The sequence below is a fragment of the Oncorhynchus clarkii genome, chromosome 3, assembly GCF_045791955.1.
Source record: "Oncorhynchus clarkii lewisi isolate Uvic-CL-2024 chromosome 3, UVic_Ocla_1.0, whole genome shotgun sequence".
Classification (NCBI taxonomy): Eukaryota; Metazoa; Chordata; class Actinopteri; order Salmoniformes; family Salmonidae; genus Oncorhynchus; species Oncorhynchus clarkii.
Window position 1 is genome coordinate 80,721,974 of NC_092149.1, and position 117,142 is coordinate 80,839,115.

Consider the following 117,142-nt stretch of genomic DNA (forward strand, 5'->3'; position numbering starts at 1 on the left):
GCGATATTCACAAAATAATGAATTTACTACTATTACTAGAAGTGGACTATTCTGTTTTGGACCAGATGCTTGGGGAATGTTGCTTCATTGGTCACGTGGTTAAAGCATCAATCTATTAAGCAGCTGGCTAGATACTAGCAGCGCGTTTTCAATATGAAGCATCATCGCGATTGCTGCGAAATTTGACTGCAAGCCTTTCCTCCCGTTTCCAACTGGACAGCTCTCCAAACGCACAGGTAAGCGTTCAAATCCGATTGACAAAACGTTCAGACCAAGACCATATAAAAAATACAAACAATGTTGCTATGCTATTCGGAAAGAACAATAAAGACCACTAGCCATCGTCTTGACTCAAGGAAATTGGTAGGAGGAGTCGCCGCTTCTCCCAAGCACCCAGAACTACGTTTATCCAGTCATCAAAGTAGCCTATTTACGTTTAATATTAACCTGGAATAAAGGACTTGATGATGACATGCAGCATTCCAATGCAACCTTGTAAATGAACATCTAAAGGTCCACGCAGGTTATCCATAGGCTACAGACGGGTGATAGCGCTGTGTATCGCAAGATATTCACTGTGTCGATGCAGGTGAATCATGGGTTGCTGCGGAGGCCCTTTTGTTGCTGCATTTGTCGGTTTTATATTTGTGTCATTAGTTTAATGGTGCTTTTCTGCCACCTTATAAGGTAAACCGTTATGACAATTACTTCGGCCACTAAATCAACATGCAGATAAGAATGCTAATTTGCATAGAACAAAGGACTGTGATTTGTTGAATGAAAGCACATCCCATCACGTTATTATTGGGCAAATTCGGATTTATATGCAAATTGTTTAACCGAAAATAGTTTAATCTTATTACTAATATTCTTAGTAATATTTCAGTCAATACAAAACGCTTGAATTATTCTCCCAATTTCCATCTGTTCATGCCATGCAGCCTTCGCTATTCTGTTTTATGGCCCATGCCATGAAATTGATGGTAGGATAGCAGAGGATAAATTGACATCAGGTGCAGGACTTCATTCCACAAGCATATTGGTTCTGCAGAATGGGAGGTGGGCAGTGAATTTGGTTGAAAACCACATGGTCTCGGTATTATGAGTTTTCAATGTCAATATAGTATGTTTATCAATTAACATACATGCAGTTGAACAGCATCACAATTATACCCATAGGGTGGTGCACAAATGGCCCAGAGTTGTTAGGGTTTGCCTGGGGTAGGCTGTCATTGTAAATAAGATTTAGTTCTTAACTGACTTGCCTAGTTAAAGAAAGGTAAAATAAATAAATAGAATGATACTGTAAGTAGCCTAAGAGATGCAGTACCAGTCAAAAGTGTGGACACAACTACTCATTCAAAGGGTTTTCTTTATTTGTACTATTTTCTACATTGTAGAATAATAGTGAATACATCAAAACTATGAAATAACACACATGGAATCATGTAGTAAACAAAAAAGTGTTAAACAAATCAAAATATATTTGAGATTCTTCAAAGTAGCCACCCTTTGCCTTGATGACGGCTTTGCACACTCTTGGCATTCTCTCAACCAGCTTCATGAGGAATGCTTTTCCAACAGTCTTGAAGGAGTTCCCACATATGCAGAGCACTTGTTGTTTACTTTTCCTTCACTCTGCGGGCCAACTCATCCCAAATCATCTCAATTGGGTTGAGGTCGGGTGATTGTGGAGGCCAGATCATCTGATGCAGCACTCCATCACTTTCCTTCTTGGTCAAATAGCCCTTACACAGCCTGGAAGTGTGTTTTGGGTCATTGTCCTGTTGAAAAACAAATGTTAGTCCCAATATGCGCAAACCAATTGGGATGGCGTATCGCTGCAGAATGCTGTGGTAGCCATGCTGGTTAAGTGTGTCTTGAATTCTGAATAAGCAACAATAAGCTCACATATTTGTCTGTATCAGAGTCTTTAGCTTCAACCAGCTAAACCTATATATTGAGGAAAGCAGCATTTTGTAGCTATTTTAATTCCTGGCCTGCTGGCCTATTGCCCAGCCTAGATCACATGCATCATCTCTGTAACAGAGTCAATGATTTCAAATGGCTGTGAGACTGCTCAGGTAGTTGAACCAAAATGCTTTTTTGGAATGTTCTACCTAATTGAACGGATCCAGGTCTTCTCCACCATAACACTGTCTGTTTGAGGCCTTTTTTCTATAATGTGAACCATCCTAGTGTCTCTGCAGCAGCCCACTAGTCTCTAAACATAGACATATACATCAGCAGATAGGACGGCTAATAGTTTGCCTAGAGTGGGGCGATATCGCCTCAAGTGAGCTGTGTTATCGGCTTGAAGTGCCCATTGAATGACAGATCAGCATTCTCAGCTGAACGTCTGGCACCGTTTTTGTCAAGCTTACTTTGTGTTAGCCTGGACACTTACTTACAGTGGCCATTATCACAATGTAATGACAACTTTTAGACTTTTTAACCGGGACCTGCATTTCAGAGTGGGAAAACATATCTAGGATCAGTTTTGTATTTTAGATCATAATGAATAAGATTTCATAGACGTGGGGGACCTTGGCTCATATTCCTAAAGCATCTCAGAGTGTGAGTGCAGTATTTTTCAAGTGTCCATATTATCTTATTCAGCCATCCAGGACGTTCATGCCAGGCGTTCTGAGAAAGGCCCGAAAAATGTCCAAAGACTCCAGCCAGCCGAGACATGGAATGTTCTCCCTGCTCCTGTCCGGTAGGCTGTACCAGTGCAACAATATCAAGGCTCAGACAAACAGACTCTTATCCCCTGGTCATAAGACTGTTAAATGGCTGACAACTATGCTCTCCCTCTCCCAAAGCCTATCCACACTTAGTCTATTCCCATCCACAGGTCTCTACCCACTCAGACACAACTTACACTGCTGCTGAAGTGATTATTGATTAGATACATTACTCCATTACAATGCTGTCTATAGATTGTTTTTGTATACTCATTGTATAGTATTATCATTCTTACCATTGCATTGTTGGGAAAGAGCTCTCCAGGTAAGAATTTCACTATACTTCACTATACGTACCTGTGTACGTGAAGAACATATAAATGTAGAAACTTGAAACGTATTCATTATATCAATCAATCAAATGTATTTATAAAGCCCTTCTTAGCTCAGCTGATGTCACAAAGTGCTGTACAGAAACCCAGCCTAAAACCCCAAACAGCAAGCAATGCAGGTGTAGAAGCATGGTGGCTAGGAAAAACTCCCTAGAAAGGCCAGAACCTAGGAAGAAACCTAGAGAGGAACCAGGCTATGAGGGGTGGCCAGTCCTCTTCTGGCTGTGCCAGGTGGAGATTATAACAGAACATGGCCAAGATGTTCAAATGTTCATAGATGACCAGCAGGGTCAAATAATAATCATCACAGTGGTTGACGAGGGTGCAACAGGTCAGCACCTCAGGAGTAAATGTCAGTTGGCTTTTCATAGCCGATCATTCAGAGTATCTCTACCACTCCTGCTGTCTCTAGAGTTGAAAACAGCAGGTCTGGGACAGGTAGCACGTCCGGTGAACAGGTCAGGGTTCCATAGCCACAGGCTGAACAGCTGAAACTGGAGCAGCAGCACGGCCAGGTGGACTGGGGACAGCAAGGAGTCATCAGGCCAGGTAGTCCTGAGGCATGGTTCTAGGGCTCAAGTCCTACTAGAGAATTAGAGAGATCATACTTAAATTTACATAGGACACTGGATAAGACAGGAGAAATACTCCAGACTTAACAGACTGACCTTCGTCCCTCGACACATAAACTATTGCAGCATAAATACTGGAGGCTGAGACAGGAGGGGTCGGGAGACACTGTGGCACCGTCCGACGATACCCCCGGACAGGGCCAAACAGGCAGGATATAACCCCACCCACTTTGCCAAAGCACAGCCCCCACACCACTAGAGGGATATCTTCAACCACCAACTTACTATTCTGAGACAAGGCCGAGTATAGCCCACAAAGATCTTCCCCACGGCACGAACCCGATGGGGGCGCCAACCCAGACAGGAAGATCACATCAGTGACTCATCCTACTCAAGTGACGCACCTCTCCTAGGGACGGCATTGAAGAGCACCTGTAAGCCAGTGACTCAGCCCACGTAATAGGGTTTGAGGAAGAAAACCCCAGTGGAAAGAGGGGAACTGGCAAGGCTGATCCTGGATCAGCACTCCCACTTTGAGACGCTATATGAACACGAGCGAATGTCCCCTGTGTCTATACAATCTTATACATTATGATCTAAAAGACACAACTGATCCTAAATCAGTATTCCCACCCTAGACTCTCTTGATACTCCAGACTGGTATGAAGCCGTACTAGATCCTTCCTATGGAACCCCCAGGGCAAAAGAGGTGCAGCTTAATGTATGTTTCATGCTTACCAATTGTCTGACACACTTGCTAGCGTACCACACAAATCCACATCCACACTACCTAACACCCTAGGCCAATTAATCATAGTAATTTGCCAAATAATCAATCTAAGTCTAACATGGAATCAATGCGTGCCTATTATACCATGTCTTTAGATGTATTGATTGTCCAAGGTTAAAGGTGTCTGCATGTTTCCCAGATTAAACAGTTCGGAACAGTTTGTGCGTATATAATGATAACAATGTGACGGTTTTGGACTTCGACAAGGGTTTTTTACGCTGTTCAGGCGCACAACTTTTTTCTCTCAAGGCAACCCGAAGTCTGTAGCCAAAGACTACTCCCCCTCTTCGTCGATTGCTCAACAGTAAGAATTCTTCAACAAAGTCTTAATCTTAATGTAAAATTGTGCTACCAAGATCTCCATGGCAAAACTCAAGAAATGCTTTACATTTTGATTTTTATCTTGAATTAATTTTGACTATTTTGAGTAAGGCTATGGCGTCTCAAAATGGACAAACAGCCCTATGCGAGCACACTCTTTCGGTTGGACTAGCCGAGGAGGGGGGCCTGTTCTAACATGCTGAAATGGGAATGGCTCCAGCTGTCAATTCCCTTCATGTTGGTGTCATGCAGGATAGACATATAATGGTAGCACAAAATAGGAGGGATCCAGGTATCTATTCTGGATTCAAATGGCACATTTGCATGTTTTATTACTGTTGGACAAGTGAAACTGTTTCCAGAGTTCTGCTCCTTGTTGGCTTTGTGAACATTTGTATTTACATGCCTGTCTCTCATTATGCTTGCCAAAGAGCACTTTGCTTTCTCCTTGGATGAAGGCATTCCTCATATGCCAGTCTTATATGCATGTGGACACACACACACACACATACTTTGTTCATCCCTCTCACATAATACTGCCCCCCTCAGATACTCAGTCATAAACCCAACCCCCAGAGTCTATGACCAGCTGTTAGCCAGCTAGATACTGTAGAGTGACGGGCTTGACATTTGGTACAGGTCTGTCCAGAGGTTAAGGTGGTTGACTGCAGAGGCTCCTGCCTATGTGGAGTTTTTTTTAATAGTCAATAATACAATAAAAGGTTAGCTGTGGCCAGGGTGGCGACACACTTCACCGGCTAACAAGAAGACACCCTGGCATACCAGAGAGAAGGGAAGGTAGGACCTTTAGTGTTTATTGTGCAGACCTCAATACGTGTTTTAAGGGCACAAGAAGGCAGTAAAACAAGGCATGCTCAAGATTAGTGTTCTTAGAGCCTTGTCACATTCAGATAGCTTCAGCACTACAGCGTAACGGGGGGATTCTCCATGCAGGCTAACATCCAAGGTTAGGCTATTCATCATGGTTGGATGTTTGAACTGTTGAGTGTAACACACAGATTGTGCATGCTTTTCAGTCAGTCTGGCTCGCAGCACGGGGGGCCCACAGACACTGGGGAATCTCAAGGGCATCTAGAAGTGCAGGCTGGAACTAGTAGCTAGCTAGACCGTTTTGATAGCTAGCGTGCCCTTTTGATAGGCTTGTTGGTATTGTGGTCATGTTGAATTAACTGTTTAAACCAGTCCAATTCTTTCAGACCTACACTAGGGGGCTAGTTGTTGTTTCTGAACAGGACTGTTGTTATACTGTCTGAGTAGTGAAAGTTGAGGATGTTTTCTGACTGTCACTCTGTCACTTGACAGGGGTCTGTAAATCATTACAGCTGCTCAATAACGGGATGATGGCTAAAAGCCAGTCCCAAATTGACCATTAACCCCTACCCCCTAGGCACTCATGTAGATCTGAAAGGATTGGATACATAAGATGTAAAGCAGGCCTGGCCAACCCTGCTCATGGAGAGCTAACATCCTGAAGGTTTTCTCACCAACTCTAATCTAGCGCACCTGATTCTAATAATTAGATGTTTGATAAACTGAGTCAGGTTAGTTACTACTGGAGTTGGAGCGAAAACCTTCAGGAGGGTAGCTCTCCAGGAACAGGGTTGGGCAGATCTGATGTAAAGAATAATGGTAATGGCCCACTTTGCCCTCTGATCGCCTGTTGTGGGAATGTTCAGCATATTATTGTTTACGAATGTTAAGAAGCACATGCTGTATATGTGCCCTTTGTTCTGGCAATTTGGGGAGCTTTGGTTCCCATGCCCCACTGAAAGTATCATACTTTTCACTAGCAATATTGTTATTTATTCTCTGAGCGATCAGTCCTAGCCAGCTCTGAGGCACTGTGCAAAGCAATACACAAGAAGGTGTCTGGATCCTGGATGTCATCCAGACAGGCAGATCTTTCGTGAGGGGGAAAGATTGTTGTTGGGCCCCCTTGACCTCTATCCCATTGCCCTGGTCTTGGTAATTACAGATCTACTATCCATGGCATGTTTACATGGATGAGAGACACCTGTTGCTTCTTCCCAAGCAGAAATAAATCCGCTGCAGCAATTTTGGCAACATCATGATTATTAAGTTATCCAAGGTGCCCTAAGCAAGTTGCCTGACGACTCACCCTGAATTGGATTTCTCTGCTCTATCGATAGCTATGTACATTCAGTCTGAAATTGCCATAAGTTATATAAGTTGTTTGTGTGAATTTGAAATGAGGGACATTGTACAAAACAAATGAATCAGTGATTGGATCGTCTTTAACAAATCTAACCGATCAGAGTATCAAAGTTGATAATGTCATCACAGGCTCTGGCCCAACCCATTGGTTTCTTGGGACCAATCAGAATGGTCAGAATGTGTTTGCATTCTAGAAATCTTTGGGGAGGGAGCCAAATCCAGACTCATGGTTGAGAAGAAACATCCGTTGGTCAGAGCGATGTGGATGGGCAGCTATGTAACTGAGCAAGGTGGTTACATTGATAGCAGATTTCCACCTGCACTTGGGTTGATTGTAGAACATAAAGAAACATTAAAATAAATGCCTGCCTATTAATATTCTAGCTAGATAGCGTAGCTGCTTTTGGGTTAGCATGAGACAATTCCTTGGCAATGTACTAAGCAAGGCCGTGCACAGACCTTTCAGGGGGCAGGTGTTCAAAATGTAAAACATTTGGGAAAAGAGGATGGGCTATCAGCTGATCATTGATGTAAATCTTCTCGTTAGCTAGCTCCATTTATTTTACTTATTGTGATTTACCTCTGTCTTTCTGCCTCTCTCTGGTGCACAAACTTGGATGTCCACAACAACCACATCAGGAGACCACTTTTGAGGTCTGGGAAAAATCTAAGAAATTAAAATTTTTGGGGGGTATAGTTACCCTTTAATTCAACTGGGAACCAGCCAGAGACTGGTTAGTGATGTTTGCAAAACAAATGGCCACTGGATGGAAATAATCATGATACAGTATGATTCTGCCAGGTAGGCACAGGCTAATTTGTAGTTAACATTTAATTGAGAAGGGTTTTTGGAACCTACATTAGCATTATCGCTAACAGCTACTTAAAGTGGTAGACAAACACGCACATAAATACAGGGGCATTCCTGTGTTGATGCCCCCAGAAGCATCATGCCCATAGGGGGCACAGGGTCATTTGCCCCCTCAGATTTGTCTTGTCATTTAAAAAAAAAAAGTTGTTGTTTCTCTATAATACTAGACACATAGTAATTTTATGAAGTAGACTTTAGATAGGTCGTCAATCTCCCAACCTCATAACTAGCTACCAAGAAGCCATTTCAGGCTATTAATCAAGTTAGCGTAGTTAGCTCGTCTAACCATTTTAGCTGGCATGCCTGCTGGCTAGGTTGGTAGACTTTAGAAAATCAAGTATTTACTAAATGAACTGAAGAAGACTCACATTCCTTTCAGTTGCACACCCAGATTAGCAGAGATGCCGAGAAGCATATTTAGTTTAAGCATAATGATTATGGCTCTAGATGGCAGGAAAAAGCCTTTTCAGGTGTTTGAAAAATTCTAAATTCTCAGACTTCTGGACAGAGAGCACAGCACACCTCCAGACCACCAAACATCCTCACTTACTTTTTGTCCCGTTAGATTTTTGGGTGTTTGAGTGTCTCTTCCGAATGTTTAAGGGAAATACGATTCACTGATGCGTTTTGTTAATGTCTTTTGAGAATCTTGGGCAAGTTCATGCAATTTCTAGTAAATTCAATATATTTAGTTGATTTCCTGTTAAGTTCAATACATTTTTGAATATTGTTGAATTCTGTCTGGATTCTGATATTCTGTCCACGTTTTCCACAACACAGATTTTATAGAGCCCTAGTAATAGGGGCAGAGAGAGAGTTTGATATAGCAAATCAAGTAAATTCAGGAGATCTGAATGTAAAGATCTGGAGAACATTGAAATTAATGTTTTGTTTTGCAAGCCCATTAGCTAGTCTGGCGCCAATAACTGTGTTGAAATCAAAGTAACATATTCACCAATGGTTGTTTGTTTACATCTGGCTGTGAAAATGGTATTGTTTCAACAGTGATTTGTAGCTCTGGATTGATAGATTGAAATTCATGGACGTCTGTTATTCTAGTAGTAACAACAAGATAATTTTTTCCCCTTTTAATTGTTAGATTTAAAAAAAAAAATTGAGGGGCGTGGATCCGCTTTAATATTGCAGATAGATTGTAGCTTCCATCAATGTAACTGTCTGCATCACTTCCAATCCCCCATACATGTTTTTGCATATAAACTAAACAAAAAAAGAAACGTCCTCTCACTGTCAACTGCGTTTATTTTGTGTAAATATTTGTATTAACATAACAAGATTCAACAACTGAGACATAAACTGAACACGTTCCACAGACATGTGACTAACAGAAATTTAATAATGTGTCCCTGAACAAAGGGGGGAGGGTCAAAATCAAAGTAACAGTCAGTATCTGGTGTGGCCACCAGCTGCGTTAAGTACTGCAGTGCATCTCCTCCCCATGGACTGCACCTGATTTACCAGTTCTTGATGTGATATGTTACCCCACTCTTCCACCAAGGCACCTACAATTTCCTGGACATTTCTGGGGGGAATGGCGCTAGCCCTCACCCTCCAATCCAACAGGTCCCAGACGTACTCAATGGGTTTGAGATCCGGGCTCTTCGCTGGCCATGGCAGAACACTGACATTCCCGTCTTGCAGGAAATCACGCACTGAACGAACAGTATGGCTGGTGGCATTGTCATGCTGGAGGGTCATGTCAGGATGAGCCTGCAGGAAGGGTACCACATGAGGGAGGAGGATGTCCTCCTTGTAACGCACAGCGTTGAGATTGCCTGCAATGACAACAAGTTCAGTCCGATGATGCTGTGACACACCACCCCAGACCATCAGCTTATTGTCAACTACTGTACCGAGGCACTTACACTCCTCCACCTGTTCTATGCTCTGGTCACCGATGGGGATTTCTTTCGGAGCTGATGATTGCTTCCTATAGTCTGTGATAAGGTCTTTGGTCTTGGTGACATTCAGATCCAGGATGTTATCCTTTCACCATAGGTCAAACCTGTTGAATCATGTCATAAGAATTGGATGTGTCAAGAATAACAGTACACATTTGATATATGTTATCTCAGGGCAGGTGCTCCTACTGTCATCTGTATGGAGTGTAAATAGGACAGGAGAGATTACTGAGCCCTGTGGTCAGAGAGGAGTGTCATGAAGCACAGCCCTAAAGGGGACAATGCTGTACACTCTCAGAAAAAGGGTTTCCAAAAGGGTCCCCATAGTAGTAACCTTTTTGGTTCCATGTAGAACCCTCTGGGGAAAGGGTTCTACATGGAACCCAATAGGGTTCTACCTGGATCCAAAACGGGTTATTCAAATGGTTATCCTATGGGGTCAGCCAAATAACCCTTTTAGGTTCTACATAGCAGCCTTTTCTTTCTAAGTGTATAAGCATCACGCCCGCCTTCAAGGTTGAGAAGGGTACAACATTCACATGGCCAATGGCCTTACCTAAAGTTGCACCGATGTATCACTGACAGATTGTTTTTTTTTTCTTTCAGAGGAGAGCAAGCGAGAAAGAGAGAGTGGGTGTTGGGTTGGGCATGCCTCTAGGGATGTGACATGTCTTTGGCTATGCCGGATTAAGTGAAATGACATGCTATTCTATAAAATAATTTATCTGTGATTAATTTTACCTGATTAAGCTAATCCGGTAAATAGTTAACTAGAAAGTCGGGGCACCACAAAATAATGTTTATAGAGCTGTTCTCTTAATAAACTCTTAAGACCTAGTAATCTTTTACATCAATAGCAGTCAATATTTAATCGTCACCTTATTTAGTCTCATCTGAAAGTTGTAAATTCTTGGTTATCTTCACGAACCCTGGCTAACAAGTTGAATCAGCAATACAAAATGTTATTTAATTATATATTTACTATATACCTAAATAATCACACAGAATTACATATACACAGAATGTATTATACATTGATTACAAATGATGTCATAAAGGTAAACGTCCTCAGCGGACGGAACAGATATGACAGCTGGTTACACAAAGAAAGAGGGTGGGGTTTTGAATGAAAGAGCGGGAAGACTGAGGAACAAAGGGTGAAGCTATGTCTCTATTGGGACGTAGGCAGCTATGCTATCATAAGTACAGTATCTTATGCATTCTAAATTACCGCCCATTTGAAAAAGGAAAATGAAATAAATATTTACTCTGAGCTGCGCTTCGATCGGTTGGTCGTAGATGGGAGGCCGAGTTGTCCTTTTGAAGAATGTCTGATGGTAGAATGGACATTTGGTAGTACTGTCGTCTTGTGGTAGAACACATACTCTGTCCGTCCTCGCCTAGCCCACGTCTACAGTTGCTGCGCTAACGCGACGGCTAGGAGGTATCACTTATTTAGTGAATAAGTGTTCAAAGTTCATACCAAGTTGCTATGCTATATGCTCATGCTATATGCTGGCTGGTATAGTCAAAATTCATCCTTCTGGCATGTAGGTCGTCACCTTCACATTGAAATCCGATGCTAATTTTGTTACGTTCTCTAAGGTTGTCTTAATTCTGTAGGTGGTCTTTGTCCTTTCAACGTGGGGACCTCAAGTCCACACGTCCTTGGAACCAGTTATTATCTGAGCCCTTTTAACGTAGGACGGTCGCCCTAACGTCCTCGGAACAGAAAGTTACCTTTTCGTCAAGGGGCTTATATAGGATTGGGAGAGAGGGCCGTGTTTCATAGTTTACAACCACTGTCTGTTCACATGGGCGGGGCCACTGAGTTGGCAGAGTTTACAACCACTGTCTGTTCACATGGGCGGGGCCACTGAGTTGGCAGAGTTTACAACCACTGTCTGTTCACATGGGCGTGGCCACTGAGTTGGCAGAGTTTACAACCACTGTCTGTTCACATGGGCGTGGCCACTGAGTTGGCAGAGTTTACTCTATGACAAATCGTTCTCTCATTAAGAAACTAAATTACATGTAATCTTTTCACAAATAGTTTCATATTTAAACATTTAAATGCACAATAATTCCATGTGAATGTGTAGACTTTCTATAAAGTTGTGTAGACTTTCTATAAAACTATAATGTGTAGACTTTCCAAGATACAGTTTGTCGTCCTATCATCAGTATTCATGTCTCAGACTCCAACTGAACTGACATCATATTCATTAAGTCCCAACGCATATTTTCAACTGGTTGGATTACTGAAATATGGTTCCGTTTCCCCATCTTTTGATGTCACCAGAAACTCTATGTTAACAAAAGGCTTTTTCAAGAGTCAACTCTATAGAGTAGAGAGAGAGAAATGGTCATAAACCTCCCCCATCAAGCCAACGTAATAACAGATGGCAGGATGCCACTGGAAATGATCAGGAGTTGTGGAGTGGGATAATCAGGAGTGGTGGAGTGGAGGGGGACTCGATGATGATCAGGAGCAGATGTTTGTTCTGGCCACTATCCTGAAAAGACCTATTCCTTCAGTGTGTGTGTTTTGTTTTTTTGCCAGGCAGCAGTCCTCTGCAACATCATACTCTCCCTGTTATTTTCCCCTGGCTGAGGAAATGTTTCCCTTGGCTAGCCCCGAGCAGTTTAGGTTAACATTTGGCAGGGGTTCCCTGATCCGCTGGTCAATTCCTGGGTCATGGTCAGTAGTGACAAAAATTGAAGAAATGTTTTAAAGCTTAGGTGCAACGGAAGAGGTACAATCAGAACATGTCCAATAAGAATGATTGTGTTGTGAATTATTTTTTTTTCTTCTCCATGTTATGGCCTAGTAAACATTACCCATGTAGCCTACTGTATGAAGGGTCAGGGCACCAGGGTGACATGTGGGTCAATGACCTCACTGGGACAGAGGTACTGTCCTTGTCTGTCATGGTTTCACATCTCATGTAATTTCATATTTATTGCACTTGCATTTTACAGTCATTGAATTTCACGCTGTTACCTGCCTTGTTGTTGTATGAAGTGTTGTATGAAGTGCATGCTATTTGAATGTGGTGCACTAACTGAGATCAACATGGTTGTACTGTGTTATAATAACCCAGTCAGTACCACCTCTCAATTTCCTCATATATGCCCTCACTCACTTCTATCACACTTGCCTCTCCCATTTTCTTGTTTGATGTAAAGTCTCTTTCAAGTCCTCTAAGTGTTATACAGTTCACCAATGTTTAAGTTGTCTACTCTGTTCATTCTGTCAATGTTGCTCTAAATGAAATCAAGTTATGTGCCAACTCCTTTAGAGTTGGGGTTTCAACTGGAGTTGGGGTTTCCACTGGAGTTGGGGTTTCCACTGGAGTTGGGGTTTCCACTGGAGTTGGGGTTTCCACTGGAGTTGGGGTTTCCACTGGAGTTGGGGTTTCCACTGGAGTTGGGGTTTCCACTGGAGTTGGGGTTTCCACTGGAGTTGGGGTTTCCACTGGAGTTGGGGTTTCAACTGGAGTTGGGGTTTCAACTGGAGTTGGGGTTTCCACTAGAGTTGGGGTTTCCACTAGAGTTGGGGTTTCCACTAGAGTTGGGGTTTCCACTAGAGTTGGGGTTTCCACTAGAGTTGGGGTTTCCACTAGCGTTGGGGTTTCCACTAGAGTTGGGGTTTCCACTGGAGTTGGGGTTAGGTAAGGGAACTGAGGTATCTTACCCACAAGTGGGACAGGGTGCACGGGCCCATAGGTTTGATAAACTTCTAGTTAAAACAATAGCACTTCTACAGGCTGTTAAGACTGTATGTGGGGGGTCCCACAGCAAAGTCCAAACTACCAGAATCAACAAAAAGTGCTCAGTAGTGTTTGTAAAGGGTCACAGGTGGGTCCAAATGTTCAGGAGCTGTGGCTATAAAGCCCAATATAAGGCCTTGTTGTTGTGAGAAGAGACCACCACAGGATCAAACCTCTAAATATGTATACCCTTAAATAAATATATACTAAATAAATATTGTAATTTATTAAGTTATAAGTGCTAATATAGGCAAATCAAGAGTTATGGTTAGGGTTGCAGCTGGAGTTATGGTTGGGTTGTGTGTGTGTGTGTGTCAGTTGACCTATTTCCAAGCTAAACAAGGTTCCCTCACCACCTACCTCTCACTTCTCTCTCTTGTCTACACAGGTTATGCCACCCCACAGGCTTCCTGGAACCCTCACTGTGAAAGAGAAGGGCTGATCCCCAGTCCTCAAGCTCTAGCTACTCTCCTCCCAAGTCCACCCACCCCTCTGCCCCCCCCCCCCCCCCCACTCCCAGACCCCGGCCCCATGGCTGCAGGAGGCCATGGCCCTGCCAAGGATGTGTTGATCAACCTGCATCGGGTAAGATTGATTTATTGATTATGTTGATTTTCCTTCAAGAGGAAATTTATTTCGCAGCTCTCAATAGAAGGAGTAAACATCCCTAATACCTGAAACATAGATACAAGTCAACTGGGAACTCAACAGGGAAACAGGCAGATGAGCTCACAGGTCAGCTACCCAACTGCACAGACACCCAGCAGGGATGCAAACCAGTTGCTTTTCTGGCAACACGACATATCCCTCTAAACACAGCACTAGTTTGTGTACTGAACAAGTTCTTACTCATCAGTCACGATTTCAATTGTTGCCTTTTTGTCTGAAGTCCAGCTTACCATAAAGTCATACCCAGAGCAGAAATTTGAAAAACATTTGGAAAAAGGCAACAGAATTCAGGTTGTGAAGTAGATTGACTTAAATATCCCTGATTAGACTGGGTTGCTACAGCGTCTCCTACGCAACCACCAGTAGCGCAGTTTCATGCCAAGCCATGTGAGATGCACTATGACATTTGCGACTACTCACTGAGGAGAAAGTGTGTGTGTGTGTACGGATAGATATACTGTAGGTATGCTGGCACTGCTGAATGTCTCTATGGGATTTTGTCCTGTAAGGTCAGTGGTAAATAGACATCAATGCCATGCATACAGTGAGCTACTGTATCAAGGATTTCCTTTAGCTTGCAAGTTCTTTCATCTCCCAACTGTTTGTGACATTTCTACATGAAAGGAAAGCAGAACAAAATGACCTGTCAATGATTGACCTGATGTCTCCATTTCCTTTGAATGGAATGTAAACAAGATAATGAAGGCTGTATTCTGGCTTTGAGCAGGAGGAACATTCAGTAGAATATAGGCTAGTCAGTCAACTGTAGTTGCTCCCAAGCTATTTCTAAATTAATCTTTTGTGACTGCAGCAGAATGTGTGTGTGTGTGTGTGTATATATATATATATATATATATATATATATATATATATATATATGGCAAATTGTAGTGGGTCTAGGGTTTCTGGGATAATAATGTTGAATAGAGCCATGACCAGCCTTTCAAAGGTTTTTTATGGCCACATATGTGAGTGCTATGGGTCAGTAGTCATTTAGGCAGGTTACCTTAGTGTTCTTGGGCACAGGGACTATGGTGGTCTGCTTGAAACATGTAGGTATTACAGACTCAGACTGGAAGAGGTTGAAAATGAGAGTGAAGACACTTGCCAGTTGGTCAGCGCATGCTCAGAGTACACGTCCTGGTAATCCGTCTGGCCCTCCTGCCTTGTCAATGTTGACCTGTTTAAAGGACTTTCCCATATTGGCTACGGAGAGCGTGATCACACAGTCGTCTGGAACAGCTGATGCTCTCATTCATGCTTCAGTGTTAGTTGCCTTGATGCGAGCATTGAAGTTATTTAGCTCATCAGGTAGTCTTGTGTAATTAGGCAGTTCTTGGCTATGCTTCCCTTTTGTAGTCTGTAATAGTTTGCAGGCCCTGCTACATCCAACGGGCATCGGAGCCGGTGTAGTACAATTCAGTCTTAGTTCTGTATTGACGCTTCGCCTGTTTGATGGTTCGTCGGAGGGCATAGCAGGATTTCGTATAAGCTTCCAGGTTAGAGTCCCGCTCCTTGAAAGTGGCAGCTCTACCCTTTAGCTCAGTGTGAATGTTGCCTGTAATCCATGGCTTCTGGTTGAGGTATGTACGTACAGTCACTGTGGGGACGACATCCTCGATGCACTTATTGATAAAGCCCGTGACTGATGTGGTGTACTTCTCAATACCATTGGGAGAAACCCAGAACATATTCCAGTCTGGGCTAGCAAACAGTCCTGTAGTTTAGCATCTGCTTCATCTGATCACTTTTTTATAGACTGGTGCTTCCTGGTTACATTTTTGCATGTAAGCAGGAATCAGGAGGATAGAATTATGGTCAGATTTTTGTACACGTCTCTGTGTGTGGAGTATATGTGGTCTAGAAGTTTTTTTTCCTCTGGTTGCACATTTAACATGCTGATAGAAACTACGTCAAACTGATTTAAGTTCCGGCTACTAGGATTTTCTGGATTTTGTTTTTAGATTCCGTCTCTCACAGTTGAAGTGTACCTATGATAAAAATTACAGACCTCTACATGCTTTGTAAGTAGGAAAACCTGCAAAATCGGCAGTGTATCAAATACTTGTTCTCCCCACTGTATGTGCTGAGTTGTGTAAGGCAGTGGTTCCCAAACTTTTTATAGTCCCGTACCCCTTCAAACATTTCACCTCCAGCTGCGTACCTCTAGCACCGCGTATCCCCTCTAGCACCAGGGTCAGCTGTGTACCCCCTCTAGCACCAGGGTCAGCGAGCACTTTCAAATGTTGTTTTTTTCCCAACATTGTTGACACACTACACAATACATTTATTAAACATAAGAATGAGTGTGAGTTTTTGTCACATCCCGGCTCGTGGGAATTGACAAAGAGCTCTTATAGAACCAGGGCACAAATGATAATATAATAATCAATAATTTTGCTCTTTATTTAGCCATCTTACATGTGAAACCTTATTTGTTCATCAGAAATGGTGAATAATTCACCACAGGTTAATGAGAAGGGTGTGCTTGAAAGGATGCACATAACTCTGCAATGTTGGATTGTATTGGAGAGAGTCTCAGTCTTAAATAATTTTCCGCACACAGTCTTTGCCTGTATTTAGTTTTCATGCTCGTGAGGCCAGAGAATCCACTCTCATATAGGTGCGTGGTTGCAAAGGGCATCAGTGTCTTAACAGCGTGAAATGCCAAGATTGGATACTCTGAGCGCAGCCCTATCCAGAAATCTGTCAGTGGCTTCTGATTAAATTACATTTTCACAGAACTTCTTGTTGCAATTTCAATGAGGCTCTCTTGTTCAGATATCGGTAAGTGGACTGGAGGCAGGGCATGAAAGGGATAATGAATCCAGTTGTTTGTGTTTTCCATTTTGGGAAAACCTGCATAATTGTGCACCCAGCTCACATATCACATTTGACATTGTCCATAAACATGAGTTAATTTGCACACAAACAATCAGACAATGATGGAAAGACCTATGTGTCGTCCTTGTTAATGCAGACAGAGAAGAACTCCAACTTCTTAGTCAGCCTCATTTTGCCCCGCAGATTGGATATAGTTGCGGAGAGTCCCTGTAATCCTAGATTCAAATCATTCAGGTGAGGAAAAAACATCACCCAGATAGACCAGTCATGTGAGAAACTAGTCGTCATGCAAGCAGTTAGACAAGTGAAAATTATGGTCAGTAAAGAAAGCTTGTCTCAATTTTTTTTTAAAGTGTCAACACTTTTCCCCTTGATAACCAGCACACTTCTGTATGTTGTAAAAGCTTTACATGGTTGCTGCCCATATCATTGCATAATGCAGAAAATACACAAGAGTTCAGGGCCTTTGCTTCAACAAAGTTAACCATTTTCACTTTAGTGTCCAAAACGTCTTTCAAGCTGCCAGGCATTCCCTTGGCAGCAACAGCCTCTCGGTAGATTCTGCAGTGTACCCAACAGCCTCTCGGTAGATTCTGCAGTGTACCCAACAGCCTCTCGGTAGATGCTGCAGTGTACCCAACAGCCTCTCGGTAGATGCTGCAGTGTACCCAACAGCCTCTCGGTAGATGCTGCAGGGTACCCAAGAGCCTCTCGGTAGATGCTGCAGGGTACCCAAGAGCCTCTCGGTAGATGCTGCAGTGTACCCAAGAGCCTCTCGGTAGATGCTGCAGTGTACCCAAGAGCCTCTCGGTAGATGCTGCAGTGTACCCAAGAGCCTCTCGGTAGATGCTGCAGTGTACCCAAGAGCCTCTCGGTAGATGCTGCAGTGTACCCAAGAGCCTCTCGGTAGATGCTGCAGGGTACCCAATTGGCGTCGGGAGCAACTGCTTGCACTCACGTTACCACTCCACTATGTCTCCCTGTCATGGCTTTTGCTTGTTATTTCGCTGAACACTAGATGGTTTAATTTTATTTTTGGCAGTGAAACGAGGCTACTCAGTCGAGAAAAAAACTTCATCCAAATGTATAGCCTCGTTGGAAAATCAAAATGGACGGTTTGAAAATGTGAATCAAAATTTTATTTGGTGTACCCTGATGGCATTGTGTACCCTGTTTGGGTATAGCTGGTGTTAGGCATAAGATTGCGAACTCACTAAACCTTCCGTCCTCTGCCTCGTTGGTGTCCTGGTCCAGGGCGATGAAGTAGAAGCCTGACTCCACCTGGTAAAACGTGTTCTCTACACACACTGACCTGTCTTCTGAGAACAACTGGAGTGAGAGAGGGAGGAAAACAAGATGTCAGATTTCAATTGGAGTTGAAATGTTTTAACATCTTGATGTTGCATTCAATTTAACAGTCCATTTTAAGGCTGTATCTAAAGAGGAACCTATGGATAATAATTTTGCCAAATAAGCGATAACATGCAATGTGGGACTGAGCCCAGCTGTAGTGCAATTCAATGGTACAGAATGACGGTGATGCTCAGATTTTTCACTTTAAAATGTACTGTATGTCAAACAAAAACCAATGATTTCCAAGTGGAAAAACTATACAACTCTATGCACAAGAACTACTTTAAATAATTTGCAATCATTGGTTTGTTTGACATACATACAGTCTCAAGACAACTCACTCTGTTATTGTGGAATTTCCCTGTACCAATCCACACAACTTGTCAGTCAGCATGGCTCAGTATTGAACAGCCTGCTGTCATTTCATATCCATCCCACCTCGTGAAGAGCTATCCTCCTATAGATTCACTTCATCCCTTATCTACACTACTCATATTGTTTAGCAATGACTATCACATACATTCAGTATAGAACCATCCTCTGAATATAATCATATTTTCTAACAAATAGACAGCAGCTGGTCATCATCTTCTCTACGTGACAAATGTCCTATGGCACAATGTCTTCATACAGTGTCCAAGAAATTAGAGGAACTCTCGGTACCACTAATGATTCATTTAGGGGGATGATTGGTGGATGTCATGGTTACCTGCAGGAAGTCCCCAGAGTGCTGTGCATAGAGAAGAGCCAAGGTAACCTACTTGGAATGTATCTCCTGTCTCTGTCAGATGAGGAGAAAACAACTTCACTACCACATATTAGTGCCAGTGGACCTGCATGGAAAGAGGGACAGAGAGAGAGAAATGGTTTGAATCATTCTTATTTATTGTAACTAAACAAAAACTAAGTAAAAGTTATCAAACGTTAGCTAGTTGGCTTCCTAGATAGTTGATGTTAACTTAGCTTACCTCATCAATAGCCTTCTTTAATAACAGAATATCAAATAACTACTTACTTGAATTTCAATATTGAAATCATCGTTGATTAGCTTGCTAGTTGGTTAGTTTTTCAATAGAGAAACCAAAAGGTCCAAAAACCTGACCAATTGCATTTCAGTTGGTCTGCTACAGGCTATGTTCATTGGCTAGAATTTCCTCCTATTATGAAATTATAGTAAGCATTTGTGAGAGGAAAATGGATTTTTGAAAATTGGAGTGAGAGGGAGAGAACATCCATGTGGCGATGCGGCGTATTTGTGAGAGTGCAGTAATTTCTGAGTCAGGCTAACACAAATGTCTGCTCTCAAATTAATTTACTGTGTGCGGAAATGCAGTTGTGCTCGCTCAAAGTCACTCTGGCAAGCTCTGAAGTTTAATTTGTGCCCACCACTCTAGGTTTCCATCCAATAGGTCGTTAACAATAAAAACATCACAGCATTCGATTCGCCGGCTGGAGGGCAAGGTGAATGTGATATTTATTTTTTATATACATTTGCAAATATTTCTAAAAACACGTTTTTTCTTTGTCAGTATTGTATGTAGATTGATGCTGGAAGACAAACAATTTAATCCATTTTAGAATAAGTCTGTAAAGTCAAGTGGTCTGAATACTTTCTGAATGCACTGTATGTCTGGCAGAATCCCTCATTACCACTGTCTCAGCGAAATATTGTATGTGTGTATTTATATATGGGGTCTCTGCATTCTCAGATAATTCCTCAGTATGTTTAGAACTGTAACTACTGAACCACTCGGCTGCAATATCCTGGCCTGAGCAGGCCACACATGATCTATCTCTCTCTCCAGCACGCGTGCACACACACACACACACACACACACACACACACACACACACACACACACACACACACACACACACACAGACAAACAGAAACACACACTCAGGGTTGGGGAGTAATGGATTACATGTACGGAAATCAGTTAGCAATGTTACAAGTAAAATGTTGTAGTCAGATTACAGATACTTTTAAAACACTAGATGATTACTTCTAGGATTACTTAAAAACAAAAAATAAAAAATCACATGCAAATATAACTTTTCGGTAGTGCTCAAGGCATTTCATTCCATGAGAGCAGCATTTATTTTTCGACAGAAGGGTGCAATTGCGACCCGCAATTCGGGACGTTCCTGCATCTGCTGGAACCCCTCTTTATACTTCTATTTGTCAATTTTTAAGCTGGGACACAGGCGGGAGCACTACACTACATTAGGTGGCGGTAATGCACCATAACGTGGAACCCGATGAACCCCACAGAAGAAGAGGCGGCGGCACTGCTTTCCCACAGTTCTGTTAATGACGGCAAGGGCAGGTCTTCGGCAGGCAGTAGCAAAGGACACTCTGTGCTAGCTAGCTAGGAGGATTCTGGTACACAGCAGGCGGGACGCAACACCGGTAGCTAGCTAGCTAGGACACCGGTAGACAGTGAAACTAAGATAACACCTTTTTATTTCCCTTTTGACCCACATTTTAACCTCGTAATCAGGGGAAATCCAGACTATCAATTCACCCAAGCAATAACAATCCGGACGTTTCTCCATTTATCCATGGTTTTTGGTTGGGGTATCTGTACAATTCTGAGAGCCAGTACTGCAGCATTCAATGCCAGCAGAACGAACCCTGATGACTCAGTGGCGCTGAGTACGTGTTTTTTGTAATCCAGTTTTCCATATTTCCAAGTCATATTTTTTAAGATCAAGGGGAATGTAATTAATTGTAATGACTGGCAATCTCACTTTGTTTTTTAATGTAAAGATATAGCCTTGTTGTATTATTATCTGTAATTAATGTCGTTCAATTGGGGATATTTTTTGTCTATGCATCGTAAGGGTAAGTAGTTAATCCAAAAGCAGTGTTGGGGAAGCTACTCTGAACAGATAGTTTACCATTTCCATTTACTTCACACTAGAAGAAGATAGTGCTTTCTCCTTTAACACTTGCGAGCTTACACCGCGGGAGGTACCCAGCATCACAGCTTCATTGCTCCAGACCACCAGAAGGGGCAGTTAGAGCACTTATTATGCATTTGGGTCCCAAGGTTTTTATATGACCAATCATATCGAGTGGTTCCAATGATGAATTTGACGTGGGCCACCCGTCCCTGGGTGAAGATGGCTGACAAAACATTACCGTGGAACCAAATGTAAGTAGTTATGTCATAACGAGTCAAGCAAACAAAAAATCAATTCAGAGGAATATGTTAGTTAATGTAGAGACAAACGATTGTGTATATTTTTTTTCCGTAAAGTTCATTTACGAAAATCGCTATTTAGCAAGTTAGCTGACTAGCTAACATTAGCCAGCTAGCTAGCTAGTGTTTTGTCATGAGAATGAATTTGTAATTTATGTTGTTTAACCTGTCTAGGACCTCGCCAATGAAATTGTAGGGCGCCAAACACAAATCAACAGAAATCTCATAAATCAAATTTCTCAACCATACAAGTATTAGGCACCATTTTAAAGATAACATTTTCGTTAATCCAGCCACAGTGTCTGATTTAAAAAAATGCTTTACAGCGAAAGCTCCACAAACGATTGTTAGGTCACCACCAACTCACAGAAAAACCCTGCCATTTTTCCAGCCAAAGAGAGGAGTCACAAAAAGCACAAATATAGATAAAATTAATCACTAGCCTTTTGATCTTCATCAGATGACACTCATAGGACTTCATGTTACACAATACATGTATGTTTTGTTCGGGAAAGTTAATATTTATATCCCAAAAACTTATTTTACATTGGCGTGTTATGTTCAGTAGTTCCAAAACATGCAGTGATATTGCAGAGCCACATGAATTCACAGAAATACTCATTATAAATGTTGATGAAAATTCAAGTGTTATGCATGGAACTTTAGATACACTTCTCCTTAATGCCACCGCTGTGTCAGATTTCAAAAAAACTTTACAGAAAAAGCATAATTGGAGTACGGCGCTCAGAGCCCAAACCAGCCAAAAGAAATATCCGCCATGTTGCGCAGTCAACATTAGTCAGAAATAGCATTATCAATATTCACTTACCTTTGATGATCTTCATCAGAATGCACTCACAGGAATCGCAGTTCCACAATAAATGTTTGTTTTGTTCGATAATGTCCATCATTTGTGTCCATTTATGTCCAAGTAGCTTCTTTTGTTAGGACGTTTGGTAAACAAATCCAAAAGCGCGTTCAGGTCCAGTCGGATGAAAGTTCAAAAAGTTAAATTACAGGTCAAAGAAACTTGTCAAACTAAGTATAGAATCAATCTTTAGGATGTTTTTATCATAAATGTTCAATAATGTTCTAACCAGAGAATTCCATTGTCTGTAGAAAAGCAATGGAACGAGAGATACCTCATGTGAAATGCGTGTGACTGAGAACGAGGCTGCTGGCAGACCCCTTAGTCAAACAGCTCCCATCCGGCCCCCCTTTACAGGAGAAGCCTGAAACAACGTTCTAAAGACGGTTGACATCTAGTGGAAGCCTTAGGAAGTGCAACATAACCCATATCCCACTGTGAATTTGATAGGGGCTGAGTTCAAAAACTACAAAACTCAGATTTCCCACTTCTTGTTTGGATTTTTTCTCAGGTTTTTGCCTGCCATATGAGTTCTGTTATACTCACAGACATCATTCAAACCATTTTAGAAACGTCAGTGTTTTATCTCCAATACTAATAATACTATGCAAATATTAGCATCTGGGACTGAGTAGGAGGCAGTTTACTTTGGGCACGCTATTCATCCAAATGTGAAAATGCTGCCCCCTATCCCAAAGAAGTTAATGTTATAGTGGATGTAATGAATTTAGCTAGCTAAAAGCATTTACTGCAAATTGAATGTACAATTGTGTAAGCTTGCCTTGCAATGCAGCTGAAGTAATATAACTATCTAACTATTTACTTGCTTATTGTGTAGTGGAGGATAAAAATAACTGTATGCCTATGGATGTGTAGCTAGCCACGGTATGTAGCCGATCTGTGTATGGACCCTGAAACGTTAGGTTCTGAACTGATATTCATACCAATCTATGAACCTCAGCTATCATTTTTGTTGTATCAACTTCAAGTCTGGATGGCATTAATGAAGCCTATGGATAGAGTAGACTATAATATCTTTGTGCCAAGGATGCAAGTCCTATATACATATACTGTTGTTATTACCACGCATGAGATTCCCACATTGTAGCCTGTACATTAAATATATTCACTGATCATGAACTCTTCCTTGGCAAATAAAGGTGCGGTTCAGGTATGAATCTCTGAGACAATCTTTTTCAGTTATATCAAAATTTTTTTTTAATGATGCTGTGTCTGCATGTATGTATTACAATTATACACTTCAACAGTGTTTACCACTCCTGCTCCTGGGACATCAATGATTACACATTGTAACTATGCAATAGACTAGAAACATGATTTAAGTAGAGGCTGATTTTGTAATTCATATATACAGAAAGAAAATATTAATATCTGACTTCAACTGCATTAATCTGAGGACACAGGATATTATTTCAATGAGATACTTAATTTCAACCAGTGGAGAATGTGAAACACTTTATTGAAAGAAGTTATTTATCCAGGTGTTATAAATACATAATACATGCATTGAATTTATATTATAATTATCATAATTATAATCTGTACTTACGGTGTGCATTATAAAATGAGGAAGAAAGATGAGGTGGGGAGAGAGGTGTAGAAGACAGAAAAGGGAAAGAGGTAAGAACAGCGACAGACAGCATATGATTAATGAATTACAGTGGTACCCTAATATTCTCTCCGTTAATCACAATTATGTGGTGTCTCCTAACCAGCCTTGGGCCCCCAGTTGGCCCGAAGGTTATTTTAACTGGGCCCCCAGTTGGCCCGAAAGTTATTTTAAGAGCTGGTGAGGTGGCGATGACGGGACTGGCTTCCTCTCGCTTCCTCTCGCACATCAACACATACCTGCAGATGAGAGACAGATGGAGAGAGCATGATTAAGCCTGTTTTCTTTTTATTTTAACATGGTCAGTCATCAGAATCATCAGGAGGTGAAATGCAAAACTGACCTTGGATCATTAACTCTGGGGCGACTACATCTCTAGCTGTATTTCAATGTAATGCATCTCTTTAATAATACTTCCTGTTGACCCGACCAAGTGACCTCTCACCTATGATCACGCTGTGCCGTCTGTGTCAGCCAGTTCAGATGCGGGAGGGGTTCACCAACACAGCTGATATAACCTAGAGGATTTAGGGAGAAGGGGGATGAAGTGAAGGAGAGAGACTGTTATTGTGTGTGTGTGTAGTCTCACCAGGTGTCCACACTAATTGGCTATAGAGTGCTTTATGCTGAAAAACAGACATATGAGGACAAACAATAGAAGATAATGTCAATAGAAGATGCATGTGTAGAAGATGTAGAACTGTATGTGACGCAGACATCTATCGAAGTGTACCTGACCCCTTGATCAGCTCGCTATCTGAAAGTAAAGAAAATTGCTTATTTATTGTAGATATGAAAACAATAACTGAGATATGACCATTCACTCTAAAGCAACAGATGTCATTTTCAGGACACGTCAATACAGTGCAGAAAGTTTAACACCAGACTGTTATTGTGGTTGTTCATTACGTGTCATGAAATATGATTATATATTGACTATGAAACAAATATGACATGGCCTGCTTATGAGTTGCCATGAAAGAAAGTTAGATTAATTCAACTGAAAATGGCGAGAACAGGCATAGCTAAATTAGCTTGAGAATAATAATTGCATGATTTATTAGAATGTTATGAACGACACTGAATCGTAGGAGCTAACTACTAGCTATGTAAAAGTTGGACAGAAGAATGTGCCCAGTGCTGCTTACCTGAGATGCCATCATCACACAGTCCTTCTTCGTAGGTGTCCGCTATGACTTCCTTTGTGTCAGAAAAAGGTTGCTTTCAGAACAATTATTTTTGGTTGAAAATAAAAAAAAGTTTTGCTCTCAACAAAAAGACACATGTACCTCTATAGCATAACAATTTGCCTGTGAATAACCACACTTTCTTACAAACCTTCTACTGTATGCAAAATTCTTGATGCACAACCGAAAATGCTACCATATCCTGCCAGCATGACCACAAGCGAACCATTCAGGCGCAGAATGATGACACGTGGAAGAGGGAAAGGAATGAGATCGGAACAACAATGAGTTGCAAGTTGGGGAGGGGGGCTAATAGCTGAACAATAGACTATTCAACCTTTAGTAAAGAATAGTCTAATAGCCGAGCTAGGTATGAAAAAAAACCTATCACTGACCAGATTTGCCCTAACGACCAAGGGGTAGCTTGCTACTCAATGTAATAAAGTAATGTCTTTTCAAATAAGTTACCGTACACATCATGTTAGCTGACAATGTGTTAGGTATGCAATCCTTACGAACCACATAGCATATCATTACAGCAGTATGTACTGGTTTGTCAGCTAGCTACCTAATGTTAGTAGTTATGCATCAAACTTGCCAGTGTATTAACTTTAGGATATCTAACTACCCAACGTTTATTGAATTGATTATTCCCGTCATTCTTAGCTTAGCTAAATGGTATAGTCATTGTGTGTTCTCTGGACATTCGGGTGCTTTCATTAATTCGCTCTGGCTATCTACTCCGATTTCAGAGCACTCTCATCTGAGTGTACCAGAGAGCAGAATAATGAATTTGCAAGCGCTCAACACCCGTTGAATATGGCAGGTGTCAGTAAACGTTGGCAAAAAAAATCGTAATTAACTTTCCAGGAGCGCAGTTACAGACACCAACGCTCTGGTTAACACAAACTTCCTTACCAGCTCTGCTAGGGCGAGTAAAATGGTCAGTGGTCTCATTTGTGCCTGGTAGTAGCTAGCAAGCGAGCCAACGTTGCCTTGGGTGCTTGACTGCCGTTGTAAGGCCAGAAGCTCAAATAAACCGGACTCCTCGTCCGAGTGTCCAGCTCGGAGCGCGAAACGGTCTGAATTTACAAACTGACAACACTCTGAATTTATGAGCATCACGTTGTAGAGCTCCATATTTTCTGTTCCGTCTTAACGGAAACCCAGAGGGTTTTTAATGGAATAGAAACACCTTTAAAATTAATCAAATGAATTAAGTAAGTACCAGTCAAAAGTTTGGACACCTATTCATTCCAGGATTTGTCTTTTATTTTTACTATTTTCTACATTGTAGAATAATAGTTAAGACATCACAACTATGAAATAACACCGGTCTCCCGCGTGCCCCGCATTCTGTAGTACAGACATGGCCTGCTCCTGCTTATGTAAGGAATTAGGCACGTTCCCATGTTTACTACAGTATGTATTGTAGACTGCACAGTATCCTCATGAACAAATAAACACATTTCTTTAATAAAATAATATTTTATTTTTAACCTTTTATTTAACTAGGCAAGTCAGTTAAGAACAAATTCGTATTTACAATAACAGCCTAGGAACAGTGGGTTAACTGCCTTGTTCAGGGGCAGAATGACAGATTTTTTTACCTTGTCAGCTCAGGGATTCGATCTAGGAACGTTTCGGTTACTGGCCCAACGCTCTAACAACTAGGCTTCCTGCCGCTCCTTCACCCATATTTTATTTGAGCTAAAAAAGTAGTTTGTCGTTCTAGTAGTTGGCTACACCGCTACATGGTAAAACAGTAGTGTGTAGTTCCAGTAGTTAGCTACACCACTCATGTTTTGTGTGGACCCCAGGAAGAGTAGCTGCTGCTTTTGCAACAGCTAATGGGCATCCTAATAAAATACCACTTCAACTCATCCACCCCAAACTATCCCACCTCACACTGTAAAAAATATTGTGCCCCTTTTACTTAAAAAAAAATCTAGGTAACTATTTGCATCAACCTTTTAAGTAAATCCAACAAGGAGGATATTTTAAGTATAATATACTTTGCTTTTAGTGCATTTCAAACTCAAAATATATTAAGTGCATACAACTAACAGGATCTCAAATTGCTTTCATTCAACTTAATTTTATCAGGTTCAGAACAGTTTTTTTTTTTGACCTGCTGAAGTCCTTCAAGTCCCAGAGCTAATGTTATAAGTTTGATGTACTTAATTTAATCAGTTACAGAACTAATATTGTAAGTTTAATTTGCTGAACTTATTCAGTATCGTAATTGATATTCTATGTTTTTTGCTCAGTTACGTATGGGTACTCAGGTTAGTAAAATGTATTTAATTTGGTTTCCTACTAATTAAATATATACTCACAACTATACTTAAAAAACAAATAGTTACCTCAATATACTTGGGATAATTTACAAAAAAAATATTATTTCTATACAAGGGAAAATGCAAAAAGAACCACACAACACCTTTTTTAATTTTGAATAAAGGTTTTCAAACTTTAATCTGAAATTGCCCCTTAAACCCTACTCTTTAAGCATTTGTGGAGAGTTCATGATTTTGTAATCTGTAAGAATTCTGGGTATAACTCCACCTTGCCTCCTTAGGTAAAGTTACATCCAGATTGCTTGCATCATGAAAATCACAAATGAAATATATTGAGACACAGCTTAGCCTTTTGTTAATCACCCTGTCATCTCAGATTTTCAAAATATGCTTTACACCCAACGCTAGACAAGCATTTGTGTAAGTTTATCATAGACTAGCATAGCATTATGCCTTGCTAGCAGCAGGCAACCTTGTCACGGAAATCAGAAAAGCAATCAAATTAAATAGTTTACCTTTGATGAACTTCGGATGTTTTCACTCACGAGACTCCCAGGTAGATACCCAAAGTTAATTTTTTCCCAAAAGATTATTTTTGTAGGTGAAATAGCTCCGTTTGTTCTTCACGTTTGGCTGAGAAATCGCCCGAAAATTGCGGTCACCACAACGCCAAAATTAGCTCCATAATATCGACAAAAACATGGCAAACGTTGTTTATAATCAATCCTCAAGGTGTTTTTCTATTATCTATTCGATAATATATCCGTCGGGACAATTTGTTTTTCAGTAGGACCGATTGGAGTAATGGCTACCTCTGTATTTTACGCGAGAATCTCTCTCGGAGCCACCATGTGACCACTTACGCAATGTGGCCGCCTACGGCTATTCTTCAACAGAAATGCGTAAAACTACGTCACAATGCTGTAGACACCTTGGGGAATACGTAGAAGGCGTAAGCTCGTTGATGGCACATTCACAGCTGAATAGGGACTCATTGGAACGCAGCGCTTTCAAAACCTGGGGCACTTCCGGATTGGATTTTTCTCAGGCTTTCGCCTGCAACATCAGTTCTGTTATACTCACAGACAATATCTTTACAGTTTTGGAAACGTTAGAGTGTTTTCTATCCAAAGCTGTCAATTATATGCATATTCTAGCATCTTGTCCATAAAAAATATCCCGTTTAAAACGGGAATGTTTTTTTCCAAAAAATGAAAATACTGCCCCTGGAGTCCCAACAGGTTTTAAGAGCAAAGTCTTATTTACAATGACAGCCTATGGGGGTACAGTGGGTTAACTGCCTTGTTTGGGGGCGGAATGACAGCTTTTTACCTTGTAAGCTCGAGGATTCGATCCAACAACCTTTTGGTTCTTGCCCAATGCTCTAACCACTAGGCTATACCTGCTGCCTCCATATGCTATCTCATTCTAAAATAAGCAAGATACACATTGTCAATACCTGCCTGGGCAACAACGCATTGAGTAAAACATGAATAGGGTCCTATGAAATTGTTATTTTTTCCCAAATGCGGTTTTATTTTCCGGAATTCCGTGTTAACTTTTTGTTGCCTAACGTGTTCAATCCATTTGGTTGTTAACTAGCTAGTAGCATGCCCACCACTAGCTAACTATACAGACATCACGGCCGTTAACTAGCTAGTAGCATGCCCACCACTAGCTAACTATACAGACATCACGGCCGTTAACTAGCTAGTAGCATGCCCACCACTAGCTAACTATACAGACATCATGGCCGTTAACTAGCTAGTTTATCAACGTGAAAATATATAAACGTACTCTGGCAATATAGCTAGCTAAAGGCTTTTCGAATATTATTTAAAGTTTTCCACCAATATTTCCAATATTTCTGACTTCTAAAATATGTGGAGAGCGATCGAAACAACTACATTCCAAGTGATAATTTGGTCCTTACCTGCCACATGGCCATTCCAGAGGAGAATGATCAAGACGATGTCTGTTGAAATGTTCCAAGCACCATTGAAGTTCATAACTAGATCTAGCATGTCAGTCCAACATAATAATAATTTGAATATAATATTTTTAAGTTGTGACTTAGAAATATTTGTTCAAATTTAGCAGCACATTACCTTGGATTTTTATTTGCAAATGCCAGTTTTTCAACACATATAAATAAATGTAAGTAAAACCAAAAACGTATTATTTTAAGTAAAAATCTATTATTTTCTTTTGCAATATTTACTAAGCCCGTGGCTCATTTTTTACAGTGTAGCCCACCTCACCCTAGCTGTGGTGAAGGTTGAAAGAGCAGTCAAGCTTAACCAAAAGAGACATAGGGTCCACCTTAGCGTGCGATGGTGTAGCTTAGTGGTAGTTAAATTATAGTCAAACGTGGTAATATTTTCAGTCGTTAATTACAATTTTACCATGTAGCAGTGTAGCTAACTACTGGAACTACAATTACTGGAACTACAATTAAGAGCAAAATGTGTCACTCTGTTCTGGGCCAGCTGCAGCTTAACTAGGTCTTTCCTTGCAGCACTGGACCACACAATTGGACAATAAGATTAGACAAAACTAGAGCCTGCAGAACTTGCAGATGGGTGAGGGATAGCAACAAGGGGGGTTAAATGAACCACATGCCCTATCCCCAGGAACCAGCTGGGACTGGGTTTGCAATGGTGATGTACATGGCAGGTTGACACATATACACAAGGCAACATCAAACACAGACATTACGGCCGTGTAAACAAACGCAGGTTCACCCACGCTAGCATGTGCGGGGGGGAGAGGGCACATTGTGACCACATACTTGGATTAGGTAAATGTGTGCCCAAGATGGATCATTGTTAACTGGTGATGCTGGATGGATGTTATATAGGTTCCAGAAGACCAGCTGTGGGAATGGAGAAGTCTGCTAGCTGTATGTGTACTCTCACCTCTTATCTGGCACAGCCTGCAGCCTTCTGTCTGCAGTTTACTCAGAGCCCTATTGAAGAGCCTACAAACACATCTGTAGGCCTCTCCTGAATTCCCAGCGCCATCCATTCTTTTTTGTCTTGCTTGTTTAACAAATGTAAATGCAATCCATAACCTTTTTACTGCGCTCAATTACCATTCATACAATGGACAGATAAAATGTGTGTGCCGAAAAGACGGCACTGTTCAGGCCCACATGTTTGTGTTGAGTATAGATAGTTGTCAAAAGCAATATACTTCAAAGTTGTGCTTTTGCTTGTTTACAGGTGTCCTTTTCTCAGTTGAAGCAGAGATTTAGAACAAATGGTTGTGTTTTTATTTTGTATTTTTTTATTTCATTTTATTTAATGTACAGTAAAGACACTTGCACATTGTCTCAACCCGATGAATGCAGTTTGAATATGTCAAACTGGACAAAACATTAATCAAACAGAAAAGTGAATCACACCAATCTGACTTTTTTTGTGCCGTTTTTATGGTGGTGTGCCAGCACCTTGAGTCCAAAACAGAGCAGTAGGATATGTGTAGTTACAGTTGTGGACACCCAGGAGAACAGGGAATTCCTCTGTCACTGCTCATCCATATATTTTATACTTAGATATTCTCATCCAATTCCTTTACTAGAATCTGTGTATTATTAGGTTTTGATGTGGAATTTGTTAGGTATTCGGTTTTGTTGTGGCATTGTTAGATATTACCTGTTAGATACTGCTGCACTGTCGGATCTAGAAGCATAAGCATTTCGCAACACTCTAAATAACATCTGCTAACCATGTGTATGTGACCAATACGATTTGATTTGAATTGTTTTTATTTTACAGAGAGATCATCTGTGTTAGTGAGCTTGACAGTACAGTATTCTACTCATATGAACATACTATCTTGACGATAGCATCAATATCACACTTCGATATCATCGATGAGCTAACCACCTCCGTCACCGGCTTCATTAGGAAATGCATCGGTGTGAAAGGAAGGCCCGGAATGTGTTGTGTATGTATTGTATGTATTGATACAGTGCCTTGCAAAAGTATTCACCCCTCTTGCTGTTTTTTTCTTATTCTGTTGCATTACAACATTTTAAATTCATTTTTATTTGGATTTCATGTAATAAACTTACACAAAATAGTCCAAATTGGTCAAGTGAAAAAATGTACTTGTTTAAAAAAATTCCTGGACCCCAGGAGATTCTACTCAGACCTTGTAGAGTGAAGCATCTCCAGTAGTTTTTTGGACATTAGCCTGTAGCGTAAAGACATCAGTACAGATTTGAGGGATGGCATCCAGTCATGTTCTATGTGTCAGGGTAACTCAAAGAAGAAAGACCACATCCAGAGTGTCACTGTCATGCTTAAAAATAACCAAACCCTGACTGACACACAGACATACACACTTCAAATCAATTGTTTGTGTCACATGCGCCAAATACAACAGGTGAAATTCTTGCTTACAAGCTCTTAACCAATAATGCTTTAAGAAGTTAAGAAAAATGTGTTAAGTAAAAAACTGAATAAAAGTAACAAATAGTTAAATAGCAGCAGTAGAATAACAATAGCGAGGCTATATACAGGGGGTACCAATACAGAGTCAATGTGTGGGGGCACCAGTTAGTCGAGGTCATTTAGGTACAGCGCCTTGCAAATGTATTCACCTCCTTGGCATTTTTCATATTTTGTTGCATTAAAACCTGTAATTTAAATGGATTTTTATTTGAATTTCATGTAATGCACATACACAAAATAGTCCAAGTTGGTGAAGTTAAAGAAAAACATTTTAAAATGGAAAAGTGGTGCGTGCATATGTATTCACCCCCTTTGCTTTGAAGCCCCTAAATAAGATCTGGTGCAACCAATTATCTTCAGAAATCACACATAATTAGTTAAATAAAGTCCACCTGTGTGCAATCTGTTTCACATGATCTCAGTATATGTATACACACGCACATGTTCTGAAAGGCCCCAGAGGCCCCAAGCAAGTGACACCATGAAGACCAAGGAGCTCTCCAAACAGGTCAGGGACAAAGTTGTGGAGAACTACAGATCAGGGTTGGGTTATAAAAAAAATCTGAAACTTTGAACATCCCACAGAGCACCAATAAATCCATTATTTAAAAAATTGGGAAGAATATGGCAGCACAAACCTGCCAAGAGGGCCTCCCACAAACTCACAGACCAGGCAAGAAGGGCATTAATCAGAGAGGCAACAGAGACCAAAGATAACCCTGAAGGAGCTGCAAAGCTCCACAGCTGAGATTGGAGTATCTGTCCATTGGACCACTTTTAAGCCGTACAATCCACAGAGCTGGGCTTTACGGAAGAGTGGCCAGAAAAAAAGCCATTGCTTAAAGAAAAAAATAAGCAAACACATGTGGTGTTCACCAAAAGGCATGTGGGAGACTCCCCAGCATATGGAAGAAGGTACTCTGGTTAGATGAGACTAAATTTGATATTTTTGCCATCAAGGAAAATGCTATGTCTGGCGCAACCCAACACCTCTCATCACCCCGAGAACATCAGCATCATGCTGTGGGGAAACTGATAAAAATTGAAGGAATGATGGGTTGCTTTAAATACAGGGAAATTCTTGAGGGAAACCTGTTTGTCTTCTAGAGATGTGAGACTGGGACGGAGGTTCACCTTCCGGCAGGACAATGACCCTAAGCATACTGATAAAGCAACACTCTAGTTGTTTAAGGGAAAACATTTTAAATGTCTTGGAATGGCCTAGTCAAAGCCCAGACCTCAATCCAATTGAGAATCTGTGGTATGACTTAAAGATTACTGTACACCAGCAGAACCCATTCAACATGAAGGAGCAGGAGCAGTTTTGTCTTGAAGAATGGGCAAAAATCACAGTGGCTAGATGTGCCAAGCTTATAGAGACGACATTCCCCAAGAGACTTGCAGCTCTAATTGCTGCAAAAGGTGGCTTTTCAAAGTATTAACTTGGGGGGGGTGAATAGTTTATGCACACTCAAGTTTTTTCGTCTTTATTTCTTGTTTGTTTCACAAGAAAAAATATTTTGCATCTTCAAAAAGGTAGGCATTGTGTAAATCAAATGACACAACCCCTCCCCCCAAAATATTTTAATTCCAGGTTGTAAGGCAACAAAATAGGAAAAATGCCAAGGGTGGCCACTAATTGTCACGTTCATCAAATGGAGGAGACCAAGGCGCAGCGTGATATGAATACATGTTCTATATTTAATGAAGAAAGAACACTAAAACAAACTTACAAAACGTGACGCTATATATAAACAGTGCAGACACAGGCAACTACACAGACAATAACCCACAAAATACCCAGAGAAGATGGCTGCCTAAATATGGTTCCCAATCAGAGACAACAATGAACAGCTGCCTCTAATTGAGAACCAATCTAGGCAACCACAGACATACATAAACACCTAGATGGTAAACAACCCCATAAACCTACAAAAAACCCTAGACAGTAAAAAAGACACATCACCCATGTCACACCCTGACCTAACCAAAATATATAAATAAAACAAAGAATACTCAGGTCAGGGCGTGACACTAATACAGTGGGGCAAAATAGTATTTAGTCAGCCACCAATTGTGCCAGTTTTCCCACTTAAAAAGATGAGGCCTGTAATTTTCATCATAGGTACACTTCAACTTTGACAGACAAAATGAGGAGAAAAAATCCAGAAAATCACATTGTCAGATTTTTTTATGAATTTATTTGCAAATTATGGGAGAAAATAAGTATTTGGTCAATAACAAAAGTTTAATTAGTTTTTAATTAGTTTAGTTTCAATTACAGAAATGCTCATATAAAAAATTCAGAAAACAAAACATATTTTACATAGGTTTTAAAGATTAACTTCTTGTCAAACCAACCAGTGTCATATTTATAAAATGCTTTTCGGCGAAAGCATACCTAGCCCAGAACATACCTAGCCCAGAATATAGTCCAGTTGACAAATTATTACAAACATTAACCAGCCAAGCAGAAGCGTTACAAATCTCAGAAATAGAGAAAATGAATCCCTTACCTTTGATCTTCATATGGTGGCAATCAGAAGACATTCATTTACTCAATAAATGTTCCTTTTGTTCGATGAAGTCTCTTTATATCCAAAAAACTCAGTTTTGTTCACGTGTTTTCTTCAGTAATCCACAGGCTCAAACTCAGTCAAAACAATCAGATAAAAAAAATCAAAATTGCATCCGTAAAGTTCATAGAAACATGTCAAACGATGTTTATATTCAATCCTCAGATGTTTTTTTTTGTGTTGCCTAAATGATCTATAATATTTCAACCGGACAATAACGTCGTCAATATAAAAGGTAAACGAGTAATGCACATGCGCCTGAAAAAACTTTGCGTCCCGTTAGTGTCCACTCGTTCAGACTGGTCTTACTCTCTCATTTATAAGAATAAAAGCCTGAAACGATTTCTAAAGACTGTTGACATCTAGTGGAAGGCATAGGAACTGCAAATGGAGTCCTAAGTCAATGGATACTGTAATGGCATTGAATAGAAAACTACAAAACCCCCCAAAAAACGACTTCCTGAATGGATTTTTCTCAGCTTTTCGCCTGCTAAATCAGTTATGTTATACTCACAAACACTAGTTTAACAGTTTTGGAAACTTTAGAGTGTTGTCTATCCAAATCTACCAGTTATATGCATATCATCTTATGGGCCCGAGTAGCAGGCCGTTTAATTTGGGCATGCTTTTCATCCAAAATTCCGAATGCTGCCCCCTAACCTAGAGAGGTTAACAAGTTAGATATGATTTAAACACAGTTTGCTGTAGGCTACTATTTACTAGTTAACATAAAATTATGTCATATAAAATATATTCACCCCACCCAGTATTGTAATCAAGACGTACCAGAAAGCATGTAGTCCTTGGCTTAGACAGTGTAGTAGTGTGGGCTCAGTAATATCTCATTAGTGTGCAAGATCTTGAGAATCAGCTATACATGTGATGGAAGAGTGCACTGTACATGTGATGTTAGAATGTACTGTGCATGCAGAGGGTTGCAGTTCCATTGAATTGGGGATAGTTTAACCAAAATATGCCACAAGACCTAGAATTGCCTCATGTGTATCCCACAACAAAGGTTCACTGTTATAAGCAAACATTTTGTTGATGAATTCAAGCAAAATTCACAAAATTCCAGGGCTTAACTTCCCATGGAAAATTTCCGGAGAATTACATTAATTCAGAACACCCAACATACTATAATAGAACTGTGTGTTATTTGACGTGTAAAATGAAAACCTTGTTTAACCTGTTGCGACGACCAAACCCGGATCCGGGATTCTATTTATAGACCTAAGCTCATTACCATAACGCAACGTTAACTATTCATGAAAATCGCAAATGAAATGAAATAAATATGCTATCTCTCAAGCTTAGCCTTTTGTTAACAACACTGTCATCTCAGATTTTCAAAATATGCTTTTCAACCATAGGAAAACAATAATTTGTCTAACAGTAGCTAGCTAGCGTAGCATTTAGCGTTAGCATCAGCGTTAGCATTTAGCAGGCAACTATCACAAAAACAAGTAAAGCCTTCAAATAAAATAACTTACCTTTGAAGAACTTCTGATGTTTTCAATGAGGAGACTCTCAGTTAGATAGCAGATGCTCAGTTTTTCCAAAAAGATTCTTTGTGTATTAGAAATAGCTCCGTTTTGTACATCACATTTGGCTACCAAAAAAAAAAAAAAAAAAAAAAAAAAAAGAAAACGAAAATTCAGCCCTCAAAACGCGAACTTTTTTCCAAATTAACTCCATAATATCGACTGAAACATGGCAAACGTGGTTTAGAATCAATCCTCAAGGTGTTTTTCCACATATCTCTTCAATGATATATCCTTCGTGGAAGCCTGGTTTCTCCTTGCTCTCAAATGGAAAAATAATTGCACCTGGCTTTACGCTCCAATTTCAACGCAGGGACACCAGGCGGACACTTGGAAAATGTAGTCTTATGGTCAATCTTCCAATGATATGCCTACAAATACGTCACAATGCTGCTAAAACCTTGGGGGAACGACAGAAAGTGTAGGCTCATTCCTTGCGCAAACACAGCCATATAAGGAGACAATGGAAAACAGAGCTTCAGAAATTCTGCTCATTTCCTGGTTGACGCATCATCTTGGTTTCGCCTGTAGAATGAGTTCTGGGGCACTTACAGACAATATCTTTGCAGATTCTGAAACTTCGGAGTGTTTTCTTTCAAAAACTCAAGAATATGCATAGTCGAGCATCTTTTCGTGACAAAATATCGCGCTTAACACGGGAACGTTTTTTATCCAAAAATGAAATAGCGGCCCTAGAGATCAAAGAGGTTAACGCGTTAAATAGTGTTATTTGACATGCAAAGACCCAACCGGCGTTCCATAGTATGTCGTGAAGCTCATAGCAGTGACGCTATTTCTGTGTAACTCTGGTAGGGCAATATCTGAACAATAGCGCACTTGGTAACGTTAGTGTGTACCGGTGCTCGACCAGTCGCGAAAGCCAACATCACCCACGACAGAGAACGGTTGATTGTCAAGGGCAATGAATTCCATTATCTTGCCGTTAATGGATTTCGCCTTTGAGTTGTCTCTCTGCAATGTTCTTACTCTTTCAAATGACTGCTCGACTTGTTGACTGCTCGATCCACACAGCAGACATTGTGGGCTAGGTTAAGAATGCTGTGTTGCACGTGTAGCGCAAAATGTTAACATTTTATATATATATATATATATATGCCTTGTAAAATTTTGCGCTACACGTGCAACACAGCATATATATATATACGTCAGCTAAACTAGACATCGGGCTGATACCGATGTTGGCATTTTTAGCTGTTATCGGCCGATTCCCGATATGTTCACCGATATATTGTGCATCCCTACTCTATACTGTAAGTCACTCTGCATAAGAGCATCTGCTAAATGAGTAAAATGAACAGACCCCTGTTGGTTGGTCCTTCATCACCTTAGCAAACACCACCCACTTCTAGTCTGTGACCCTCACAACAGACCCCTTCTTGACTTCAAAGCCCAGATCAAAGCCTCTGGAGGCCAATGAGATCTAAAGGGTTAGGCCGCCTCAGCTCTAGAAACCCACTGTGATTATGTACTTTTGTAGATGATTTGTATTTGTCTCATTATGGCGTCTGTGAGCACAGCCCTACGGAACTCCCAATTACGGCCAGTTGTGATACAGCCTGGAATCGAACCAGGGTCTGTAGTGACACCTCTAGCACTGAGATGCAGTGCCTTAGAACGCTGCGCCACTCGGGAGCCTTGAAATTTGTTGTATAACTACAGCTGTGTTTAGACAGGCTGCCCAATTCTGCTATTGTTTTCCACTAATTGGTCTTTCGACCAATCAGATCAGCTCGTTTGCCGATAATTGGGCAAAATATCAGAATTGGGCTGCCTGTGTAAACGCAGCCCGGCATTGGGACTGTCTCTCAGATGAAGGAAGGACAGAAGTGTGTTAGTAGAGGGACCAGCAGTGCGTTAGCCTCACTTCCTCTCTCAGCACTTTGCTACATCGACCCTGAGTTGGTTGCCGTAGTGATAGGTCCCCTTGTGTATACATAGTACTAACTAGCACAAGGTTTCCCAAACTGATGCAACTTGTGTTATCGACGGTACGTTTGTTTATTCCATGTGTAACTCAGTGTTGTTTTTGTCGCACTGCTTTGCTTTCTTGGCCAGGTCGCAGTTGTAAATGAGAACTTGTTCTCAACTGGCCTACCTGGTTAAATAAAGGTGAAATAAAAATATAATAAAATTGTAACTGTAACTGACCCTTCCCGTTTCGAACCCCGGTGAATGGTCTGCACTGTGACAACTTGCTGACACGCTGAAAGTTAGTTTATTTTGGTAAATATTGTAATACATTGGAATAATTAGATACCTAGCAACTTGATATAAGTAGCTTGATTATGAAGCGCTTGTAAGAGCTGAATCTGTGACATTGACAACATGTAATTACACAGTTCCCACTTTCTCTCTGTCTTGCTCTCTCTCTCTCTCTCTCTCTCTGTCTTGCGCTCTCGCTTGTCTCGCTCACTCTCATCTCTCTCTCTCTCTGTCTTGCGCTCTCGCTCTGTCTCGCTCACTCTCATCTCTCTCTCTGTCTCTTGCGCAGTCTCTCTCTCGCTCTGTCTTGCTCTCTTTCTCTCTCTGTCTTTCTCTCTGTGTCTTGCTCTCTCTCTCTCTCTCTCTCTTGCTCTCTCTCTCTCTCTGTCTCGCTCGATCTGTCTTGCTCTCTCTCTCTCTTGCTCTCTCTCTCTCGCTCTGTCTCGCTCGCTCTGTCTTGCTCTCTCTCTTTGTCTCTGTCTTGCTCTCTCTCTCTCTGTCTTGCGCTCTCGCTCTGTCTCGCTCACTCTCATCTCTCTCTCTGTCTCTTGCGTCTCTCTCTCGCTCTGTCTTGCTCTCTTTCTCTCTCTGTCTTTCTCTCTCTGTCTTGCTCTCTCTCTCTCTCTCTCTCTGTATCTCTCTCTCTCTCTCTCTCTCTCTCTGTCTCTGTCTCTGTCTCTGTCTCTGTCTCTGTCTCTGTCTCTCTCTCTCTCTCTGTCTTGCGCGCTCTCTCAATTCAATTAACTTCAATTCAATTTGCTTTATTGGCATGAAGTAACAATGTACATATTGCCAAAGCTTATTTTGGATATTTACAATATAAAAATGATAATCAAAATTGTCAACGGTACAACAGTAACAACAATAACCAAGTGATAAAATAACCATACATTCAACAATAACAATAAGCATACAGTAGAGTACATGTGCTGGTTGATTGTTCTGTCAGACACTGTCCCTCAACTTATGGCAGGCAGCAATGTAGTGCGCTGCCAACCCACAGCTCTCTGCGTCCTCCCCCAACAGGACGGGTAGCCTACTCTCATCAGACAGGTGAATAAGGGTTTCAAATTTGTTTTATATTTTTGACATTTTGTCAGGAAATGCAGCTCTGTCTCAGGTTCTGCTGTTGCGCAGTGTTTGCACAGCCTTTCCTCTACAGGGAGCCAGGTTTTCCTGTGTCTACCCTTCTCAATGGCAAGGCTGTGCTCACTGAGCCTGTACTTTGTCAAGGTTTTGATCAGTAACCATTGTCAAATATTTAGCCACAGTGTACTGTCGATTTAGGGCCAGATAGCACTGCATATTGCTTTGTGTTTGTGCTTGTTTTTCACAATAAGCAATATAGTTTTGACTGTGTTGTAATTTGGTTTATCCTGATTGATTGGATGTTCTGCTCTTGAGGCTTCAGTGTGTTAGTAGAACAGGTTTGTGAACTCCGCCCCAGGACCAGCTGGATGAGGGGACTCTTTTCTTTGCTCAGCTCTTGGCATTGCAGGGCTTGGTAATTGTACATATCTCTCTCTCTGTCTCTCTCTGATTCTCTCTCTCTCGCTCTCTTTCTCTCAATTTCAATATAAGGGGCTTTATTGGCATGGGAAACATATGTTTACATTGCCAAGGTGGCCTTCCTCAATAGCAAGGCTATGCTCACTGAGTCTGTACATAGTCAAAGCTTTCCTTAAGTTTGAGTCAGTCACCGTGGTCAAGTATTCTGTCACTGTGTACTCTCTGTTTAGGGCCAAATAGCATTCTAGTTTGCTCAGTTTTTTTGTTAATTCTTTCCTATGTGTCAAGTAATTATCTTTTTGTTTTCTCGTGATTTGGTTGGGGCTAATTGTGTTTCTGTCCTGGGGCTCTGTGGGGTCTGTTTGTGTTTGTGAGCAGAGCCCCAGGACCAGGTTGCTTAGGGGACTCTTCTTCAGGTTAATATATCTGTAGGTGATGGCTTTGTTATGGAAGGTTTGGAAATCGTTTACTTTTAGGAGGTTGTAGAAGTTAATGGCTCTTTTCTGGATGTTGATATATAGCAGGTATCGGCCTAATTCTGCTCTGCATGAATTATTTGGTGTTTTACATTCCACACAGAGGATATTTTTGCCGAATTCTACATGCAGAGTCTCAATTTGTTGTTTGTCCCATTTTGTGAACTCTTGGTTGGTGAGTGGACCCCAGACCTCACAACCATAAAGTGCAATGGGTTCTATAACTGATTCAAGTATTTTAGCCAGATCCTAATTGGTATGTCAAATTTTATTTTCCTTTTGATGTCATAACTTCCACAGCTTTGTGGAATTTACCTGTGGTGCTCATGTTTAGGCTGAGGTATGTATAGTTTGTGTGCTCTAGGGCAATGGCGTCAAGATGGAATTTGTTTTCGTGGTCCTGGCAACTGGACCTTTTTTGAACACCATTATTTACTGAGATTTATTGTCAGGGCCCAGGTCTGACTGAATCTGTGCAGAAGATCTAGGTGCTGCTGTAGGCCCTCCTTGGTTGGGGACAGAAGCACCAGATCATCAGTAGACATTTGACTTCAGATTCTAGTAGTGTGAGGCCGGGTGCTGCAGACAGTTCTAGTGCCCTCGCCAATTCATTGATATATATGTTGAAGAGGGTGGTGCTTAAGCTGCATCCCTGTCTCACCCCCTGCCCTGTGGAAAGAACTCTCTCTCTCTCTCTCTCTGTACAGATTCATGTGAAAGAAGAGGAGGAGGAGGATGAGGACTTTTCCACAGAGGAGCAGGAGAAGGACGAGGACTGGGAGAATGCATTATCAGTGGAGAGGTTCGGGAACATCATCACTGACTCCGCGATCAGCGGCGGAGAAAAAATGGGCCCCAACTACAACGAGAAGGATTTTGAGTGTAAGTCTTTAGTCTTCTTTATCTTCTCTGCTTTTGTAGAACACAAAGTAAACATTCCATGAATGTCTGCTTACTAGTGTTGTCAAGATACTAGAATTGTTATTTCAGTACCGATACCAGGTATACTATCACAATACTTGAGACCATTACGATACTCCATACCTAAATGATACCACAAAAAAAAGCCTAATTAGTGAAAGAATGCCACTTGCTCCAGACAGATAACCTCGGCTCCTACTCTGTTCAATTGTTGGGCATCTTGTGAGTTCAATATAATTTAATCTGAACATTTTATGTACTTGTTTGTAGTTGAGACAGCCATGTATGCATTAATTTGATCAACTGTACAATCATCCAATCAATTTGACTTGGTTTTCACCCATCTAACTACATAACATAATGGTAATCGTTTATTTGAATGGTAAATCTCTATTGATAAATTGAGTAAATCAAGATGTAGACTAGGTCTATTCACAATACAGGTTAATGCATATCATTCAATAGGAGTTTGTGCATGCATATCATTCAATAGGAGTTTGTGCATGCATATCATTCAATAGGAGTTTGTGCATGCATATCATGCAATAGGAGTTTGTGCATGCATATCATTCAATAGGAGTTTGTGCATGCATATCATTCAATAGGAGTTTGTGCATGCATATCATTCAATAGGAGTGTGTGCATGCATATCATTCAATAGGAGTGTGTGCATGCATATCATTCAATAGGAGTTTGTGCATGCATATCATTCAATAGGAGTGTGTGCATGCATATCATTCAATAGGAGTGTGTGCATGCATATCATTCAATAGGAGTTTGTGCATGCATATCATTCAATAGGAGTTTGTGCATGCATATCATTCAATAGGAGTTTGTGCATGCATATCATTCAATAGGAGTTTGTGCATGCATATCATGCAATAGGAGTTTGTGCATGCATATCATTCAATAGGAGTGTGTGCATGCATATCATTCAATAGGAGTTTGTGCATGCATATCATTCAATAGGAGTTTGTGCATGCATATCATCCAATAGGAGTTTGTGCATGCATATAATTCAATAGGACTTTGTGCATGCATATCATTCAATAGGAGTTTGTGCATGCATATCATTCAATAGGAGTGTGTGCATGCATATTATTCAATAGGAGTTTGTGCATGCATATCATTCAATAGTAGTTTGTGCATGCATATCATTCAATAGGAGTGTGTGCATGCATATCATTCAATAGGAGTTTGTGCATGCATATCATTCAATAGGAGTTTGTATGCATTGAGTTATTAGCATGTTTTAGCTGATAGCATGGGGCAACAGATGACAAATGTTCCCTTTAATGTAGGACTTATTTTATCGCCAACTGCTATTAGAACATATTATTTTATTGAAGTGATAAACAACATTTGCATAGAAGAAGCAATCGCTTCTTTTATAAATGTGTGCGCTGTCTCTTTAAGAAAGTAATGACTTCATTTTCTAGGCAGAAAGTGGCTGTGGAATCTGACTTTGTGGCTATGGAATCTAGTGGAAACCAGATGATAGGCAAGGGAGATGAAAAAGTGAATTCAGCTGTAGGAAATTCAGCTGTTAGCTAGCAAGGAAAGTTTGCCTATAAAGCTAGAAGCTACCGGTATCTTCTTGCATTGTAAAGTGTTCTAGCCTGTAGGAACATTGTTTTGAGAACAGCAATTAACAGGTTCCACATGCTGTGTTGCATTATTTAAGTGTGTTAACTTCTGTGCAGAATGAGTGGAGAGCTAATGCAGCCCGGAGAGCTAATGCAGCCCAGACTGCTATCCATTTAACCCGTGAAGAGCAAAGAGCTCCACTACCTCATTCATCGCTCTGAGACAGACTTAATCCTCTTGATCACGTGAGACAACATTTGAACATAACAAAAATTCTAGTACCGTTTTATGATTTTTTTTAAATCGACAAAGTACCAAAGTTTCGTGCAACACTACTGCTTACCCAGTTTTTTGGGGGTGTTCTCCATAGTTTTTGGAATATCAATTTTTGCCAACAGGAATGTGTTTTGGCTTAAATTATATTTTGGTATCACTTAAAGGAAGTTTTTATCTCCATATCAAACCATTTCTGGGTAGCATTTAAGTACCTACCTTTGATTGTTTTCAATTAAAATGGTCAAAAAGAAAGACATAGCTTCTTAACAAAGAGCAATTTCTCAAGCAAGAATTTTACTAGGACTGTCTGGTAGTGTTCTGAGTGGGAAGGGGGAAACAGGAAACTAACTGTTATCGGCAGAGAGGTTTGGAATTATCTTTCTTATTGGTTTATTAACTAATGTACTGCCTACTGAGGACAAAACTCCATCCCACCAAAACAGGCTGAAATTTCAGGAGGTCTTTTCAAACAGCTCTTACACTAAAAGGGCATTATCATAATTTTCACAATTTCACAGTATTATTCCAACCACATAGTGTGGAAATATACACTAAGCAAAAATTATAAACACAACATGCAACAATTTCAAAGATTTTACTGAGTTACAGTTCATATAAGGAAATCAGTCAATTTAAATAAATTAGCTAGGTCCTGGTGTAGTCATGGCCCTGCCTCCTGCTAGAACCTTCATGGGTGTGGAAATATATGTGTGTGGGATAGGACTGTTCCTTCTCACTTCATCTGACCTGACCTCGGCCGAATTCCTTGCTCCTCCCAAATCCACGACTGTCCTACCTTATCAGTGACTGAAACCAGACCTCCATAGGATCCATGAGATTTAACGGTAACATTTTTTAACAGAATGTAAACTTTCTACCTCCCCCTTTCTCACTCAGTAACTTTCCATAGACCTAGTTATTATCCACACTCCACTGACTCCAACACATACATTCCTTGGACATGTAAAGTAATCAATAAGGTCTAGTATGGTAACATGAATTTGTATATTTCAAACTGGAATCCAACAGCCCTAATCTATGGATTTCACATGACTGGGAATACAGGTATGCATCTGTTGGTCATAGATCCCTTAAAAAAAAGTAGGGGCTGTCACATATTCCCTTTCCGGAGCTCGAGGTCGCCAGTCTGCTTACTTTAACGCACACCTGTCACCATCGTTACGCACACCTGTCACCATCGTTACGCACACCTGTCACCATCGTTACGCACACCTGTCACCATCGTTATGCGCACCACGCCTCATCAGACTCACCTGTACATTCCTGATTACCTTCCCTATAACTGTCACTCCCTTTGGCTCTTTCCAAAGACCTTATTGACTCTGTTTTGTGTTCCATGTCTGAATGCTCTCATGTTTCATGTTTTGGCCTATGTTAATTAATTTCTTAAAAATACACTCCCTGTACTTGCTTCCTGACTCCAAGCTTACACGTTACAAGGGTGTGGATAAGAAGACCAGTCAGTACCTGGTGTGACCACCATTTGCGTCATGCAGTGCGACACATCTCCTTTGCATAGAGTTGATCAGGCTGTTGCGACATGGGGCCGTGAGTTATCATGCTGAAACATGAGGTGATGGGGGCAGATGAATGTCATGACAACGGGCCTCAGGATCTCGTCATGGCATCTATGTGCATTCAAATTGCCATTGATAAAATACAATTGTGTTCATTGTCCGTAGCTTATGCCTGCCTATAACATAACCCGACCGCCACCATGGGGCACTCTGTTCACATCGTTGACATCAGCAAGCCGTTTGCCAACACGACGCCATACATATGATCTGCGGTTCTGAGGCCGGTTGGATGTACTGCCAAATTCTTTAACCTCTCTAGGGTATATGGGACGCTAGCGTCCCATCTGGCCAACATCCAGTGAGATTGCAGAGCGCCAAATTCAAATACAGAAATGCTATATTATAAAAATTCAGAAAACAAAACATATTTTACATAGGTTTAAAGATTAACTTCTTGTTAAACCAACCACAGTGTCATATTTATAAAATTATTTTCGGCGAAAGCATACCTAGCCCAGAACATACCTAGCCCAGAACATTGGATAGAAAACATTCTGAAGTTTCTAAAACTGTTTGAATTTTGTCTGTGCGTATAACAGAACTCATATAGCAGGCAAAAACCTGAGAAATTCCACTTCCTGTTTTTTTCTGGAGGTGGCAGATTTTCAACCAAGGTTTCATTGAAATTACAGCGAGATATGGATGAGTTGTCACTTCCTACGCCTTCCACTAGATGTCAACAGTCAATAGAACTGTGTCTGATGACTCTAATGTGAAGGGGGGGTCGATTGACACAGGAAGTAGCTAATTGGACATAAATAACGGACATTTTCAAACAAATCAAGCATTTATTGTGGACCTGGGATTTCTAGGACTGCATTCTGATGAAGTTCATCAAAGGTAAGGAAACATTTATCATGTATCCAACATGGAGGCTAATTTTGCTACTGTTCTGAGCGCCGTCTCAGATTATTGCATGGGTTGCTTTTTCCGTAAACCTTTTTTGAAATCTGACACAGCGGTTGCATGAAGGAGAGGTATATCTATAATTCTACATGTATAACTTGTATTATCATCTACATTTATGATGAGTATTTCTGTTGAAACGATGTGGCTATGCAAAATCACTTGATGTTTTTGAACTAGTGAATCTAACGCGCCAATGTAAACTCAGATTTTTTTATGTAAATATGAACTTTATCAAACAAAACATGCATGTGTTGTGTAACTTGAAGTCCTATGAGTGTCATCTGATGAAGATAATTCAAGGTTAGTGATTCATTTTGTCTTTACGCTTTTTGTGAATGCTATATTTTGCTGGAAAATGGCTGTGCTTATTGTGGTTTGGTGGAGACCTAACATAATCGTTTGTAGTGCTTTCGCTGAAAAGCCTATTTGAATTCGGACACTTTGGTGGGATTAACAACGAGAATAGCTTTAAAATGATATAAGACACATGATATAAGGCCCTCTATTTTCACTGGTAGTTGTCATATCGATCCCGGTATTGGGATTGCAGCCATAACAAGTTATATTCAATCCTCAGGTTGTTTTTAGCCTAAATGATCTATAATATTTCAACCGGACAATAACGTCGTCAATATAAAAGGTAAACAAGAAATGCACTCTCTCGGGATTGCGCATGAAAAAGCTCTGCGACACGGTAGGGTCCACTCATTCAGACTGGTCTTACTCCCTCATTTATAAGAATACAAGCCTGAAACAATTTCTAAAGACTGTTGACATCTAGTGGAAGGCATAGGAACTGCCAATTGAGTCCTAAGTCAATGGATACTGTAATGGCATTGAATAGAAAACTACAACAAACAAAAAAAATACTTCCTGAATGGATTTCTTCTCAGGTTTCTGCCTGCCAAATCAGTTATGTTATACTCACAGACACGATTTTGGAAGTTTTGGAAACTTTAGAGTGTTTCCTATCCAAATCTACCAGTTATATGCATATCATATCTTCTGGGCCCGAGTAGTAGGCCGTTTAATTTGGGCATGCTTTTCATCCAAAATTCCGAATGCTAGAGAGGTTAAAATGACGTTGGGGGCGTTTTTGACACACCTGTCAGGTGGATGGATTATGGATGGATTATCTTGGCAAAGGAGAAATGCTCACTAACAGGGATGTAAACAAATTTGTGCTCAAAATGTTAGAGAAATATGTTTTTTTGTGAGGTATGTAAAATCTTGGGATCTTTTATTTCAGCTCATAAAACCTACACTTTACATGTTGCATTTATATTTTTGTTCATTGTATATAAAATACAGGGAAATCACGTTTTTGACTGACACTGGGCCTTTAACTTAAGCCTGCCAGTATAATTCTTCATAAATTGTTATAAGCATAATAGCCTTTGTAATATCAGGGGCATTTCTGTCTGTTCATCAACAATTCAATTGCTTTAAAATGTCTAGTATTTTGTCAGGATCTGTATGAGTTTTCTTTTACCGTCAGATAGTTCAAAAACATTATAGAAGGGTTGTAACTGCTTATGACAAGTCTTGCATTCATTATGCCGGCAGGCGAGGACGGTATTTTCACTTAAACGCCTACCATTCCTTTCACAGATCACCGGCACACCTTTCACCACACCCACCACCCGCTGTCCACCCATCTACCCCCACCCCAGCGCCTACGCAAGCGGGTGCTCAGCATGGACCGCAAACGCCGGCGCAAGAAGAAGCGCAAGAACAAAAAGACCTCCATGGCGCCCTCTGAGGTCACACCCACCATCCATGAGGTAGACGAGGAGGAGGAGTCTGAGACAGAGGGGAGGGACCTGGCAGCCACGCCCACCGAGCAGCCCGACGACCAACAGCAGGTAACATAACAGAGAAATGTGTGATCATGTCTGACAGCTTATCAGAATACCTCTTTTTGTTATTGATCATTTATTGTTTATAGAGTCCAATACAATGTTTGGAATGTTGCAAGTAGAAGTTTAGTTTATTCATTTGTTATATATTCATTCAGTGTATTCATTTCAAAGACACTCCAGAGAGAAATGTCTGTCACACATGACATGTTTTGTGTGAAGGCGGCAGAGAATTCTGGTCTCCTGTGTAATTTGAGACGTTTTACAAAGAGCAGGCGGTAGCTGACCCAAGAAAGATGAAGATCTGTTAGTACTAGTCTAACCAGGTGCCAGAGAGAGAGTTTGCTTATCTTCCCATACTATTCGTACTACAACTATTTGCACATTGTTGAAAACACTGTACATCTATTTTTTATTTAACCTTCATTTAAGTAGGCAAGTCAGTTAAGAGCAAGTACAATGACGGCTAGCCCGGCCAAACCCTATCCTGGACAACGCTGGGCCAATTGTGCGCCACTCTATGGGAGAGATGCTAAGACCAATGTAACCAACTCCCTCTCCTCTTAGTTTAGCCTGGGGAGTGAGGAGAATTTGGAGCCGACCGTCCTACTAACTTCCTTCCACATGGAGAGCGAACAACAACATCCGCCGCCGGAGAAGGCCACACTGGCCACGGCAGAGGTGGTGGAGGGGGAGTTGGAAGAGGCGCAACAGGACATTCGGGAGCAACCAGAGGATGAGGAGGGTGATGAAGAGCCCACCAACAGGTGTGCCCAGAATCAGATGTTTGGATGCATAAAGCGATGTCACGGTAGCTAGCAGGAGATTAGGCACAGGAACTTGGCTGTGTGGTGAAACAATGTTATTTCAAATCAGCCAATTGTATGGATCACTTCAATTTGCAGCAACCAGCAACCATCACTTATTTTGTTAGCAAAGCTCGCCGCAAGACACTGGGATGTAACTAGAGGGATGATATGCTTCATGAATTGTGAACTAAGAAAACACAGAACTAGAGTGCACTAAAAATAGGACAGTGCATACAATATTTATTTTGTATGACAGAGGTCGGTACTCAATATTTGAAGATATTTAAAGGGCTCATCAAACAAGGAGCCCAGCTCTTTCTACAATGCTCTTCATTTAAAAACTTCAAAAATTCAGGGCTCATTTCTCCCGATTCTTCTGGTAGATTTATCTGTTTTTAAGTGAACATCTAAAAACAATCAAAACATTTATATGGCTTAAAAGCAAACATTTTGCCTGTCACCATCATGTCTCGTGTCCTAGATAGGATCTTTATGAGAACCTATCTGACTCATCAACACAGAGCTATGAGAATATTTGGTATTTGGTAATGGATTGAATAATATATGCATTCATCATGGGACGGCAGAGACTATGGAGTCGAGGGTCATATTCATTAGGGCTCAACATAGAAAAATATCTTGCAACGGAAACAGAAAATGTACATTTCTTATTGGACAACTCCAGGTAGTCCCTCCCTGTTTCATTTTGTTTTCTTCCGCTTGTAGCCTAATGAATACAACCAGGGTACTTGTTTCCCTCTCTGCAGGGCGGTTAATCTCACTGATTTATTATTATTGCAGCAGCAAAAAAGGAACGTAGTCACAATGTCATGTAAGGTTAGGATATTGTTGCCTGAGTTAAAGCAGCCAACGATTCACTGGGTGAGGAAGCCAGTGTTGCAGTGCTGTGCTGTGTTCTGGTGCCCTCTGTTGCATGATGGACCACACTACACCCAACAATCTGACCCCTCCAAGATTATTCATACTGTGTTTGTGTGTGCCAGTCAAGATGTTTGTTCGTATAGACTGGGTTGATGTTTGATACCATGTTAATTTTAAAGAAGGATTTAGTAGATTCTGGAGTTCTAACACTTTGGGACAAAAAAAAATCTAATTCTGAACTGGTTTATGGCTGATGGTCCTTCATTATTTGTATTTATTTATTTTATTTAACCTTTATTAAAGTAGGCAAGTCAGTAAAGAACAAATTCTTATTTACAATGAATGCCTGGCAAAAGGCCTCCTGCGGGGACGGGGGCTGGGATTAAAAAGAAAAATAAATAAAATATAAATATAGGACAAAACACACATCATGACAAGAGAGACAACTCAACACTACATAAAGAGAGACCTAAAGACAACAACAGAGCATGGCGGTAACACATGACAACACAGCATGGTAGCAACACAACATGGTAGCAGCACAAAACAGGGTACAAACATTATTGGGCAAAGACAACAGCACAAAGGGCAAGAAGGTAGAGACAACAATACATCATGTAAAGCAGCCAGAACTGTCAGTAAGAGTGTCCATGATTGAGTCTTTGAATGAAGAGATTGAGATGAAACTGGTAGTTGATAGTTGACACAATAGATAACAGATAGTTAGTTACCTGACATACTTCAAAAGTAAACGTTTAAAGAATCAAATACAATATGATCTCTATGATGGGTTTTCACACGTACTCAAGTATTCCCTCTGCACTCTCCGTGATTCCCCCCTGTGTTCCCCTCCCCTGGTGCCCCACCTCTGCGGGCCCCCCTAGCATGAACACCCGTGGCTGGTTCAGGAGGAATCCTCTCCACCCTGCACCGCGGACCAGTTACGACATGCGGGAGCGCGTCTGCATCGGCAGCATGACAGCCGTGGAAACAGCCGTGTACCGGAAGGTGCCCACCGACGAGGCTGAGGCTCAGATGTTGGCTAGCTCCGACCTGGACGACATGAAGAGTAAGACACACACATACACACCAGAGAGAACGGACCGTTCCCAAATCAACCCCTCTAGCCCACCCTCCTGCTGTTGAGCAACCCTCCTGCGGCCCTAATCTACCACACCTGATTCTACTAATCAGCTGCTTATCGGGACTTTAGTTGAATCGGGTGTATTTATGTAGGGCTGGAGCAAAAGCCTGCATACCCAGCTGCTGGAGGAGGGTTGACCACCCCTGCCTGGTGTAGCCCCTTTTTCCTGAACAAGGGCATACCATTTCTAATGAAAGTAGAGTGTAAAGGTAGTGTAATTTAATACTAAGTAGCGTTGGTTGCAGGTTTAAATAAAAAATGCATACCTTGAGACTTAGTAAATATATTTTAACCAAACTTTCGGGTTCCTCATTTGGTGCCTCTTGATGGACAGACCCAGTCATCATCCTTTATGCCTGACAAAGGCAGGTTGCTCCAATTGGATGCAATGCTCCAGTTGCCTTCCCAGCTGTTCTGCTGTGGGACAGTTTGAGGGTGACAGTTTGAAGCAGGTCTGAGTACTGGGATAAAATATAAAATATAAATCACTTACACCCCAAGATTGATGTACTGCAATAATGCCAGTGTGGCAATATGTTTAATGATACTGTACTGTATTACCATAGTTCATATTCGTGAACGTAACAAGTGGAGGGAAAATCTGCTAGTTTAGGGCACCCTCTATTGACGTAACAATTTAGGACATATCTGTCCGATGTATATGTCCTTATGTGAGAGTGTAATACATGGTGTTGCTATGTTTTAGTACTAGGATATACTGTGATTTGATAGGGTGGATATGTGAATACTGTGATTTGATAGGGTGGATATGTGCATACTGTGATTTGATAGGGTGGATATGTGCATACTGTGATTTGATAGGGTGGATTTGTGAATACTGTGATTTGATAGGGTGAATATGTGAATACTGGGATTTGATAGGGTGGATATGTGTACACTGGGATTTGATAGGGTGGATATGTGAATACTGGGATTTGATAGGGTGGATATGTGAATACTGGGATTTGATAGGGTGGATATGTGCATACTGTGATTTGATAGGGTGGATATGTGTATACTGGGATTTGATAGGGTGGATATGTGAATACTCGGATTTGATAGGGTGGATATGTGTATACTGGGATTTAATAGGGTGGATATGTGAATACTCGGATTTGATAGGGTGGATATGTGAATACTCGGATTTGATAGGGTGGATATGTGTATACTGGGATTTGATAGGGTGGATATGTGTATACTGGGATTTGATAGGGTGGATATGTGAATACTGTGATTTGATAGGGTGGATATGTGTACACTGGGATTTGATAGGGTGGATATGTGTATACTATAATCTCCACCCGGCACAGCCAGAAGAGGACTAGCCACCTCTCATAGCCTCGTTCCTCTCTAGGTTTCTTCCTAGGTTTTGGCCTTTTCTAGTGAGTTTTTCCTAGCCAACGTGCTTTAACACCTGCATTGCTTGCTGTTTGGGGTTTTAGGCTGGGTTTCTGTACAGCACTTTGAGATATCAGCTGATGTACGAAGGGCTATATACAGTGCCTTGCGAAAGTATTCGGCCCCCTTGAACTTTGCGACCTTTTTCCACATTTCAGGCTTCAAACATAAAGATATAAAACTGTATTTTTTTGTGAAGAATCAACAACAAGTGGGACACAATCATGAAGTGGAACGACATTTATTGGATATTTCAAACTTTTTTAACAAATCAAAAACTGAAAAATTGGGCGTGCAAAATTATTCAGCCCCTTTACTTTCAGTGCAGCAAACTCTCTCCAGAAGTTCATTGAGGATCTCTGAATGATCCAATGTTGACCTAAATGACTAATGATGATAAATACAATCCACCTGTGTGTAATCAAGTCTCCGTATAAATGCACCTGCACTGTGATAGTCTCAGAGGTCCGTTAAAAGCGCAGAGAGCATCATGAAGAACAAGGAACACACCAGGCAGGTCCGAGATACTGTTGTGAAGAAATTTAAAGCCGGATTTGGATACAAAAAGATTTCCCAAGCTTTAAACATCCCAAGGAGCACTGTGCAAGCGATAATATTGAAATGGAAGGAGTATCAGACCACTGCAAATCTACCAAGACCTGGCAGTCCCTCTAAACTTTCAGCTCATACAAGGAGAAGACTGATCAGAGATGCAGCCAAGAGGCCCATGATCACTCTGGTGAACTGCAGAGATCTACAGCTGAGGTGGGAGACTCTGTCCATAGGACAACAATCAGTCGTATATTGCACAAATCTGGCCTTTATGGAAGAGTGGCAAGAAGAAAGCCATTTCTTAAAGATATCCATAAAAAGTGTCGTTTAAAGTTTGCCACAAGCCACCTGGGAGACACACCAAACATGTGGAAGAAGGTGCTCTGGTCAGATGAAACCAAAATTGAACTTTTTGGCAACAATGCAAAACGTTATGTTTGGCGTAAAAGCAACACAGCTGAACACACCATCCCCACTGTCAAACATGGTGATGGCAGCATCATGGTTTGGGCCTGCTTTTCTTCAGCAGGGACAGGGAAGATGGTTCAAATTGATGGGAAGATGGATGGAGCCAAATACAGGACCATTCTGTAAGAAAACCTGATGGAGTCTGCAAAAGACCTGAGACTGGGACGGAGATTTGTCTTCCAACAAGACAATGATCCAAAACATAAAGCAAAATCTACAATGGAATGGTTCAAAAATAAACATATCCAGGTGTTAGAATGGCCAAGTCAAAGTCCAGACCTGAATCCAATCGAGAATCTGTGGAAAGAACTGAAAACTGCTGTTCACAAATGCTCTCCATCCAACCTCACTGAGCTCGAGCTGTTTTGCAAGGAGGAATGGGAAAAATGTCAGTCTCTCGATGTGCAAAACTGATAGAGACATACCCCAAGCGACTTACAGCTGTAATCGCAGCAAAAGGTGGCGCTACAAAGTATTAGCTTAAGGGGACTGAATAATTTTGCACGCCCAATTTTTCAGTTTTTGATTTGTTAAAAAAGTTTGAAATATCCAATAAATGTCGTTCCACTTCATGATTGTGTCCCACTTGTTGTTGATTCTTCACAAAAAAATACAGTTTTATATCTTTATGTTTGAAGCCTGAAATGTGGCAAAAGGTCGCAAAGTTCAAGGGGGCCGAATACTTTCGCAAGGCACTGTAAATAAATTTGATTTAATATACTGTGATTTGATAGGGTGGGTATGTGTATACTGGGATTTGATAGGGTGGATATGTGAATACTGGGATTTGATAGGGTGGATATGTGAATCAAAAGGGACAGAAATAAGACAGCGAAAGGAATGTGTGATTGTTGAGAACATTTGCTATGTGTGAATGACAGTGCGGGTGCGTATGGCCTCCCGAGTGACGCAGCGGTCTCACTACAGACCCGGGTTCGATCCCAGGCTGTGTCACAACTGGCCGTGACCGGGAGTCCGACAGGGCAGCACACAATTGGCCCAGTGTCGTCTTATAGCGCGCTGGCTGACTGCGGTCGTCAGTCGAACGGTTTTTCCTCCGACACATTGGTGCGGCTGACTTCTGGGTTAAGCGGGCGGGTGTTAAAAAGCGCGGTTATGGCGGGTCAAGTTTCTGGGGACGCATGACCGACCTTCACCTTTCCCGAGCCCTTTGGGGAGTTGCAGAGATGAGACAAGATCGTATTTGGATATCACAAAATTGGGGAGAAAAGGGGGGTACATTTTTTTTCAAGAATGTGTGTGTCACGCCCTGACCTTAGAGATCCTTTATTCTCTATTTTGGGTTAGGTCGGGGTGTGACTAGGGTGGGCATTCTAGTTTTGTTATTTCTATGTTGGCCTGGTATGGTTCCCAATCAGAGTCTATCGTTGTCTCTGATTGGGGATCATATTTAGGCAGCCTTTTCCCACCTGTTTGTTGTGGGATCTTGTGTAGTGTTTGTGAACACTGCATTTACTTCACGTTTCGTTTGTTCTGTTTGTTTTTGGTGAGTTTCATTTATTAAAACATGTGGAACTCTACGCACGCTGCGCCTTGGTCCATTTATTCCAACGATCGTGACAGAAGTTCCCACCACCCATGGACCAAGCAGCGTGCCCAGTAGGAGCAGGGATCCTGGGCCTGGGAGGAAAGCCAGGAGTGGAGGACATCCTGTACGTGGGACGAGATTATGGCAGGAGACAGAAGCCTGCCATGGAAGCATGCAGAGGCAGCGAAGAAGCAACAACAACCACACGGCCACGAAGGAAGCCCGAGAGGCAGCCTCAAAAATGTTTTGGAGGGGGCACACGGGGTGGTTGGCGGAGCCAAGGTGGGAACCAGAACCATCTCCCTGTACTCACCGTGTGGAGTTGGTCACCGTTCAGGTGCCATGTTTTCCGGTTCTACGCACAGTGTCTCCAGTGCGCCTCCACAGCCCGGTGCGTTCTGTGCCAGCTCCCCGCACTTGTCGTGCTAAAGTGAGTATCTGTCCAGGACGGGTTGTGCCGGCTCAGCGCTCCTGGTCTCCAGTACCTTTCCAGGGTCCAGTACATCCTGCGCCGGCTCTACGCACTGTGTCCCCAGTGTGCCTTCACAGCCCAGTGTGTCCTGTGCCAGCTCCCCACACTTGCCATGCGAAGGTGGTCAATTGTCCAGGACGCATTGTGCCAGCTCTACGCTCCAGACCTCCAGTGCGCCTCCACGGCCCAGTACATCCTGTGCCAGCTCCACGCACCAGGTCTCCAGTGACTGTTCCCAGCCCCGAACCTCCAGCGATGGTTCACATTCCGGAACCTCCAGCAACGTTTTGCAGTCCGGAGCCTCCAGTGATGATCCATGGCCCGAAGCCTCCAGTGATGATCCATGGCCCGGCGCCTCCAGTGATGATCCATGACCTGGAGCCTCCAGTGATGATCCATGGCCCGGAGCCTCCAGAGACGATCCATGGCCCGGAGCCTCCAGAGACGATCCAAGGTCCGGAGCCTCCAGCGACGGTTCCCACGGTCCGGAGTCCTCGACGACGATCCACGGTCCGGAGTCCTCGACGACGATCCACGGTCCGGAGTCCTCGACGACGATCCACGGTCCGGAGTCCTCGGCGACGATCCACGGTCCGGAGCCTCCGAAGCTGGCGGATCCGCGAGCGGAGCGGAGTCTACGTCCCGCACCGGAGCCGCCACCGAAGCTAGATGTCCACCCGGACCCTCCCCTATAGAGTCAGGTTTTGCGGTCGGAGTCCGCACCTTTGGGGGGGGGTACTGTCATTCCCTGACCTTAGGGGGAATGCTTGTCTACTGGCCTGTAGGAGTGGTGGTATGTATGATATTAGGCCCTTGGGAAGGGAATGCTACAGTATATGAGTGTGGAAATCAGGAAGCTGATACGCTTGTTGTTGTTTACTGTTCCTCACACAGATGAATGTCAGGAGGCTTGTGCTTGTTTGCCGGACTGTGCAAGTGTCATTGTTTGGGGGTGAGAGTTTTGTTTAGGACCTGTTTGTGTAGGTCTGGGGAACACATGGCAGGAAACTGGCCTGTCACAAGAGAGCAATCGAGAGAGAAATTTCCAAAGAGAGAGACAAATAGAGCAAGAGATACAGACCAGAGAGAGAGAGAGGCAGGAACCTGGACTTTGTCATCCTACAAGAAACATGGTAAAGAGGAGATGGACCCACTGGTTGCCCTCTAGGTTACAGAGAGCTGGTAGTCCCATCCACCAAATTAACAGCTGTGAAACAGGGAAGAGACTCAGGGGGTATGCTAATTTGGTATAGAGCAGACCTAACTCACTCCATTACGTTTTACATTTTACATTTGGCTAGAAATTCAAAAGGAAATTATCGAAACAGAGAAATGTTCTCATGTGTACTACCTACATCCCCCCCACTAGAATCCCAATATTTGAATGAAGACAGTTTCTCCATCCTGGAGGGGGAAATCGATAATTTCCAGGACCAGGGACATGTACTAGTCTGCAGCGACCTAAATGCCAGAAATGGACAAGAACCTGACACCCTGAACACACAGGGTGACAAACACCTGCCTGGAGGTGACAGCATTCTCTCCCCCATATGCCCCCCCCACCCCCCTAGACACAAAATGGCTCACAACTCCTGCAGCACTGTCGCACGCTGGGTATGTACATAGTCAATGGCAGGCTTCGAGGGAACTCCTACGGTTGGTACACGTATAGCTCATCTCTTGGCAGTAGTACTGTATACTACTTTATCACTGACCTCAACCCAGAGTCTCTCAGAGTGTTCACGGTCAGCCCACAGGACACCCTTATCAGATCACAGCAAAATCACAGTCTACTTGAACAGAGCAATACAGAGCAATACTCAGTCATGATGCATCAAAGCCAAAGGAACTGCATAATATAGATGGATAGAAAATAGTGTAAAAGCCAATTAGGCAACAACAAATTCAATCCCTTTTAGACAACGTAATAAATCATCTCAATGTAATTGAAGATTCTATACAATCTAACCACTTTGGGAAAATTTGAACAAACTTAACAAACAACAACACAGAGTTCTCTATCCAAAATGGAGATTAAACCACTTCTCCAATATTTTTGTCCCTATAACAAAGAACAAACCGCAAAAACATATACATGATCAAATACAAATCTAGAATCAACTATTAAAGACTACCAAAACCCTCTGGATTCTCCAATTACATTGAATAAACTGCATGACAAAATACCAACCCTCCAAACCAAAAAGCTTTGGATATCCTCAGTAAAATGATAAAATATACAGACTACAAATTCCAATTGGCTATACTTAAACTCTGTAACATCATCCTCAGCTCTGGCATCTTCCCCAATATTTGGAACCAAGGACAGATCACCCCAATGTTACTCTAATAACTACCGGGGGATATGCGTCAACAGAAAACTTGGGAAAATCCTCTGCATTATCATTAACAACAGACTCGTTCGTACATTTCCTCAGTGAAAACAATATACTGAGCAAATGTGAAATTGGCTTTTTACCAAATTACCGTACGACAGACCACTCTGCACACCCTAAGTGACAAACAAACAAGCCAAAACAAAGACAAAGTCTTCTCATGCTTTGTTGATTTAAAAAAAGCTTTTGACTCAATTTGGCATGAGAGTCTGTTATACAAATGAATGGAAAGTGGTTTTGGGGGAAAAACATACAACATTATAAAATCCATGTACACATACAAGAAGTGTGCAGTTAAAACAGGGCTGTGGAGTGCAGCTTGAGCCCCACCCTTTTTATTTAACTAGGCAAGTCAGTTAAGAACAAATTCTTATTTTCAATGACTGCCTAGGAACAGTGGGTTAACTGCCTGATCAGGGGCAGAACGACAGATTTGTACCTTGTCAGCTTGGGGATTTGTACCTTGTCAGCTTGGGGATTTGTACCTTGTCAGCTTGGGGATTTGAACTTGCAAACTTCACAGTTGCTAGTCCAATGCTCTAACCACTAGGCTACCCTGCCGCCCCACCCTCTTCAGCATACTGTATATCAACAAATTGGCAAGGGCACTAGAACAGTCTGCAGCACCCGGCCTCACCCTACTAGAATGTAAAGTCAAATGTCTACTGTTTGCTGATGATCTAGTGCTTTTGTCCCCAACCAAGTAGGGCTTATAGCAGCACCTAGATCTTCTGCACAGATTCTGTCAAACCTGGGCCCTGACACTAAATCTCAGTAAGTCAAAAATAATGGTGTTCCAAAAAATATCCAGTTGCCAGGACCACAAATACAAATTCCATCTAGACACCATTGTCCTAGAGGACACAAAAAACTATACATACCTCGACCTAAACATCAGCGCCACAGGTAACTTCCACAAAGCTGTGAATGATCTGAAAGACAAGGCAAGAAGGGCTTTCTACGCCATCAAAAGGAACATAAAATTCAACATACCAATTAGGATTTGGCTAAAAATACTTGAATCAGTTATAGAACCCATTGCCCTTGATGGTTGGGAGGTCTGGATTCCGCTGACCAACCAAGAATTCACAAAATGGGACAAACACCAAATTGAGACGCTACATGCAGAATTCCGCAAAAATATCCTCAGTTTTCAATGTAAAACACCAAATAATGCATGCAGAGCAGAATTAGGCCGATACCCGCTAATTATCAAAATCCAGAAATGAGACGTTAAATTCTACAACCACCTAAAAGGAAGCGATTCCCAAACCTTCCACATACAGAGATATTAACCTGAAGAAGAGTCCCCTAAACAAGCTGGTCCTGGGGCTCTGTTCACAAACACAAACAGACCCCACAGAGCACCAGGACAGCAACACAATTAGCCCCAACCAAATCATGAGAAAACAAAAAGATAATTACTTGACACATTGGAAAGAATTAACAAAAACATTTGCAAACTATAATATTTGACCCTTAACAGAGAGTACCCAGTGGCAGAATACCTGACCACTTTGACTGAGAGAGAAACAGACCGGAGAGAGAGAGGGATGCAGAGCAGAGAGAGAGAGAGAGAGGGATGCAGAGCAGAGAGAGAGAGAGAGAGGGATGCAGAGCAGAGAGAGAGAGAGAGAGAGAGAGAGAGAGAGAGAGAGAGAGAGAGAGAGAGAGAGAGAGAGAGAGAGAGAGAGAGAGAGAGAGAGAGAGAGAGAGAGAGAGAGAGAGAGAGAGAGAGAGAGAGAGAGAGAGAGAGAGAGAGAGAGAGAGAGAGAGAGAGAGAGAGAGAGAGAGAGAGAGAGAGAGAGAGAGAGAGAGAGAGAGAGAGAGAGAGAGAGAGAGAGATACAGATCGGAGAGGGAGAGGGATACAGATCGGAGAGGGAGAGAGATACAGATCAGAGAGGGAGAGGGAGAGGGAGAGAGATACAGATCAGAGAGGGAGAGGGAGAGGGAGAGAGATACAGATCAGAGAGGGAGAGGGAGAGAGATACAGATCAGAGAGGGAGAGGGAGAGGGAGAGAGATACAGATCAGAGAGGGAGAGGGAGAGGGATACAGATCAGAGAGGGAGAGGGATACAGATCAGAGAGGGAGAGGGAGAGGGAGAGAGATACAGATCAGAGAGGGAGAGGGAGAGGGAGAGAGATACAGATCAGAGAGGGAGAGGGAGAGGGAGAGAGATACAGATCAGAGAGGGAGAGGGAGAGGGAGAGAGATACAGATCAGAGAGGGAGAGGGAGAGGGAGAGAGATACAGATCAGAGAGGGAGAGGGAGAGGGAGAGGGATACAGATCAGAGAGGGAGAGGGAGAGAGATACAGATCAGAGAGGGAGAGGGAGAGAGATACAGATCAGAGAGGGAGAGGGAGAGAGATACAGATCAGAGAGGGAGAGGGAGAGGGAGAGAGATACAGATCAGAGAGGGAGAGAGAGAAACAGACAAGAGAGAGAGCGAGAGAGAGGTAAACATACAGATCAGAGAGAGAGAAACATACAGATCAGAGAGAGAGAGACATACAGATCAGAGAGAGAGAGAGAGAAACAGACAGAGAGAGAGAAACATACAAATCAGAGTGAGAGAGAGAAACAGACCAGAGAGGGAGAGAGAGAGAGAGACATACAGATCAGAGAGAGCGAGAGAAACAGAACAGAGGGAGAGAGAGAGGGATGCAGAGCAGAGAGAGAAAATACTTGAATCAGTATCATGTTTATTGTATTTTTATTGTTTATTTCTTTGTTTTTTTCATTTTTATTTATTATCTATTTCACTTGCTCTGACAATGTAAATGTTCCCATGCCAGTAAAGCCCTTTGAATTGAAATTGAATTGAGAGCGAGAAAATGAGAAAGAAAGAGGGAGAATATATTTGATTGCATTCTCCAGGCCATCAACACCTTTTGAATGTATTTTAATTGGGAGAAAGAGAGGGAGAGAGGATGGACCATTTTGGCAAATAGATGGGCAGCACTCTCTGGTCTATCCCATGATCCTGCGGCAATAATTAACACGAGATCAGTGGTCGATTCTCCTTGACAGCGACCCTGCCCCAGGCTCTTCCTGCTTTTATCCACCCAGCATGGGAATCATTGACCGGCCGCTCAGACTAGATTAAAATAGAACCAGAAACAGACAAGCTATCAGATGGGACAGACAGAAAGATTTCAGGCTATACCGCATATATCCATTAGCTCATGTATTTTCCACCTCTTCCACTTCGATGAGTACATATTGTAATTCAGTCACAGCACACAGAAGTGTATTTATCATGCAGGATGATAGTATAATGTGGTACTGTTTGATGGTTTGATGTTTCGTGATGGTTAACTGACATTATGTAAGCCATAGAATAGATTTTTTTTAACAGGACATAACTTTCATTAATTACTATTCCAAACAAATTTAACTTCTCCGCGTGACCATTGACTTGTTTGACTTGTTCAGCAGAGTCTTGTCACAGTAAAACGTCCAGTATAGTACTGCAGTTTAATCTAGATGCAGCAGTCATGACAACCGTTTCAAATGTTGACAGAGGTTTGCCCTGTCTTGCCCGAGGCACTGTGAGTTCCATTGCCCCACTGAGAGTGTACTTGTTCATTCACTGTGAGTAACATGGCTGATGTGGGCTACCAATGGCTGATGTTGGCTACCAGCGACCATGCTTGACACAATGCTGTGGAGCAGGCTTGCATTGAAGCATAATCAACATGTGCTTATGTTCAGAATGCCTCTAAGCAAGTGAAACGCGCACACACACATACACATTCGCACACACACACACACACACACTGTAAACACAGGTTTGAGGAAAGGTCAGCGTTCAACTCAGGTACCCTTTGCGGGCGAAGGATGACAGGACATTAGAAGTAATCATCGTTTCCATGGAGACAGTGCTGGAGACAGGCTCTTGCTCCTAACCAGAGTTCCATTCTGTACAGATGCAGTATGACTACAGTTTTTCTGTCTCTGTGTCTGTGATAGGGTATAATGCATTTTTCAGTTGTTTGGATGTTTTCTGAGAGAGGAAGAGAGCTTTCACTTCCATGTTTTTTTCTTGAGCCTCTGATTTAGCCTTGACTGTGCTCCTGCTGCCTGCCCTGGCTGTGACAGGGTGCCATGGAAACCAAAACTGGGGTGCGTCACCCCACCCGCATGCCCCGCCTCATCCCAGCATCTATCCCAGGATCAATGGATGGCCCACACCACGGAAACTGGTGAATTAGCCCAATAGATTAGAGGAAGGTCTGAAAACAAGTGCTGCAGTTTGTATCAATACTTATTTTTGGAATGACAGCTTGAGCCAGTCTGCTGCTGAATCGTGCCCAGCCGAAATCTACTAGAGAAACCACTACTACCTCTGTCTATGCCACTGAGAGGACAGCAGCAGTGTGACATTTCTCTTCCACCTTTGTGTTTGATTGGGACGCTAAGAAGAAGATAAATATCTGCTTTTAGTAGTCTTTTTTTGTCAGCTTTTTAAAAAATCCCAAACCGTTATCTAGAGTGGACTTCCAGTGACAGCAGATACTTCATACGAGGACCTATTTATAGTAGTCTGCAGATTGGATGTAGCCTTTTGGTAACCAGCAGCCACTACTTCAGCTTGGCTTGTGCTGGAGCTTCTGTTCCTGACGAATATCAACCCCATCAAAACACAGAACCGCTCTCTGGTTCCGTGAGGCTCAGGCTTGGCTAACAGCTAACACCAACAAACGGTGAGGAGCTGCAGGTGAGAGAACGTCAGAACCCTGGATGAGCAGGGCGCCCACCCGGAGTGGGGTGGGGAAGAGGCACCGCAGACACCGTCACAGACCCAGGAGATGACAGACCCCATGGGGCAGGAGAACCAGGGACCACCAGCCCACTGTCCAGAGGTGGTGGTGGTGGGGGAAAAACACCCAAAAACCAAGACGACCACCAACATTCACACACCAGGGACCTTGGGCACCCCACACCAGCGCCCCTCTGTGAACCACCGGCACAACGAGGGAGCAGAGGTTGTGCACCGCGCCTCTCAGTTCAACATGGAGGGCTTGGAGGACTTTGAGGAGTTTGTGTTGAATTTTGACGATTATGACCTGCTTGAATCCATCCATGACCACCTGGGGTCCCCTGAGGACGCAGTCCCCCTGGAGCCCGACCATGACCAGCTGGGATCCCCTGAGAACCCAGAACCCTTGGGACCCATCAGTAAGTACCAGCCCCCCCCCCCCCCCCCCCCCCCCCCCCCATGTGGCCATGGAAGAATGGGAAACTTAGCATTACGTTGATCTTCATTTAGGCTAGGGTAACTGTATAAGGAAATGACAATCATACATACATTATGTTGCTGCTAGTTCCTCTGCTAGTTCCTCTGCTAGTTACTCTGCTAGTTACTCTGGCAGAGTTCTATAAAATGTGACTGTATGATTTAATCACGAATGAGGAGTCAGTGTGTGATAACCTTTTTTGTTTGGTATACTGTTTCCAGAATAGGTTCTTATTTATCAATATTAGAACGTTTTATTCTCAGATGCATGGGTCTCATTCAAGTATGTCTGATGTAAAGTGTAACTGTTGATATATCTAGTTACTATTTGCTTAATTGTTTTGTTTTTTCATTGACATACACTGGATTTTTGGAAACACATTATTGCAGCATTTCCCAAACTCTGTCCTCGGTACACCAAGGGTTACACGTTTAGTCGTGTGTCCCCCCCCCCCAACACTACACAGCTGATTCAAATGATCAAAGCTTGATGATTAGGTGATTCTTTTTAATCAGCTGTGTAGTGCTCGGGCAGAATGTGCAGCCCTTGGGATCCCGATAACCACTTTGGGGAAACCCTGTATTATTGGTACACTTAATTGTTTCCCTTGGCTATAAACACTGTATCTCTGTTTACAGACGTGCGTCATCATTCCCATTCACTAATGTACTTCAGAGCAACTCCAGCATTCCAGTAATATTACATAGCTGTTTCCGTACTAACGAGTGTGAGTCTGACGTGATGGAATAGCACTCTGCCCTTTTGGTGGAAAGCCCTGACATTGGCGATTGATTGGGGAGAATTCAGAGTTGTTTTCATTGATTTGAATGTAGAAACAAACACAAGCTAATTAATGCCAATGCTTGGTTGGCCTGGCAATGGTGGTGTGGAAATCAAAGCTCTCTCAAGTCCTGGGTCATGGGTGAATTGGCACCCTCTCTACCTCTCACTGTTCCCTGCTAACCTATTGATCGTTTGGCCCTGGGGGGCCTCTCCACTTACTGGACTGGAAAGATATCCCATTGACAAACTGTACGGCTCTTTTTCTGACTACCTTTGGATTGGGACACACTGGTATTCTGCAGTAGTGCAATGAGGGATAGCTAGGTGCTGGTCACGATGGCATTGTAGCAAAGAGGAGGCTGTTGGGAGGAGCTATACGAGGATCGGCTCATTGTAATGGCTGGAATGTAATTCATGTAAAGGTATTAAACACATCAAACATATGGAAACCACATGTTTGACTCCGTTCCAATAATTCCAATTCATGCATTACAATGAGCCCTTCCTCATAGCTCCTCCCACCAGCTTCCTCTGATGTAGCGCTGCTGTACAACGATGGATAGAATGGACATGAAGGACAAGCTCCTAAAGATCTCCTCAGCGAGAGAGACAGAGACAGAAAAAGAGAGAGAGAGAGAGGAGGCGGGGAAACAGGACAGAGAGAGGAGGGGCCGGGGAAACAGGACAGAGAGAGGAGGGGCCGGGGAAACAGGAAAGAGAGAGGGGGGGACAGGACCGGTAGAGAGAGAGAGAGAGGGGGGGCCGGGGAAACAGGACAGAGAGAGGAGGGGGACAGGACCGGTAGAGAGAGAGGAGGGGGGGGCACAGGACAATTTGGCTTGAGGGTCTGCTATACAAATTCATGAAAGCGTTGTTGGGGGAGGGGGGGGAGCATATGACATTATAAAATCTATGTACTCAAACAACAAGTGTGCAGTTAAAATTGGCAATAAACACACAGATGTCTTTCCTCAGGGCCATGAGATGAAACAGGGATGTAGCTTGAGCCCCACCCTCCTCAACATGTATATCAATGAATTGGCAAGGGCTAATTAACTGGAACAGTCTGCAGCCCCCAGCCTCACCCTACTGGAAAGGCCGGGTGTCTAGTGTTTGCAGATTATCTCCTGCTACTGAGGGCCTACAGCATCATCTAGATCTTCTGCATAGATTCTGCACAGACTTGAGCCATGACAGTGAATCTCAGTAACACAAAAATAATGCTGTTCCAAAAAAATCTAGACACAGTTGCCCTACAGCACACAAGAATTAAACCTACCTCAGCCTAAACATTGAAACCACACGTAACTTTCTCAAGGTCGTGATCGATCTAAGAAACAAGGCAAGATGGGCGGGCCTTCTATACCATCAAAAGGAACATAAAACTCAACACCCCAATTAAATCCTTGACTATGTACAGACTCGGTCAGAATAGTATTGCTATTGAGAAAGGCTGCTATAGGCATGCCTGGCTCTAGAGAGGACAGGCTATGTGCCCACGGCCACAAAATTAGGTGGAAACTGAGTTTCTTTTTATTATTTGAATTTTTTCTCCCAATTTCGTGGTATCCAATTGGTAGTTCGCCTCTCCCGTACGGAATCGGGAGAGGCAAAGCTCGAGAGCCGTGTGTCCTCCGAAGCACAACCCAGCCAAGCCGCACTGCTTCTTGAGACCATGCCTGCATAACCCGGAAGCCAGCCGCACCAATGTGTCAGAGGAAACACAGTACACCTGGCGACCGTGTCAGCATGCATTGCGCGCGGCCCACCACAGGAGTCGCTAGAGCGCGATGGGACAAGAACATCCCTGCCAGCCAAACCCTCCCCTAACCCGGACTTCGCTGGGCCAATTGTGCGCCGCTCCATGGGTCTCCCAGTTACCGCCGGCTGCGACAGAGCCTGGACTCAAACCCAGAATCTCTAGTGGCACAGTTAACACCGGGATTGAGCTACATTTCTTAACCTCTTGCCAAATGTATGACCACATTAGAGAGACACATTTCCCACAGTTCACACAGACCCACAAATCATTTGAAAACAAATCAAACATTCCTAAACTCCCGTGTCTGTTGTAAATACCGCAGTGTGCCGTCACAGCAGCACGATGTGTGGCCCGTTGCCATGACAAAAGAGCAACCAGAGGAGCACAAACAACATTGTTAATACAACCTACATTCTGTTTATTTATGGTCCCTTTCATACTTCAACTACTTGCACATTGTCACAACGCTGTACATTAGACAATTATATAACATTTGAAATGTCTATATTATTTAAAAACTTTTGTGAGTGTGATGTTTACTGATCATTTTTTATTGTTTATTTCCCTTCTTGTTTGTCTATTCCATTTGCTTTGGTATTGTAAACATATTTTTCCCATGCCAATAAATCCCTTTTGAATTGAATTATGCAAGAGGGAGAGAGACAGAGGATGTATAATCTAATTGCTGGCTCTGTATAGATGAGCCATACTGTTTATACGTTACACCTTCCATAGGGTACGTATAGGGGTTACCTTAGGGACACAACCAGCCCCAGGGATTTTTATTTATTTAAGTAGGCAAGTCAGTTACAAACAAATTCTTGTTTATAAGGACAGGCTACTCCTTCCTCTGTCAGAGAATTGAACCCCAGTCTCCCACGTGACACACAGGGACACACAACACTATACTAAAGAGGAGAAGGTGATGATGATGATGAGTTGATGATTGATTAATATCTACATTTTCCCAATTGGAAAAGTCACAAAGTCACTCTGTCATCAGGAATTGACGATATGCTACATGTATAAACCACATCATACGCATTTGTGCAATACTTCTACACTGTTGATGAAAGGCAATAGAGGGGCTACAACGAGACCTGTGGTAGAATACAGAATGAATGAACATGACTTCCTCACTAAGGGGCGATAGAAGATTCACAGGAGAAGAGACCAGCTATATGGGGTGCTACGTTGGAGAGACTATGCCAAGGAAGTGGGGTGTCCATTTCCACTACTGTGTTAATCTGAATCAAAGCTGTTCCATTCAGACTGGTAATTGTAGAATCGAAGGGGCAGACGGGGAAAAGTGGCGTTCTCAAGGGCATATTCAGTGGAACAAAGAGGGTATGGGAAGGACCGAGCGAGAGAAGTGCTTTTATAGAGGGTATGGGAAGGACCGAGTGAAAGAAGTGCTTTTATAGAGGGTTTAGAAGGTCAGAGAGACCAGATTGAGCCTACAGACAGGACAATAGGGACTACTGAAGGACACAGAGACCAGATTGAGCCTGCAGACAGGACAATAGGGACTACTGAAGGACACAGAGACCAGATTGAGCCTGCAGACAGGACAATATAAACTCCTGAAGGACACAGAGACCAGATTGAGCCTGCAGACAGGACAATAGGGACTACTGAAGGACACAGAGACCAGATTGAGCCTACAGACAGGACAATAGGGACTACTGAAGGACACAGTGACCAGATTGAGCCTACAGACAGGACAATAGGGACTACTGAAGGACACAGAGACCAGATTGAGCCTGCAGACAGGACAATAGGGACTACTGAAGGACACAGAGACCAGATTGAGCCTGCAGACAGGACAATAGAAACTCCTGAAGGACACAGAGACCAGATTGAGCCTGCAGACAGGACAATAGGGACTACTGAAGGACACAGTGACCAGATTGAGCCTACAGACAGGACAATAGGGACTACTGAAGGACACAGTGACCAGATTGAGCCTACAGACAGGACAATAGGGACTACTGAAGGACACAGTGACCAGATTGAGCCTGCAGACAGGACAATAGGGACTACTGAACGACACAGAGACCAGATTGAGCCTACAGACAGGACAATAGGGACTACTGAAGGACACAGTGACCAGATTGAGTCTACAGACAGGACAATAGGGACTACTGAAGGACACAGAGACCAGATTGAGCCTGCAGACAGGACAATAGAATCTCCTGAAGGACACAGAGACCAGATTGAGCCTGCAGACAGGACAATAAGGACTACTGAAGGACACAGTGACCAGATTGAGCCTGCAGACAGGACAATAGAATCTCCTGAAGGACACAGAGACCAGATTGAGCCTGCAGACAGGACAATAGGGACTCCTGAAGGACACATAGACCAGATTGAGCCTGCAGACAGGACAATAGGGACTACTGAAGGACACAGAGACCAGATTGAGCCTGCAGACAGGACAATAGGGACTACTGAAGGACACAGAGACCAGATTGAGCCTGCAGACAGGACAATAGGGACTACTGAAGGACACAGAGACCAGATTGAGCCTGCAGACAGGACAATAGAATCTCCTGAAGGACACAGAGACCAGATTGAGCCTGCAGACAGGACAATAAGGACTACTGAAGGACACAGTGACCAGATTGAGCCTGCAGACAGGACAATAGAATCTCCTGAAGGACACAGAGACCAGATTGAGCCTGCAGACAGGACAATAGTGACTCCTGAAAGACACAGAGACCAGATTGAGCCTGCAGACAGGACAATAGGGACTACTGAAGGACACAGAGACCAGAATGAGCCTGCAGACAGGACAATAGGGACTACTGAAGGACACAGAGACCAGATTGAGCCTGCAGACAGGACAATAGGGACTACTGAAGGACACAGAGACCAGATTGAGCCTGCAGACAGGACAATAGAAACTCCTGAAGGACACAGAGACCAGATTGAGCCTGCAGACAGGACAATAGGGACTACTGAAGGACACAGTGACCAGATTGAGCCTACAGACAGGACAATAGGGACTACTGAAGGACACAGTGACCAGATTGAGCCTACAGACAGGACAATAGGGACTACTGAAGGACACAGTGACCAGATTGAGCCTGCAGACAGGACAATAGGGACTACTGAACGACACAGAGACCAGATTGAGCCTACAGACAGGACAATAGGGACTACTGAAGGACACAGTGACCAGATTGAGTCTACAGACAGGACAATAGGGACTACTGAAAGACACAGAGACCAGATTGAGCCTGCAGACAGGACAATAGAATCTCCTGAAGGACACAGAGACCAGATTGAGCCTGCAGACAGGACAATAAGGACTACTGAAGGACACAGTGACCAGATTGAGCCTGCAGACAGGACAATAGAATCTCCTGAAGGACACAGAGACCAGATTGAGCCTGCAGACAGGACAATAGGGACTCCTGAAGGACACAGAGACCAGATTGAGCCTGCAGACAGGACAATAGGGACTACTGAAGGACACAGAGACCAGATTGAGCCTGCAGACAGGACAATAGGGACTACTGAAGGACACAGAGACCAGATTGAGCCTGCAGACAGGACAATAGAATCTCCTGAAGGACACAGAGACCAGATTGAGCCTGCAGACAGGACAATAAGGACTACTGAAGGACACAGTGACCAGATTGAGCCTGCAGACAGGACAATAGAATCTCCTGAAGGACACAGAGACCAGATTGAGCCTGCAGACAGGACAATAGTGACTCCTGAAAGACACAGAGACCAGATTGAGCCTGCAGACAGGACAATAGGGACTACTGAAGGACACAGAGACCAGAATGAGCCTGCAGACAGGACAATAGGGACTACTGAAGGACACAGAGACCAGATTGAGCCTGTAGACAGGACAATAGGGACTACTGAAGGACACAGAGACCAGACTGAGCCTACAGACAGGACAATAGAAACTCCTGAAGGACACAGAGACCAGATTGAGCCTACAGACAGGACAATAGAATCTCCTGAAGGACACAGAGACCAGATTGAGCCTGCAGACAGGACAATAGAATCTCCTGAAGGACACATAGACCAGATTGAGCCTACAGACAGGACGATAGGGACTACTGAAGGACACGGGCGATACATTGAGAAGTTATGATGATGACTTGAATTTACATTGACATGCATATTGTAGAGACATTAACCCACCAGCTATCGGCCTCGTCAAGGACTTCTTGGCGTTCGCCGCTAAATTGTTGGATTGAAAAGCTATACGGAGCTCCCCTGAAGGAAGTGGGTAGTGTAGCGACCTTAACCCAACACATAGTGTCCTTGTCGAGAGGTTTGGATAAGGTATTAGGTTGACAGTCGCAGGCCCTGGGTTCAAGTCCCAGTTGTGGTGACACCCTGAATTTGCTACAATATATTATCCCATTATGAAGTCACAACAATGGCTTCTTATTATGATTAACCGGTGAGACAAGTGTACTGTGAAATGGCATCTGTCAAAAGAATGTGTGTTGTGTTGTTTTCAAGCGAATGCATTTTACGAGCAGCAGAAGAACGTGTACTTAGCTAGCAAAGCTCAGGGCGAGTCCAGCCAAAGGACGTCTCTTCCAGGTCAATACCGACTTCTCCCTGGGAGCACTCCCAGACCTGTCAGCATAGAGCCTTTTTTATTATGAATATATTGTCTGAACAGAACCACACAAAGAAGAATGGAAGGATGGAGGGATGAACTTTGGGTCAGAGGGATGGAGGATGAGAAAGGGAACATTGTTTCTGGCCCTCTCTGTGGTGGGTGTGTCTAGAACACAACACCAAGCAGCTGAGGCCTAGAGGTGGTCTGGTCTTCTCCCCAGATTGTCTGCAAAACCAGCCCTCTGATTGGCAATGCACCTATCATCTACACAAAGCTGTGAGTGAGCTCCCACCCCCATTCCCCAGGGAGATGACACAGCCCACGGTCGAGCATCTGAATACACACAAGGATTCATACACATACACACACACTCACACACCTGGCTAGCCTTTTCCCCCCAAAAGGGGAAAAGAGGGCCTTGTTCCACCCCCTATAGCCTCACCAGGCCCTCTTCCTTGTTCCACCCCCTATAGCCTCACCAGGCCCTCTTCCTTGTTCCACCCCCTATAGCCTCACCAGGCCCTCTTCCTCGTTCCACCCCCTATAGCCTCACCAGGCCCTCTTCCTTGTTCCACCCCCTATAGCCTCACCAGGCCCTCTTCCTTGTTCCACCCCCTATAGCCTCACCAGGCCCTCTTCCTTGTTCCACCCCCTATAGCCTCACCAGGCCCTCTTCCTCGTTCCACCCCCTATAGCCTCACCAGGCCCTCTTCCTTGTTCCACCCCCTATAGCCTCACCAGGCCCTCTTCCTTGTTCCACCCCCTATAGCCTCACCAGGCCATCTTCTTTGTTCCACCCCCTATAGCCTCACCAGGCCCTCTCCCTTGTTCCACCCCCTATAGCCTCACCAGGCCCTCTCCCCCTACATGCTCGCTATGGTCCCTGTCCTGATGAGTAGATAATGCCATTTACGCAAAATTCTATAAAATATAGTTTGTGGCCTGAAGAGCTTTAAAATTTAATAAGGATTTTTTAGCTTCTACAGGTCTGTTGTGGACGAAGAACCACCCAAAATAAGCACCCCTGTGCGTTACCCTAGCTGTGCACAGAACCTCAGTTACCTCATGTACCTGCTGCTTCCCCTTATTTCCATGTTCTCTTTATTTCCAACGGAAACTTTAATGAACATCTAAAATCTGATTTTTCTTATTGTCACAAGACATAGCACCGCCATAGAGAAAGTGCTCAGCCAGTCTTTGGCCCTAGTGCACACAGGTTGTATAACGCATTTGGCACAATGATTGTGCTAAAAAAAGAGAAAGATGGAGACGGTTCTGTTGTGCAGACAAATTAAAACAAATGTCAAATGTGTCCTACGTCAGTTGGACAACCTGAGTGTGTACTATCGTAGGCCTTTGAGTGAACACAGTCAACCTTTTCTGCAGCTGACCTCTGTGTCATTAACAATAGCTTCTGTTGTGGTGCTTTAAGGTCACCGATTCGAGGACAACCCTGGGATGAGGCGTCATCTGGTGAAGAAGTCGTCTCGATGCCAGCTCACTCAGAACAGCAAAAGCTCTCTGCCCCAGTCCAGCCTGAAGAGGAAGAAGAGGGTGGCTGACAAGAAGACCCATGAGGTGAGACATCAGACTAGTTGTTGATTGGTTAATTGATAAATTGATTGATTGGATGTATAAGATAATTAATAACACACAATCTTCCTAGTATTTTTTTTTACTAAAGATTAAGCAGCTCTAAAGCCAGGGGACTTTACAGTAAGGACACGTGTTGCCAGAATCTCCTGTTGGAGTCATGACATAGGTCTAAGCCCTCAGTCATGACATAGGTCTAAGCCCTCAGTCATGACAGGTCTAAGCCCTCAGTCATGACATAGGTCTAAGCCCTCAGTCATGAGCTTAGGATATTTATTTTTAGACTGTATGAGAAGTAGGTGAAGTTATGGATAACTAGTTGTCTGTTTGGTACCTGTAGGTGAAGTTATTGATAACTAAATCAAATGTATTTATAAAGCCATTCTTACATCAGCTGATGTCACAATGTGCTGTACAGAAACCCAGCCTAAAAAATACCAAACAGCAAGCAATGCAGGTGTGGCTAGGAAAAACTCCCTGGAAAAGGCCAGAACCTAGAAAGAAACCTAGCCCCCCCGACACAAACTATTGCAGCATAAATACTGGAAGCTGAGACAGGAGGGGTCGGGAGACACTGTGGCCCTGTCCGATGATACCCCTGGACAGGGCCAAACAGGCAGGATATAACCCCACCCACTTTGCCAAAGCACAGCCCCCACACCACTAGAGGGATATATTCAACCACTAACTTACCATCCTGAGATAAGGCCGAGTATAGCCCACGAAGATCTCCCCCACAGCAAAACCCAAGGGGGGGCGCCAACCCGGACAGGAAGATCACGTCAGTGACTCAACCCACTCAAGTGACGCACCCCTCCTAGGGACGGGATGGAAGAGCACCAGTCAGCCATAGGGTTAGAGGCAGAGAATCCCAATGGAGAGAGGGGAACTGGCCAGGCAGAGACAGCAAGGGTGGTTCGTTGCTCCAGTGCCTTTCCGTTCACCTTCACACTCCTGGGCCAGACGACACTCAATCATAGGACCTACTGAAGTTATGTTGTCTGTTAGTTGTCTGTTTGGTACCGGTTTTTGAAGTCATGGATAACTAGTTGTCTGTTTGGTACCTGTAGGTGAAGTTATGGATAACTAGTTGTCTGTTTGGTACCTGTGGGTGAAGTTATGGATAACTAGTTGTCTGTTTGGTACCTGTAGGTGAAGTTATGGATAACTAGTTGTCTGTGTGATACCTGTAGGTGACGTTATGGATAACTAGTTGTCTGTTTGGTACCTGTAGGTGAAGTTATGGATAACTAGTTGTCTGTGTGATACCTGTAGGTGAAGTTATGGATAACTAGTTGTCTGTGTGGTACCTGTAGGTGAAGTTATGGATAACTAGTTGTCTGTGTAATACCTGCAGGTGAAGTTATGGATAACTAGTTGTCTGTTTGGTACCTGTAGGTGAAGTCATGGATAACTAGTTGTCTGTTTGGTACCTGTAGGTGAAGTTATGGATAACTAGTTGTCTGTGTGATACCTGTAGGTGAAGTTATGGATAACTAGTTGTCTGTTTGGTACCTGTGGGTGAAGTTATGGATAACTAGTTGTCTGTTTGGTACCTGTAGGTGAAGTCATGGATAACTAGTTGTCTGTGTGATACCTGCAGGTGAAGTTATGGATAACTAGTTGTCTGTTTGGTACCTGTAGGTGAAGTTATGGATAACTAGTTGTCTGTTTGGTACCTGTAGGTGAAGTTATGGATAACTAGTTGTCTGTTTGGTACCTGTGGGTGACGTTATGGATAACTAGTTGTCTGTTTGGTACCTGTAGGTGAAGTTATGGATAACTAGTTGTCTGTGTGATACCTGTAGGTGAAGTTATGGATAACTAGTTGTCTGTGTGGTACCTGTAGGTGAAGTTATGGATAACTAGTTGTCTGTGTAATACCTGCAGGTGAAGTTATGGATAACTAGTTGTCTGTTTGGTACCTGTAGGTGAAGTCATGGATAACTAGTTGTCTGTTTGGTACCTGTAGGTGAAGTTATGGATAACTAGTTGTCTGTGTGATACCTGTAGGTGAAGTTATGGATAACTAGTTGTCTGTTTGGTACCTGTGGGTGAAGTTATGGATAACTAGTTGTCTGTTTGGTACCTGTAGGTGAAGTCATGGATAACTAGTTGTCTGTGTGATACCTGCAGGTGAAGTTATGGATAACTAGTTGTCTGTTTGGTACCTGTAGGTGAAGTTATGGATAACTAGTTGTCTGTTTGGTACCGGTTTTTGAAGTTATGGATAACTAGTTGTCTGTGTGGTACCTGTAGGTGAAGTCATGGATAACTAGTTGTCTGTTTGGTACCTGTAGGTGAAGTTATGGATAACTAGTTGTCTGTGTGGTACCTGTAGGTGAAGTAATGGATAACTAGTTGTCTATTTGGTACCTGTAGGTGAAGTCATGGATAACTAGTTGTCTGTGTGGTACCTGTAGGTGAAGTTATGGATAACTAGTTGTCTGTGTGGTACCTGTAGGTGAAGTCATGGATAACTAGTTGTCTGTGTGGTACCTGCAGGTGAAGTTATGGATAACTAGTTGTCTGTTTGGTACCTGTAGGTGAAGTTATGGAAAACTAGTTGTCTGTTTGGTACCGGTTTTTGAAGTTATGGATAACTAGTTGTCTGTTTGGTACCTGTAGGTGAAGTTATGGATAACTAGTTGTCTGTTTGGTACCGGTTTTTGAAGTTATGGATAACTAGTTGTCTGTGTGGTACCTGTAGGTGAAGTCATGGATAACTAGTTGTCTGTTTGGTACCTGTAGGTGAAGTTATGGATAACTAGTTGTCTGTGTGGTACCTGTAGGTGAAGTCATGGATAACTAGTTGTCTGTTTGGTACCTGCAGGTGAAGTTATGGATAACTAGTTGTCTGTTTGGTACCTGTAGGTGAAGTTATGGATAACTAGTTGTCTGTGTGATACCTGTAGGTGAAGTTATGGATAACTAGTTGTCTGTGTGGTACCTGTAGGTGAAGTTATGGATAACTAGTTGTCTGTTTGGTACCTGTAGGTGAAGTTATGGATAACTAGTTGTCTGTTTGGTACCTGTAGGTTAAGTTATGGATAACTAGTTGTATGTGTGGTACCTGTAGGTGAAGTCATGGATAACTAGTTGTCTGTTTGGTACCTGTAGGTGAAGTCATGGATAACTAGTTGTCTGTGTGGTACCTGTAGGTGAAGTTATGGATAACTAGTTGTCTGTGTGGTACCTGTAGGTGAAGTCATGGATTACTAGTTGTCTGTGTGGTACCTGCAGGTGAAGTTATGGATAACTAGTTGTCTGTTTGGTACCGGTTTTTGAAGTTATGGATAACTAGTTGTCTGTTTGGTACCTGTAGGTGAAGTTATGGATAACTAGTTGTCTGTTTGGTACCAGTTTTTGAAGTTATGGATAACTAGTTGTCTGTGTGGTACCTGTAGGTGAAGTCATGGATAACTAGTTGTCTGTGTGGTACCTGTAGGTGAAGTTATGGATAACTAGTTGTCTGTGTGATACCTGTAGGTGAAGTCATGGATAACTAGTTGTCTGTGTGGTACCTGTAGGTGAAGTTATGGATAACTAGTTGTCTGTGTGGTACCTGTAGGTGAAGTCATGGATAACTAGTTGTCTGTTTGGTACCTGTAGGTGAAGTTATGGATAACTAGTTGTCTGTTTGGTACCTGTAGGTGAAGTCATGGATAACTAGTTGTCTGTTTGGTACCGGTTTTTGAAGTTATGGATAACTAGTTGTCTGTTTGGTACCTGTAGGTGAAGTTATGGATAACTAGTTGTCTGTTTGGTACCTGTAGGTGAAGTTATGGATAACTAGTTGTCTGTGTGATACCTGTAGGTGAAGTTATGGATAACTAGTTGTCTGTTTGGTACCTGTAGGTGAAGTTATGGATAACTAGTTGTCTGTTTGGTACCTGTAGGTGAAGTTATGGATAACTAGTTGTCTGTGTGGTACCTGTAGGTGAAGTTATGGATAACTAGTTGTCTGTTTGGTACCTGTAGGTGAAGTTATGGATAACTAGTTGTCTGTTTGGTACCTGTAGGTGAAGTCATGGATAACTAGTTGTCTGTTTGGTACCGGTTTTTGACGTTATGGATAACTAGTTGTCTGTGTGGTACCTGTAGGTGAAGTTATGGATAACTAGTTGTCTGTTTGGTACCTTTAGGTGAAGTTATGGATAACTAGTTGTCTGTGTGGTACCTGTAGGTGAAGTTATGGATAACTAGTTGTCTGTTTGGTACCTGCAGGTGAAGTTATGGATAACTAGTTGTCTGTTTGGTACCTGTAGGTGAAGTCATGGATATCTAGTTGTCTGTTTGGTACCTGTAGGTGAAGTCATGGATAACTAGTTGTCTGTGTGGTACCTGCAGGTGAAGTTATGGATAACTAGTTGTCTGTGTGGTACCTGTAGGTGAAGTTATGGATAACTAGTTGTCTGTTTGGTACCTGTAGGTGAAGTTATGGATAACTAGTTGTCTGTTTGGTACCTGTAGGTGAAGTTTTGGATAACTAGTTGTCTGTTTGGTACCTGTAGGTGAAGTCATGGATAACTAGTTGTCTGTTTGGTACCTGTGGGGGAAGTTATGGATAACTAGTTGTCTGTTTGGTACCTGTAGGTGAAGTTATGGATAACTAGTTGTCTGTGTGGTACCTGTAGGTGAAGTCATGGATAACTAGTTGTCTGTTTGGTACCTGCAGGTGAAGTTATGGATAACTAGTTGTCTGTGTGGTACCTGTAGGTGAAGCCATGGATAACTAGTTGTCTGTGTGATACCTGTAGGTGAAGTTATGGATAACTAGTTGTCTGTGTGGTACCTGTAGGTGACGTTATGGATAACTAGTTGTCTGTGTGGTACCTGTAGGTGAAGTCATGGATAACTAGTTGTCTGTTTGGTACCTGTAGGTGAAGTTATGGATAACTAGTTGTCTGTTTGGTACCTGTAGGTGAAGTCATGGATAACTAGTTGTCTGTTTGGTACCGGTTTTTGAAGTTATGGATAACTAGTTGTCTGTTTGGTACCTGTAGGTGAAGTTATGGATAACTAGTTGTCTGTTTGGTACCTGTAGGTGAAGTTGTGGATAACTAGTTGTCTGTGTGATACCTGTAGGTGAAGTTATGGATAACTAGTTGTCTGTTTGGTACCTGTAGGTGAAGTTATGGATAACTTGTTGTCTGTTTGGTACCTGTGGGTGAAGTTATGGATAACTAGTTGTCTGTTTGGTACCTGTAGGTGAAGTCATGGATAACTAGTTGTCTGTTTGGTACCGGTTTTTGAAGTCATGGATAACTAGTTGTCTGTGTGGTACCTGTAGGTTACGTTATGGATAACTAGTTGTCTGTGTGGTACCTGTAGGTGAAGTCATGGATAACTAGTTGTCTGTTTGGTACCTGTAGGTGAAGTTATGGATAACTAGTTGTCTGTTTGGTACCTGTAGGTGAAGTCATGGATAACTAGTTGTCTGTTTGGTACCTGTAGGTGAAGCTATGGATAACTAGTTGTCTGTTTGGTACCTGTAGGTGAAGTCATGGATAACTAGTTGTCTGTTTGGTACCGGTTTTTGAAGTTATGGATAACTAGTTGTCTGTTTGGTACCTGCAGGTGAAGTCATGGATAACTAGTTGTCTGTTTGGTACCTGTAGGTGAAGTTATGGATAACTAGTTGTCTGTTTGGTACCTGTAGGTGAAGTCATGGATAACTAGTTGTCTGTTTGGTACCTGTAGGTGAAGCTATGGATAACTAGTTGTCTGTTTGGTACCTGTAGGTGAAGTCATGGATAACTAGTTGTCTGTTTGGTACCTGTAGGTGAAGTTATGGATAACTAGTTGTCTGTGTGGTACCTGCAGGTGAAGTCATGGATAACTAGTTGTCTGTTTGGTACCTGTAGGTGAAGTTATGGATAACTAGTTGTCTGTTTGGTACCTGCAGGTGAAGTTATGGATAACTAGTTGTCTGTTTGGTACCTGTAGGTGAAGTCATGGATAACTAGTTGTCTGTTTGGTACCTGTAGGTGAAGTTATGGATAACTAGTTGTCTGTTTGGTACCTGTAGGTGAAGTTATGGATAACTAGTTGTCTGTTTGGTACCTGTAGGTGAAGTCATGGATAACTAGTTGTCTGTTTGGTACCTGTAGGTGAAGTTATGGATAACTAGTTGTCTGTTTGGTACCTGTAGGTGAAGTCATGGATAACTAGTTGTCTGTTTGGTACCTGTGGGTGAAGTTATGGATAACTAGTTGTCTGTTTGGTACCTGTAGGTGAAGTTATGGATAACTAGTTGTCTGTTTGGTACCTGTAGGTGAAGTCATGGATAACTAGTTGTCTGTTTGGTACCTGTAGGTCAAGTTATGGATAACTAGTTGTCTGTTTGGTACCTGTAGGTGAAGTTATGGATAACTAGTTGTCTGTTTGGTACCTGTAGGTGAAGTCATGGATAACTAGTTGTCTGTTTGGTACCTGTAGGTGAAGTCATGGATAACTAGTTGTCTGTTTGGTACCTGTAGGTGAAGTCATGGATAACTAGTTGTCTGTTTGGTACCTGTAGGTGAAGTCATGGATAACTAGTTGTCTGTTTGGTACCTGTAGGTGAAGTCATGGATAACTAGTTGTCTGTTTGGTACCTGTAGGTGAAGTCATGGATAACTAGTTGTCTGTGTGGTACCTGCAGGTGAAGTTATGGATAACTAGTTGTCTGTGTGGTACCTGTAGGTGAAGTTATGGATAACTAGTTGTCTGTTTGGTACCTGTAGGTGAAGTTACGGATAACTAGTTGTCTGTTTGGTACCTGTAGGTGAAGTTATGGATAACTAGTTGTCTGTTTGGTACCTGTAGGTGAAGTTATGGATAACTAGTTGTCTGTTTGGTACCTGTAGGTGAAGTCATGGATAACTAGTTGTCTGTTTGGTACCGGTTTTTGAAGTTATGGATAACTAGTTGTCTGTTTGGTACCTGTAGGTGAAGTTATGGATAACTAGTTGTCTGTGTGGTACCTGCAGGTGAAGTCATGGATAACTAGTTGTCTGTTTGGTACCTGTAGGTGAAGTTATGGATAACTAGTTGTCTGTTTGGTACCTGCAGGTCAAGTTATGGATAACTAGTTGTCTGTTTGGTACCTGTAGGGGAAGTTATGGATAACTAGTTGTCTGTTTGGTACCTGTAGGTGAAGTTATGGATAACTAGTTGTCTGTGTGGTACCTGTATGTGAAGTTATGGATAACTAGTTGTCTGTTTGGTACCTGTAGGTGAAGTTATGGATAACTAGTTGTCTGTTTGGTACCTGTAGGGGAAGTTATGGATAACTAGTTGTCTGTTTGGTACCTGTAGGTGAAGTCATGGATAACTAGTTGTCTGTTTGGTACCTGTAGGTGAAGTCATGGATAACTAGTTGTTTGTTTGGTACCTGTAGGTGAAGTCATGGATAACTAGTTGTCTGTTTGGTACCTGTAGGTGAAGTCATGGATAACTAGTTGTCTGTTTGGTACCTGTGGGTGAAGTTATGGATAACTAGTTGTCTGTTTGGTACCTGTAGGTGAAGTTATGGATAACTAGTTGTCTGTTTGGTACCTGTAGGTGAAGTCATGGATAACTAGTTGTCTGTTTGGTACCGGTTTTTGAAGTTATGGATAACTAGTTGTCTGTTTGGTACCTGTAGGTGAAGTTATGGATAACTAGTTGTCTGTGTGGTACCTGCAGGTGAAGTTATGGATAACTAGTTGTCTGTTTGGTACCTGTAGGTGAAGTCATGGCTAACTAGTTGTCTGTTTGGTACCTGTAGGTGAAGTCATGGATAACTAGTTGTCTGTGTGGTACCTGCAGGTGAAGTTATGGATAACTAGTTGTCTGTGTGGTACCTGTAGGTGAAGTTATGGATAACTAGTTGTCTGTTTGGTACCTGTAGGTGAAGTTATGGATAACTAGTTGTCTGTTTGGTACCTGTAGGTGAAGTTATGGATAACTAGTTGTCTGTTTGGTACCTGTAGGTGAAGTCATGGATAACTAGTTGTCTGTTTGGTACCTGTGGGTGAAGTTATGGATAACTAGTTGTCTGTTTGGTACCTGTAGGTGAAGTTATGGATAACTAGTTGTCTGTTTGGTACCTGTAGGTGAAGTCATGGATAACTAGTTGTCTGTTTGGTAACTGTAGGTGAAGTTATGGATAACTAGTTGTCTGTTTGGTACCTGTAGGTGAAGTTATGGATAACTAGTTGTCTGTTTGGTACCGGTTTTTGAAGTTATGGATAACTAGTTGTCTGTTTGGTACCTGTAGGTGAAGTTATGGATAACTAGTTGTCTGTTTGGTACCTGTAGGTGAAGTCATGGATAACTAGTTGTCTGTGTGGTACCTGTAGGTGAAGTTATGGATAACTAGTTGTCTGTTTGGTACCTGTAGGTGAAGTTATGGATAACTAGTTGTCTGTTTGGTACCTGTAGGTGAAGTTATGGATAACTAGTTGTCTGTTTGGTACCGGTTTTTGAAGTTATGGATAACTAGTTGTCTGTTTGGTACCTGTAGGTGAAGTTATGGATAACTAGTTGTCTGTGTGGTACCTGTAGGTGAAGTCATGGATAACTAGTTGTCTGTGTGGTACCTGTAGGTGACGTTATGGATAACTAGTTGTCTGTGTGGTACCTGTAGGTGAAGTCATGGATAACTAGTTGTCTGTTTGGTACCTGTAGGTGAAGTTATGGATAACTAGTTGTCTGTTTGGTACCTGTAGGTGAAGTCATGGATAACTAGTTGTCTGTTTGGTACCGGTTTTTGAAGTTATGGATAACTAGTTGTCTGTTTGGTACCTGTAGGTGAAGTTATGGATAACTAGTTGTCTGTTTGGTACCTGTAGGTGAAGTTATGGATAACTAGTTGTCTGTGTGATACCTGTAGGTGAAGTTATGGATAACTAGTTGTCTGTTTGGTACCTGTAGGTGAAGTTATGGATAACTTGTTGTCTGTTTGGTACCTGTAGGTGAAGTTATGGATAACTAGTTGTCTGTTTGGTACCTGTAGGTGAAGTCATGGATAACTAGTTGTCTGTTTGGTACCGGTTTTTGAAGTCATGGATAACTAGTTGTCTGTGTGGTACCTGTAGGTGAAGTTATGGATAACTAGTTGTCTGTTTGGTACCTGTAGGTGAAGTCATGGATAACTAGTTGTCTGTTTAGTACCGGTTTTTGAAGTTATGGATAACTAGTTGTCTGTTTGGTACCTGTAGGTGAAGCTATGGATAACTAGTTGTCTGTTTGGTACCTGTAGGTGAAGTCATGGATAACTAGTTGTCTGTTTGGTACCGGTTTTTGAAGTTATGGATAACTAGTTGTCTGTTTGGTACCTGTAGGTGAAGTTATGGATAACTAGTTGTCTGTGTGGTACCTGTAGGTGAAGTTATGGATAACTAGTTGTCTGTTTGGTACCTGTAGGTGAAGTCATGGATAACTAGTTGTCTGTTTGGTACCTGTAGGTGAAGTTATGGATAACTAGTTGTCTGTGTGGTACCTGCAGGTGAAGTCATGGATAACTAGTTGTCTGTTTGGTACCTGTAGGTGAAGTTATGGATAACTAGTTGTCTGTTTGGTACCTGCAGGTGAAGTTATGGATAACTAGTTGTCTGTTTGGTACCTGTAGGTGAAGTCATGGATAACTAGTTGTCTGTTTGGTACCTGTAGGTGAAGTTATGGATAACTAGTTGTCTGTTTGGTACCTGTAGGTGAAGTTATGGATAACTAGTTGTCTGTTTGGTACCTGTAGGTGAAGTCATGGATAACTAGTTGTCTGTTTGGTACCTGTAGGTGAAGTTATGGATAACTAGTTGTCTGTTTGGTACCTGTAGGTGAAGTCATGGATAACTAGTTGTCTGTTTGGTACCTGTGGGTGAAGTTATGGATAACTAGTTGTCTGTTTGGTACCTGTAGGTGAAGTTATGGATAACTAGTTGTCTGTTTGGTACCTGTAGGTGAAGTCATGGATAACTAGTTGTCTGTTTGGTACCTGTAGGTCAAGTTATGGATAACTAGTTGTCTGTTTGGTACCTGTAGGTGAAGTTATGGATAACTAGTTGTCTGTTTGGTACCTGTAGGTGAAGTCATGGATAACTAGTTGTCTGTTTGGTACCTGTAGGTGAAGTCATGGATAACTAGTTGTCTGTTTGGTACCTGTAGGTGAAGTCATGGATAACTAGTTGTCTGTTTGGTACCTGTAGGTGAAGTCATGGATAACTAGTTGTCTGTGTGGTACCTGCAGGTGAAGTTATGGATAACTAGTTGTCTGTGTGGTACCTGTAGGTGAAGTTATGGATAACTAGTTGTCTGTTTGGTACCTGTAGGTGAAGTTATGGATAACTAGTTGTCTGTTTGGTACCTGTAGGTGAAGTTATGGATAACTAGTTGTCTGTTTGGTACCTGTAGGTGAAGTTATGGATAACTAGTTGTCTGTTTGGTACCTGTAGGTGAAGTCATGGATAACTAGTTGTCTGTTTGGTACCGGTTTTTGAAGTTATGGATAACTAGTTGTCTGTTTGGTACCTGTAGGTGAAGTTATGGATAACTAGTTGTCTGTGTGGTACCTGCAGGTGAAGTCATGGATAACTAGTTGTCTGTTTGGTACCTGTAGGTGAAGTTATGGATAACTAGTTGTCTGTTTGGTACCTGCAGGTCAAGTTATGGATAACTAGTTGTCTGTTTGGTACCTGTAGGGGAAGTTATGGATAACTAGTTGTCTGTTTGGTACCTGTAGGTGAAGTCATGGATAACTAGTTGTCTGTTTGGTACCTGTGGGTGAAGTTATGGATAACTAGTTGTCTGTTTGGTACCTGTAGGTGAAGTTATGGATAACTAGTTGTCTGTTTGGTACCTGTAGGTGAAGTCATGGATAACTAGTTGTCTGTTTGGTACCGGTTTTTGAAGTTATGGATAACTAGTTGTCTGTTTGGTACCTGTAGGTGAAGTTATGGATAACTAGTTGTCTGTGTGGTACCTGCAGGTGAAGTTATGGATAACTAGTTGTCTGTTTGGTACCTGTAGGTGAAGTCATGGCTAACTAGTTGTCTGTTTGGTACCTGTAGGTGAAGTCATGGATAACTAGTTGTCTGTGTGGTACCTGCAGGTGAAGTTATGGATAACTAGTTGTCTGTGTGGTACCTGTAGGTGAAGTTATGGATAACTAGTTGTCTGTTTGGTACCTGTAGGTGAAGTTATGGATAACTAGTTGTCTGTTTGGTACCTGTAGGTGAAGTTATGGATAACTAGTTGTCTGTTTGGTACCTGTAGGTGAAGTCATGGATAACTAGTTGTCTGTTTGGTACCTGTGGGTGAAGTTATGGATAACTAGTTGTCTGTTTGGTACCTGTAGGTGAAGTTATGGATAACTAGTTGTCTGTTTGGTACCTGTAGGTGAAGTCATGGATAACTAGTTGTCTGTTTGGTACCTGTAGGTGAAGTTATGGATAACTAGTTGTCTGTTTGGTACCTGTAGGTGAAGTTATGGATAACTAGTTGTCTGTTTGGTACCGGTTTTTGAAGTTATGGATAACTAGTTGTCTGTTTGGTACCTGTAGGTGAAGTTATGGATAACTAGTTGTATGTTTGGTACCTGTAGGTGAAGTCATGGATAACTAGTTGTCTGTGTGGTACCTGTAGGTGAAGTTATGGATAACTAGTTGTCTGTGTGGTACCTGTAGGTGAAGTTATGGATAACTAGTTGTCTGTTTGGTACCTGTAGGTGAAGTTATGGATAACTAGTTGTCTGTTTGGTACCTGTAGGTGAAGTCATGGATAACTAGTTGTCTGTTTGGTACCTGTAGGTGAAGTCATGGATAACTAGTTGTCTGTTTGGTACCTGTGGGTGAAGTTATGGATAACTAGTTGTCTGTGTGGTACCTGTAGGTGAAGTCATGGATAACTAGTTGTCTGTTTGGTACCGGTTTTTGAAGTTATGGATAACTAGTTGTCTGTTTGGTACCTGTAGGTGAAGTTATGGATAACTAGTTGTCTGTTTGGTACCTGTAGGTGAAGTTATGGATAACTAGTTGTCTGTTTGGTACCTGTAGGTGAAGTTATGGATAACTAGTTGTCTGTTTGGTACCGGTTTTTGAAGTTATGGATAACTAGTTGTCTGTTTGGTACCTGTAGGTGAAGTTATGGATAACTAGTTGTCTGTTTGGTACCGGTTTTTGAAGTTATGGATAACTAGTTGTCTGTTTGGTACCTGTAGGTGAAGTTTTGGATAACTAGTTGTCTGTGTGGTACCTGTAGGTGAAGTCATGGATAACTAGTTGTCTGTGTGATTCCTGTAGGTGAAGTTATGGATAACTAGTTGTCTGTGTGGTACCTGTAGGTGAAGTTATGGATAGCTAGTTGTCTGTTTGATACCTGTAGGTGAAGTTATGGATAACTAGTTGTCTGTTTGGTACCTGTAGGTGAAGTTATGGATAACTAGTTGTCTGTTTGGTACCGGTTTTTGAAGTTATGGATAACTAGTTGTCTGTTTGGTACCTGTAGGTGAAGTTATGGATAACTAGTTGTCTGTTTGGTACCTGTAGGTGTTTGTGGAGCTCAACGAGCTGATAGTGGATAAGAACCAGAAGATGCGCTGGAAGGAGACGGCTCGTTGGATCAAGTTTGAGGAGGACGTGGAGGAGGAGACAGACCGCTGGGGAAAACCCCATGTGGCTTCACTCTCCTTCCGCAGCCTGCTGGAGCTTCGCAGGACCATCACACATGGTAACACACACACACACGCACACACTGATATACACACACACACACAGACACACACACACACACACACAGATATACCCCCCCCCCCCACACACACACACACACACACAGATATACCCCCACACACACACACACACACACACACACACACACACACACAGATATATACACACACACACACACACAGATATACACACACACACACAGATATATATACACACACACACACACACACACACAGATATACCCCCCCCCACACACACACACACACACACTAACACAGATACACACACACACAGATACACACCCAGTCATAAAACCTTGTCTCCCCCCTCTATGCCACCCTAAGGTGTGGTCCTGTTGGACCTGGAGCAGACCACTCTGCCTGGCATTGCCAACCTGGTGGTGGAGACCATGATCATCTCAGACCAGATCAGAGCGGAGGACCGGGCCAACGTGCTCCGTGCCCTGCTGCTCAAACACCAGTGAGTGGTCATCTACCCAGGCTTTAGCTCAGAGGACGTTAAGATTCCACACCCGTTAATATACATGCTGTCAAGAACGTGTATCATCTTAATCAGATGTCAATCAGAGAGAGGAAGTCCAGGGCTGTTTTCCAAACGGCACCCTGTTCCCTATGTAGTGTCTTACTTTTCAAATCAAATCAAACTTTATTTATCACATGCGCCGAATACAACAGGTGTGGTAGACCTTACCGTGAAATGTTTACTAACAAGCCCTTAACCCACAATACAGTTCAAGAAATTGAGTTAAGAAAATATTTACTAAATAAACTAAAGGAAAAAATGTTATTTTTTACTGCCCTACTGTTTACCAAAGCCCATAGGATCTGTGGTTCTGGTCAACAGTAATGGACATTTTAGGGAATAGAGTGCCATTGAGAGGCCACATTTACAGGGGTTGTAGTAAGTGATGTTGGACCTCAAACCAAGATTACGTGGGATTAAGTGGGAGATCAACAGTAGATAGCAGAGATTGTTGCATAAGACAGATAAAACATTTGTTAAAAAAAAATCTCACTTGACAAAGAGATGTCAATCTCAATGTGACTTCCCCAGTGAAATAAGCTACTGCAGAGTTTTAAGTCATTCAAATATAAGTCATTTCTGTCCTACATGAAAATACAAAAGAGTATCACCCCGATGCCAACCCTCACCTCCCAGCCTCCATTGGTTTATCTATCTATTCATTACCATTTGCCCTAACAGAGCTGCTGCGTTGGCGGCACATGATAGATTTCAACCGGAATTATACAGTATCATGGAGAAGAAAGGCTTAATGAATATCAGCAGTCAAATGTAATTAGGCTGAGGGCAGTGCAGGATGAACACATGCATGAAGGATAAAGAAAGACTTTCTCTATGTGTATTTTGTTGTCTTCAATGTGGGGGTTTTCCACAGTTCAGTACAACCCCAAAAGTTGCCTTACGTTTGTGCACAGGCGTATGGGGCATCAATGCATCTCAAAATATACACATGCACACACACCTTTTCAATATGTGTGAACCCTCCCTTCTATCGGTCTCCTGAACTCAGATTCAGTTTTTTCTAAGCCCAGCTTGGTCCCTAGGCCCAGCTTGGTCACTAGGCCCAGCTTGGTCCCTAGGCCCAGCTTGGTCACTAGGCCCAGCTTGGTCCCTAGGCCCAGCTTGGTCACTAGTCCCAGCTTGGTCCCAGCTCTGTCCCCAAGCCCTCCAGTGAAGAAGAGGACTGAATGGTACCATGTTTGTCCATCAACAGTATTCATTTAACACGGTGTCTCCAGTTCCTCTGTGGTGGATCATGAATGTTTTACAGAGACTCAACAGTCATGGTTTTCTGACTGCTGTTGTGGTGTGTTCCTGGGGTTTGCTTCAAGCAATCATCCATTTTTCTTTTAATGGTATGCCTTTTGGATGATTGGATGGATAACTCTAGGCCTTTTGTGGTCAGTGTCTGAGAACGATCGTTGTGTTGTATTAGTGTGTTCTTTTAAACCTATTGCTACAGAGCATTTGGATTGGAATCGGTTACAATCACCTAATTTCCGAGTCTGTCAGAAGGGACAATAGGGAAATAGCGTCAATAGTGTCTCTTATGAAAATCAAAGTCCTTTTTCTAGTTGTGATAGTAAAGTTTGAGGGCAAATATGGTTTCAGTTGTATTAAGTCCCATACATTGTCAAGGTATTCTGGCTTCATCCCAGAAGTAGCACCTGCCTAGTCCCTGTCTTATGATGCCAACCTCCCTGTACGCCATGTCACACCAAGGGTCAGTGACAAGTCACCTGACAGTCTGTCACCAACCATAGAGCAAACTGGGCCAGGTGGCAGCTCTGTCAATCGTTCAGAGAGATTCACTGTATGTGCAGCATACACACACACACACACACACACACATTACACACATAACAGACGGCGATCAACACCCACGCCACCAGGCCTCGTCACACACACCCCATCAGTTGAAACCTTTCGGCACCGCTTCCCACCATGTTACCAGCTGCTTTCCATGGGAAAAAGCTGTCTAATTGGCTGAGCCAGTTCAACATAGGAATTGATGATGTGGAAAGAAAGACATCAAGGTGGCTGTAGAATTTAGCTCATGGCTTACTCAGTCTGGGCGCTGCCTGAGTACAATCCGGTGTGGTGTCACACCTTGTTCTTTTGTTTTGTTGTGCTTTTGTGTCCAACTCGGGAGGCGGGTAACGAGAGCAAACGGACCTAATGATGGTGGTGATGTCACCTTTGGGTTGGAGCGGGAGTGTGATCAAACTGTCTGTGTGTTGTGAGGGGTCTGCTCTCACACACGCACACACACACACACACACACACACACACACACACACACACACACACACACACACACACACTGCAGTGTCTTTGTTAACAGGGACACACCCATTACAATCCAGTGGAGCCCATATGCTGAAAGAGCTGTTGGACAGTATGTATGGAGGATTGTTCCCTTTCTGTTTCCTTTCTGTTCTGTCTGCATAAACTATCAGCCACTCACCAACTTATTGAAGGAACACATTATATAGTATAACAACCTTCATGAAGTTCCAATCCGATTGCATTGTGTCCCTCTCCCAGCCCCACGCTGTTAATGTAATACAGCCTCCTGTATCTCCTGCTTCCAGCCACCCCAACGACGAAAAGGAGGGCCTTTTCCACCGCAACCACTCTACTAAAAGCCTTCACGGCAGCTTTCAACGCAACCACAACCACGTTCCCGACACCACGGTGCCCCTAGTGGCTGAAGATCCTACAGAGGCCCTCCACCATGAAAAGAAGCAGCAGAGCAGAGATGTGTTTGTGAGCTTGTCTGTTTAGTTAGGCGACATCTATAGGCTGGAGTGGAGATGGATGCTGCTTGGGTGCTGCTTGGGTGCTGCTTGGGTGCTGCTTGGAGGCTGCTTGAAGCTGCTTGGGAGCTGCTTAGAGGCTGCTTATAGGCTGCTTGGCGGCTGCTTAGCGGCTGCTTGGGGGCTGCTTGGAGGCTGCTTGGCTGCTGCTTGGAGGCTGCTTGGGTGCTGCTTAGGAAGAATGTTGCTCATTGTTTCATTTTGTCCAGCAGGCAGCCTAGTGGTTAGACAGGCAGCCTAGTGGTTAGACAGGCAGCCTAGTGGTTAGACAGGCAGCCTAGTGGTCAGACAGGCAGCCTAGTGGTTAGACAGGCAGCCTAGTGGTTAGACAGGCAGCCTAGTGGTTAGTGTGCCCAGTGTGGCAGCTCCACGCACCTCTCCAAAACCTGTATATAAAATCAAATTGTATTGGTCACATGGTTAGCAGATGTTAATGCGAGTGTAGCGAAATGCTTGTGCTTCTAGTTCCGACCATGCAGTATGTTGGGCGGCAGTGTAGCCTAGTGGTTAGAGTGGTGGACTAGCAACCAAAAGGTTGCAAGATCAAATCCCTGAGCTGACAAGGTACCAAATCTGTTGATCTGCCAAGGCAGTTAACCCACTGTTCCTAGGCCAGCATTGAAAATGAGAATTGGTTCTTAACTGACTTGCCTATTTAAATAAAGGGTCAAAATGTAGGTGTGTTTTTTGGAAGTGTTGGTTTAAAAGCAGAAGTCAAATTTCAATTAGACCTTGTGTGCAATTGACCAATAAAGTCATCTAATTCATCTGAATCACTGAAACGTTACAGATTGTGTGATAGAAATGTCAAGGTAATTTCAGAATGAGCTGACAAAGGCAGCATTAACCTTGAATGCAGTCTGCGCTAACGCAGGAACATTGCCAATCACAGCTGTAACGCTGAACTTCCATTACACAGATTGAATAGAGCCCAGTAGCTCTTCATCTTAATCAGCAGGCTGGAGTGTAGATGGATGTTTAAAGTTGTGGTCCAGTACAGTTAGAGTTGCGGAGACAATTATCATTTTATATTTGTGTCTGCATCTGAGTCACACGCCTGAATCTGAACACTGCTTCTTGGCTCAATAGCCTTGTCCAATTCCTCTGAAAACAGTAGAGGAGTCATCTGAGTAGATGATTACAAGTACTGAGACTAGGAGGATATTACAAAAATTCCACCTTGAAATGTCATATCGTATTCTATTTTGACCCCATTATACACACCTGTCTATAACATACATTAGGTCAGGGGTATTCAACCCTGACCCTACGAGGTCCGCAGCCTGCTGGTTTTATCTTCTACCTGATCATTAAGTACACCCACATGGTGTCCCAAGTCTAAATATGTCCCTGATTAGAGGGAAACAATTTAAAGAAGCAATGGAACTGGCTTTGAGGTCCAGAGTTGAGTTTGAGAGCATTATCGAGTGTACTAAAACATCAGATATATGCGGCTAGTGCAGTAATGCAGCCAAGGTGGGAAACCGAGAAACACAGATAGTTCTTGGAATTGGAAACAGAAAGAACGCTCATATTAGCCACTCCACATGTGGCGAATTAGGTTCTTAGTCAGCTTACAGATGTGCTCTTTGTTAAAAATTCTTGACTGTGAAACTGTAATGTTCCCCGTGGCTTGAAACATTGGAAAATTTCAAACAACTCATAAAAATCAATAACTCCAGTCGTATAAAAACCGTTTAACAGGGATTTTAACATTTCGTACCTTGGTCACTTTGTCGATTTCTGTATGTCAGGGGTAGACAACTACATTCAGCCGCGGGCCGATCTTTGTCGGAGTGGATGGTCAGGGGGCCGAAACATAATTAGAATATTTTGTACTCTGCAAATTGATCACAACTAAGCTCAAAAAGAGATTGTATTTTAAATTAACAATAAATTCATAACTTGATTACATTGAGACATGATCACGTATGTTTCTTTGTTTATTGTGGGAATAGTTGGGATAACATTTCCGAAATATATATTTTTTTTGCTGAATTCTTGGTGATTTTACAGTGATTTTACAGTCTTGTTTATGACAAACACTTTGTGGGGACCCCAAAAAAATCCCTCACTGGCATCTAGCTGACCCCTGGTGTATGCTCATTAAACACTGATAATCACCATTTGACTGTTTTACTGTTTGACTGTTCGAGGTTCATAACAGTCTGTAAAATTGACAAATGTAGGCTTGTGAGCTTTGGACTTGTGAGCTTTGGACTAACTGAGGAAAAAGCCTGTGCATGTGCTGTGAATGTCTGGTAAAAGCTTGTGTTAGCACACAGGCTTCACATGAAATGTTCATGTTTATCTTTCACCCACCTGTTAACGTTTGTCTGGTTTATCACATCAGAAATCACTCCATCCCCCCCTGCCGATGGCTCTCCAACAACAGGTTACCAAACACACAAAACTCCTAGCCAAGATTCCCAAGGACGCAGAAGCAACCGTGGTCTTAGTGGGTAAGCTTAAGGATTGTGTGGGTGATGGTGCGGGTGCCTATGTGCAAGCATCTGTGCAGGAGTGTGTGACGTGTGTGTGTGTATTTGTGTGTGTGTGTGTGTTTGTGTGTGTGTTTGTATGAATGTATGTTTCGTGTGCGTGCGTTTTGGATGTACATGTATTTCCAGGCTACATTTGTAAATATTGACTTTTTCTGTTCACGACATAGGCCTAAGGCGTTGTGTACCAGGGTTCTCCCCAAAGAATGCAAGCGTGGTGCTGCGTCACCTTGTGGACTGGCTGTGCCACTATGTCAAATATATATATATATATATATATATATATATATATATATATATATATATATATATATATATATATATATATATATATATATATATATATATATATATATATTTTTATATATTATTTTTTTTTAAACTTTAATTGTTATCATTTAAGGCCATGCACCATACCTTAATATAGTAACAAAATGTTTTGCTCTAGATTGCAGGAAATGGCAGTTACAGGTGTTAAAAAATAAATAATTATCTGAATCGCTCTAGACACCGCCCCCCACCCCATGCTCCGCCCCCCCACCCCATGCTCCGCCCCTCGCCGTACTCAGCAGTACCACCTTGTTCAAAAAACCTGGGGTGAACCCTGTATACCAATTCATATAATTTCTAGCTGGCACAACTCACCTCTCCCCTGACAGTGATAGCAAATGTGATTTCTCAAACAAAATAGCTGCCCTGGAATCACCCGTTTGTATATATTCAGTCCATGCTTTGTTAGCCATCACCCATCAGTACAAGCATTGGTCCCAGAGATCCTCCACTGTGTGTCATTCCTCAGGTTGCGTGGAGTTCCTGGAGCAGCCAGCCATGGCCTTCATCAGGCTGAGTGAGGCGGTCCTGCTGGAGTCGGTCCTGGAGGTGCCGGTGCCGGTTCGTTTCCTCTTTGCACTGCTTGGACCCGCTCAGTCCAACATGGACTACCATGAGATTGGACGCTCCTTCTCCACCCTCATGTCAGACAAGGTAGCCAACCTGAACAACAACAAAAAATGTCACACAACTTTTTCCCTAATTCCTCTGAGCTGTAAATGGTACCAATAGTACTTCCATTCAGGGCTGGTTTCCCAGAGTCAGATTAAAACTAGTCCTGGACAGAAAAATCATCAGTAATCAACCTCCATTGAAAGTGCTTCTAAATCAAGAACTAAGCTAAATCTGGGTCAGGGAATCAGCTCTTCAAGATCTTACAGACCATTGCCCATCTCTTTAAAAACCTCCCCAGAACTTCCACGAGGTGGCCTACTTTGCGGACGACCGGCAGGACCTGCTGAACGGCATTAATGAGTTCTTGGACTGCAGCATCGTCATCCCCCCGTCAGACGTGGAAGGAAAGGACCTGCTGAAGACAGTGGCCTCCTTCCAGAAACAGATGCTGCGCAAGAGGAAGGAGAGAGAGAACATCAAGACCCACACCACCCCCTGGACAGACCAGGAGACCAAAGGTGATTATAATGTCTTTGATTGATTGAATCATTTTTTGTATTCATACAGTCCTTATATAACAATAAGGGTATATGTTCTAAGACCATTTGTTTATTCAGCTGATGTGTGAAGCACATATGTACCCGTTTAGGGTCCCAGGACTAGATTGAGAATCCCAGGCATATATATGTATGTTTCTGTCTGTCTTTTTTTATTTTTATTTTTTTTATTTCACCTTTATTTAACCAGGTAGGCCAGTTGAGAAAACCTTTATTTAACCAGGTAGGCCAGTTGAGAACACCTTTATTTAACCAGGTAGGCCAGTTGAGAACAAGTTCTCATTTACAACTGCGACCTGGCCAAGATAAAGCAGAGCAGTGCGACACAAACAACAGAGTTCCACATTGGATAAACAAATGTACAGTCAATAACACAATAGAATAATCTATATACAGTGTGTGCAAATGTAGTAAGATTAGGGAGGTAAGGCAGTAAAGGCCATAGTGGTGAAATAATTACAATTTAGCAAATAAATAGATGTGCAGAAGATGAATGTGCAAGTAGAATGAATGAATGTGCAAGTCTGTCTGTCTGTCTGTCCGTCTGTCCAAACCAGAGGTGAGCCAGGATGAACAGGAAGAGGAGGAGGACCAGGAGGTGGACCCCATGAAGAGGTCGGGCATCCCCTTCGGAGGCCTCATCCATGACATCAGGCGGCGCTACCCGCGCTACGCCAGCGACATAAAGGACGCCTTGGACTCACAGTGCATCGCCGCTGTCATTTTCATCTACTTCGCCGCCCTCTCACCCACAATCACCTTTGGAGGGCTGCTGGGTAAGAGAGCATGGGGGCTCATGCCCACAATATTTTTTTTTCTTCTACCTCAAGAATGTGATTGACTGACATGTTTGCTATCTGTCCTAAGAGAATGTGTACTCCAAAAAGAGCTAGCTAGCTAAATAACCAGCTAGCTTGATAGATCCTCAAATTGGAAAAAAATGTTGTGACGACCTAGCTAGCTGGGCGTCTCCATTTCCTTGTATCTCTATTGTACATGTCACTGTAGGTTTTAGACACTGATTCATTCATTGATACTGTAGTGTTCTCATTAACTAGAAGTAGCTGCTACTGAATGAGAGGAAGTTTAAAACTGTCAGTCAATATCCTTCTGCCTTTCCATTTAAACAGGAGAGAAAACAGAGGGCATGATGGGAGTGTCGGAGCTCATCATCTCCACAGCGACCCTGGGGGTACTTTTCTCTCTGATGGCCGGACAGCCCCTCCTCATCATCGGCTTCTCAGGACCCCTGCTGGTGTTTGAGGAGGCCTTCTACAAGGTGCCTGAACAAAAACATATTTACAGCATGGCGATGGTAGATTTTAATCCATCCAAAAATCAGTCATTTTATGCATTAAAAAAATAGTCATGACAACGTTAGGAAAGTTCATGTTCCATTTGAAAGCCTATTTTCTCCTATTCTGAGCCTAATAGCCCTCTCCTGCAGTCAAATGACCTAGTGGCCTCATGGGTGGAATGTTATACATTTTTTGAGAAGTAATATTAAAAAAAAAATTAAACCCGCTGAAAAGTGTTTCTATGTCAAACGGTTTTGTTATATTTCAGTCTTCTGTGATGTATGTAAAGTGTAATTTTGGGATGCAAATTTTAAATGTAATACATTTCAACCCTATATCTGACGTGGTACATGTGTCTTCTTTATTCTAAGGCAAAAACCATGTGTGTGAGGTGTATACTTTTGTTTCAAAGTAGATTTGTTTAAGACTACCAACAAACACTCTGTGTAACCCTGATTTAGCCCTCTGCAGTAAAAGGTTAAACATCTATTTAACCCTCCCTCCCTCCCTTTTCCACCCTTAGTTCTGCCAGGCCCAGGGCTTTGAGTACCTGACGGGCCGGGTGTGGGTCGGCTTCTGGCTCGTCTTCATAGTGCTGTTGATAGTGGCGGCCGAGGGAAGCTTCTTGGTTAAATACATCTCACCCTTCACCCAGGAAATATTTGCCTTCCTCATCTCACTCATCTTCATCTACGAGACCTTCTCCAAGCTCATCAAGGTACAACCAGTAGACAATGTTTTACATGACGACAGTCTAAAGGGCTGTAACTTCGTTGTTCTTTGGAAAAGAATAGAATAGATCAAATTGACCAGATGTGGTATTTGACATATAATAATGACGGACATTTAAATAAATAATTTTATGGTAAGTCCCAGCTGGTTGCATGGGATCCGTCCAGTTGACTGTGACATGGATATTTTGTCCTTTTTACAGGTGTTCCAGGAGCATCCTCTGATGAGAAGCTACCCGCCTGCCTTTGGCCTTCCCGGCATGGAGTTCACCAACCCCACAGACCCCCATGGCCCCATCCTAAACCAACCCAACACAGCCCTGATGTCTTTCATCCTCATGCTTGGTACCTTCTTTGTGGCCTACTTCCTTAGGAAATTGCGCAACAGTCGATTCCTGGGCGGGAAGGTAACCTATCGCAGCCATTTTCTCTGAAACCCCTCGTGTGTTGTCCATGGGCTCATGTCAAGTTTTTGTCTATGTGTATCTGTCTTACAAATTACAATAACAATTTGATAACAAAGAACTTGAAGTGTCATGGATGCAGTATGAATTTCCTATTTTAGGCCTATATGATCTCTGCAATTGACCCTATGATCTGAAGAATTAAATTTTATCATGTGATCCCCCCCCCCCAAGGCCAGAAGAATCATCGGAGACTTCGGGATCCCCATCTCCATCCTGTTCTCTGTACTGTTGAGTTACTCCGTCCCCGACACATATACGCAGGTAACCATGACAACTAACAACTAACTCCTACATCTATCCGTACAGATATCTAAAGGCTACACTCCATCCCTGATAACTACACGCCCTAACTCACACACCACTAACACATTGAATATTTAAATAACGTCTCTGACAACCAACTCTCCTGTACTTCCTCGTCATAACAACTGGTCCTGTTTCTGTCGCTTGGGGTTTTACAGAAGCTGAATGTACCGTCTGGTTTCTCGGTCACGTCTCCTGACAAGCGGGGCTGGTTCATCAGTCCGTTCGGCGACCTCAAGCCCTTCCCCGCGTGGATGATGGGGGCATCGGTGGTGCCCGCCCTCCTCGTCTTCATCCTCATCTTCATGGAGACACAGATCACCTCGTAAGTGTTGCAGGTTGCTATGGTAACACAGTTCACTTTTGTTCAGTGAAGAGAGTGTCAGTCCATATAGTGGTGCTTGTCAGATGTGTTAGACTAGATCAGCTTGTGATCAGGATACAGGTTTGCTCATGCATACAGTTGAAGTTGGAAGTTTACATACACCTTAGCCAAATACATTTAAACTTAGTTTTTCACAATTCCTGACATTTAATCCCAGTAATAATTCCCTGTTTTAGGTCAGTTAGGATCACCACTTTATTTTAAGAATGTGAAATGTCAGAATAATAGTAGAGAGGATGATTTATTTCAGCTTGTATTTCTTTCATCCCATTCCCAGTGGGTCAGAAGTTTACATACATTCAATTAGTATTTGGTAGCATTGCCTTTAAATTGTTTAACTTGGGTCAAATGTTCCGGGTAGCCTTCCACAAGCTTCCCACAAGAAGTTGGGTGAATTTTGGCCCATTCCTCCTGACAGAGCTGGTGTAACTGAATCAGGATTGTAAGACCTCCTTGCTTGCACACACTTTTTTCAGTTCTGCACACAAATGTTCTATGGGATTGAGGTCAGGGCTTTGTGATTGCCACTCCAATACATTGACTTTGTTGTCCTTTAGCCATTTTGCCACAACTTTGGAAGTATGCTTGGGGTTATTGTCCATTTGGAAGACCCATTAGCGACCAAGCTTTAACTGATGTCTTGAGATGTCGCTTCAATATATCCACATAGTTTTCCTCCCTCATGTTGCCATCGATGTTGTGAAGTGCGCCAGTCCCTCCTGCAGCAAAGCTGCTGCCACCCACGTGCTTTGCAGTTGGGATGGTGTTCTTCGACTTGCAAGCATCCCCCTTTTTCCTCCAAACATAACAATGGTCATTATGGCCAAACAGTTTTTGTTTCATCAGACCAGAGGACATTTCTCCAAAAAGTACTATCTTTGTCCCCATATGCAGTTACAAACCAAAGTCTGGCTTTTATATGGCGGTTTTAGAGCAGTGGCTTCTTACTTGCTGAGCGGCCTTTCAGGTTATGTCGATATAGGACTTGTTTTACTGTGGATATAGATCTTTTTGTACCTGTTTCCTCCAGCAACTTCACAAGGTCCTTTGCTGTTGTTCTGGGATTGATTTGCACTTTTCGCACCAAAGAACGTTCATCTCTAGGAGACAGAACGCATCTCCTTCATGAGCAGTATGACGGCTGCATGGTCCCATGGTGTTTACACTTCCGTACTATTGTTTGTACAGATGAACGTGGTACCTTCAGGTGTTTGGAAATTGCTCCCAAGGATGAACCAGACTTCTGAGGTCTTGGCTGATTTCTTTTGATTTTCACATGATGTCAAGCAAAGAGGCACTGCGTTTGAAGGTAGGCCTTGAAATACATCCACAGGTACACCTCCAATTGACTCAAATGATGTCAATTAGCCTATCAGAAGCTTCTAAAGCCATGACATCATTTTCTGGAATTTTCCAAGCTGTTTAAAGGCACAGTCATCTTAGTGTATGTAAACTTCTGACCAACTGGAATTGTAATACAGTGAATTATAAGTAAAATAATCGGTCTGTAAACAATCGTTGGAAAAATTACCTGTGTCATGCACAAAGTAGATGTCCTAACCAACTTGCCAAAACTATAGTTTGTTAACAAGAAGTTTGTGGAGTGGTTGAAAAATTAGCTTTAATGACTCCAACCTAAAGTGTATGTAAACTTCTGACTTTAGCTGTACTCCGCCAGGCTCCAAGACAATGTGCTGTAGGACGATGGTGTTGTGCTAAAGGCTAGAGCTGCTGCTTTCAAGGAGCGGGAGACTAATCCGGACGCTTATAAGAAATCCCACTATGTCCTCAGACAAACCATCGAACAAGTAAATCGTCAAGACAGGATTAAGATTGAATCCTACTACACCGGCTCTGACGATTGTTGGATGTGGCAGGGCTTGAAAAGTATTACGGACTACAAAGGGAAAACCAGACGCGAGCTGCCCAGTAACGCAAGCCTACCAGACGAGCTAAATGCCTTTTATGCTCGCTTCGAGGCAAGCAACACTGAAGCATGCACGAGAGCACCAGCTGTTCTACATGACTGTGTGATAACACTCTCGGTAGCCGATGTGAACAAATCTTTAAACAGGTCAATATTCACAAAGCAGCTGGGCCAAACAGATTACCAGGACGTGTTTTCAAAGCATGCGCGGACCAACTGTCAAGTGTCTTCACTGAGATTTTCAACCTCTCCTGACCGAGTCTGTAATACCTACATGTTTCAAGCAGACCACCATAGTCCCTGTGCCCAAGGAAGCGAAGGTAACCTGCCTAAATTATTATTTCCCGTTGCACTCACGCCATGAAGTGCTTTGAAAGGATGGTCATGGCTTACATCAACAGCATCGTCCCGGACACCCTAGAACCACTCCAATTTGCATACCGCCACAACAGATCCACAGATGACGCAATCTCAATCGCACTCCACACTGCCCTTTCTCAACTGGATAAAAGGAACACCTATGTGAGTGTGCTGTTCATTGACTACAGCTCAGCGTTCAACACTGTAGTGCCCACGAAGCTCATCACTAAGCTAAGGATTCTGGGACTAAACACCACCCTCTGCAACTGGATCCTGGACTTCGTGAAGGACCGCCCCCAGGTGGTAAGGGTAGGCAAAAAACACATCTGCCATGCTGACCCTTAACACTGGGGCCCTTCAGGGGTGTGTACTTAGTCCCCCCCTGTACTCCCTGTTCACCCACAACTGCGTAACCAAATACGACTCCAACACCATCATTAAGTTTGCTAACGACACAACAGTGGTAGGCCTGGTCACCGACAACGATGAGACGGCCTATTGGGAGGTCAGAGAACTGGCAGTGTGGTGCCAGGACAACAACCTCTCCCTCAATGTGAGCAAGACTAAGGAGCTGATCTTGGACTACAGGAAAAGGTGCGCCGACCAGGCTCCCATTAACATGGGGGCTGTAGGGGGTCGATAGTTTCAAGTTCCTTGGTGTCTACATCACCAACGAACTATCATGGTCCAAAAATACCAAAACAGTCACGCAACCGCTTCAGAGAGACCATGCCACGCAACCCTTTCAGAGAGACCATGCCACGCAACCCTTTCAGAGAGACCCTGCCACGCAACCGCTTCAGAGAGACCCTGCCACGCAACCCTTTCAGAGAGACCCTGCCACACAACCCTTTCAGAGAGACCCTGCCACGCAACCGCTTCAGAGAGACCCTGCCACGCAACCGCTTCAGAGAGACCCTGCCACGCAACCCTTTCAGAGAGACCCTGCCACGCAACCGCTTCAGAGAGACCCTGCCACGCAACCCTTTCAGAGAGACCCTGCCACGCAACCCTTTCAGAGAGACCCTGCCACGCAACCGCTTCAGAGAGACCCTGCCACGCAACCCTTTCAGAGAGACCATGCACGCAACCTCTTCAGAATATTTATTTATGCAATTCATCCTTTACACTTGTTCATGCACTGGTGCTTTTGTTTAGGAATACGGCAAATCATGTCACCTGTGAACTGGCTGGTTAAGTTATTATTATCTTTTTCTTTTCAACTTTTTCAAAAGAATCTGTAACTGGACTTTATTCATTTCTATAACTCTATTACTAATCAAATATACAAATAAAGTTGATCAAATGGATTACACTGTCATGCTTTTATTGTTACGGAAACTAAAATAGGCTATAGGCCGACTTTTTTACAGAGGACTTGTAGAATTGTACAAAACATATCCTTGACTTCTAGTGTTAACCAACAGGCATCTGATCCATCTCTTGAATTAACCAATCAGATTGTAGTAAAGTGAAGAGGAAAGACGTTACACAATTACGATCTTCATATCACAGGCACAGAACCAGATACTCTGTGTAACGATAACCAACAAATAAGAACATGAATATAGGGCTTCTTTCTACTTGTGGTGTCCTGGACCACATAAAGGATATGTGCTGTGCATTTTCTTGTGACTATGTGAACATGCTCACGTTTGTGTGTGTGTGTGTGTGTGTGTGTGTGTGTGTGTGTGTGTGTGTGTGTGTGTGTGTGTGTGTGTGTGTGTGTGTGTGTGTGTGTGTGTGTGTGTGTGTGTGTGTGTGTGTGTGTGTGTGTGTGTGTGTGTTTATTTATATTTACACTTTCCTTACCCCCCCTCTCCCCCCACCCCAGACTCATCGTCAGCAAGAAGGAGCGTCGCCTGGTCAAGGGCTCTGGCTTCCACCTGGACCTGCTGCTCATCGTCACGCTGGGCGCCATGTGCCCTCTGTTAGGCCTGCCCTGGCTCACCGCTGCCACGGTGCGCTCTGTCACGCACGTCAACGCCCTTACTGTCATGAGCAAGGCCACAGCGCCTGGCGAGAAGCCTGTGATCCAGGAGGTGAAGGAGCAGCGGTTGACGGGCCTTGTAGTCGCCGTGCTCGTGGGTGAGGAGGATGCTGTTGTTCTGGAAAGGGTTGGATTGGATATCTAGGTCCTGGGGTGGTTGTTGTGATGTGAAGGAAGGTGTTCCTCATAGTAGGTAGTGGTCCATTCTGAGGTGTCTTTGACTATGGTACCTTGTGAGGTGTACTTTGCCATTGGGACTCAGGAAAGTAACTTGGAAAGCAAACCAAGAAATTGTAAAATAAACAGATAATGAGTTGACAGTGACTTCAGTCTGGTTGTAGAGGTGTTATTTATCTGTATATAACGAGGCTTCCTCTGGTTGTAGATGTGTTATTTATCTGTGTATAACGAGGCTTCCTCTGGTTGTAGAGGTGTTATTTATCTGTGTATAACAAGGCTTCCTCTGGTTGTAGAGGTGTTATTTGTCTGTGTATAACAAGGCTTCCTCTGGTTGTAGAGGTGTTATTAATCTGTGTATAACGAGGCTTCCTCTGGTTGTAGAGGTGTTATTTATCTGTGTATAACGAGGCTTCCTCTGTGATTAAAACTAACCAACCTTGTATTTACGTTCCTGTTTGGTGTTCCACCTGAACACAAAGCTTGTCGATTTTTTTTGTTCTGGATTAAAAAATTTGTTCTGGGTTAACATTTAGTCCTTACTTAACCTTTAGTTCTATCTTAATATTTAGTTCTGGGTTAACATGTAGTTGTGGCTTAACATTAATTATGGTTAACATTTAGTTCTGGTTTAACATTTACTTCTAGATTAACATTTAGTCTTGGGTTAACTACCCTACAGATCCCTAGGCAACCTAGATGTCACACATTTTACCTTTCACCTTTGACTTTCCCTAGGCATGTCCCTCGTGATGACAGATGTGCTTCGTCACATTCCGCTGGCCGTGTTGTTCGGGATCTTCCTCTACATGGGCGTCACGTCAATCACCGGCATCCAGCTCTACGAGCGCATCACTCTCATGTTCACGCCCGCCAAGCACCACCCCGACCACATATATGTGACCAAGGTGAGCCCTTTACCAGAATATGATGGAGAGTCTAACACATATACTGTACGTGACCAAGGTGTTCCCTCTACCAGAACATGATGATCCGTTTCTGTTATAGATGTCTGGTTTCTCTTCCTGGTCTGTTTGTGATTTTATTGAGATTGTGTGTGTTGGCTTAATTTGAAATAAAATTTAAAATATATATAAAAATCAATAACAATATGATGAAGTTGCCCCAAGGCATTGATATAATGTCACTTTTCTGATCAATGTAAGTAAAAGACTAGAGAAGATCCACCCAGTAGATGGAGCTCAATCCATCTAATTCTATATAACAAATTCTATATGCAGGGTACCAACCATTTTTTGCCCATCTGTCTGTAGGTCTAGCATGTCAATTGTCCTGCCCAGAACATTGTCCCTAAATAAATTATTTCCAAACACTGGTAATTAGCAATGAGGTATGAATTCAATACAATTCGTAACACTGTACTTAAAGCATGCAGGTATAATACATTAGGCTTGTCATAAGCATGTATAGCCCCATAATTGTGTGTGTGTGTGTGTGTGTGTGTGTGTGTGTGTGTGTGTGTGTGTGTGTGTGTGTGTGTGTGTGTGTGTGTGTGTGTGTGTGTGTGTGTGTGTGTGTGTGTGTGTGTGTGTGTGTGTGTGTGTGTGTGTGTGTGTGTGTGTGTGTGTGTGTGTGTGTTGCAGGTGAAGACGTGGCGTATGAACATGTTCACCATCATCCAGCTGGCCTGCATCATGTTGCTGTGGGTGGTCAAGTCCACCGTGGTCTCGCTCGCCTTCCCCTTCATCCTCATCATGACCGTGCCGCTCCGCCGCCTCATCCTCTCCAGGATCTTTGAGGAGCGTGAGCTCCAGGCGGTAGGTGGACATTCCTGGAATTATCTGAATTCTGGCCCAATCATCTGGTCTGGGCATCATTGGTTCGCACATTAGAAGTAGTAGCATGGCCCTGCCTACACCTAACGACTTGCTTTTTAAATTAGATAAGCAAAAAATATTCCACTTTATTTGGAACAGCAAGCCAGACAAAATTAAACAGCCCTATTTATATAATGAATATGAATTTGGAGGGCAGAAATGATGAAATATTAAAACATTGGACCTCTCAATAAAGGCTTCAGTCATTCAAAAGCTATACTTAAATCCAAACTGGTTCTCTAGCACACTGGTTCTCAATCCTGGTCCTGGGGACACAAACGGGTGCACATTTTTGTTTTTGCCCTAGCACTACACAGCTGATTCAAATCAAATCAAATCAAATTTTATTTGTCACATACACATGGTTAGCAGATGTTAATGCGAGTGTAGCGAAATGCTTGTGCTTCTAGTTCCGACAATGCAGTAATAACAAGTAATCTAACTAACAATTCCAAAACTACTGTCTTGTACACAGTGTAAGGGGATAAAGAATATGTACATAAGGATATATGAATGAGTGATGGTACAGAGCAGCATAGGCAAGATACAGTAGATGGTATCGAGTACAGTATGTACAAATGAGATGAGTATGTAAACAAAGTGGCATAGTTTAAAGTGGCTAGTGATACATGTATTACATAAGGATACAGTCGATGATATAGAGTACAGTATATACGTATGCATATGAGATGAATAATGTAGGGTAAGTAACATTATATAAGGTAGCATTGTTTAAAGTGGCTAGTGATATATTTACATCATTTCCCATCAATTCCCATTATTAAAGTGGCTGGAGTTGAGTCAGTGTCAGTGTGTTGGCAGCAGCCACTCAGTGTTATTGGTGGCTGTTTAACAGTCTGATGGCCTTGAGATAGAAGCTGTTGAAGCTGCTCATCAAAAGGCTTTGATGATTTGAATCAGGTGTGTAGTGCTAGGGCAAAAACAAAAATGTGCACCCGTTTCTGCCCTCATGACCAGGATTGAGAACCACTGCTAGCAGATTAGTAAGAATGGCTCACCCCGTGTTCAAGAATGTCCTTTTTCCCCTTTATTCAGATTACAATCTGAATAAAATCATGCTCCCTCAACTGGAGGGACTTTATTGTCCCTAGCACAAGCACAAGCGCAAATTTGAGAGAAATAAGCTTTTTGTGCGTATGGACGATTTCTGTGATCTTTTATTTCAGCTCATGAAACATGGGAACAACACTTTACATGTTGGGTTTATATTTTTATTCAGTATATATGGAGGAAACAACCATCCCAGCTCTGCAGATATTGCTGCGAAGAGACAGTCATTAGATACCTTGTTTTTGGTACTGCCCATATGTAGCTTGTTTTTGGTACTGCCCATATGTAGCTTGTTTTTGGTACTGCCCATATGTACTGCCCATATGTAGCTTGTTTTTGGTACTGCCCATATGTAGCTTGTTTTTGGTACTGCCCATATGTAGCTTGTTTTTGGTACTGCCCATATGTAGCTTGTTTTTGGTACTGCCCATATGTAGCTTGTTTTTGGTACTGCCCATATGTAGCTTGTTTTTGGTACTGCCCATATGTAGCTTGTTTTTGGTACTGCCCATATGTAGCTTGTTTTTGGTACTGCCCATATGTAGCTTGTTTTTGGTACTGCCCATATGTAGCTTGTTTTTGGTACTGCCCATATGTAGCTTGTTTTTGGTACTGCCCATATGTAGCTTGTTTTTGGTACTGCCCATATGTAGCTTGTTTTTGGTACTGCCCATATGTAGCTTGTTTTTGGTACTGCCCATATGTAGCTTGTTTTTGGTACTGCCCATATGTAGCTTGTTTTTGGTACTGCCCATATGTAGCTTGTTTTTGGTCGCAGGTTCTGGAATGGCAGAAAAATTGCAACATTTAGTTGGAGCTAACTCTGTAAATAACGCTGCTGGATGATTTGATCAATAACAGTCAATAATATATAATAATACTCTGAGGAAAAAATGTTTATTTTTAATTTACAGTCTGTAGAAACTATGAGAATTTAAAGGGTCAGAACTTTTGAGAAACTTCACAGCACATAGGAAAAATGATGGCGGCTTGAAATCAAAACTGGATGTTCTTCAGAGATAGATGGGAGGGGTTGAGGGTAGCTGAAGGCTGGGACTGGAAGGTCTTCATAGATAGATGGGAGGGGTTGAGTGTAGCTGAAGGCTGGGACTGGAAGGTCTTCATAGATAGATGGGAGGGGTTGAGTGTAGCTGAAGGCTGGGACTGTAAGGTCTTCATAGATAGATGGGAGGGGTTGAGGGTAACTGAAGGCTGGGACTGGAAGGTCTTCATAGATAGACGGGAGGGGTTGAGTGTAGCTGAAGGCTGGGACTGGAAGGTCTTCATAGATAGATGGGAGGGGTTGAGGGTAACTGAAGGCTGGGACTGGAAGGTCTTCATAGATAGATGGGAGGGGTTGAGTGTAGCTGAAGGCTGGGACTGGAAGGTCTTCATAGATAGATGGGAGGGGTTGAGGGTAACTGAAGGATGGGACTAAAAACAAACAAAAGATAACTAGTGAAAAAAATACCTTCCATAAAATGTATATTGTGTATATTGTGTATATTGTGTATATTGTGTATATTGTGTAGCATGTATAAAATGGAAGTAGAAGCCTAAATATTGTTGTCCATTAGTTAGCTCCAATTAGGGAGGGGTGGTAGGTTTAGGGTAAAATAATAAAGAGGGAAAGTTATTTATATATATATATATATACAGTGCCTTGCGAAAGTATTCGGCCCCCTTGAACTTTGCGACCTTATGCCACATTTCAGGCTTCAAACATAAAGATATAGAACTGTATTGTTTTGTGGAGAATCAACAACAAGTGGGACACAATCATGAAGTGGAACGACATTTATTGGATATTTCAAACTTTTTTAACAAATCAAAAACTGAAAAATTGGGCGTGCAAAATTATTCAGCCCCCTTAAGTTAATACTTTGTAGCGCCATCTTTTGCTGCGATTACAGCTGTAAGTCACTTGGGGTATGTCTCTATCAGTTTTGCACATCGAGAGACTGAAATTTTTTCCCATTCCTCCTTGCAAAACAGCTCGAGCTCAGTGAGGTTGGATGGAGAGCATTTGTGAACAGCAGTTTTCAGTTCTTTCCACAGATTCTCGATTGGATTCAGGTCTGGACTTTGACTTGGCCATTCTAACACCTGGATATGTTTATTTTTGAACCATTCCATTGTAGATTTTGCTTTATGTTTTGGATCATTGTCTTGTTGGAAGACAAATCTCCGTCCCAGTCTCAGGTCTTTTGCAGACTCCATCAGGTTTTCTTCCAGAATGGTCCTGTATTTGGCTCCATCCATCTTCCCATCAATTTTAACCATCTTCCCTGTCCCTGCTGAAGAAAAGCAGGCCCAAACCATGATGCTGCCTCCACCATGTTTGACAGTGGGGATGGTGTGTTCAGCTGTGTTGCTTTTACGCCAAACATAACATTTTGCATTGTTGCCAAAAAAGTTCAATTTTGGTTTCATCTGACCAGAGCACCTTCTTCCACATGTTTGGTGTGTCTCCCAGGTGGCTTGTGGCAAACTTTAAACGACACTTTATGGATATCTTTAAGAAATGGCTTTCTTCTTGCCACTCTTCCATAAAGGCCAGATTTGTGCAATATACGACTGATTGTTGTGCTATGGACAGAGTCTCCCACCTCAGTTGTAGATCTCTGCAGTTCATCCAGAGTGATCATGGGCCTCTTGGCTGCATCTCTGATCAGTCTTCTCCTTGTATGAGCTGAAAGTTTAGAGGGACGGCCAGGTCTTGGTAGATTTGCAGTGGTCTGATACTCCTTCCATTTCAATATTATCGCTTGCACAGTGCTCCTTGGGATGTTTAAAGCTTGGGAAATCTTTTTGTATACAAATCCGGCTTTAAACTTCTTCACAACAGTATCTCGGACCTGCCTGGTGTGTTCCTTGTTCTTCATGATGCTCTCTGCGCTTTTAACGGACCTCTGAGACTATCACAGTGCAGGTGCATTTATACGGAGACTTGATTACACACAGGTGGATTGTATTTATCATCATTAGTCATTTAGGTCAACATTGGATCATTCAGAGATCCTCCCTGAACATCTGGAGAGAGTTTGCTGCACTGAAAGTAAAGGGGCTGAATAATTTTGCACGCCCAATTTTTCAGTTTTTGATTTGTTAAAAAAGTTTGAAATATCCAATAAATGTCCTTCCACTTCATGATTGTGTCCCACTTGTTGTTGATTCTTCACAAAAAAATACAGTTTTATATCTTTATGTTTGAAGCCTGAAATGTGGCAAAAGGTCGCAAAGTTCAAGGGGGCCGAATACTTTCGCAAGGCACTGTATATATATACAGCGAAAAAAATATGGGTGGATTGGAAGTGATGCAGACAATTACATTGATGGAAGCTACAGTTTATCTGCAATATTAAAGCAGATCTACCCCCTTAATTAAAAAAAAAAAAAAAAACTATAAAAAAAGTTGTAGCATGGATACCATGTAATCTCAGTGAATTTGTGTTTGTTTTTGAAAGATACACAACTACACACTATATTACTGTTGTATTTCATTTGACTATTCAAACATAATCAGTTTTTTTTCAGTTAAAATATTTCTGTCCTTGAAATCAAGGCTCCAAACCTCATGATCTAAATGACAACAACTTTAGAATGGACTTTGTCAAAACACAGAGGATAATGGTGTGTGTGTGTGTGGGTGATGTGTGTGTGGTGTGTTTCACTATATTGGCCCAACGCATCAAGACACTAATCTACTTATTTCAGATGTTGATGACATCCCAACCTCCCTCACCCTCACTCTCTCCCTCACCCTCTCCCTCTACAGCTCGACGGGGAAGACGAGTCATCCCCCAACTTTGATGAGGATGGTCGGGACGAGTATAACGAGATTCACATGCTTGTGTAGACACGTGACACGGGGAGGCCCAATAGGCTCTCTCTGTCTTCCAACACGAACCAATTACGAGCAAGCTTCTTTGGAAGGCAAACCTTATAATGTCTGGCTAGCTGTGTTTTTCACCCCCCCCCCCACACAGATGTGCTGAGGGTAGAATATTTGTCCAACAGAGAAACATTATGTATACATATATATATTATATGTGTATATTACTGTGTGTACGTATATATTCAAATCTTGCTCCTCTTTGATCTAAAAATGCTGTAAAGGAATTACCCCACTGTTATGATTTGTTTCTGTGTGTCCTGCTCCAACTATAGATGTTTTCTCTCAGAAGGTCAGAATCAACTCTACTGCCCTACTGTGACAGTGTGGGTGAGGAATCCTAAAGTGTGTGACATGGACAATGCACCATGTCAACACAGACCAGTCATTTAAAAACCCTCCTCCCTACACAAACTCTGGACATGTGTTCCTCCCCATTTCCTTCAACGGTCAAGCTCACTACAGATTCCAGGCGTACGTGTCGACAACCCCAAGGATTCCAGTAGGTTGGTTTCCTCGCCCAGTGTTGGAGTCCCATATTTTTGGGGCACCGGTGGGATGAACACTGGTTGTACGACAGCCTCACAGGTTTCACCAGGAGCCAATACTCCACTGCCTCCTCAGCGTAACTGCCTTCCCCCTCTTCTTCATACTGTAGGCATTATCAGTGCAGTTTGATGTCGTCGCTAACCAAACAGTATGACGTTCCCTTTTATTTGTTTCTAGTTGTTTGCTACTCACAGGACACGTTCATCTTTGACCTTTGCGATTCACCTGCACTGCCACACCAGTTCCCTGGTCCAAGAACAGAAGAAGAATCATTGGATGAGACCTCTCAATGCATTTCCTCTGAAACGAAGATGCACTGAGGACTGCGTGTGTGTTGGAGCAGTTTTTCTTGATGAGGTATATTCTGCATTACATGCCAGTCCAATGATGTCACTGTGGATGTATATGTGAACACATTGTGATCTGCTGACCTTGTATACGTTTAAATTGTTTATTTAGTATTTGTGACCATACGAATGAAATGTTATATTACCTATTTATTACAATTTTGTTTTAGTTGCCAAAATTCTATGAAGCCATATTGACATATGGGATGCTTTCTAAATGTCTGTTTGTTCAATTAATAACTTTATTTGAAACCTTTGTCACAGTCACTGGAATTATGCCACAGTTATCAACATCACTGTGTAGAGCACCACTGTCATTGTGTACTTCCATGTTCTGAGGGCAACTGTTGGATGTGAATGTTACTGAAGCTTCATATGAACCCTGACCCTTGAACTGCAAACAGATCATTGACCAATAGTTTGTTGTTCCTGTTGTCAACACAAATCAGTCGTGACATTTTCAAATGTTTTTCAAGTTATACACAGTTGGTTCAGAAGGGATTCTATACAACTTAGCATTTGTTTAACATGTAAAGTCACTGGAATGGACTCTTTGCCTCAAGGTTCAGAGTTTATACCCCACACAGAATGTCTGTGTATTTAAAATGTACGTTTTCATGAGCTGTGTTGCAGAACCATTTTTGACTGGTTGTATTAACGCTAGATGCTAGGATTGGAGACTTATTGAATGCATTTTGTGTATGGACAACCTACTTAGCCCCACACCATGTGAGACTTATTGAATGTATAGGCCTACCCAATGAGCGCACACTGGTTGCGACAACATTGTTCGACGTTGAACCAACGTGGAATAGACATTGTATTGTGTTCAGGGGACAGAAGAAAGACCGACACTAAAAAAAAATCCTCGGTCGTCGGGGAAAAAATGAAGAATTGGAATTGTGGTTATTATTCAAGAGGATAATAAGGGTTGTTCTGTCAGTATTCTCTGAGTGTTGGAACAGGAACAAGAAAATCGAATTGTTATGTGGCCGGGAAAAAGTCCTGGCATGTTAGACGTTGGGAATCCACAATGTTTCGTCACCTGATACTTCCATGCTAGCACAGACCAGACCACCCACCCAAAATCTAGGAATATAGCCTTGTCATTTTTGAACAGACATTACCTAGACCTCTCGCTTGATTGAAAGTCTCCGAGCTCGTTTTTCCCTCATTTGATTGGATGTCCAGGACAAGGAACGTTTTTGTTGTCTGTACATTATGCACACTTGTGAAGGCTATTAATAAGTAGACAATCAGAAATGTACTCCTGTATATCTTTATGTATCTACTGTCATAAGGAATATGATAGAACCGCTAACCCTGTGGCGACATCCTATTGTATAATGAGCTCCTATTTCCCCAGTCCTTTTTTGTACTGCATATTCATTTGAATTAATGAGTCATTCCTAACTTGTTTGCGCCATGTAATAAATATGATGTTATAAAGGTGAATCTCCCCTTTAAATAGTAATTATTCTCTTCAGAATTCTCTAAGCGTCAGGTCAATGATTATTTAAAGGGGAATTGTACTTTAATTGAGGGTCTTGAGGCATTGAAAATATGTCCTGCAGGCCACTTGTAATGAAGCCCTTATGACGTACTATTTATGCCTCAATACAGGACAATGACTTTAGTTTCATGTAGAAATTTGAATGGTTTATACATGCTATACTTGTGTGTTAAAATCAGCTTGAAGTCATGTCACACACAAATATAGTGACACACACATAAACATATTGCCACACACAAACAGAGATATAACTCTTTCTGCTCTGAAAACGATACCTGGCTATAATGACGAAGTGTGGTATGTCGGTCTGAGAATTTTTTTTATGTGAGTATATTTTATGGTAAATTATTCATTACTTTAGCATTAGCAATACCGAAATATACTTATGTTATGTGGATACTTGAATAGCAATTCAGCCTGCTGTTATTGTAAAGGCGTTTTCAAACTACTGTAAAACAAATTATTTTTTTGTCTGAAAATAAATATTTATTATGTGTTTCAAATAAATCTATCAGCTCTTTATTCAATACTCATTTAAGTACATAACAATGTAATACAACACTATTAGCACCATGGTTTGGTCATTGGTCATCCAAGATGGCGTAGCAGTCAGACGTCTTTGTCCTGTCGTGTCCCTGTATATATCGTTTGACATCTTTTTCTTCGCATATCCTTTAAAATATTTTGCTAAACCTCAACATCTAAATAGTCTCCTGTAACCCGCCTCACCCAATGTGTATCTGCTTTTTTTTACTAAAGTATTTATATTTACTTCGAATCTGGAATCCCTCAACTGAAGCTAGCCAGCTAACTACCAGCTATCAGTCAGCTAACCTTCAGCTCGGAAAACTCTCGTCAGTTCGAACAACGTGACTCTAACCAGAGCATAACGGACCTGTTATTTTTATCCTCGGATTCCTACCGCAAACTGAACATTTTCATCTGGATCTTCACAACTAGCTAACCGCAATCCCGCAGCAAGCACCAATCAGCTTGAAGCTAGCCTGGCCAGGGCTCCTGTGCTACCACCGAAGTATACTCCTGGGCTACAATATCCGGACCCCTTCTACAGCTGGTATGGGGCATGGAACCCCGCAGATCCCCTACGACCGGAATACCGACATAATCTGCCCGAGGACTCCAACAGGCCCCTGAGGCGCGACGCCCGCTGAAGGCCCACTATGCTAACCAGCTAGGCCTGCTAGCTACCTAGTGCTACTTGGAACCCTACTAATTCCACGACTGGTCTATCGACGTCACTGCACGAAGAGGCAAAAACAGACTTACCCCAATCGCGACGTTCCCCAAAGGCTAACTTGCTAGCCCCTGCTATCGGCCTGCTTGCTAACCCGGTCTGCTAACTGCTAGCTTGCCGGGCCCGGTCTGCTAACTGCTTGCTAACCCGGCCTGCTAACTGCTAGCTTGCCCCGGTCTACTAACTGCTAGCTTGTTTAGCCCCGGCCTACTAACTGTTAGCTTGTTAGCCTGCTAACTGTCTGAATCGCCGTGTCCCCAGCCAGCCCAACCACTCACTGGACCCATATGTTCACTTGGCTACGCATGCCTCTCTCTAATATCAATATGCCTAGTACATTACTGTCCTGGTTAGTGGTTACTGTCTTATGTCACTGTAGAGCCTCTAGCCCTGCTCAATATGCCTTAACTAACCATGTTGTTCCACCTCCTACATATGCGATGACATCACCTGGTTTAAACATCTCTAGAGACTATATCTCTCTCTTCATTACTCAATGCCTAGGTTTACCTCCAATGTACTCACATCCTACCTTACCTTTGTCTGTACACTATGCCTTAAATCTATGCTATCGTGCCCAGAAACCTGCTCCTTTTACTCTCTGTTCTGTACGTGCTAGACAGCCAGTTCGTATAGTCTTTAGCCGTACCCTTATCCTACTTATCCTCTGTTCCTCTGGTCATGTGGAGGTTAATCCAGGTCCTGCAGTGCCTAGCTCCACTCCCACCCCCCAGGTGCTCTCATTTGTTGACTTCTGTAACCGTAAAAGCCTTGGTTTCATGCATGTTAACATTAGAAGCCTACTCCCTAAGTTTGTTTTACTCACTGCTTTAGCACACTCTGCCAACCCAGATGTCTTAGCCGTGTCTAAATCCTGGCTTGGGAAAACCACCAAAAACCCTGAAATCTCCATCCCTAACTATAATGTTTTCCGCCAAGATAGAACTGCCAAAGGGGGCGGTGTTGCAATCTACTGCAAAGATAGCCTGCAGAGTTCTGTATTACTATCTAAGTCTGTACCCAAACAATTTGAGCTTCTACTTCTACAAATTCACCTTTCCAGAAACAAGTCTCTCACTGTTGCCGCTTGTTATAGACCTCCCTCTGCCCCCAGCTGTACCCTCGATACCATATGTGAATTGATTGCCCCCCATCTATCTTCTGAGCTCGTGCTACTAGGTGACCTAAACTGGGACATGCTTAACACTCCGGCCATCCTACAAACTAAGCTTGATGCCCTCAATCTCACACAAATTATCAATGAACCTACCAGGTACAACCCCAAATCAGTAAAAATGGGCACCCTCATAGATGACATCCTAACTAATTCGCCCTCCAAATTAGAGGTTGACCGATTATGACTTTTCAACGCCGATACCGATTTTTATATTTTTATATGCTTATTTAAGATGGTTAAAAATAACCAGGTATCCTCTACTGACAGGATGAGATCAATATCCTTCCAGGATACCCCGGCCAGGTCGATTAGAAAGGCGTGCTCGCTGAAGTGTTTCAGGGAGCGTTTGACAGTGATGTGTGGAGGTCGTTTGACCGCTGACGCATTACGAATGCAGGCAATGAGGCAGTGATTGCTGAGATCTGAGTGGTGATGTGGACACATCAGGGGGAGGGGCAGAGTGGTGATGTGGACACATCAGGGGGAGGGGCAGAGTGGTGATGTGGACACATCAGGGGGAGGAGCAGAGTGGTGATGTGGACACATCAGGGGGAAGGGCAGAGTGGTGATGTGGACACATCAGGGGGAGGAGCAGAGTGATGATGTGGACACGTCAGGGGGAGGAGCAGAGTGAGAAGAACATCTGGTGCACCTGTAGGAAAATGTCATCCTTCAGTGAATGCCCCAAACAACTGGTAACGTTGGTCCCGTGGTCCACACTGTTTTTCAATACTACTTATGAGCTGAAGGAGTGTTCCATTTTTATCTACTTCTCTCACTCAATCCATTCCTTTTAGTGGGGACTGAGTAGTGAAAAAGTGCACAGTTCAGGGAGAACGGGTAAAGAATTTGTCTGGGATTCACTGACAAAAGCGACTAATAAATGTATCATGTACTAAACAGCCTGGACTACCGTGTACCAATCTCTCAAATGTCAGGGTGTGACCGGTTATGCTGTTCATCGTGTTAATACACCGTCCTAACACATCATGTAGTTCTCCTGGCCTGGGCCCCGCAGGCGATGTCAACAGTTGATTTAATGGACTAGCACTACAGCTTCGGTCTGAACAAACATGTGATGTCGGAGAAATATGATCCGGAACATTGTGGCTACCCATGTTTATTAGGCCCCCCCCAAAAAAAATATCCCTGTATTATCTCAACACAAAAACACATTATCTCAACACCAAAACATGTGTTATCTCAACACAAAAAACACATTATCTCAACACAAAAACACATTATCTCAACACAAAAACATGTTATCTCAACACAAAAAACACATTATCTCAACACAAAAACACATTATCTCAACACAAAAACATGTCATTTCTCAACATAAAGAAAACTCCCAGGAGACAGGACACATCTGACTTTCCCAGACTAAAGGCTGTACGTCTTTCCCGGAAGGCAGTAACAAACCAAAAATAATGGTCCTATGCGGCTCTACTTATCCCTTTCCTCTGCCCTCACTCATCAGCCATGAAGATGTCATTGAGAGCTCAGGGCCCCATGATAGTGCATGTTGTGTGTGTGTGTGTGTGTGTGTGTGTTTATTTACATGTATTCAAAAAGAAGAGAAATAACTATAACCATTCATTAGAACTGGATAGTATAGGCAGTGGGTTGGTGATTTTATGTCTATAACTGGCTGTGTCTACAAACAAATTATGTTTCAAATAAATCACAGACCATTTGGGAGTGAGGGAAGAGGACGTGAAATATTCCAATGTCCCGCATGACTCTTCCAGTCAACACTAGTTACAATGTGTTTTCCATCATTTTTTGGTAATTTAAAAACTGAAAGCGACTGTTGGATCACAAAGCTCTTCTATTTGAAATAGGAGACATACCGCTTTCAACGCCCACTATCAACAGCCTGATATCCATTACTGATGAATAGGGTTGCCAAATTCAGCTAGCTTTCCTGAAATTCCCTGGAATTACAAGGAAATAAGCAGGAAATCTGGGAATCCTCCAATCGAGATTTCTGGAAAACCACAAAATTTGTGAAAAGTAACTGGAATTTTTGCTGTATGTTTTTGCTGTAACATTTAGTGGACTAGACTGCTGTAGACTGCTCTAGACTTCTCTAGACTGGTCTAGACTGCTGTAGACTGCTCTAGACAGCTGTAGACTGCTCTAGACTGCTGTAGCAGGTTGAACTTCAACTGTATCCAAAATAATGACATTGAAATAGTTTGCAAGTGTCGTAGTTGCTCACCTGTTAAGGCCATGAGGATCACACTAAGGCAGGTGAAACGCCTGGAGGTTTCTTAAATCCAGCCCTGCCTGAAACTACCTTTCAGGTGTGCAGATAGTATGTCTAGAGTCTTACTGAGTATTTTCAACATCTACCATCTATTTTTTTGTCAGTAGAGTTCAGGAAATGTGTCAATTGTGACGTGAGTAAAACATGGACTACATTTGATATCTGCAGTAGTTGTTGGGCCTACAGAGGTTGTGTCTATACACACACACACACACACACACACACACACTCACACACACACACACACACAAACAGCTTCCAATATAATAGTTTTCTAAAGACGTAAATTGACAACCCAGTTCTACACCCTCGCCTCATGTCCATATTGTCTCGTTTCAAGCATCGTATTTCAGTTCTCTATTATCTAAATGTATTGGACTGTAGGGAGAGGCAATAGATTTATCTGAGAGTAGCACTCTCTCTGAGGGGCTGTGTTTTCTCCCCCCTACTGCTATCTCCTGAGTAAATGTATGCCGTAAATCTGCTCTTAGTCCTGCTCTTGAATCCTCTGGGTCTCCAGAAGCTTAGCAAGCCAGAAGGCAATGGGGAGTATGGTGTGCTGTTCTGTTTCATGAGTAAAACTGTGTGAATTGTGACGTGAGTGAAACTGTGTAAACTGTGAATTGTGAATAAAACTTGGGCTACATTTGATTTGACCTAAATAGGCCCAACAACTATCTGCAGTAGTTGTTGGGACTACAGATGTTGTCTACAGTTTGATTCAGTTTAACACTATGACCGACAGTATCATTGCATTACAAATCTATTACTGAACGTTAATAACTCTACCTACATGTACATAGTACCTCAATTACCTCGACACTGGTGCCCTCGCACATTGACTCTGTACCTGTACACCCTGTATATTCCCCCGGCATTGTCTTTTACTGCTGCTCTTTAATTATTTGTTTTTCTTCTCTTTTTTTTTTTTTTAGGTATTTTCTTAAAACTGCATTGTTGGTTAAGTAAGCATTTTAGGGTAAGTAAGCATTTCACTGTAAGGTCTACTACACCTGTAGTATTCGGCGCATGTGACAAAGAACATTTGATTTGATTTCATTTACTGGATTTTATAAGCTGGGTGGTTCGAACCCTGAATGCTGATTGGCTGAAAGCCATGGTATATCAGACCGTATATCAAGGGTATGACATAACATGTATTTTTACTGCTCTAATTACGTTGGTAAGCAGTTAATAATAGCAATAAGGCACCTCGGGGGTTTGTGGTATATGACCAATATACCACAGCTAAACGCTGTATCCAGGCACATAACAGCCCTTAGCCGTGTTATATTGGCCAATAAGGCCCCCTCGGGCCTTATTGCTTAAGTGTACTGTGAGAGATGTTTTTCAAGCACGCACAGTATTAGGCAAGCTGTTTTTCAACACACATACCACACTGACTGAGATGGACAACTTCATATTACTCACCCAAAAGTTTCTCAATCCTAATGCTGGGAGGTAGGTAACCTAGCGATTAAGAATGTTGAGCCAGTGACTGAAAAGGTTGCTGGTTCAAATTCTGGGCCGAATAGGTGAATAATCTGCCAATGTGCCCTTGAGGCAAGGCACTTAGCCATATTTTCTCCTGTAAGTCGCTCTAGATAAGAGTATCTGTTAAGTCACGTAAATGTAAAATGTACCAAACACAACTCAATCACTGCCTAAACTGCTCAAGCAAAAGGTTTACTTGTATACTTTTGGTCATCTCTTTGTCAATATGCTCCACAGAAGTCTTTAAAAAAAACTTTAATCACTTAATTTTTTTCTCATTCTGTTCCTTTTTATCTAATAGTAAAAAAGGAGCATGCCCTAAATGCTTGAAGACAACACTCAGTCTTTGCTCTTGATCGACTACTACACTGTACTATACTATATTATATTGTACTATGCTATACTATGTTATACAGTACTATGCAATAAAATACTGTACTATATTATACTGTACTATGCTTTACTATATTATACAGTACTATGCAAAACAATACTGTACTATATTATACTATAGTATACAATACTATATTATTCTGTATTCTGCTATACCATATTATACAATACTATGCTATTCTATATTATACTGTGCTATGAAATACAATACTGTATTATACTATACTATACTATATTATACTGTACTATGCTATACTATATTATAGAGTACTATGCAATGCAATACTGTACTATACTATATACTATACTATACTTATACTATACTAAACCCAAAGGAGCAGTAGGCTACTGCAATGTCTGAATAAGCCTCATTCACTCATAAGCCCATGGTTAAGTCCATGCCTGTCTGCCTCTTTCTTTACTATCTAAAACACAGCTAACCGACATAGAGCAGTGTAAACAGAAAAGCTTTTAGAAGTCCTGCAGACTGTGACACTCACCTCTCAACACGTTGACAGGGCCCAGACAGCCAGTGCAACAGAAGTGATATCACGCCCCTGTCATTGCTTAGAGACCGCATGTTTGAGCCTATGGTTGCCACTGTGAGGGAGACATGTTTATTACCTTGGCAACCACTTGTACAACAATACAGTCCCATCCCCTCTGTATACCTGACAATGTTATTGTTGAATCCCAAAAGTTAATGCAATCTTTTCTCTAAACTATGAAGAATATGAATTAAATTTGAGAACAATTTGAAGTGTCTGTTTAGGGTTGTGTGGCTATAGAAGTTTCCTAAGAGAGAATGGTTAAACTTTTCAAGAAGTCTGTCTTTTTCTAGTGACATCTCGGATCTCAGGACAATTCTTCTGTAATGCAGCACTCTGGGAATGTTCCTGAGATGGATTGAAGAATGACAAGAGGCCTGGATTGCACATCACAAGTGTCAGAAGGATCTGACCAGCATCCAGCCCTACCACGGTAAGTCATGGACACATATGCACACACGCATTCTTACTTATACTGTGCTGCCTGTCTAATTATTTTTAAGTCTCATGGCCAGTGTTCATCTTAAAGCCTTCAGACTTGAAGGTCCCCACTGTTTCTTTACAATTCAACAAGAAATTAAAGCAAAGCTGGAACATTTTCCCCTCAAATCTTTCATCTCGTCAGTCTAATGTTCTGTCTTGGGTGTTAGCTTTGGTCCAAACAGCACCCGTTCATTCACTCTGCTCCTTTCAATTAAACTCAAGAATGAGCCATGGAAAATTTGAACACCATTGTGTAGTGTTTCATTTGCCTCGACTACACGACCACTTAAAAGATGGACCTTTCAGGAGTCCTGTGAAAACACTTTTCATCACCCCTGTCAGTTGTTTTTTCCCTAAGTGCAAAATTGAATGATTTGACGATTTCACTAATGCATCTTGAGTTGCTAGGCAACATACACATGATATAATAACAACGCATTTGCAACTGGAGAAATGTGCAGGAGGGGTCATAAGAAAATGTTTCCATTTCACTTAGTTGTCAGCATAATACCATTAGTGTCAGAGCAAACATACAGTATAGACAGGACAGGGACACGTTTTTTTTGCGAAAGTGAATTAATGTGTTGTTTGGACAGTGTGTCTCATTGGTGTAATGGAAAATATTGTCTCAGATAGGTGCTGCTCGGTGGAAAAGCACGAGCCATGGATAACCTGTACACGTGCCTCAAGAGAGAGATAGCCTCCTTCCAGGACCATGTCCAGCAATGCAAACACTCCTTCAACATGGACGCTCTTCACCCAGTCTTGAGTACCCTAACCACAAAACAGCAGGATGAAATCCACACCTTGGAGCAGCTGCGGGTTCTCCTCTCCAAGGTTCAAGAGGAGCCTGCGGTGGAGGTCAGTGGCTACAGAGACTCGGAAATAAAGCGTTGCGTCACTTGGCTTCTCTCTTTCGTGGAATATCTCGGCGCCATGAAAGAGACCTTTGACGAGAAAGTGGTAGTCCCTCTCTGTGAGAACATGTACGTAACTGAGGAAGACGAGAGCACTGTCGCTTCTTCTGATCAGACTGTCCCTTTCACCTCTGACCCTCAAAGCCCGCCTCATACATCTGTGACTAAGGTGGCCAATGAGCTCCTTGTTCTCCGACGCAGATGGGCTTTGATGCTCGCCCCTGGTCCAATCAAGGCAGAGAACTTCAGTCTACTGACCAATACTGATGGGGCTGAGCGGTTCACTGAGCGGTTCGCCAAGGTCCAATGGCTTGTACCAGATATCCTCTATAAGAGCTCTAGGGCTGCTCAACTTGCCTATCAGTGGGTGAACCTGCACCAGTGTGGGCACAGGGGTAGAAGAGTAGGGGCCAGTGGGTTGGAGGTTACCGAGACAGCCCCAATGAGGTCTACTGTCCGGGAAGCGAGTGACGAATATATCCTGGCTGAGGTAGAAAGGAGAGGGGAGGGAATGGCCGGAGA

The 117,142-nt window shown here is 42.6% G+C and overlaps 1 protein-coding gene across 5 annotated transcripts; it reads left to right on the forward strand.

Moving 5' to 3' along the window:
* Positions 1 to 207: 207 nt before the first annotated feature.
* On the forward strand, positions 208 to 108,588 carry LOC139405498 (anion exchange protein 3-like). Of its 5 annotated transcripts, none has more exons than XM_071147868.1 (23): positions 208 to 236; positions 13,910 to 14,106; positions 41,077 to 41,251; positions 47,272 to 47,525; positions 48,087 to 48,286; positions 50,095 to 50,279; positions 71,013 to 71,158; positions 83,683 to 83,863; positions 84,210 to 84,345; positions 87,003 to 87,177; positions 89,581 to 89,689; positions 90,528 to 90,712; positions 90,972 to 91,191; positions 91,788 to 92,006; positions 92,361 to 92,509; positions 93,052 to 93,246; positions 93,463 to 93,666; positions 93,898 to 93,987; positions 94,188 to 94,354; positions 98,536 to 98,789; positions 99,607 to 99,776; positions 100,473 to 100,646; positions 105,556 to 108,588. In XM_071147868.1, the coding sequence occupies exons 2-23, from the start codon at positions 14,053 to 14,055 to the stop codon at positions 105,634 to 105,636; spliced, it is 3,723 nt and encodes a 1,240-aa protein (XP_071003969.1). In that variant the 5' UTR covers positions 208 to 236; positions 13,910 to 14,052; the 3' UTR covers positions 105,637 to 108,588. The 5 variants fall into 5 exon arrangements, with proteins under 5 accessions (XP_071003969.1, XP_071003968.1, XP_071003972.1 ...); XM_071147867.1 differs by lacking the exon at positions 208 to 236 and adding an exon at positions 5,373 to 5,560; XM_071147871.1 differs by lacking the exons at positions 208 to 236; positions 98,536 to 98,789; positions 99,607 to 99,776; positions 100,473 to 100,646; positions 105,556 to 108,588 and adding exons at positions 5,373 to 5,560; positions 95,603 to 95,716.
* Positions 108,589 to 117,142: the final 8,554 nt, after the last annotated feature.

Bases quoted from the DNA above. Each gene is read 5' to 3' on its own strand.
- LOC139405498 (XM_071147868.1), top strand. From the start codon at position 14,053: ATGGCTGCAGGAGGCCATGGCCCTGCCAAGGATGTGTTGATCAACCTG. The intron at 89,690-90,527 runs GTAAGCTTAAGG...GTCATTCCTCAG, and splicing joins AGCAACCGTGGTCTTAGTGG to GTTGCGTGGAGTTCCTGGAG. The intron at 92,007-92,360 runs GTAAGAGAGCAT...CCATTTAAACAG, and splicing joins CACCTTTGGAGGGCTGCTGG to GAGAGAAAACAGAGGGCATG.